General features: G+C 35.1%; 1 protein-coding gene and 2 long non-coding RNA genes across 3 annotated transcripts; 2 read left to right on the top strand and 1 right to left on the bottom strand.

Annotated features, from left to right (window-relative positions):
- Window positions 1-25,120: 25,120 nt before the first annotated feature.
- On the top strand, window positions 25,121-91,184 carry LOC140694963 (uncharacterized). The gene is made up of 6 exons (XR_012070619.1): window positions 25,121-25,300; window positions 31,608-31,675; window positions 32,286-32,327; window positions 49,384-49,494; window positions 55,491-55,661; window positions 90,993-91,184. It is a non-coding gene; the product is annotated as an uncharacterized lncRNA (long non-coding RNA).
- On the bottom strand, window positions 37,373-135,252 carry DTWD2 (DTW domain containing 2). The gene is made up of 6 exons (XM_072957922.1): window positions 134,939-135,252; window positions 115,231-115,321; window positions 112,049-112,143; window positions 109,669-109,861; window positions 43,133-43,261; window positions 37,373-37,615 (listed from the first exon to the last, which is right to left on the bottom strand). Exons 1-6 carry the CDS (start codon window positions 135,154-135,156, stop codon window positions 37,445-37,447), a joined length of 897 nt encoding a protein of 298 aa, XP_072814023.1. The 5' UTR covers window positions 135,157-135,252; the 3' UTR covers window positions 37,373-37,444.
- Window positions 118,712-128,015, top strand: LOC140694971 (uncharacterized). The gene is made up of 3 exons (XR_012070624.1): window positions 118,712-118,751; window positions 127,347-127,487; window positions 127,713-128,015. It is a non-coding gene; the product is annotated as an uncharacterized lncRNA (long non-coding RNA).
- Window positions 135,253-144,179: the final 8,927 nt, after the last annotated feature.

The following is a 144,179-nucleotide window of genomic DNA, read 5'->3' as shown; positions in this document are numbered from 1 at the left end:
ATGTGCCATGATAGTAGAGGTATATACATAGGGAACACTCATAACACAGTGGAGGAGCACTTCACCAAGACTGAGAGAGGAGGGATCAAGGACAGTTTGCCAGGGGAGAGAAAGTCCTACATTCATAACTGGAGCACAGAAATTATCCTCCCGATAACGCAGAGGAGAGGAAGGTTTCTCAACCTTGGCATCATTGACATTCTGGACAGATAATTCTTTGTTGTGGGAGGCTGTTCATGCATCCCCAGTCTCTCCCCTCTAGATGACAGCAGCCTCCCTTCCCTAGTTATGACAACCAAAAATATCTCCAGACATTGCCAACTCTCTCTCTGCAGGACAAAATCACCTCTGGCTGAAAGCCACTGGGACAGATTCTTATAGGCAGATAGGAAACCATGGCCAAAGGCTCGAAATGTGAAACAGCATGGCATTTCTGAAAACAACACATAGTTCCATACTACTAAAGCTTTAACGGCAGTGCAGGGAGTGGTGGGAGGTGGGAATGGAGACACATGGGAGCCTGATGATGGCAGTCTGATAGAGCATGCAGAGGGAAGAAATATCATCCCTTTGGTGATGAAAATTCTCAGAAAAAGAATGACATTTGGGCTCTGAGTTCCAGACAGATGGTAAAAGGACCTGAGAGAAGTAAGACTTTAGGATCACTCAAGAGCTATGCTGGAGGTCAAGACACAAGATGATGGAAAGCACCTGAACTAGAGGAGTGGCACAAGAGACAAGAACAGGCTGAAATGCATGTAGGAGGAGTGGGTAGATGGCCCTGGGCTGGTGACAAGAGCATACAGAAGGATGGATGACCACATCCCATGGCTGAGAAGGAAAAAAAAAAATTGCCTTGTAGAGTTGTGAGTGCCTTCTTTTTCCTCTTGATGGTTAATTTAAGATTTAACCTATGGAAATCCATTCTATCTTGACAGTTTTTTTGGATTTTCCAAGGATGAAATGTTCTGATTTCAAGCCACAAGGATGTTATATTTTGATCCTTACTACCTTAGGTAACTTGTTCAACACACAAAGCATCACAAACACCACAGTTGTGCTTCGTCTATAGTTTAGAATCCCTCATTTCAAATACCATTGTGACATTACTCCAACGTTGGCCAAATTATCACCACAAGTTATCACGGTTTTGACATTATATCTGGCAAAGTAAAGAGAGGCCAAGGTACTGTAAGAATAGAGAGCCTAATAAACAATTTGGTACAAATGACATTCATCTCAGAAGAGAACATGGCTACAACTTAGCTTTGATGCATTATAAATTATCTCCAATGAATACATTTCTGAAAAAGGAAAACTATGTAGCAATAGTATATATACAAAAACAAAGCAACAGTGTAGAACTGATGAGCAAACATCATCAGCATTTTTAATGTACTACATGGAGTGAATGTTTTAAAAGGAGATTCATCTCCCAAATAAACTTTTCATGGTAAGCAACCTGGGAAGTTAAACTTCCCTTATTAGTCTCTTTTCCTGTTCTCAGAGGCCCAGATTGTTTAAACTGATAAGCAATAGCTGAACTATACAAAAAGCTCCTGATAAACAGCGGCTAAAGGAGGGCAGTTAAGGGGCAAAATTCAACCCCAGTGATGGAAATTCCAATACAAACCTGAAGAGTGGCATATGTGGCTGCAACAGTGCCTCCAAATACCCTCAAAAGGCATCCGCCTGATCTCTTTAAGTATATTTTTCACACATTAATGTCACAAGAATGTAAAAAGAATCCTATTTCCTGCTTGATATATTCTTTCCCAGTTTCTAGCGGGTCCAAATGAAGATCTGGAGACTCTCCACGTAACACATAATAAATAACATGAGAGGAAGAAGGAAATGAAGGAAGTAGGGTTGGGAGGGAGGAGGGAGGTTAAGAGCAACTTGCATTTCTGTTACATTTCATGCATGTTTCATAGGCTATAATCAATACCACTACTTACTTGGTTTCAAGCAAGGCTGGTGTCAGCACTAAGGAAGCTGATTTCCAGGTTAAAATATTATGTATAAGGTAGGAAAAGGGTGTCTACATTTCTTAGGCAACCCTTGGTTAATGGCAATGGGCATTTCATTCTGGGATGCCAACGAAAATTGCTTCATTTCTCTAAATAACAGCCCTCATCAGTCAAATGAAATCAGCGCCATTATGTGAGTTGAGGCAATATTTGATGTCTAATTTGACTGCTTTAGAAATACCACTAGAACAGCGCCTCTCAAAGAACAGTCCATGAGCCAGTACCATCAACACCAGTTTGTTGGAAATTCTGAATGACAAGCTCTACCCTAGATTTACTGGATGAATCAGAATCTACATCTTAACCAGATATTCCAGTGAAGCTGACAGTTGATGCACTCTGAGCAGGGCTGCCCTAGAACCATGTTGCTGCTCTGCACCCTGCCTGTCCCCAGCCCACTGCTAGGTAAGTATAGAAATTGGATGTAAGCATTTAAAACTCGCATAATCATTTGACATTGACATTGATATGAGGCTGCATCCAAGGACATGAGCAGTGGACTCATGTCCTTCAAAAGGAATGAACCCGTGTGGGGTTTCAGCACCTGTGTGGTGAGTTGCATGTCTACAAGCTGCTACCAGTCACGGGCAGCAGATGACAATGTCATCAGGATGAATTTTTAAAAAGGAAAGAAAAACTAGTCCTTCAGCACAGTCTAAAAAGCACTATTCTAGAGCAAAGGTCAGCAAACTTTTTCCTTAGAGGGCCAGATAATTAATGTCTTGAGCTCTGTAAATAAGTCCCTATAGCAACTGCTTTTTTTTTTTTAAAGCAAACCGTCATTTTAAAGCAAAAGCAGCAATGGATGGTGTATAAGCAAAGTAGTGTGGCTATGTTCCAATAAAACTTTATTTACCAAAACAGGTGGAGGGCAGATTTGGCCAACAGGCTGTCCTGTGCCAGCTCCTACTCTAAAGGATGACTGCTGGCCAAGTATGATGCCACCAGACAATTATGCTGAATCCACTTGACCCAATACAACCCTCAGAGAACTGAGGAGGAGATTTATTCTACTCGCATTGGCCACAGAAACAGAACATGCTCTTTCCCTGTGGTTCCTGTACTAGTGGGAAATCCATGGGGACAAGGCCAAACACATCTGGACAACCCTCAGCTACCACCTGAGCAAAACAAGAGGCTCAGAAAGGAAACGCCCACAACAGAGAAGGAAAAGTTAAATCTGCCTTCCCCAAGTTCAGGGTCTGCAAACTACAGCTCACTGGCGAATGTCATCTGTCAAATCCAGCCTGCCATCTGTTTTTGTAAATAAAGTTTTATCGGAACAAAGCCATGTCCACTCAATTACATATTCTCTATGGCTGCTTTCAAGCTCCACTGGCAGAGTGGAGCAGCTGCAACGGGACCTAACGGCCCACAAAACCTAAAATATTTAATGTTTGGATCCTTACAAAAATTTGCAACTTCTGCTGTAGTTCCTGTCATAACTGGCAGCTCCTTGTTCCAGAATGCTCGGAGCAAATAGATAAAAGGACAGCTTTCCATGTTGCCATTACAAGGACTGCTGCCAACTAGTTTCTCTGAAAAACCTTCCTCTGCTAAACAAAGGAGAACAGTCAGGGAGGCTTCTTGCTGAGTTCCTCCCAAGTTTCTTGGTGGCTTTCGAGTTCCTTTTAAGTAAGTTCTTTTCCTATTAAAAATATATAGACAGTTACTTATTCATGAGGCAGTCTATTAGTCATGTAAAGGCAGCACTAACTTGGTGCCTTTTTACATTAAACTCACACAAAGAATATTAAAAGCCTTGATAGCAAAGAGCTTGACAGGACAAACAATAACAACCTTGCATCTAGACCTCTGGAACATTTCCAAAGTGGGAGAACAGTTGCTAAACAAACAGCTTCTCTTATTTCCCAGAGAACTGGGGGTTATTTTTGTCAAAGCTTCAAAGACTAGAAAGCGTCACAAATACATAGAGCAAACTTCAACAAACAAAACCTTCCGGTCTTTGAATTCATTGTAAGTAACACTCCTAACAAGACAGGAAAGTAGGCTGCAATGGTTTGGGTAAAAGCAGATATCCACAAAGAAAAGCTCTGTGTAACATGGTGTTAACAAAACACGGCTGTGTCACTTTTAGCTGGCTGGAGGGAAGCAAGTGCTCCATCAGTTACCTAATGTGCCGCAGTGGCAACCTTACAAATACTACCAGTGCCACCTTCTGGTCACCTGATTCTACTGCATAACCCGACTCAGGTTGGCCTCATTTTTCCCAAGCCAGAAAACAAAGTGTATCGTAGAATCATGGACTCCTAGAAAAAGAGATCCAATCTGCAGAGATCTCTAGAGATCTTTACAGATTACAGAGGTCCCAGACCAAGTTGCCTTTTAACTGACTTTTAACACTGCACATGCTTCTTTGAGGCCATTTTAGCCATACTGGAAAGACCAGGGTCACATCGAACTCCACTTCTTGGCTCTAAGAGCTCGAGAATTCCCTGTCAGCAAGAGATACATGACTGTACTGCTGAGTTTCCATTCACTTGCAGCTCCTCCCACACTCCAAAGATAGCCAGACAAAGGGCAGTCATTGGAGAAAATGAGCCGTGCATCGCTATTCAGAGCCACTTTCCCCTGATAAAGAGGAGAGGAACTCTTAGGTTTGGGACAAGGCTTCTTCACCGAGGCTGCCATGCTTCCCATGAGAGCATTTTAGGGGTCAAATACTGATTGGAAAAGTAGTTGCCCTTGTGTTTTGTAACGCTTGCTGCAGAAATTAGATTAGGTAATAAGTAAAGGAAATACGCAGAACCTGCTGGCAAAGGCCCACCTGCACAACCAAAAGACTAGCTTGCACTTCACTCACAGGATCTCTCTGCTTTGCCTGCCTTCATCCCTATCGGTCTCTGGATATAGAACAGAGCAGGACTGGGCTGAGAGGTTTCGAGAAGGACGATCAGGAAGGAAGGGCTTACAGCCTGACGGGGAGGCGAGGCCCGGTGGGAAATACACGACGGTCTGGGAGGAGAGTGACAGTTTCGTTGTCTCTTGCTTGACAAAGATGTGGGCCTGGCCTGCCCACGTTAAATCCTTTTGCTTGTGATTTGAAAACCATTTGGCCTCCGGAAAAGTAAGAACTATTAGAGGTCTTTTCTCAATACATCTTGTATATCCTCAGAATTGACGTCAACAAGTCACAAAGGGAGTTTCCACCAGTGGAATGATGGGCAGAGAAATGATGGCAGTGATACAGGGCCAGTGTGGCCCAGGGTCCCCGGGGTGCGGGGTGGGGGGCGGAAGGATGTTCATAGGGATCCTCTGGGCTCTGTCAGGAAGAGGGAGAAACACATCCCTCCGAGGGAGAAAGGCATTTGTCTCAAAGAAAAATGGTTGCATTGGGGGGAAATGTCACACTTAATGAAGCCAACCAATGGTAAAAGCAGCAAGCTGTTCTCTCCTCGGAATGTTAGAAAAACAGTGTTTGTGCTTAGAAGACACTGTTATGATTTACACTTATAGCTGCCATTTACTGATGAATACTGTTTTTCTTTAATCATATCGGCTTTTATTACCCCTATAGTACAGAAGATGAGACTGAGGTTCAGAAAAGTTCAGTAACGTTTCCAAGGTCAATAGGGAATCAGTAGGAATAAACCTGATTCTGTGCTCTGTCCGCTCTGAACCCCCTGCTTCCATGATGACAGCAGTTGGTTTGTTCTCACAAATAAAGACAGCACATGAGCACTTGAATTGAAATCCTCACATTTCTAAAACTGAAGACCTAAAACACAGATTTCCACACTGAGATCACAGATTTGCAGAAGCATCCTATGTTCAATTCACTCCAGACCCCCAAACTCCCAGCTGAAATGGACTAGGAGGTCCAGGGCTGGCTTTAGCAACAGCTCTTCCTGCAGCCTGAGCCACAGTAGCTAGCCCAGTTCTTGCCAAGTCAATGCCTCACACAGTCATCCTCTCACTGTCAACTTTTCTGTCTCCTGCACTTTTCGCCTGGACCCTTCAGGTTGAGAAACATTGGATACAATTTATAGCAGGTGGATGTTTTACACTGAGCCCTGCCACAGACTCCATCAGCAGATGCCAGCGGGACAGTCAATGATTAAGAGATAAGGAACGTATCCACAGTGATGAGAGAAGACCCCAAAGACTGCACAAAGACCCAGACAAGGACTGACTACCCTACACTGATTTCCTGGAAGCCCCTGTCACTGACACCCACAGAGCTCCCTAAGGAGCAGGAAGCAGAGGGGCAAGTCTTCGAAAGGAGAGAAACATCCCTTTCTGATAAGAAGTCTGAATTGTGAATTTGAATGAAAATTTATCCAAAAGACACTGAGCTAACCTAACAGAAGAGACTGTGTTACCAGGACACCAAGAACTGGTAAGTTTTAGATTGATTTTTCCTGCTCCCAAATGGAACGTGGGATTGAGGACAAGATGAGATCACTTACGGAAAATTGAGAATACTTTTTTTTTGCACATCATTTAAGTTGTAATGTGTAAATGTTGTCCCACGTGTGCTTGTGTGTTTGTGTGTATGTTTTATATCAAATAACCCAATTTCCTTTTTGACATGGTTAATCCATGCAAGGATTTCAGCAAGGCATTTTTATAAAATCTCCCATGGTATCTTTGTAGACAAGATGGATAAATGTGGGCTGGATGATAAAACACTTATGTGAATTCTCAAGCTGCCTATATTTTGTTCCTTTTTGGACACCAAACTTTCAGTGAGACATTGACAAAGTGGGTTTTCCTGTAAGAAAACAGTCAGAATGACGAAGAATCTGGTAATCCTATCCTAGGAGGGATGAAATGTTTTATCTTAGAAAAAGGAAGACGTGGGGTAAAGGGGGGAAGGGATATGCATCTGTGATAAAACGGAATAAGTACACTCTGCAAGGCAACCAAGGTTCAAATCATGAATCTTCCTTTATTACAAAGTGCTTTGTGACATCCACATGCACCTACCATGCTTGGTATTCTAACTCAACTGTTTGCAACAGTGTCCACAGGGCAGGGTGCACAATGCAGGAGAGTGGGAGCCAGAGCCAGAGCTAGAGAGAAGGAGGTAGAAAAACCGGGAAACCTCGGAGAAGAATCAACAGCCCCAGGGAAGTGTTAATATTCACAAAGTAAGTTCATACTATAGACATGGCATTTCTGGAGCAATTTCAGGTGGAAGACAACAGGGTTCTATCACAAAGCAGAGGGAATGTGGCTTCAGAATGGTCAAGTGGGGTGGAGATGACAGGAGGACCGAATCCTGTATCCAAGGAAGATCCTTGCAAGAACTGGTGGGGACGATTGCAAATGGGCCAAACCTGGATGTGGACCTGGCAGGAACACAGCTGGAAAGCAATCTCCTGCCAGCCAGGCCATAAAGGGGTATTTCTGAGAAAACCTACTGAAGGAACAAATGTGAAGGAAGCCCAGAAAGAAGGGGATTCGTCTGCCCCAGAGGAGACGTACAAAGCTGCCCCCTTCCTAGACCAACTGGACCATAGACTTGCCTGAAATTCCACTTGAGGACAGTTATTCCTTTACCTTAAGTATAAATGGTCCTTAAGAATTTCTTATCAAAACGTCAGTAACCTTGGGAGAAATAAATGAAGCATTACAGTGTATTAAGACCTTATTGAGACTTGGTTCCAGGAGGGGCACTCATTTCCAATAGTGGGAGTTAGCTGGGATCCAGACTGCAAGATTAGCCATCTGCCTTACTGAGTTTAGATGTCTGGTTGGAACACCAAACGAGGCCATGATGCACTGCCTGGGGCTGGAGGGCCTTGGCCGGCAGAGTAGGGAGGAGCCCTGACTGCAGGGCAGCCTGAGAGCCCTGCATACCCAGAAGCAAAGATGGTTGGAGAATGAGGCCCTGGAAACCGGTGAAGGGCAACAGAGGGGATGTGTGAGGGGCCCTAAGGCAAACCTCATCCACGTCATGGTTCTGCTGGGGGCCAATCCCACCTATTGCTGCTTTATTTCACACTTTTTTGCCAACAACAAAATGAATATATATTCACTCAGTGAGCTTCTTCAATCATTTGAAAATATTATTATTAACAGAATAGCTGAAAGAAAACCATTGGTTCATTCATAAAGCATGAAGTTGCTAGGATTAGATGGTTTTATCTCAGGTCCTTCAAAGTAAAAAATAGACATTTGTCTTCAGCAAAATGCAAAGACCCAATTTCTCCCTACCTTTTTCCTCATAACCAGAACCCAAAAAGTACTAGAAAAGAGGAGGGAGTGGGGAAACACCCAGTAAGCCAAGCTAAATGTTCCAAAGTCAGTGCATTAAACACGTGCATCTGAATTACGTAGGAGCCAACTCAGTTCTTATCTTAGAAAATAAGACCCAGTGGTCTCCTAAAAGCAGATAGGCCGATAGTTCTAGGAAGTGACAGCTGTCAGAAACAGAGAAATACCCAGGCTAAGAAAGTTTAACGACATGGGATCATCTGCCCAATGAGAGCTCTAGTTGTCCCAAAACGCTTGAGGACAGTGAAATGTCAACGTTTACAATTAAGACAAAGTTAATAAGAAAAGACAGCATGGGATTAAATGATTTTAGAAATACTTACTTTCAACTAAGCTTCACAACCTTTATTATCTGCATCCTTCTAATAACTGAACTTATTTAATATCTTAAATGCATGCCTAGGCAGAGCAAATGCATCCCTAGACACAGCAGAGTCAATAAAGATTAACAGTCACTGAATTAAGTCTTAGACTGACGAGAGGCAATTAATCACTGGTAAGGTGTCATGCTAGAAAAAAAATGTGGAAAGGGTTAATATGTTACATAAATTATTCAGACGAGAATGGGACTCAAGGATCTTTCCACAAACATGAAGAAAGGCACAGGATTTGCTGTAGAAATAACATGATACAAAAAGATTCTAGAGAGAACAGAGTAGAGATTCACCAAGCTGACCTGTCTGAGACAGCCCCTTGTTTCCAAAGGAAAGAGGTGGAATGTGAGAGCCTGGAGGCTCCTGACTAAATCAGGTGGCTGGGGCCGCTGGATGAGGGTCTTCTCATTCCAATTCACCTGCCTAGATCTGACCCTGACTTAGTGACACTCCCACAGGTATTATTCCCATAGGGAGTAATCTACAATCCATCTGAAAAGAGCTCATTCCACCCCATCCAGGGGGCTGCATCCCAAAAGACACACTAGTCCATGGAGCACAACCTGTGAGGGGTCCACCGGGATTCCCAGGACTGAGATAAGGAAGGGACAGGACAAAAAGGATATAAATTCCTACTTAGTTCACTCCTTCTCGGTAAAGATTTTTAGAAAACCTGTATGAAGAGAACGTTATATGATTAGCCTAACACAAGTCAGCACAGAAATTTGAAAATCTATCAAGCACTAAAAAGTCAATTTTATTCACCCATGTGGAGCTTTTACAGATTATTATTTCTTTTTTAAGTACACTATTGAAGAAGACAAGAAAATTACATGTTTTTAAATAAGATACATCTTGGTACACGTGGTAGACATTTATCGTTGTCTTTCCAGCTTCCATTGCAACTTCTTAGGTCCCTAATTTTCATCTGAGAACTTACCCCTTGCTGTCTTTCAATCCATGGAGCAGTTCAGGGCTCCTCAGGCCCCAGGAGAAGTCAGTGACCCAGGCCTAAGTCAACCAGTGCACAGTATTTGCCTGTATTCCATCCATGGTTTAGGGGTGGGCTTGTGATCTAAGTCAGTTCAGAGTGAACCCCAGAGGCTTTACAGAATCACCTGGGAAAGGGGCAGAGGTAGTGAAGCTCTGAGGCTGGAACAGGTGCAGCAAGGCCCATGGAGGGAAGACACTCCGGAGGAAGCAGGAACAGAGAGGTGGAGAGGAGCGGAGTCCTGGTGACACGACTTGGGCATCTTCATCAAACAGCCCTCACTTACACCTTTCACTTTCGACAGCCATTACATTCCCCTTTTGCTTATTTGTGTTAGTTTTCTGTTAATAACCACTAAAATCACTGGCTGTAATGATTTCATATCAACTAGATGCTACCCTATGGAAATGTATGTTTACAGAGCCAATACAACAGTGCATCAGTTAGCACCTTTCTCTTTTTCTCTAGATCCTGTTTTCTTCTTATGCTAAACCTCAGGAATTACAAATTCTTCCTGATCACAGGCCTCCCAGCTTTTGCAGCTATAATTGAACAACAATGGAATATTTCTTCTTGCCTTTTTATAATCCCAAAATCAGGATTATTTTTTTCTCATCTAATTTTCCTTAAATTCCTTCTCACTACACTTTTTTTTTCCTTAGAATTTCTTTAACTTTTTTTTCACTGAAATCTACTATGAAACACTTCCTCCAGAATAAAAACTTTCCTTGAAAATTGCCATGACTGAAAACTGTGGGTTTGAAATGGTAGACATTTCAAATCATATTCTTAGGGATTATTCTCAAAGATAATTATTACATCGGGTCTATGTAACATTAAGTTGTGTGTAAAATATACAGAAATAGTTTTAAAGGGAATCAGGGCCTCAATCCAGAACAAGTGGGGAAAAAGAAAAAAGAAAGAAAGAAAACCTGCCTCTCAGTAAAACAGTCAAACGTATTTTAGATGTGTCTTGCATTTACCAATGTGAGTCTAGCACAAAGGGTTTCTTTAAACAGACCACCTGTTAGGTTGTCAGCTTCAAACCCAAGTCACCTCGCATCAGCCTCTGAGCTGGTTCTGGGATCCCTCAGCAAGGTTAGCCTAATTCCCCACGGCTCAGCCCAGGCCAGCTCCTTCTCCCTTCACAGCAGTGTTCACAGGCCCTGAGATGGAGAAAGCCTTCAAAGTGGTTTTTTTTTTTTTTTGAATGGGTATAAAGTGCCTATTGAAACCAAGAAAGCCTCCTCATTGTGAGGCTGACCTTGCCACTCTGCCCACATTCCCCAGAGGTACGGACAGTAGTTGGAGCTGGGGAAATGTCATTCAGCAGCTCTGTGCAAATGAAATTTGAGAAATCTGCACAATATATGTGGAGCCCATTGTTCACATCTAAGCTCGTTAGCTGTTTTCCTTCTGAGAGCACAAAGGAGTTACTGAGAGTAAAAACGAAACCCTATTGGATGGGGGGGAAACCTGAGGAGCCCCCCGGAGGACCCTTCACGGCAGGCCTCATTTCATTCCAAATGACTTCAGCACAGGCCTACTGAAAGGAGGTCACAGGTATTTACCTTTCTGCCCCCTGTTTCAATCTGTTTTATGGAGAAGAAGCAAAAATGCCAATGCTCTCATTCTCGAACCCTCAATGCGTTCACTTTGCAGACTTTTCACAGAAGAGTAGACTTGTAAAACAACAAAAGAAAACATCACTGGAACAGACTAGAGCTTCATCTACAGGCAGACTAATTTCTTACCCGAGCCACACTGGATTATATTCACCCAGTCATTTCTTAGAAGTGATGCTACGTCAAAACAGAAGAGTGGCAGGACTGACGGCCTAACACATGCTTAAGTCTCATCCACATCTAGTAACAGTGCAACAATGCTCACAAAGAGAATTATACAGGGGATGAGAAAGCGGAATCATAGTTTATAAATACAGTTATTTGATTATTTGGTTAACATATGTAAAGTGAGGTATAAAAAAATCCATTAGAGTAGATGTTCCAAAATCTATTTATATTTGTCTGTTTATATTTTATATATGGCTGAATATGCCTGGTAATTAACCTCAATCAATATATTTGTTTTCATTCAGTAAGTATTAGTTAAATACATACTTTATGTCAAGTACTGTGCTAGGTGCTAAGTACACACAAAAATGAAAAAGAAATACTAGTAAGAAAAAAAAATTGACAAGGTTCTATAAAGTTTAAATAAATAATGTAGAATATTACAGAAAACGAACACATATACAGGTGAAAGTGTTAACAGAACAGGTCACATGGCTAATTGCCAAGAAGCTTCTCAGGATGGACTTTGGTAAATTTCCATGTACATGGTCTGGGCTGATCTCTGGAGAGCTCAGAAATGTGATTTTGTCAGTGCAGTGAGCATGAATCTGTCTCTACATTACTTTACATTAACTGAGCTTACTAACACTAAGGCGTACCTGGAATACTAATTCTAACTACACTTCTTACCAACACTAACGCATAACTAGTTTACAGTGAAACTTGCATTGTCCTGAGGATTATGGACAGAGGGCTTGTGATGACACAGCGTGCTCATTCTGCTTCTGAAGCAGATCTACCTACACACTCTCAACCTCGGTTACACTCAGAAGAATGTTTAGATAATTGTAAATCAAAACTAAGGAAATCATTTGAATGCAACACACGTTTGATGACTTCAGGCTATGACACCATGAGGAATCCATCTCCACACTCGTGAGACCTGCTGAAAATACCTGAAGTCAAGATGACAGTAACCCTACCTCTGGCCCAAGGCAATGATATGCTTTCTCTGCTGATCAACCTACTTCCTCATTAACTAAATTTTTTTAATATATCTGTCTTTAATGTATGTACATACTTTTCTGACTGCAGAAAAATTGAGAATAAAATTAAAATTACCTGTAATCACCTCCTATATTTTGGCATGTATTTCCCCCTAATCTTTATTATATTTGCATAAATAGATAGATGATAAACACACATATGTATGCACATACATATATACACCACGGTAAGCTGGGGGCTCTGGAATGTTTCAAGTCAGTATGGTGTCATACCCAAAGATATTTCAGCTCAGCATCTAAAATAATTGAAAAGTAACTTAAATATTCACAATAGTCTCTTGCAAAAACAGAAAAAGACAAAGTAGGAATATATTTAGCAGAAATTCTTAAAAACCCTTTTACTTAATTTGATTTATTCTCTCAATGCTTCACAGCTACAATCCCCCTCCCAAAATACATTTAACCCCTTCAAAACTCACTGAGTCTTTTCAAACCAACAAACTCATTTGCTCTCTCCTTTTTCTTCTTGGTCTTTCCATTTCCAGTGTAAAATGACAATCACCCCAGCAGTGTTAACGCCATTCAGTATCTATTTACCTCACTAATCTGTAACCAGAGTGAGGGAAGTGAACATGTCTCTCTTCTTTCCAATAAGCTCTAGTGCCAAACAGAGTGGGTTAATACATTTGTGATCACTGAACACACACACACACACACACTCATACACACCTACACACACAGAGTTTATAGAATTGAATTAATTCTCTATATATCTTTGAATCACTTACATTTTACATTGTGAGCGACTTCCAAAGTCATAACAATTTCTCCCTAGAGACCACTTCTTATCGATTGCATAATATTCCATTACAGGACTGTTCTATAATGTCACCATTTCCCACTTTGGGTTTTTCCCTTTTCTCTGCATAAATAATGCATTGATAAACATCTTTGCCCAAAATTGTGTCTGATTATTCCCTCAGAATGATTTTCTAGAAGTGGAATCACTGGGCTTGACTCAGTATGAACTTTTTAAGGTCTCAATGTAGACTGCCAAACAGCTTTACAGAGCAATTGCAATTTCAGTCCCACAGCATGCGAGAGTGCCCTTCTCCTTGAACTTTTCCTAGCACAGAGTACTGGGGCCTTTTTGCTTTTATCTTTTCGAAATTGAAACTTGAAAAACAATGTATTTTCTTTAGATATATTAATACTTTCAGTAAGGACTGACTTGACCTGGGAAGCAATATATCTTAAATCTTATATGTTACACAGTTAAAGTTTACAAGGTAATCCTATGTCCTCTATTTCCAAGTTGATGCCTTAAATTTTTCTGAAACAAGGTGAAGTGTAAATGAATATAGTCTTCAAGTTCTGGATGAATCCCTCACTGCTGCTCCCAGGCGAGATAAGTGAGACTATGTGCAACAGAAAAATGTATGAAAAGCTCTGGGGTGGGGGTGGGGGGATGGGGGAGCTTGGAAGGATTTTTAGAGGAGAAAAATAATCAAAGGGAGTTTTGAACAAAATTTCTTTAACAGTTAGACACTGGAGGTAAGTGCATATCCTGGATTATTATATTAGTGACCTCCAATGAACCATGTGACCTGGCATCCAGGCCTTTGTATAGTCCTTTCCCACATTGATTCTGAGCTCAGCCACATGACCTGCTTTGATCAAGGGAATATCAGCAAATGCGACATCACAGAGGCTTTATAAGCACCTGCTCATTAGGGCTTGCTCACCATGTGAAGCTGCCCAGATGAAAGATAACAAAGAGAGAGAGAATCAGTCATCCCCACTATTCCAACTGAGGCAACAGACACATGAGTAAGGCCATATGCGATCCTCTATCTCCAGCCAAGCTGTCAGCTGACTATAGCTACATGAGTGAGCTCGAGTGAGACCAACAGAAAAACTGTGCAGACAAATCAGTGTTGCTCTCATCCATAAATCTAGGGATTTATGCAGCAATTGATAACTGATCCAACACATTCTAGGCATGATAAATAGTATTCATTCAACATTTATTGAGCACTAGGAGTGCACAGTCCTAAAAGAGAGACTTGAATGTTAATAAAAAAAAAAACTACACAGAGTGACAAAGGCTCTAATACTTGATAGGCAGTGGCACAATGGAAGGCATTCTCTACCTTACTTTGGTTATTCAGAGATCTCACAAGAAAAAAAAAAAAAACCATGAACTTTGTCTTGAAAAATAACCATTCAGAATAAGAAAAAGATTCTAGTGGACAGAGGAAACAATGATGTTGTAAACATGAGAAATAAAACATGATGCTCAGGAACCTGCACATGACTTTATCCAGTAAGAGTACAGGTAGATGTTGGAGAGAAGCAAAAGATGAAGTTCTTCAGGCTCAGATGAGAACTAAATAAATCCTTAGTGTCTCCATTTTACAAATATAATTTGAGACAGTCAAAATAGAAGTGAGCCTATACTCTTAAGCCTACACTATCTTGCCTTTCTAGAATGCCCAGTTTACTTGGATCTAAAATGCATCATGGTTTATAAATGTCACATTTCAGTTTGACCTTAAGGTGATAAGGTCTCAAGTTGGGGAGAAGTATTCAGCAGTGATGGATCATATCCCACTCTGGAGAGCTCACTCAGCAATAAGTTTATTCCAGTGAATTCCTTCTTCTATGTCTAATATGTGACTTACATAATTCAACTAGACTTTAGACATTTTTCTTAAAACTATTACAGCAATCTGATATTCTGAAATTTCAAATGATTTGGGGAATAGAGATCCAAATGATACCCAACGAACAACACGGAGCCCAGCAGCATTAGATGATTTTAGTAATTGTCTATACTAATTAAAGGATTCAGTCCAAAGTTGTTCTTTTAAACAAGTCACCAAAATTTTTGATACAAAGAAACTGAAAGTAAAATGAAGTAGTACCAGCTAATCCTTAGCTGGCAAAAGTTAATTTATTTATTGCGTCTCTAATCTCCACTTCCACTAAAAGGTCGAATTTTATATTAGTAAGAATATGATGTGAAAAAAATAATAAAGGGAAGACAAAATGAAATTCTAATATGTAAATATCTACCCAGGTTTTGGTTGTCCAACAATTGTTTTACGTGCAAAAAAGAGAGCTATAACTCCTAATCTGGTCTTAGAAAATGAGTTAGGCTGCAAGTTTAGGAATGGCTCTCCACACAGACACATACTATGAAGAGCCATCCCAGAACAGACGGAGCCTCCCTTAACCCCATCGGTTGTTGATATTTACAGAGGAGCCTCCCACTCACTTCAGATAAGGAATGACAGACCATGCAACAAAATTAGTGGGGGTCAATAGAACAAGAGTCAGCAGTTAATCGATTGCAGAAGGAAAGCTTCAGTGAAAGGAGCCAGACCCCTGTTTTCTCAGGATAATCAAATGCCTGACTCATGCAGACTCATAAAATTGACTTGTTTTTTTTTCTCTCGGTCTAATTGACTGATGCCTGGGTATTACATAAACCTTAGGTGTCCTCAAGATAAGACTTAATACCACAGTGCTAAAGCCAGACATCTAATTACTTTCGTTCCACATGAAAGATAGCCCAGTGACATGGATGGAAGTCTTTCCCACTGAGACAAGCCCTTTCTTTCAAAGTGTCAAGGAGCTCTGCGTAAGCCTTATTGAGGAACACCTTCTGTAAGTCATGCCAGTAAGACAAATCTTTAGCCATAAATAGCAACGATAAAGTTATAACTACAAAATATATTATACACATATATTACTCTGAATTCTGTTTTGCTTATTCAAAACTGACCCTAGCATGGTGTTTTACAACTATAAATCTGATTTCAAATCATAGAATATTAGACTTTGGAGGGAGTTCAGAACTTTTCTAGTCTAGTAAATTACACTAAACTGAAACCTCATGTACAGTATCTCTAGAAACTGGACGTAAATGTGCATGATGAAAGAAAAGGAGGAAAAACGTATTATTAAAGTAAAAATAAAATCTCAAAGCAACAAATTTCATTTTTGAATAGTTCAAATTATAAAATTCTCCCATAAATTGGGGCTAAATATGATTCTTGAACTTTATACCCAATGCTACCTTCTGGAAAGCCATGTGATTTAGTACATTTGCTTTTGTGCACATAGAAAGCTATATAACTGAACTTTGCTATGTTTTCATCTTGCAAAATTTTTAGTATTTCTGATTTAAAGAATTCTCAGTTCAACTACTATCTTTACATACAAATATTTTTCAAATATTTAACTATATATCTTCAACATAAGTAGTTTGTAAATGTGTTTTATCCAATACCTCCATCAGTAAATAATTTTGAACACACCTTCAAATATATATGTATAAATTACACACGTGTTTCTTTACTATTAAATTAGTATCACATACATCAATTTTTAATTAGATTTTTTATAAAAATAGAGTTCTCTATCACCCACTAAATTAGTAAGTTATACATACACATGTATCACTACCTTCTTCCCAACCTCACAATGACAGTAAAAGGTTCAGAGATGACAGAAAACTAAAATCTTGTAAGTAATGGGGCGGTGATAGGAGACTGGGAGAAATAAAGTGACCAGAAAGATCAACTCACAACACAGACTTTGAGAAAGACTTAGAAACTAGAGACACTGTGTATAAGTCTTGGTTGGAACCTGAGGATTGGTTGGAAGGTCCCATGTCCACTATACGTAGCTAAATGACTCCCCCACACCTCACCCCAACCTATACATTCTGGCGGAAGACAGTAAGTTTACTTTCTAGAAAGCCCTGCATGGCTGAGTGAGGGACTGTACTGAAAATGACAAGTTAAATTCTCCACACAGAAAGGTGCAACCTCCAGCCCCTCTTCCTTTACTCAACTACTGGAATACTAAAAATCAAGTTTACTCCATCCATGCATGAGACTAGAGATTCCTCTGAGGAAACAGAGCTTTCAAATAAATAGCTACACTCTTTGGTTATTCCAAAGTGAAAGAACCAGCTCATTGCCTTTTTATCTTAATATGAAGCTCCCAACAGATATGCCTCAATTGTACACACAGAAATTCCACTAAGCTCTTTAGTGTTTCATTTTTTAATATGAACAAAGAGCCAAAGATCACTAGAAATTTGAGAAAGGCCTCTGACATGAAAAATAGAGGTCAAAACTAATAGAGGAAAAAAAAAACCTCAGAAGAAATAGAGAACATGTTAAAACAACTGCAAAAACAAACTATAATCAGAGCTCAAAGAGAAGATATCATAGCCATGAAATGAGAATAATGTGTTATAATAAAAAAAATTCAGAGAAAAAGAAAAACCTCTTGGAAATAAAAATGTTAACCAAAACTAGTTCAATAAGAATTGGGAGATAAGACGGACAAACTATAACAGAAAGTAGAACTGAAAAATAAAGAGATGGAAAACAGGACAGAAACAAGAAAATTAAAATCAATAAAGAAGTTCCTATATCTAATGAATAGGAGTTCTAGAAGGAGGGAATAGAGAAAAAGAGGGAACTAAAATAAAAATAATACAAGAAAAACTTTTCAAAACGGAAGTATATGAGAGGCTAGACTGAAAGGAACCACCCAGTACTCTGCACAATAAATGAAGAAAGACCTACGGTAAATCATATAATCCTGAAATTTCAGACCACTGGAGAGAAAAAAGGGAAGATGTATCAGAGTTTCCTGAGAAAAACAAAGCATCAGGAATCAACATGACATTGGACTTCTTGATAGCAACTTTCAAAGTTTCCTTGAAAGTAAAGGAAATAATGCCTTATGGAGAAAAAAATATTTCTAAACTCCAATACTATCATCATCAAAACTATCAATCAAGGCATTTCAAATCTTGAAAAGCTTATCTCCCACATGCCTTCCATCAGGAAACCACTGGAGAATGGGATCCAGCAAAATGAGGGAGAAAGGCAAGAAAAAGGAAAACCTGAGACAACTAAGTAAGAAATCAACAAACAAAAGAGGAAAAGGGAATTCCAGGATGGTGAAGAAAAGTTAAAGGACAATAGCTATGAAGCCGACCCAGAAAGCAATCAATCCATTGCCATAATCATGTAAACACTGAATATTATATTAAGGTTTTTATATAATCATACTTAGACATGTCAGTAAGGCAAGCGTATGAGTAAGCAGCCTATAGGAGAACAAATTCCTCATCTTTTGTAACAGAAGTCAACAGGTAATGTCTCCCAACAGCAAAATCAAGAAATAGTAGTACGGGTGTACTATTTACAAATATAAAGGTAAGTGGCAAAGGAAATAGCCTTCGGGAAGAGGAATGAGTGTGGCAATGAGTGTAAGTGGGAAACACTGTTTTTCTGTTATAATTTTTAAAAGTTTTTGAGCTTTGTACATGTATTTCAATCAAGTTACAGAGGAGAACTAATAATTCTAATTTTTTTTTCCCAGAAGTGAGAGGATTACAGACTCTGTGAGTATGCACAATCCACTTTGGAGATCACCATTTTATACACAAAGATAAATTTAGATCTTATTTCAATTGCAAGACTTCCTAGGAGCTCTGCAAGTGAGAAGGGGTCACAGAAAAATGTAGAAATCAGAGAGAATGCTCTAGCCTACCTCAGACAACCCATAAGAGACAATTCAGGAAAAACCAGGTAGTCTACCTAGACTGAGTCAGTTCTAGGCAGCCAGAAACCCAGTTCCCTTTCCCTGTACAAAGCAAAGATTCTGGCTCCACAGTGGTAGGAAAAAACACCTGGAGGGGCACCAGTTACAAATGCAGACTCCATAGTCTGCATGGCTCCATGGATTTCTGTTTCGTAGAAAGCACAGCACCAGGACCCAGGAATCTGCCTTTTTACAATGGCCTCAAGTGATTTTATGTCACTGATGCCCAGCTCCTGACAAAGCACATCAGAGTGTCCTTCCTAAATTCTGTGCGTTAAGAGCAGGGTTTGGCAAACTTCTGTAAAGGGCCAGGCAGTTAACATTTCAGGCTTAACTAACCACAGAGTCTCTATTGCAAGTACCCATCTCCACGGCTATACTGTGACAGCAGCCACAGACAATATGTAAATTAATGAATGTGGCTATATGCCAATAAAAATGTAGTTGTGGGCACTAAAATTTGGATTTTACACAATTTTGACATGTTACTAAATATTATTGCTCTTTTGATTTTTTTTCCAACCTTTTAAATATGTAAAAGCCATGCTCAATCCCAGGACTTTACAAAAGCAAGCAGGGGGCCTGAAGTGGCCCTGGAGCAGCAGTTTCTGAGCCCTGCTTCAGGGCACTCCACACCACCCATGAGCAGTAACACCAAGATGAGTACGTGTGGAGAAGGAAGCTCCAGAAACCAGAGTTAGGAAAGACCTGCCATTTGACATAAAGCAACCATAAGACCCCTATTACAAACAGAACAAACAGCAAAATTGGTGCTTCCTCCCTTCCACACGTAGTCGATCAGGGAGAAGGAATTATGATTTCCTCCTGTTCCCTCTAGTCTTACCCCATTCTTTCAGAATCTTTCTTTGATGCTTGTATTAATCTGATTTCACCCAAAAAAAATTACTAAGTGGGCAAGTTTTGTGCAGAGTCATTTCCTCAAAGTCTTCTTTCCTTCTAAAAGGAAATTAGGACTCCCTTCAAGAATCAGGCTTTTAGAGGGATTTTAAATTGTCTTTTGCGGGGAGGGTACGGCTCAGTGGCAGAGGGCTTGCTTAGCATGTGGGAGGCCCTGGGTTCGATCCCCAGTACCTCTATTAAAAAAAACTTTTTAAATAAATAAATTGCCTTTTTAATTTAACTATATGTATTTGTAGGTTATCTAAGCAAGTCAGAGTTTTGGGTATCCAATAATATGCTAAATTTTATATTTCTCTGAATTGTCAGCTAGCATCACACTAAACCAGAATCTTAGCATCTAAAGAAATCATTCATTCTTCCTGTCATTAACTTAATATTTATTGTGTGGCGGTACAGCATGCAAGAGTTACTAAGACTATATTATTACACTAGAAGGTGGCTTAAAGAAATGGGTCCCTATAATTGAATATGGGTTCATAACCATGATGAATTCTGCATCAGTTTATACGGCTTCAGAAGCTTTTTTTTTTTTACCAGAACATAAGATGGTTTTTTCCCTCAGGTTTCAGGTTTTCATTAAGGTGATTATCTGTGAGATTTTCTGTCTTACATTTTTTTTCCTTCCAAGCACCCACATTTAGATTAACAACAATTTAAAGATTAGTTTGTAAATGTGCAAATTCCTCCCTTAATGTTTAGTATAAAAATACACAGATCAGGCTGACGCATAATACACTGTTTACCATTAATGTGGTATTGTATGAGATTGTTTTTGATTAACTAAATAACTGAATAATAAATAATAAAGATATTTTATATCTTCAGGTTACAAATGGGAGGGTTTTGCAGAAATATAATCATTTAACTTTTCATAAATAAAATTTGCATATTAAAAGCTCAAATCATATATCTTTGATTTCATCATGAAAGCCAACTGATGATTCCAAAATGTAGTGCAATTTTTGTTTGATTTGCTATCAGTTGAAAATAGAAAGGGAATGGATAATTCCATGCAGTGTTTGCAGACTTTGGTCAACACTGAAATAACTGGACTTGGAAATGAACCATCTGTAATCTGCTAGCCACTTTGCCCCATTTGCCTCTTGGATGCCTCTTCACATTCAGATAAACAATTTTTTAAAAAGTCAATGAAACTGTAATTTACCCCATCTTTTGAGTGATTCTTACTTATTGACCAATTAACCAACATTAAAATGCCTTAGAAGACTCAAAAAAATGCAAATGTTAGTAGCAGCCAGGAGAGCAGATGTGTAGAAATGTAGGCAAGAGAAGCCTTTGGCATTTCAACTCTCACAGATGCCCTGAATTATTTCCAATTCAGTCTAAATTCTTCCCTGAAATTATAAAATCCTACACACTACAAACACATGCACATTCTCCCCTCTTCTCTTTCTCTCTATGGCCCCCATTTTCTCTCTCCCTCATTTACTGCTCCACACTCATCATACTTTTGATGCTCTCCAGAAAAGCTAGCCACTCTTTCCAGGCCTTTAAGTGGACCTAGATGAGGTTTTAGGGAGAAAGCCAGGTCTAGGTTTTAGGCGAGAAGGCTGAAAGGAGAGTCTCTGAGGTTTAAATATGGTCAAGCCCAACTCCTTGGGGTTGAAAGTAAAAACGGGGCAGCGGGTGGGGGGGGGGGGGTTAGACAGGACAGAAATTCAGCCACAAAAGCATTTACTAGCAACTCCCCTTGGTCAGAACTTTCAGTAATCAGTAACAGAACAGGGTCCAGAGAGAAAAAGCAAGCTGGAATTCACAACCAACAATGGGAAGTTAATTGTTTTTGTCATAGAAAAGAAGACTGATCAAAGCAGAGAATGCTGCAGCATTACAACTTGTAGCTACATCTTCAAGATCAGCCAAGTTCAGTTAGTAAAGGCTTGATACTGCTCTTAGATGTTCCTGCTGTATTCAGGTTCAGCATAAAGGGGACTGGTGATAATAATGATCAAAACATAAGTTTTTCTTGTAAGATTTTTTGATCTGTTTAAAGTTTATAAGATGAAGTCTTGTTAAGGTACAGCTGTTTGGGCCCTTCAGAAGTTTTAAAGTAAGAAGAAAAGATACCCACAATTACATATGAAGTGGTAAGTTGTCTAATTACGTATAAGATCCATGAAACTTTCAACATGAAAATGTTGAAAAGGTAAGACTCAGGACATTAAGATAGATTGGATTATTGAGGAGTCAATTTTAGATGAAAGGAAAGATAATTGTGAAATAATATTAACATGAAAACAATTTAGCAATTATATTGTAGACTTCAAGCAAAAAAAAAAGATGAATTTTGACTAAAAAAATTTAATACTACAGGAAATAGTCAGCAATTAAACAAATCAGAAGAAATCCCCAATATTCTGCAGCCTTGCAATGTCTAAGTGCCTGATTCAAAAGTAATGTAAATGTTGACTTTTTCTTTCAAATCAATGGAATCCTTTATGAAGACTTCATGCTACACAGGCAATTAGGCTTGATGTTTAGAAATGGTGAAGCATTTGGGTTTTCTTTTCAACTCAAAAGAAACAAACAATAATTTCTTCACCATATTTTCACACTAAAACTTGGTTGATTTCCACTTCCCTATTCTGAGCTAAAATATTTGAATACTTTAAAAATCTAATCAACAATCAAGAGATAATTTTCTTACCTTTAAGAATATGAAAGAAAATTAATCTGTGTTCTGGATGCAGTCCCAGAAAGATTTCTAAAATATTGTGGAATATGTGTGTAACACCCTGACCTGACTATTCTGATGGGAACAGTGCTCCTTGGGATGTATACAGGCAGGTATATTTTTAAATAAATTACTTTAGTAATTCTTCTACCATGAATATTTCGTAAAGAATCTATGTGACCCAGGGAGGGGCTTAATATTCTCAGAACTGATGCTACTGGTGCAGCATTTAGGGAGCTTGAACTCTTCCTTCACTGAACTACCTTTATGCCCCTCATCTCTTTCTGCTACCTCCAGTATAAGAGGTTCTTGGTAGACCAGTGAACATCTGTTTTTTCTTTCTTAGTCATGTGAGTTTGGCCCTTTTGAGAGAACACATCTGTTTATTTTTGTTTGTTTTTATTGAAGAATAGTCAGTTTACAATGTTGTATCAATTTCTGGTGCACAGCATAATAGTTAAGTCATAAATATACATACATATATTTGTTTTTTTATTCTTTTTCATTATAGGTTACTATAAGATATTGAATATAGTTCCCTGTGCTATACAGTATAAACTTGTTTATTTTATATATATTAGTTAGTATCTGCAAATCTTGAACTCCTAATTTATCCTTTGCCACCTTCTTCCCCTCCAGTAACCATAAGTTTGTTTTCTATGTCTGTGAGTCTATTTCTGTTTTGTAAATAAGCTCATTTGTCTTTTTTTTTTATATTTCACATATAAGTGATATCATATGGTATTTTTCTTTCCAGCTTACTATACTTAGAATGATAATCTCCAGGTTCATCCATGTTGCTGAAAATGGCATTCTCTTCTTTTTTATGGCTGAGTAGTATTCCATTGTATAAATATGCCACAACTTCTTTATCCAGTTATCTGTCAACAGACATTTAGGTTGTTTCCATGTCTCGGCCACTGTAAATAGTGTTGTTATGAACATTGAAGTGCGTGTGTCTTTCTGAATATATGGATATACGCCCAGGAATGGGATTACTGGATCATATGGTAAGTCTACTTTTAGTTTTTTGAGGAATCTCCATACTCTTTTATGGCTGCATAAACTTCATTCCCACCAAGAGTATAGGAGGGTTCCCTTTGCTTCACACCCTCTCCGGAATATATCGTTTGTAGACTTTTGAATGATGGCCATTCTGACTAACGTGAGGTGATACCTCATTGTAGTTTTGATTTGCATTTCTCTGATAATGGTATTGAGCATTTTTTCATGTGCTTATTGGCCAGTTGTATGTCTTCATTGGAGAATTGCTTGTTTAGGTCTTCTGCCCATTTTTGGATTGGGCTGTTTGCTTTTTTCTTATTAAGTTGTATGAGCTGTTTGTATATTCTGGAAATTAAGCCCTTGTCAGTCTCATCTTTTGCAAATATTTTCTCCCATTCTGTAGGTTGTCGTTTTGTTTTGCTTATGGTTTCCTTTGCTGTGCAAAAGCTTATACGTTTAATTAGTTTCCAGGTTTAGTTGTTTATTTAAATAGGTTTAATTATTTATTTTTGCTTTTATTTCTATTGCCTGGGTAAACTGACCTAGTAGGACATTGTTTAGATTTATGTCAGACAATGTTTTGTCCATGTTTTATTCTAAGAGGTTTATGGTATCTTGTCTTATGTTTAAGTCTTTAAGTCATTTTGAGTTTTTTCGTGTGTATGGTGTGAAGGAGTATTCTAAGTTCATTGATTTATGTGCAGCTGTCCAGCTTTCCCAACACCATTTGTTTAAGAGATTGTTTTTAGTCAGGAGCTCCAGAGATACAGTAAAGAAAACCCCACATTTACAAAGACAATCCTGATACATATCACAGGATGTCAGGGATCCTGGGTAGCATCTACATGATCCAGAGCACTCTTTCTGCACAGCGAAGGTCATCATGAGCCAGCCTGTTCGAGTCTCCACAAAGTCTCCTCCGTGTGGTGTAACTGTTAAGGTGACTGCCAAGTGCCCTTAAGGGCTCTTCTTCAGCTAGTCCTGACAGTTTCTCTCTACCAGTTCTCCTTGGGTCCAGTTGACTCTCCACACTCTAATGCCATAACCAACCACAGCTGGCTCATCTTCAGCACTCAGCTGGTGATAGTCACAGTGCAAAGTTAAGGGGGGGATATTGGGGAGTGACCAGTAATGCTTTAAGCATAAAACCCTTAAACAACAAATTGAGCCTTTCCTTCAAAAGGCAGCAGAAACGTTTTTAAATTCCACATATTATAGGGATCAATGTTTCTCTTTGCTTTTCCTGACTTTAAAGCAAATCAGACAATTTCAGGGTGGAATACTTGATATTATGATATAGACTTTACCATTCATTTTCTACTTAAAAAAGGAGTGGGAAGATCCACCAATGATGTCACATTTGAGATGCTGCCACAGAATCTGTTGTAGAATTTCTATCAGAATTTTAAAACCTGACAACCAGGAAACAGACTTACGATAACATCAGTGTAAGTCACTCTAAGAATAAAAAGAGAGACAACTTTTCCATATTATTTTTTTAACATCTGGGCTAATAAGTTGAAACAGGAGCAAAAAGTCAGTGCAAGAACAGTATCTTGTGAAATAATGCAGTTCTGAATGGCTGACTGGTGGATACCTGGCAATGTATGTATAATGAGAGTTTTATTTGTGAATTAGGAGACTCAGATTTTCAGATTTTGATCAAAAATGTTTTGTAGAAACAAAGAGATAAAGGATAAAAGATTGATAAGCCACTTCTTACCTTATTTCATGTACCCTATGCAGTCCTGAGACGATAAAATAAAAGCAGATCTATGATAAGACGTAGATGTCATTAACAAACAATTATTTTAGGATCCTTCATACATCGCCCTATTTTTCTTTTCCATATTATAATAATATATTTGAGACCTCTTTGTTCTATAGTTAATTTCAGAAATGTTTACCTACATGTTTCTTCACTGATTTTTTGTTTGTTTGGCTATGCCTGCTTATTCAGAAATGCCTAAGTAATTAAAGAAAAAGATTTCACCATTAGCCTTTGGTGTATGTTATGGGTAGTGCTGAACTTATAAACATAAAGTATTTTTCCAGCCTCACCTTTTGGGGAAACTCTGTATTCACATCAAGTAATGCTGGTACAACTCCAGACAGCAAGCACTCAAGCTCTTTCTGGATCTATTTTAAAAGAGATTGTTTTGACAGCTCTAATTGTGGCATACAGAAATACCAGTCAGGTAGCTGAACTTGCATTTCAAAGACTATCCTTCAGGACTGTATTTATTAAATATTAACTAGGAGCATTAAGAATATCATACATTTTACATGGAATATTTTGGTTTCAACATGATTTCCTCACTGAAATCGTTGGCCAGTCCAATCCCTTACTGCTGTCTTACCTGAATTATGCACGAGGCAAGGCATTTTCCTGTAGAAATCAGCAAGTCAACTGGAACAACCTCTCTGCAGGAAGGCCCTGTCAACATATATTAAAATCCTCTTTCTGAACTATGTTCTGATGATAATAAAGTGAAGTAGGTTAAGAAAAGAAAATTAATTTTCTTTATAAAAAACATCTAATGAAGCTTTTATTCATTTCTGACATTGATTCACCACATGTTGAGAATAACATCCTGGGTTCAAGGGGAAAAATCAGATTCTGTTCCCCATTCAAAAAGGAAGTAGATGTGACATGGTTTTGTAAGTAATAAATTACAGAATTAATGACTAGATCACGAGGATTGAGACGAATATTTTAACCAAACAAGTATACATAAAGTATGACTGTTGCTATATCCTTCCTTATAAAGATCCAGACAGGATTAAAGGATTTACTTTAGACTACTGATGCCTACCACTGTGATCAAAAGTACTATTTTTTTCTTTAGACCTTCAATAACTACAAAAAGATAATTAACTAGACAGCCAGGTTGGGCAAGTTGTCTGTTTTCTTTTAAGAACAAGATTTTTTTAGGAACAAACATTTATGTGAAAATGTCTTACTACTTTCAAATTTTCCTATCTAAACTTCAAAATAATGGAAAATCCTAATAGCTAGATTTTTACATACATCATCATACTTAAGACAGTGCCTGACACCTACTGGTCTTAAACATATATGTTGAATGAATAATAAATAAAAAGGATTAGAAAATGAAAAAAAGTCAAGGTCTGCATAGTATATTTCTTTCCATCCTTTCATGTTTAACCTTGTCTTTATATTTAAAGTTTCTGGTGCTTCTTTAAAATGTACAGTTGGATCTTACTTCACTAATCACCACTAGTCATCAGGGAAATTAAAGTCAAATCACAGTGAGATATCACCCCATACGTTAGAATAGCTATTACCAAGAAGACAAGAGACAACAAACGTTGTCAAGAATGTTGAGACAAGAAAACCCTTATACACTGCAGGTGGGAATGTAAAATGGTGCAGCCACTATGGAAAACAGTATGGTGCTTCTTCAAAAAACATAAAAAAATAGAACTACCATAGGATCCAGCAATCCCTCTTCTGAGTATGTATTTGAAGGAATTGAAACCAGAATCTTTAAGAAAAATCAGCCCCATGTTGCTGCAGCATTATTCACAATAGCCAAGATATGAAATCAACCTAAATGCTCTTCAGTGGATGAATAGATAAAATAAAATATATATATACACATACACATACATACACAATTGAGTATTATTCAGCCATTAAAAAAAAAAAGGAAATCCTGCTATTTGCAACAATGTGGCTGTATCTAGAGGGTATTATGCTAAGTAAAATAAGCCAGAAGGAGAAACACAAATACTAAATGGTAGCACTTACACATGGAATCTAAAAAAAAAAAAAAAAAAAGCTGATTTAATTGAAACAGAATAGAATGGTAGGCTATGGACACAAATTTTCAGTTATAAGAATAAGTTCTGAGGATCTAATATATAGCACAGTGACTATAGTTAGTAATACTTGTATATTTGAAAGTTGCTAAGAAAGTAAATTTTAAAAATTCTCATAACAAGCAAAAAAATTATAACTATGTATGGTGACATGTTAACTAGACTTATTGTTGTGATCGTTTTGCAGTAAACACAAATATCAAGTCATATATTGTATATTAGATCTTAAGCATTCTCACCCTATACACACACACAAAAGTCACCTATGTTAGCTATGTGAGGTGATGGATATGTTAATTATCTTAATCTTGGTAATCATTTTACAATGTATACATGTATCACATCATCACATTGTGCACTTCAAACATAAACAATTATATTTGTCAATTAATCCTCTGTAAAGTTAAAAGGTCATCCTTAGGATTTAAAGATTGACTGCATGTCTTGACTTCAGGATGAATCCCATCATACCTTACATGTCCAGTCAACTCAACTCCATCAGAAATGCAAACTTCCTAGATTATCTGCCATCCTATAGACTCACGACTAGGCTTCTCCAATACATTCCATTTTCTACTCTTCCCATCCTTACAATTTGTGATATTGTGATTTATAAAAAAAAATACATATTTTGTCTTCTTCCCCATTTCTGGCACAGAGCTCCTAAAATCCTTGGAATTTCCTAAGTGATACGAACAATAAAGATGTCTTGACTTTCATAAAAAATCCCTTTCAACCACACCTGTAGTAATGTTAATGAGGTGACTTTTCGAAAACACCTAGGATGGGGGCTGGTGGCAGAAGAACCAACCACATGATTAGAGGGTTGGAAGTTTCAGTCCCCCCATGTTACTGCAGGATTATTCACAAAAGCTAACATATGGAAATAACCTAAATGTCCTTCAATGGATGAACGGATAAAGAAAATGCATGTGTGTGTGTGTCTGTGTGTGTGTGTGTGTGTGTGTGTGTGTGTGTGTAATGGAACATTATTCAGTCACAATGAAGAAGGAAGTTCTGCCATTTGCAACAACATGGATGATTCTGGAGGTCACAACTCCATGAAGAGAAGAGGGGCAGGAGGCTTAATCAATAGCCAATGGACATTGATTTAATCAACATACCTATGTACTTAAGCCTCTATAAAAATCCAAAAGGACAGGCTTCAGAGAGCTTCCAGTCTGGTGAATACAAGGTGATTCAGGGAGAGTGACGAGCCAAGAAAGGGCATGGAAGTTTCAAGCCTCTTCCCACATATCTTGCCCTATGTATCTCTTCCATCTGGCTGTTCTTGAGTTATATTCTTTTATAATAAAGTGGTACTCTAGTAAGTAAAATATTTCTCCAAGTTCTATGAGTCTCTCTAGCAAATTAATCAATTACAAGGAGAGGGTCATTGGAACTACTAATCTACATCTATCTAGTTGGTCAGAAGGCACGGGTGACAACCTGGACTTGAGACTCGCATGTGAAGTGGAGGGGAATGTCTTGTAAGACCAAGCCTATAACCTGTGAGATCTGCTGCTATCCCCAGGTAGTATTAGAATTGAGTTAAATCTTCAGAGAACTGAGTTAATTGCTTGTGGTGTGGAAGAAACACCCACAATGTACAAATCTTTCCACAGCAACTTTTAAAATTCATGGTCAGTCATCAATAGGGTGTATTACCATTTGCACATTACTGTATCACTTTACTGCTCTTCCAGTATCACATCTAATAGATTAAAGTGTCCTTATTTATATAATAAATAAGATGCTCAACCTAATTATCAGTAAGCTCTCCTATACTCTGAATGTTTCCCTTACCATAACTGCAATTTGCTGTTCCCATGGGACATTGCTTCCCCTGTGGCCCTCTCAAGAGCAGGCGTCTCCTCTCACACTCTTCATATCTCAAAGTCAGGAGACAGAGTAGTTCTCTTTGATGGCCTTTGTCGCTTTCTATTAAACTCACTTGCTCTCCCCTCCTTCTTCATTATAAACCTCTAGCACCTTTGAGGTGCTTTACCAGACTTTATTACCCCTTACCCTCCTTGTTGACATTATCTATTACCTTCCAGTCACTTCCCATCACTCATGGATGAATTCACCACCTACTTTCCACCACTACTTTTATTATACTTGGGGACTTCCACATCCCAAAAGTTATCCATCCAATTCCACAGCCTCTTGATTCTTTACCTAGCTCTAAACATCTAGTCCTCTACCAAACATTAGCATCATTTCTAAGGTCACACTCTGGAAATTGTTGTCAGTAATAAATGTACCATCTCTGAAATCTCAATTTCAAACTTCCTGTTCTCTGACCCTCACCTTCCAGCTTATTTATTTAGAATACCCATTCCAATAATTCTCTGACCTCATTAAGATCTTCAATCAATGACCATACCAATTTTTCACTCTTCATGGTCTGGCTGTCCTTCTCCTCTCCTTATCCAGCCTAGATTCTATGTCTAGCATTGTAACACAGTACCCCCAACTCCCTTACCCTCTCTCCTCTTGTGCTCATCTAACAACATCCCAATCCAATCATCTGGTTACTCTAAGACTATGTACCACAACAGAATGTGGAGCACACACACATACACAATTCATGTAACCATGCTGACCAGATCTACTTCAAATCTATACTCATATATCTGAAAGAGACACACAGCAATGCCAAACAATCCTACTCCCTCCTCCGGTCAATCCTCTCTCCAAATAAATACTTCAAGTCCTCTCTCTCCATATACACATCTCAATATCCCCCTTCATACTCAGTTGATAACTGTACCACTTTCTTCACTGAAAAATGCAACCAGATAAAAAGTATTTCATATTTCTTCTTCAATCAAGTCTACCAATCTATCCAGGTACCTATCCTTCATATCATCTTTCTCTAAAAAAAAAAAATCCTGTCCTTTGATCACTCTGAACTACTATTTTTCTGGGAAATCCCTTAAGATTATCTATGTGTTGCATCCTTCTCATCATTTCAGCACAGAACTGAAAAGTCACCTCTTCCAGCAAGGCCTTTCCCAAATACTGTGACTGAAGTCTCATCATACTCCACTATAGGACCCTTTTCCATAGCACTTATCAACACCTGAAATTATTTTATTACTTCTGTCTCCAGCCACCAGAACTTCAACTTCGTGGCACAGGGATTCTCTAGTACCTAAAATAGTGACATACAATAAAAGCAAAATAAAAATATCTACTAAATAAATTTTTATTGGACTGATTAATGAGAAACACTAAGTAAACCAAGATCTATCCACTAATAAGACATGAAAGACGTATCTTACCGATACTTTTACTATATACTAAAACCTAAGCCTATTTCACTTTACTAACATCATTATGTCCAATTATCCAAAATAATGGTAGATGCATGTAGAAATATATTACCTAACAGACTTTGTTCTCTGATGATAAATACTAGCAATAGTTCATATATTTCAAGTTAAGTATTCATGATACTTTAATAATGTTATTGAGAATCACCACAAAATAAAACAAAATAATCCAAATAACCTATCAACAAAAAATAGTAAAAGCATTATACAGAATAACTAATAAGTCATTAATAATTTAATTGCCTTTTAAAATGGTAATTGTTTAACATTGTATTAATAATTTACTGAATATTAGGTATTATAAATGACCAATGGTTAGTTCTAATTAAAAACTATTACTATAACAAACTTTTTTTTTTGAGGGGGGAAGTAGTTAGGTTTATTTATTTTTTGGAGGAGGTACTGGGGATTGAACCCAGGACCTCCTGCATGCTAAGCATGTGCTCTACCACTTGAGCTACACCCTCTCCCTTAAAAACTATTACTATAACAAACTGTAAGCTAAAATGAAGACCAGTACTCTTAAAAGTAATGAAATCAATTAGCACAAATTAAAAATCAAAGTGACATCATAATCTATTTTTCCAACTTTAACCTACTGAGTGAACACTTTATAAATTAAGAGAATAGCCAATTTGTTCATGTATTTTGCCTGAAAGATATGTATTTTCTCTACTAATTTTTACTTTTACCTTATTCACTAAACGAACATTTTTCTTTTATAGAAGACTATATATGTCATTGTCTACCATACAGAATTTGAATTTGCAAGAGTTCTGAGAATTACTAAAAAGTAAGTATTAAAATATGATGTTAAAACATTGGTTTCATTTCTATAATTGTAGATAATTCAGAGATGTAAAAAGGCAAGCTTACATTTTAGATCCAGAATCAAGGTTTTTCATGTACTTTTAAAAATATTTCTTCATTGATTCTATGAAGAAAGAAGCAATTTTAGAAATAAAACTTTTAATGAAGCCCCCAAAATATAATTATATTTGTAAAATGAAGATTCTTTCATATTATAAATTATTGCCTTTTTCATATAAACTATGTTTTCCATAGAATTACATATATATACAAAAAATGTAATAAGAGATTTTTCACCTTATAAACAGCATATTTGGAGACAGAAATGGGTAAATGCTTTTAGTATGCAAAATCAGTGAAGAGTACAACTGTGATGAAAGTAATTCTGAGGCAGATGTACTTTTAAAAAGTTTTAATTCCTTAATATACTTTTAAATAACAAGAACAGTAAATCATAATTTCTTACTCAAAAGATAACTACTTCAGTTTTAACTCCTTACACTAAAAAGTTTCTTTAAAAATATAATTCTTACATTGTTAGTTCAAATGAATAGTTATTAAAGACTAACAACAATTGCTTGTTTCTTTAATAGGTCTTTTTTACTAGACTAAGGGAGCCAAGTCATCAGCACATGGTAAGTCATGGAGTGCTGTCTGATTTCTTGCACAAATTTTAAATATAAAATTATAATCTACTAAGACCACTACAGGATCTTTTATAAAGAAAAATATGCAAGAATACACAAATAATGTGTAAAAAGTTTTTTAAAAACCAGTACACAGGATAAGGATAGTAGAAGAGGAAAGTGGACAGTGAGGGTGATAAAAGAGGGAGAGCAGGAGCCTAGGAAGAAGAAAGAAATGTGAAAAGAATGGAGGAAGAGCGTGGTGACTGCAGCTTATTCACATTGAACTGTATAACTGAAATTTGCTAAGAGGGTAGAACTTTAATTTTATCACCAAAAAAAAGGTAAATCTGTGAAGTGATGGATGTGTTAATTAACTTGATGGGGAAGAAACAAACCCTTCACAATGTATATGTAGATCAAATCATCATGTTGTACACTTTAAATATCTTACAATTGTAAGATACCTCAGTAAAGCTGGAAAAAGAGAAAAGAGGGAGAATACACTAGCAAATGCAATACATAACATTTAGATTGAACAAATTAAGAGGTAGAGATTTATGCTATGTTTTGGAACACAGATGCATAGTTTCGCTGTAACTAAAACAGTTACCTATAAAAATATCCACTCATGCCTATTTTTAAGGAATAAATCTACATAGTAAAAGTCCAGTTGTATAAAACTTTGAGTTCATTAAGTCAAAACTAATTTTTTAGTTAGAGCATCAGTAACATTTACTTCCATACCAATGAAGTTGTATCCAAGATCAACAATTTACCTCCCCCAAATTTAGCATCATTCAATGGAAAGGATTCTCTAATAACACGGCCACATTTTTGAACAGCCAATTTAAGGCAGTAAATGGGAATATGTGATGAAGAAATTGAGGAAGCTACACAGAAGGGCTTTCCACATAACTCACTAACAATGGTGGTGGTGAGGAGCTTGCTTTTCCAAAATTTTGTGGGAAAGACCCTAACATTGTGATGGTCACAGCTACGGAAAACTGGGTTTGGGGTCTTAAAGTGGGAGAAAATAACTTTTCTTAGCATAACTCTCATGTCCCACCTAAGAAATCTTGCAGTCTAAGCTGGTGAAAACTGCTATGACTTGGTTCATATACTGTAGTTCTCAACCCTTTATACTCACATGTGCACAAGACTCTCAAAATAACCTCATTCATTACACAGTCATTTTTAACCCACCACAATTAGGCCGACTAAACACACGGTCACTTTGTGTACAAAGGAACACTTCCCTCTGAGTTACATGGTTTGAATAGCAATTCACAAAACAATCTACCCCACTTCAAACTGTACAGTATACATGTAAAGCCTAGTACCAGCTACAAATCCATAAAACCTGGAATTAGTCCAGGCAAATCAACCAAATACAAAGCACCTGAGTTTAAAAGCCCACTAATATAATAAAAAAAAAGTAACAACTTTTAAAAGCCAGATTAAGTTAAATCCTCACATAATACTACACACTTTGAAAAATTTTAGTAACTAAAAATATTAATAATAATTGTTTTTAAAATGAATTTAAAACTGCTTAATGAGAGCAAGTGACTAAAAAACCTCCATTTACTAGAAAAAATTCAATGGAACCATCTTGTTACAATGTCAGTAAAAATTTTTTTAATTAGTAAAATAATTTAAGAGGTCAATAAAGTAATCTGGAAAACTACAATATACTTTCTTTAAAAAAATGTTATACATTTCCAAAAACACTAAATTTTAAGCTTTCTTAAGGATTCAAAAAATACCCCCAAATGATGTATTTAAAATATAGTAGCAACTATTCTTAAAAAAAACACAAACATTGAAGTAAAATTTGAAAACTTCAATGGTGTCTTATGCAACATTATAAAACGACTATAACTAAATAAAAAAAAGAAAAAAGAAAAAAGAAATGGTGTCTTATGTAGGAATTTTCTTTTTCAAAAAAAAAGCACTAACAATAAATAAAGGAAACTTGTGAAATTTAATTCTAACAAGGAAAAAATTTACTGCAACATTATTTAACCCATTTGTTAAGAAACATTACACATTATTGTATACTATTTCTTTTCTATTATACTTAATCATTTGATATTAGATGTTTCAGACCACAAGTAAGCTAACTTGTTTTTAAATCCCCAAAAGAGTAAACAATAGAAGTCTAACTTTCAATATTTTAAAATATTTTCTGCATCGCTTCCCCAAACCACTGATTTGCATTCTAATTATGACTAGCATTAAAGCTTTTAACAAGGATCTAATCCATGCTGACAATAAATAAATAAGGAAGAAAATGATCAGGAATAGCTATTGGTGTATGCTCACATATCACACACACACATATATATATTTCTTCTAAATCAAATATGTAGTTTTTCTTTACAACTTAAGACTAGATATAGGAAACTCTAGAAGTCATAAATAAAGAAAAAAACAAAGTCTTTTCTTCTTGCCAAAATGTGTACATAACTGCGGTAGATTTGAGTTAGCTATAAATATATACTACATATATGCCTCTTATTCTATATAAAATCTCCATAAATATTTTCCCAAGAGGGTAGGAAAAAATTTATTCTCTCAAATTGAAAGTTTTTGCCCACTAAAAAGATTTAAATATGTTCTTGAAATTACAATTATCTTATACTCTACAGTTATTTCCATATGAAGACTTCAGTATAACTAGTTTATCACAGTCAAACTTGTTCAATGAATACTAAAAAGTCTAAATTTATCCAACCTAAGTACAAATAAAAATGTGTGCTATTTCAAAATTACATGCACCTCTTTAAAAATTAGGACTCTATCCAAGGCAACCTACAGATTCAATGTCATACCTACCAAAATTCCAATGGCATTTTTCACAGAAGAACAACAAAAAATCCTAAAATGTGTATGAAACCAAAAGAGACCCTGAATAGCCAATGCAATCTTGAGAAAGAAGAACAAAGCTGGAGGTATCCTGCCCTGTGGTTTCAAACTATATTACAAAACTATAGTAATTAAAAACAGTGTGGTAGTGGCACAAAAACAGACACATAGATCAACAAAACAAAATAGAGAGTCTAGAAATAAAACAACATTTATATGGTCAATTAATCTATCAAAGGAAGCAGAAATATTCAATGGTGAAAAGCCAGTCTCTTCTATAAATGATGTTGGGAAAACTAAGCACCACATAAAGCCACACGCAAAAGAAGGAAACTGGAACACTGTCTTACACCATACACAAAAATCAACTCAAAATGGATTAAAGACTTAAAATGTAATACCTGAAACCATAAAACTCCTAGAAGAAAACATAGGCAATAAGCTCCATGACACAGTTCCTGGTGACGATTTTGTGAATGTGACACCAAAACCAAAGGCAGGCAATGAAAGTAAAAATAAACAAGTGGGACTACGTCAAGCTGAAGAGCTTCTGCACAGCAAAAGAAACCATTAATAAAATGAAAAAGCATATTATTTAATGGGAGAAAATATCTGCAAATCATATATCTAATAAGTGATTTATATCCAAAATATATAAAGTATTATTGCAATTAAACATTAAAAAAATAAATAAATAAATAAACAGTCCAATTTAAAAATGGGCAGAGAATCTAACATTTTTCCAGAGAAAACATAGATGGCCAACACGTACATGAGAAGATGCTCAACATCACTAATCATCAGAGAAGTGCAGTCAAAACTACAATGAGTTACCACCTCACACCTGTCAGAATGGCTGTCAAAAAGACAACAAATAAGTTCTAGTGAGGATGCAGGAAAACAGAACACTTGTGCGCTTTTGGTGGGGACATAAATTAGGCAGCCACTATGGAAAACAGTAAGGAGGCTTCTCAAAAATTAAAATAGAACTACCATATGATCCTGTGATTCCACTTCTGGGTTATTTATCCAAAGAAAACAGTAACTCGAAAAGATACCTGCACCTCCATATTCTCTGCAGCATTATTTACAACAGCCAAGATACGGAAACAATCAAGTGTCCATCAATGAATGAATGGGTAAAGAAAATGTGACACACATACATAAACACACACATAAAGGAATATTATTCAGCCATGAAAATAATGAAATTTTGCCATTTGCAACAATATGGATGGATCTTGAGGGTATTATGCTAAGTGAAATAAGTCAGACAGAGAAAGACAAATATCATATGATGTCATGTATATGTGGAATCTGGAAAAGGGAAAAAAAACCAAACTTATAGGCAAGCTTTTAGATAAGGAGAACAGACTGATGTTTGCTAGAGGCAAGGGTGGAAGTGAGGGTGGGAGTGAAATGGGTGAAGAGGGTCAAAAGGTTCTAGTTTTAAAATAAGTAAGTCATGGAGATGTAATGTATAGTATGGTGACTATAGTTAGCAATACTATACTGCATATTTTAAAGTTGTTAAGGGAATAAATCTCAAAAGTTCTCATCACACACACAAATTGTTGTGACTATGTATTGTGACAGATGTTAACTAGACTTACTATAGTGATCATTTTCCAATGTATATAAATATCAAATCATTATGTTGCACACTTGAAAATAATGTCAATTATACTTTAATTTTAAAAATTAGGGCAATTAATAACACACTTAAATCACTTTAGTTGAGTTCAAGTTTACTCCCTAAAGAATACTTATGAAATAAACATATTCAATCTAAATTACTTGATTATTACTTTCTTTTGTTACTTATTTCAAACTATAAAGTTCATGTACAAGATTGCAACCTGATGTGGATATCCTCTAGTATAGGTCTAATTATTTATAAACATTAATGGAAACATTACTGTCCCCATCAGGCAAACCAACTTCCTTCCATTTCATTATATAAACAAGAACTTCTAACTCAGCTCAACAACTAGTAACATTTCAAGTTACTGATTTGAAAAAATGTATTAGAGGCACATTTTAAAAACAAATACAGTATGAAATCTCGCTATTTACCAAGTCAGGGAATTTTGTTTGTTTGCTTTTATGGCTATTTGGATTACTTCTTTCTTCTGGGTAAGTTTATTATGTAACTCCCATCCTTTAGACAAAAACCCACAGACTTAAACTGTATAAAAAGTTTACTTGATATTTTCAGCTTAAACTTCATAACCAGCACCATGAGAACAATTGTATTAGATTTTAACACTATTCATTAACAGTTCCATTTTCCTGAGTTTGCGCTTGTTCTTTGGCATTGGCTTAGGATACAATCCATTTTTCAGAAGGTGTTCCTTGCTGAGGCGAATTTGGGCACCATGCTGAAGCTGGAAAGAGCATAAAGCTTGAAGAGGGCGAAGCAAAGTCTGTTAAAATAAAAAAAAGATACTAAAAAAATTGTGACAAATCATGATATTCTATCTAAATTTTTCCTTCAGAAATAGGAATTATAATGTTTTATTATCATTAGCTTTCAACTATGAAAAGCAATAAATACTCTAATAAATACATGGTAACTTCTAAATGAATAATTTTTTTTAAATTCATACCATACACATCACTAAAGAATTCCAGTAAGAAGACACAAATAATAGTTTTCCATATAGGTGGCAGTCTAAATTTAGTTTTATACACTAATATATTCAAATACTACAAAAATTGTTGCCATTATAATAACCAATCTGTAACAAGCAGAATAAAAGAGACGTTTAGGTATAAATTAGTTCGTTTTAGTGGTAGACTAATATAAGCTTCCCGCTACTTGGTAACAATTAGATGATGGCAGCAATGAGTCAGTTTACTAATTCTCTCACACTAGTCCATGGCCTACATACAACTTAGATATCCAGGTTTTGGTGCATTTGAAATAATTCTAACTAATACATACCTGCCTAAATTCAAATATTATAGGGCCAAACATATAACATGAACATGTGGGCCCATAAGATAACAGAAAATGGTAGAGGCAGTAAGACAACTGGAGCATATGTCCTTCCCAAAGTTAATCAAATTCAAAAATTCAGGGGAAAAACCCACTAAGCCAGTGTTTTAAACATATTTGAGTCAGATTCTTTCCTTGGGCCTAAGGCCACTGATCTTAATCTTTTAAATAACAGCAGCAAAAACTTGATTATGCAGATTTAAAAAAATAATAAAAGGAAAAAGATAGATTTAACTACAAAAATTTGACAATGTCAAGGTGAAAATGTATTCTCTCACATACACCAAAGAAGTGGTACCAAATGGCTTAGCAGGGTAAATGAATAATGAACTCTTACAAAAATTGTGGCCATCACTAATAACTACTTCCCCATATCCATTCTTTTCTTCCTTATTAAAAAAACCAAAATTTTATTTAAGGTGGCAATGTGTCCAGCTAATAATATTACACTGATTAACGACAGACACAGTTTATCCAACAAGATGTAAGCGGAAGTCCTTGGGTCGGGCTTCCACAGACATTCTTTAAAGCAAACAGACCTAGCAGGTACAGGCTTTTGCCTTTTCTTCTTTGCCTGGAACGTGATTGTTAGACGTAAGACAACCATTATGTGACTACAGGGCAATAAACATGTAGATTAAAGCCAAATGCATACAATGATGGACAGAAAGACAGAAGAAATCTGGGTCCCTGATGTCCTGTTCAGCTGCATCCCTAGCTTCAGACTGCTCACTTCAGCATTTCTTATTTGCAGAAAAAAGAAACCCTATATGGTTCAATCACTGCAGTAAGGGCTCTGCAACCCATTGTAACTCCTAACTGATACACACCAATAAGAAAGAGACAAACATCTTGGAAAGGCTCTGACAGTGTTGTAGAAAGTCCCTTAGGTGTGTTCTCATACTTTCTTTCAGTACCTTCAATTCTTCAAGCAAGAGAAGAAATATAAAAATGACTATATGTTACTTTAAAGGGTTAACATAGGGAAGTGATTGGATTCTGAAACATCATAGCTAGGAAACTTACCTAGGACCATATACAGATTGAGACAATTAAAGGTTCTATTGCTATTTTATGACATTAATTAGATTCTTCATAGATAGAAGAATATAAGTCTTCCTATGGTTATAGACCTCCAACTTTCACCTCCTGAAGATAAGATTCTGTCAATTTTTGGAAGCAAGAGGATGAATTTTAGAAACAGACCTGGATTAGATCCCCACTCCATCTCTATGGTAGTCACTAGGGTTGTTTACAGATACACCAGTCCTCTTTCATGGTACATGATCAGACTGCATTTTCTAGCCCTCTCTGAAGTTAGGTATGGCCATATAACTTGACTTGGTTAATGAAATGTGAGCATGAATAATGTGTGTCACCTCTGGTGTATGATTCATCACGTCCCCTTATTCTTTCCTTGATAAAAAATAGAATGATGTACCTAGATGGTATGTTCACGAGCCTGGATCCCTAAGTGAATATAATTAGCAGAGCTTCCCCCTGGTAACCCCAGTGGACAGACATTGTGAAAGAGGAATAAATCTCTGTTGGCTTATGCCACTCTGATTTTGGAGTTTTAAGTGACTAATGCAATCACTTACTAGCTATGTGTTTCCAGATAAGTTATATAACCTCAATCTGCCTCATTTTCTTCATCTGTAAAATGAGGAATACAATGTCTACTATATAAAGTTATTATTATGGTGCACTAAGATGATACACTTAAAGCGTTCAGCACATCAGTTGATTGATAATAAATGATAATGTTTCTCTATACATTAATAAAGCATATCTGAGGCAATGTGAAGCTATATCAAAGGTGTACTGATTCAGAAGAACAAAGAAAATGGTCTACTTGAAAAATAAGTTAGTTTCTAAAAGTTTATTTGGGGGAAAATCAGTGTTCTGTAAATCCTTTTGTCTGCAAGTGCAAAGTGATAGTTTCAAAAGACAGTTACTACCAACCAGTAGTGATGAGTAGAGCTAAGGCATTTAGATTATGGCATAGAGCTTTGCCACATCTAATTATAAAAGTTCATAAGGCAAACCTTCGTAAGTGGAAAAGGTTCTATAATAATTAAAAAAAAAAGATTCCAAGCTCAAGGCTTCTAAGGTATGAAAAACTCTGGTAAATATTATAATAGCAGAATGAAAATCACCAACTTTCAGTTCAATTTTCTGTCATTCTATAGGCAAGAATCAGAGAGGCAAGGAAGGGCAGAGGGATGAAACCTTCCTGAGTGCCTTGTGTCAGGCAACTAAACACATTATCCCATTCGAGTCTCACAACAATATTACGAGGTGACTACTTTTTTGGTTTTACAGATAAGAAAACAAACACAAAGAGATTACAAGAATTGCCCACTGGCAAAAACTGATGATGATAAGTGATGAAATTTTAATTCAAACCTGCTTCAAAGCTTGTATCAAGCTATTTCCAAGTGTTTGAAAAACTATTCAAGAATAAAAGATAAGAAAGAATCAACAGACTAAGAAGGCTATTCTATGACAAGTTCCTTATTTTGAGGAGCCCTACCTCTACAGGATGAAGCCAGCTGAAATATTACTACTATCTACCACCATCATCCCCTACCAACATAAGGCATCATTAAGATGCTCCCAATGAAAGGTTCTCGGGGGAAAAAAGGCATGTCAAAGCTCCCCTCCCCAGGAAAGAGAGAAAACACCTACTTCAGAGCAGATGCTAATTGTGTTTCTCAGAGGAATATACTAATTTTTTTATTGTAGCTAGATTTAAATAGGCGGGACTTGGGGTTCCCCCACTAAGAAAGCTAATTGTTTGCCAGGTGTAATCATCAGCAACTTGGGATATTTCATTAAATGCTTTTCTAATGCCCATGCTCCTGCCGATCATCTTATCAGCACCCCCCGAATCACACATTTGATTGTAAAACATCCTTTTTCTACTGCTGGCCATTATACTATGACTACTCCTGGTGACCAATGAAAACCAGAATGAGAATTCTAGGACCTCACTATTGCTTTGGAATTTTATGTTCAACTTGATCTACAGAAAATAATAACAAAAGCTGAAGAAATGGTAGGTCCTGACACCCTTCTGTACCTTAAATTTTGCCTGTTGTTAGGTATTATACTAAACACATAAGCTAAGTTTCCTGCTGTGACAGTACATTAATAGCAGAATAATATATCTTATAAAACTGGAAAGAGGGGAGCAGTAGCAGCATTCGTAATAGTGGTAAAAATCCTATCCCGAACCCTAGCCCTAATATACTACAACTACTACTATTAAAGCACCACCATTAGCAACACTAACGCTTCTGTTTAGGACTGCAGTAAAGACCCAACTCCAATTGTGGGAATAAGAAATATAAGTACATAGGAGATTCTTTTCATAACCCAAAAGGAGGAGAGAAAATTTAACTCTATAGCCAAATAAAATTATATTTTTCCCTTAAGATTTGAACTTTCAATGGGTCCTATGTCTGATGTTAGCTGATCCTAGAGTTTTACAACAGAAAGGAAAATACAGAGACTATACAGAAAGCAAGCTTAAGCAATAGCACTGGGTTTCATCTTTCCTTTAAGACGCCTAAAAAATAGTGTTTTCTGCTCAACAACACACAAAGATGCTGGTGAATAAACAAAACAGAAAGACAAGTATTGGGGTGTGTTAAGTGCTGTGTTGATGGTACGGTCCATGGGAGTAGGTAAGAACACTCCCTGGTCATCTGGAGGAGGGATTTAGAATCCCTCAAGAATTTTTTTTTGCTCAAGGGAGAGAGAATAGAGAAAGAGAAATTGCCTAGACCCATAACAAAGTCTATTCATACAGATACTCAAAATAAACAACGAAAAAAAGCCTACTCATGAAAGCCTCCTTCTTTCAAAAGCAGAAACTCTGACACATTCCATGGTTCAGGGGAGGAGAGAGGAAGAAGGCAATTCAGTGCTGCTTCTGGCATTCTTTAACTCTCCGTGCTCTGGAGGTCTTTTGTTCATTTTCTTGGTAACTAACCCAGTTACTTGAACTGAGCTTTTATCTGGCACACTTTTATAGTAGAAACCACGGTGTAAAATGAGAGAGAGAGAAAGAAGGCAGGAAAGAGTACCTCCTGTGTGTGTGTGTGTGTGTGTGTGTGTGTGTGTATGTGTGTGTTTTAGAGGAGGAAACTATAAGACTCCATTTAATTATGCTCATTATCCTCTGACTTTTCTTCTTGAATTGCATTCATCAAATTTTTTCAGTGATTAAAAAAGGCTAACAATGTAAGTTTTATTTTGCTATTTTTTCTCCTGCCGTAAGTGTAAAGTTTCTTATATGTTCCAAAAGATTGAGATGTTAGTAAGTTCACCGAAACACTATTATTTACTAATGATTATGAATTATATATGAAATCATCAGGCTTTCATGGAAATTAAATAAAATGATGATTGCAGGTTACAACCTTTTCATATTCTGCAGGTTTTTTTCTCAAAAGAATTATATCTTTTTATACTTTAAGCACGGTTAATAAGATAAACAGGAAGTTGGTATACCTCCTCAAATAAAAGCACCAGTGGGGGGAAAAAAGTTGCTTTAAAATGTTCTTTTAATTAAAAAGAAAAAATTCGAGTACAAGAGAACACAAATACTGAAACAAAAATACAGAATATTAAAAGAAAGATCTAGCCAAAAACACTGTATTTAATGTGCTACTTAAAAACAATTTAGCATATTACAAATGTTGTTTGCGCAGCTTAGAATGAATATTTAAATAATGCAATCTGGAATGCTAAACTAACAGAAAAACACCAGAGGGGAAAGGAAGGTTATAAAAGTACAACAAATTTCTATCACAGATATAGTCTACTTGTCACTTGAGCTACAAATTTAACAAGTCTTGTATTTTTAAGTTTTCTAGATAAAATCTAACTAAACTCCTACTTTCAAAAACTACATAGCTTTCCAAAGACATACCTCTTGTATGTAATTATTTTTCTCCAAGATAGAAAGAGCAACAGCTGCACACTCCAGGGTAGAAAGGCACCTATTAGTTGGTTGTGTCCGAATTACATACTGACTAGAAATGCTAGTTTTTAACTGCACCTGAAAGCAAAAACAGAATAATAGAATATAATTTTGAAGTTTAAAACTATAAGGTCTGTTTTAAACAGTAATTACTATAACTTCCTTCCCAAATTGCCAGTTTATAAATATTAAATGTATCAATATCTACTACACATAATATCTTTTCGTTACTATTTTGTTAAATAGAAGCAAGAAGATAGTCACACACGTACCTGACTAAGAAAATACATTCAACATACGTATGAATTCCTACCAAAAAGAAATAAAAAGACTAGTAACCCCCTCCCAGTGGGCAAAGAGTGAATAGATGCTTCATAAAAGAGGATATACAAATAGCAAATAGGTGCATGTAACAGGACCCAACGTGAGTTAATGCAAATTAAAATCACACTGTGAAAACACCTCACTCATCAGAACAATTAAAATAAAAAAGACTAACACCACCAAATGGGGAGGATATGGAGCAAACGAAAGTCTCATAAATTGGAGTGGGAGCGAAGTGATTAATTCACTTTGGAGAATTGACTATAGGGTTTTTTTATCTTATGGTTTTGTTACGGAAACGACAGGCCAGTCAAGAAACAAGCACCACTCGGAGGGTTGGAGTACTCAGATGTATTACGCCAGTGGGCTCAGAGGGGCTTCTGCTCCGAAGCTCTGAGAACCTCCAAGATGTGCGCGTGAGGTTTTATAGGGTAAAGTACAAGCTTGGGGTATTAGGCCCATAGGCATGGAACAGCTTAAGCAGCATTATCATCACAAAAGTGGAGGTGGGGAGGCAGCAAACCAACATTCCAAAGCCAGATATATATCTTTGAAAACCCAGCTGGCTAGCAAAAAAACATGGACAGCAAACCAACACTAATTAACCTATATAGATTTACAAGTTAGTCTAGCAGAACTCATATCAGTATTCCAATACTTAGACTTGTGAGTTATCTTGTTAGCCCAGCCCAGCCTCTCCTTCACATTCCTAGACCTGTGAGTTATCTTGTTAGACCAGCCCAGCTTTTCCTTTACAGTTTATTCCTCTATTATTTCTTATTATAAACTGAAAAGTGTGTGTCCGTGTGGGTGTGAGAGTATACTAACACAGAGATACACATACAAACACACACACGTGTGTGTGTGTGTGTGTGTGTGTGTGTGTGTGTGTGTGTGTGTATGTGTGTGTATATATATAGATATATATATCCTCTTTTAGATTAAAAAGTAGCATATTACAGATACTTTTTTCCATTGAGATATTTCAGCTGAGACAGTGAGACATGAGAAAGGCAACAGAAAATTGAATGTCAGCATTTTTGCCCTTTGCTTCCTACTTTAATTAAATGAAACTCAAGTAATCTTACATTCATAAAGCCATATTCCTAACCCATACTCTGATCAGAAATCACATTTAAGGATGTATTATGAGAAATATAGTTCTTTTACTCTGATTGCTTTTTGTTCAAAGAATTCTCTGCAACTTATTTCCTTTCTTTTCTCAAAGAGATGAGGGGATGAAGAGGAGGAAGAGAGGAAGGAAAGCAAAGTGGGCATCATAAAAGATTCACTATAGAATGTATGTGATTTTGGAATACATTTTTAAAGTATATTTGACTAATAATGTTGTAGATATGATCATATTAAAATTACTCTGCATTTCTACCAATGGAAAAAGTAAAAAATAGATGCAGGGAGGGAAAGCAGTGGAAGAAGATGGTTGAGAAACATGTATAATCATAAAAGAAAGCCTATGATTAAATAACTGTAAGAATAATTCATAATGTTGATTAACTATAATTACTAACAGCTTTGATGTATCATCAGGTCAACTAGTATAACAAAGTACAGTCAACTACTGCTTTCAATATTCAATTCCAAGTTATCACTGGAGGAATTTATATCAGGCATCTGATTAAAACAAAATCTTGAGGAAACATGCAAAATTCACAATGGATTTTGTTTACTGGAATTAATTTGATTTTTAAAAGAAATTTGTTATTTCAGGGGAGGGGAGTTTTTTATTTCTTACTATGGTTCACATCGCTGTATGAAAACAGAATTTGAAATTTATTGTCTGTTAAAAGACTAAAATATCCTTCACAAATTGTCTCTCTGAAAATTATCCACTAACTGGATATATTAAAAGAGAACATATAACTAAGATCTACCATATTATTAGCATAGTATTAGTATTAGAAAGTCACAAGATTTTCTAATCACTTGATCAGCTTCCTTAAAGGTATCCAGGAAAATCAATCTATTCTGCAGGCTTTCTGAAACAACCCTAGTTAGAACAGGCTGAAATAAACTTTTTACTAACATCCTGAAGTCCTGACCAACGGAGGACACACATAAAAACCCTCTTTCTGAAGCAGTCTTTCTTCTATGATCTTTCATAAGCAAGACTGATTATCTGAGCTTATAAACTGTCCTTGAGATACTAAATAGAGGTACTAAACCTCTTCTTCTAGCCCCAATCCCTCAATCCACTTCACTCCTTCCATTTCCTCAGTTTAGTTCAACACTATTATCTAACAGTGGTAAGAGTCCAGCTTTGACATCAGACAGTTGCCAGTTCTAACAAACACTTGGCCACTTACATACAAAGTTTCATGTACTTATTGGGTACTAAGCGCTATTCTAGAAAATGTACATGTATTATCTCATCTAATTCTCACAAAGACCCTGCAGAGTAGGTACTGTTGTTATCTCTGTTTTACAAATGAGGAAGACAAAGTACAGAGGGGTGAAGTAACTTACTCAAGGTTCCAAAATCAATCATGGTAAAGCAGATAAGTCAATTTCTAAAGTCTTTTTTTTTTAACATTTTTTATTGATTTATAATCATTTTACAATGTTGTGTCAAATTCCAGTGTTCAGCACAATTTTTCAGTCATTCATGGACATATACATTGTCACATTTTTTCCTCTGTGAGTTATCATAACATTTTGTATATATTTCCCTGTGCTATACAGTGTAATCTCGTTTATCTATTCTACAATTTTAAAATCCCAGTCTATCCCTTCCCACCCTTCACCCCCCTGGTAACCACAAGTCTGTATTCTCTGTCTGTGAGTCTATTTCTGTCCTTTATTTATGCTTTGTTTTTGTTTGCTTGTTTGTTTTTGTTTTTGTTTTTTAGATTCCACATATGAGCGATCTCATATGGTATTTTTCTTTCTCTTTCTGGCTTACTTCACTTAGAATGACATTCTCTAGGAGCATCCATGTTGCTGCAAATGGCATTATGTTGTCGGTTTTTATGGCTGAGTAGTATTCCGTCGTATAAATATACCACGCCTTCTTTATCCAGTCACCTGTTGATGGACATTTAGGCTGTTTCCATGTTTTGGCTATTGTAAATAGTGCTGCTATGAACATTGGGGTGCAGGTGTCATCCTGAAGTAGATTTCCTTCTGGATACAATCCCAGGAGTGGGATTCCTGGGTCATATGGTAAGTCTATTCCTAATCTTTTGAGGAATCTCCACACTGTTTTCCATAGTGGCTGCACCAAACTGCATTCCCACCAGCAGTGTAGGAGGGTTCCCCTTTCTCCACAGCCTCTCCAGCATTTGTCATTTGTGGATTTTTGAACGGCGGCCATTCTGACTGGTGTGAGGTGATATCTCATTGTAGTTTTGATTTGCATTTCTCTGATAATTAGTGATATTGAGCATTTTTTCATGTGCTTTTTTATCATTTGAGAGCCTGAGCTCTTCATAACCAAGCTAATAATTAAATGGATGAACCCTTAGGCTAATGCCAACATATAAAACAAATGAAAACAAAGCTGTTCTGCTGAAAAGCAAAGCTGAGGCATTCCTAAAGAATTTTAGGAGCCTTATGAACACAGTTAAAAAAAAACACCAATGCTATAGGGGGAGGGGTCTTCCCTTACACAAGTAAGAAAGTTACTCACAAATATCAGTATCTACGTCTTGCTCCAGCCTTGCCAAACTATGAAGTATGCAAAGTTTTTACAGAAAGTAAAGATCTCAGGATTAACGTTGAAACTCAGAAAATCTGACAAAAGTAAGATTAAAGGGGGCATTAGTTACAGACAAAATTATAATATTAATACTACTTCCAAAGCACATTATTGTTTAAGTTACTTTTCTCATATTTGATATTTATTTATTATTAGTTTACAATATTGTGTTAATTTCTAGTGTACAGCATAGTGATTCAGAAATAGATAGATATAGATAGATAGATAGATAGATAGATAGATAGATAGATAGACAGACAGACAGATAAAGACAGAGATACATTCCTTTTCATATTCTTTTTCATTATAGGCTATTAGATGGTACTGAATATGGTTCCCTGTGCTATATAGTAGGACCTTGCTGTTTATCTATTTTATAAATATTAGTATCTGCAAATCCCAAACTCTCTTTTTTTTCTCAGTTGACCTGAGAAACTTAATTTCATAATACAGTTTCTATGGTAAAGCACATTTCCAAAATTACCAAAAAACTTGTACAATACATTAGGTTTAAAATTTAGAACTTTCTTACACATTAAAATGAGAAATAAAGTTATACATTGCTTCTCTAACATACAAAAACTCTGATATAAAAAACATCAATAAACAATTCAGGGCCTAAAAATTAAACACTACAAATTTCTAATTTGAGTAATTTTAAATAATGATACAAAATTAAAATTCTGTGGAGAGACATATTTAGCCAAATATCTTGACTAGTAGTTTTTCCTATTAATAAAAATCTTTAATCTATCATTGTTTTTCATGTAACTCCAAGTAGTCCACAGCATAGCTGAAGTCACTGAGAACTATGGGTATGGAAATACCTACAGAAGGAAAATAAAAAACACATACATTCATGAGATCACAGAATTGGAAGTAATCTTTGTAAGTCAAATAGTCTATCTCCTTATTCTAAGGCATAATTATTTTTCAAAAAAGTTAAGATTGACAGAGTTAATCTAAAGTTTAAAATAATACTGAAATATAATAACTTCTCATAATTAAATAGAAACAAGGTCTTTTCTGAGTTTCTAAGCTTCCTCTCAAATAAAAAAATATTTAATAAAGACATGAAAGCAAAAATTTCTTAAGATTATTGGCTACAATAATTTCAGAGTGATTTTAATAAATTAACAAAACATTACATCACTAAACAAGCCAGAAAGTAGGAAGTCACTAGAGATTACAAAGCTTGGCATTACTTTCTGCTCCCATAGTTTCTATTTATTCCAGCAATATTTAATGGAGTCTCTGTTGAACAGTATTAAAGAAACTAACTTTTGTAATATCCCCTAAAATTTAAATTGTCCAACTTAGCACATCTACATGTATGCATTTGTTCATATTGGGCTTACATCAATTTATATCCTTTATTATACACTAGAACAAAAAACTGATTTAGGATATTAAAAACTGACTTACTAGTCTCATCTAAGTAATAACTAATTTTATAATTTCTAGCTAGTAAAACATTTTTTCACCAAAGATAAATTTCATTGAACAAATTATCATTTCTATTCATTTCAAAAGCTGTCATGGCTTCAAAAACAGCTACTGGGAAATTAACCATAAATTAGCCTAGGTGTGAAGTAAAGCACATATGATACAATTACTTCCCAAGGTCCTGTGTCATTTTAAAATTTACTCTGAGTTAAAATGTATGCCTTTTTATTTTATTAAAAATGCCTATCCCTTCTACTACCTTGAATTAAAACAGTGTGCTTGAACTAGGAGGCAGAAAAGCACAGTACCTAAAGCATGAGAAGGGAAGTTAGACATACCTCAGTTTAACTCTACATAATAGAGGTATGATCTCAAACAAGATTCTTGAACTCTCAGAGCCTAAAACAAACAAACAAAAAATAGCTTAGAAAATGATTGTGCTTTAAGGAGCTAATGTATATGAAGTGATCAGCAATGCCTGCTGTACGTACAGTAAGCACTCAATATAGGCAAAGATATTGCTGAGGGTGGTACTGACGCTACTGATAGTAATTAGGATAGTGCTAGCGATGATTCACAATGCTTTCTTCATAATCTAATGAATAAGCGTGAAACAAGTCAGCTTTACTGCAATAAAGCCAGATGAGTAGCCTGGCAAAGAGTGTAAGGTAAGATGAAACTTAGGACAGAGCCAGAAGAATGTCAACTTTTGCAGAATGGAAGAAGAAAAGCTATGGACTAGGCAGAGAACAAGCAGTCTTAGAAACAGGAGAAAGAACCAGAAGAGAATTTCACTGAATAACAGAAGAACAAGTTACTTTGCCAGGTAAGTAAAATATTCCTAACAGAATCCTGTGGAGAAAAAAAAAAGGTCAGAAAAATTTTCATTAACAACATCATCTATATAAACAAGGAAAATATCAGTACCTTACTCTTTCATCCTTTAAGTATATAATTTGATCATTAAAATGTACAATAATCTCCCAAGGTATTGAATCTTCTATCTAAATCTTCGATATTTCTTTAAAATATTCCAAACAACACTATGTAATGGAATAGATAGACCAAGAATTTGTAACAATTTTTGAAAATACTTTTAAAATTAAATTTTTTCATTTCTTATATGACTCAGCAGGACTATTTTCCCCACCTAATGTTTTCAATGTATTTTCACATCTTCCTCTACCTCTGCACTTGTGTAATTTATCTGCAATGTTTAATTGATCTTATGACAGTAAAAATGGCCGATATAAAAAAATGAGTTGGTTAACAATAGGTTGCTTTGTTCCTTTGAAGAATACAAAGTACAGGATACCTAAACAATAAGAAATTATGAGTTGCAGAGTATCACAACATTTTTAATTTAAGTATAATTAACTTGCAATGTTGTATTACTTTCAGGGGTATATCGTGGTAATTCGGTATCTTTCTACCTTACAAAATAATCACCAGGATAAGTCTAGTTGCCATGTGTCACCATACAAAATTATAACAATATTACTGATAACATCCCCTATGTTGTACATTACATCTCCATAACTTATTTCATAGCTGTAAGCTTGCACCTCTTAATTCCCTTCACCTATTTCACCCATCTGCTCACCCACTTCCCCTCAGGCAACCAACAGTTAGTTCTCCATATCTATGAGTCTGTCTCTATTTTGTTATGTTTGTTTTATTTTTTAGATTCCACATAGTACTGGTCTTTTTCTATCTGACTTATTTCACTTAGCATAATAACCTCCAGGTCTATCCATATTGTCATATATTGTAAGATTTTGGTTTTTTAATAGCTGAGTAATATTCCATTCTGTATACATACCACAAATTCTTTATTTATTCATCTATTCATGGACAATTAGGTTGCTTCCATATCTTGGCTATTGTAAATAAAGCTGCAATGAACATTGGTAGGCATGTATCTCTTTGAATTAGTGCTTCTGTTGCCCTCAGTTAAATATCCAAAAGAGAAACTACTGAGCCATTTAGCAATTCTATTTTTAATTCGTGAGGAAGCTCCATATTGATTTCCATAGTGTCTGTACCAATGTACCTTCCCACCAAAACTGTACCATGGTTCCCTTTTCTTCATATTCTCGCCATCACTTGTTATTTCTTGTCTTTTTTGATAATAGCCATTCTGAGAGGTGTGAGGTGATACCTCATTGTGGTTTTGACTGCATTTCCATAAAGATTAGTGATGTTGAGCATCTTTTCGTGTGCCTGTTAGCCATCTGTATGTCTTCTTTGAAAAAATGTCTATTTATGTCCTCTGCCCATTTTTAAATTGAATTGTTTGGGGTTTTTTGATATTGAATTTTATGAGGTTTTTATATATTTTGGATAATAAACCCCTTATTGAACTCATCATCTGAAAATATCTTCTCCCATTCAGAAAGTGCCTTTCCATTTGGTTGATGGTTTCCTTCACTGTGCAAAAAGATTTTCAGTTTGATGTAGTCCCACTTGTCTACTTTTGCTTTTGCTGCTCTTGTCTTAGGAGACAGATCCAAAAAAAAATGTTTTTCAGACGAGTGTCAAAGAGGATACTGCCTCTGTTTTCTTTTAGGAGTTTTACACTTTCAAGTCCTGCATTTAAGACTTTAATCCATTTGAGTTTATTTTTTGTATGTGGTATAAGATAGTGACCTAGTTTCATTCTTTGATATGTGGTTGTCCAGTTTTCCCAACACCACTTATTAACAAGACTGTTTCTTCCTCATTCTGTAATCTTGGCTCCTTTGTTGTAGACTAACTGACTGTGTAAGTGTGAGTTTATTTTTGGGCTGTTTATTCTGTTCCATTGATCTATGGGTATGTTTTTGTGCCAGTATCATACTGTTTTGATTACTATAAGCTTTGTAGTAGAGATTGAAATCACGAAGCATGATATCATCACATCTGTTAATTATTTTCTTAGACTATTTAAGAAATTTAGACAAATCCAAAAAGTGAATTGATGTTTCTTAAATGAATCCAAACACTATTTAGATAACATAAATCCTGTGTAAGAGCCATTAATGACATAATACGTTCCCCCAGAAATACAGTATGAAATACATGTGCATATGTGCATTTTATAGCATGAAATATATGTGCATAAATGTCAAATACTGAATTTGACAAGTCATTTAGTTTTTAGTGACACATAAAAGGCTGAAAAATTACCACTCAAAAGTGATGAAACACTGATAACTGCAATGAAGAGTAAAAATAATATGGGAAAAGAATACAAGGTGAAGAATTCTTATCAAATTATAGGCACTTCTTTTCTATTCAGTAGGAAAAGATTCTGATTTCAAATTAAAACTGGATTTCCCCAAAACTTATCATTCATCTTTTCAAGTGATTTAAATGAAAATTCTATTAGATAGTTAATCAAAACATTGGCATGTTAATTCCACACTTCTTTGTGAAAAGCATTAATTACAATAAAGGCATCACTATGATGATATATAATATCTAACAAATTGTGGTTTATTGTTAAGTTCTTTTCTACCATCTGCTTAATGAGAGCGTCTCCTGTAGTTTAGCTTACTATTATATTATTAAGATTCCTACCACTTCCTTAATCCATATAAAAGCTATTTGTGTATGTTTCATTTATTGGCAATATCTAGAGCTTAATTCCACTTATCTGTATTAATTAGTGCTTTTTCTACTAGACACGGTCAACAGTCTAAGACAGAGACACAAACATACAAAATCTTTGTAACTATTAGCATGACTTTCATTTTTAAGTAACATTCTCTTCAACAACAACAGTCTTCAATTTCACGTCAACATCCTTTCTAACCTGAGTCTCTGCAAGTGACTACCTGGACAACTCGCTTCTACTTCAGTCTTCTCATAAATCATTCTATATGTCTCAGCCAAATGACTCTCTGAAAACAAACTGGTCACATTATTACTCAGATTAAAATCCTTAGCTTGTTACTAAGCAAAATCCTTCATATGGTCTATAAACTACCCCTTTCACCAACAACACTCTCTCCCCACCTCCCTCACTATAAAGCCAGACTAAGTAAAAAAATGCATTTACCTTTCTCTTTGCCTGGTTAACTACTCCTTATCTTTCAATTCTCAAATGCTAAAGAGGTTTTCATGAATCCCCAATTTCAATCAAATCGCCATTTTAAAGCACCCCCTATAGTCCATTCACAGAATTTGCTTTAATTTGCAATTCTATACTTAACTAAGTGACTATTTTCACACAATGTTAACTTCATTGAGACATGGACTATTTTACTTACTGCTGTCTTCTAGTGTCAGCAGCAGTGTCCAACACAGTAGCTGGTGTTTAATAAATATTGGTTGAATCAGTGAATGCTGATCATAGTCATTAGAAAATAAACAACTATAGCTATAAGTTCAAACTTAGCAGTTAATACTTAAATTTATGGGTTTTTTGTAACTTACCAAAGAAGATATGGAAATGAGAAGTGAAGAAAGGAACTGTATAAAGAGGTTAGGGATTTGTGTCTGAATTTAAACTTATGAAGCTCACAATTATTTTTGCCAATTATTAACTTCTATATAGAAAAAATTGGGAAGCAAATATTATTAGTCACAATTTATCTCTTTTGAAGGACTTTAGTAAGTTTATAAAGCAAGGAGAGACCACTGACATCACACAAATCCTATAATAACTAGATAATCAGCCAATTGTTCATATTATAGAAGGAATACAACCCCATTTAAGCTGAGAAACCCATAAAAAGCAATTAGACTTTATGAAGCAAATATGAATTGTTTAATTTTTTAAAAACATATTTTGCATATCAAATCCTCTTCTAGGAATGTTAAAAGGATTATTGTCTTTTATTCCATGCAATTCTAACATTGTTTTCATAATGTAAATCTGAAAACCTTACATCTAAATACTTCTAACAATTTCTTTTGAGATAGAGAAAAAATTCAACTACAGCAAAACTCAGCATATTATTGAAATCTACATCAAGAACATAAATAAGTTATCTTTTCCAAACACTATGCTGTAATCCAAAGTGACATTTTTAGAGCACTCATTTGGAGAAAAAATTCTTGAGGGAATAAATGTCATGCAATTTTTTAATTGTATAATTGAGACAGGAAGTGGGCACGGCACAGCCATTCAAGGAATGCTACAGCAATTAACATCAAATGGTGGAAGATTCAACCCTCAGTAGGCTTTGAGGCTCAGGATGATGAGAGATTTAACTTCTAGTAGATCTTGAGCTTCATTATACACCCACTGTAATATATTAACATGGTGAATAACACGCCCACAGGCATCATGGCAGTCCCAAGGCTAGCCACAAAAGGTCAAAGAGTGGGAAATGGCCAACTTCATGGGAATCCCAGCCCCTTCCCCTGAGACTGGTCCTTTCACTTATTAGCACATGAAGCCACTAAGCCCATAGAAACCAGCAACACGGCACCTTGCTGCCGCCCCTCTCTCTCTCCCTCTTCGGAGACGGCCCACATTCTGTGTATGGAGTGTGTACCTACTTTTAATCTGAGCACCCAACCCCCACACCTCATGGCCTTTCTCTTGCCTTTCAGTGTATCTCTCTGAATAAATCTACCTTCACTCAACTGTGGCTCGCTCTTGAATTCTTTCCTGTGCGAAGCCAAGGACCCACACTTGGCAGGGCACGTCCCAGGGGCTCAACCGAGACCTGGCACACAGCCCTTCTCGTACCCCACATCTGTTTTCCTGCATCATAATCATATAAGGAAAGCAGATGTCACAAAAACCTTCTCTACAACTATTATATTTGTCTAATCACTTATATACATATGTACATACATGCATAATTTTTCTACCAAAAAAAAATCGAGATACCAAAGCTCCTAAATTGTCAACTCCAAAATATGTATAAACCTGATACCATGGGAAGCCAGTGTTTCATGATCAATGATATTATACCATTTATTTGTTCCTAAGACATTTAGCATTCTATATAAAGTTGGAATTTTTAAAAAGATTTTCAAAAAATCATGGAGACACTTTTTCAGTAACTACATCATTTCTATTTTGTTCCTTAAAAATAAAATGTTTATAATCTTTTACCCTAATTTCTCATAATAACATATTTACATTAGTTATAAGTTCTAAAAGAAATCCTAAAAAAGATGGAGTGTCATGCAGACAGAGAGGATATTTGTTAACTTACAAACCAAACTTTTACTTAAAGTGAATGGCTTTGGAATCATTTAATAATATTGCATATGGGTGGATACTTAAGTATTATATCTGTACTAATGTAATAGTTGTCTTTTGATCACTCAAATATCATCTTTAGTGTTAATTTTAGATATATTTTAAACCAATGTAGAAAACGTTGACTCAAATTTTCACTTATCAAAATTCTGATGAAAGATAAAGGTGCTTATCTGAAAGTCTCAAATAAGAGTAAATACTGGGTTTGGTGATTTTCAAAAACAAATATCATTAGTATTAAGTCTAACATGAAAGCTAAATAGAATAGCATATAACTCAAGGTTACCATCTTTCTTAGCAAAATATTTTTTTAAAAAACTTTGCATTTGTGCTTCCACTATCTATATTCATCTTTGTCTTTTCCAGATATAAAAATTGCATGTCAATTATAAAAGACCTACAAGATTTAGGAATGCACAATAATAAAAAGTGAGCGTGCCTGTAATGTCACCACTCAGAAACAATGACTACTTATCATATGGTATTTATTTGTCCAACACCTTAATTTTTAATACATAATTATAAAATTTTTAATATCCACAAAAGAAATATGTAGTATTTTAGTTATAAAGTACAACTAAAACTGGCATTCCTGAATCTTTTAATAACTATTTAAGAAATACAGAGGACTTCCGGGCAAGATGGCGGAGTAGAAGGACGCTTGTAAGTCACCCTCTCCCACAAATACACCAAGACCCACATCTACAGACCCACTCAGCCAACCAGAGCACATGCGGAACTCCAACAGATCATCGCCCTCTTCAAAAGATAAAGACGCCAAAAATCTGGTAGGAGAAAAGGAAAAAAGAAAGAACAAAAGGCAAAGCAGAGCGGGACAGGTCCCGCGGGGAGGGAGCGGCAAAGGAGGACTGGCGCTTGCTCGCTGGGTCTACCCTCTCCAATTGAGAGGCCAGCGGGACGGAGGGGGAGCCTCCAAGGCTCGGATCTGTACAGAGCAGCCCTTGTCTGACAGAACTAAGTTAAACGGGCACAGAGCGTCCCCCCGACACCCAGCCTGAGACGCGGGCCGGCAGCGGCGGGCAGGGCCAGGCTGCACAAGCCGGTCGGAGGATGGGGGCGGCTGCACGGAGGCAGCTCCAGGGGACTGTAAGGGGCTGGGCGCCGGGACTGTGGGTGTACAGGACAGAACAACCTGGGCCCTCCATAAAACAGCAAGGTTGATGTGCTCTCGGGGGAAGGGTGCATACCCCCATCTCTGAAAACCCGCGGAAACTTTTCAGGGGAAGAGGGGCGGGGCCCAGGCAGAGCCGCCATATTCTCCGGCGCTTAGCACCCAGGCAGGGGCAGAGGCGAAACCTGCGTCCGCACCGAAGGGCTTAGCAGCCTCAAGGGCCAGACTGAGACGGGCCTACAGCCCGGGGCAGATAGGATCCTTCCATTCTGGTCCCCCAGAGAACTTGCTCCACAAAGACAAACAAGCAGCTGGGTCTTGGCTCGGAGCAGGGACGAGGCTGCCCCTCGGTCTTCCCCGAGCCCACCCGCGGAGCACGACCAGGGCGGAGCGCTGGTCAGGGCGGAGCGCCGGCGCAAAGCGCGCAGCCGCACAGAGCAGCGGAGCTACCGGCGGCGCAGGCAGAGGGAGAGCGGCCCCCCGCCTGTTCAGCAGGATCACAACCCCTGACCGAGGTGCTGGGAAGGGGCACGACCCGCCCTCCTGCCTGGCCAGTCTGCAACATCTGACTGCGGCATCCGGAGGGGCAGTGACCCGCCCGCCTGCAGCAGAGGAGAGCTGCATCTGACCCCGTGTTAGGAGGAGGCGCGATCTGCTTGCCGACAGGTGCTGGGAGCAGCACAGAAGAGGGCGCCAACGCAGGGCCTATGAAAACAAGCTGAGCTTCCAAAACAGGACGAAGACAGAAGGACATCACATTAAAAGCACACACACTCCAGGAGAACACCGACAACCCCCCCCTTTTATTTTTTTTGTTTTTTTTGTTTTGTTTTGTTTTTTGTTTTTTTGGGGTTTTTTTTTGTTTTTGTTTTGTTTTGTTTTTAATCTGTTTTTACCTGTTCTATTTTCAATTACTCTCTTAATTTTTACTTCTTAATTCATTTCTATTTCTCTTGGGTTTTGATGTCCTGTTATTGATTAGACACAGGCTTCAAACACATATATTCATCTCCCCACCCCCTTTGTTTTTTTTTTTTAAAGGTTTTAAAAGGACGTCTCCACCCGATTAATATTCTGCTTCAACCCACTCTTCTATTATTCATTATACATTGTTTTCAAACCCTCTTTCTCCCTTCTTTTAAAAATCTTTCTCTCTCTCTATTTTTTCTTTTTTTTTCCTAAATTCTATTCCTAAATAGGCATTAGATAGATAAAATCCTTAAGATCCAAAATAGACAACTGATACTCCATAAACCACAGTGCCAGAGAGGTATGAGCAAGATGAAGAAGCAGAGAAACCTTTCCCAATTAAAAGAACAAGAGGAATCCCCTGAAAGAAAGCTCAATGAAATAGACATCGATAGCCTACTAGATCAAGATTTCAAAAAAGGAGTGATCAAATTGCTGAAGGAATTAAAAGAGATAATGCTTAGAGAAATAAAATATGTCAAAAATGAAATTGAAGCTATAAAGAAGAGCCAAGCAAAATGGGAAAACTCACTGACAGAGATGAGGAATGATCTAACAGTGGTGCAAAGCCGACTAGTTAATGCAGACGAACGAATTAGTGATCTAGAAGACAGGGCAACAGAAAGCACCCATTCAGAAGAACTACAAGATAAGCAAATAAAAAATAATGATAATAGCATAAGGGACCTATGGGATAATATAAAGCGTCCCAATCTTCGCATAATAGCGGTCCCAGAAGGGGAAGAAGGATCAAAGGGGATTGAAAAGGTTTTTGAAGAAATCATGACTGAAAACTTCCCAAACTTAAAGAAGGAATCAGATATACAAGTACAGGAAGCTCAGAGGGTCCCAAACAGGAAGAACCCAAATAGACCCACACCAAGACATATCATAATCAAGATGGCCAGAGTCAAGCATAAAGAAATGATTCTAAAGGCAGCAAGAGAAAAGCAAAGAGTGAACTACAAGGGAACCCCCATAAGGCGCTCAGCTGATTTCTCTACAGAAACACTACAGGCCATAAGGGAGTGGCAAGATATATTCAAAGCCCTGAATGAAAAAAAGATGCAGCCTAGGATACTTTATCCAGCAAGGCTATCCTTTAGGATAGAAGGAGAAATAAAGAGTTTCACAGACAAAAAAAAAGCTGCAGGAGTTTAGCAACACTAAACCCATGCTAAAAGAAATATTGAAAGGGCTATTCTAAATAGAAAAGCAGCAGGATGCTACAGAAATGAGAAACGTACAACTGGAAAGGTGATAACTCATGAATTACAAATAAAACACGAAATTATAAAAGAAGACATACAAATCACTGAGAGTGGGAGAGGGAGGCAGGGAAATATAGAATTTTTTTTTCTTTCTTTTTTAAAATTTTTTTAACAGGATGGGTTTGAGATCATGTTATTATCAGTTTATTAAAAACGGGTATAGGTTAATAGATTTACAAAAAAGGGTAACCACAAGTCAAAACTTTACAAGGGAGTCACAAAAATTAAATAAAATCCATGATAATACAAAGGAAAATTACCAAACCACAAAAGGAAGAAGAAAGGAACAAAGAGGATATACCAATTCAACTGCAAAGATAAGTTCAAAATGGCAATAAACACACATCTATCATTAATTACTGTAAATGTTAATGGACTAAATGTTCCAGTCAAAAGACATAGAGTGGCAGAGTGGATAATAAAGCAAGAACCTTCAATATGCTGCATACAAGAGACCCACTTTAGGGAGAAGGACACATATAGATTGAGAGTGAAAGGATGGAAAAGGATATTCCATGCAAATGGAAAAGCCAAAAAAGCAGGTGTTGCAGTACTGATTTCAGACAAAATAGACTTTAAAACAAAGACCATAAAGAAAGATAAAGAAGGACATTTTATAATGATTAAAGGAGTGATACAAGATGAAGACATTACACTCGTTAATATATATGCACCCAATATAGGAGCACCTAAGTACATACAAGAATTACTAACAGAGATAAAGGGGGATATTGATGGGAATACAATCATAGTTGGAGATTTTAACACTGCATTAACATCACTAGACAGATCTTCCAGACAGAAAATAAACAAGGCAACAGAGAAATTAAATACTACAATAGAAAAACTAGATTTGGTGGATATTTTCAGAGCTTTACACCCCTAAAAAATAGAATATACATTCTTTTCAAGTGCACATGGAACATTTTCCAGGATCGATCATGTACTTGGGCACAAAAGAAACCTCAACAAATTTAAGAAGATAGAAATTATCTCAAGCATCTTTACTGACCACAATGCCATGAAACTGGAAATCAACAACAGAGAAACAAAGGAGAAAAAAAGAAAAGCATGGAGATTAAACAATATGTTATTGAAAAAACAATGGATCAATGAGGAAATCAAGGCTGAAATTAAAAAATACCTTGAGACAAATGATAATGAAAGCACAACCACTCAAAACCTATGGGACACAGCAAAGGCAGTGCTAAGAGGGAAGTTTATAGCGATACAGGCCTTCCTCAAAAAAGAAGAACAATCTCAAATAAACAGGTTAACCCATCACCTGAATCAATTAGAAAAAGAAGAACAAAAAGCCCCAAAAAGCAGCAGAAGGAAGGAAATAATAAAGATCAGAGAGGAATTAAATACAATAGAGATTAACAAGACCATAGAAAATATCAACCAAACCAAAAGCTGGTTTTTTGAAAAAGTAAATAAAATCGACAAACCTCTGGCCAAACTCACAAAGAAGAAAAAAGAGAGAGCACAAATTAGCAAAATAAGAAAGGAAAATGGAGAAATTACAACAAACAAAATAGAAATACAGAATATCATACGAGAATATTATGAAAAACTATATGGAACCAAACTGGATAACCTAGAGGAGATGGACAAGTTTCTGGAAACATACTGTCCACCAAAACTGAATCAAGAAGAAACTGAACACTTGAACAATCCGATCACTAGAAAGGAAATAGAAATAGCAATTAAAAACCTCCCTACAAATAAAAGTCCAGGACCGGATGGCTTCACCGGGGAATTCTACCAAACATACAAAGAAGAACTCATACCAGTCCTTCTCAAACTCTTCCAGACGACTGAAAAGGAGGGAATACTCCCAAACTCATTCTATGAAGCCACCATCACCCTGATACCAAAACCAGGCAAAGACACTACAAAAAAAGAGAATTATAGGCCAATATCACTGATGAACATAGACGCCAAAATCCTCACCAAAATTTTAGCAAATAGAATTCAACAACACATAAAAAAGATTATACATCATGACCAAGTGGGGTTCATCCCAGGGACACAAGGCTGGTTCAACATACGCAAATCAATCAATGTAATACATCACATCAACAAGAGAAAGGACAAAAACCACATGATCATCTCAATCGATGCAGAAAAAGCATTTGATAAAATTCAACACCCATTTATGATAAAAACTCTCGCCAAAGTGGGTATAGAGGGAACATATCTCAACATAATAAAAGCTATATATGACAAACCTATAGCCAGCATAGTTCTCAACGGTGAAAAACTCAAAAGCTTCCCACTAAAATCTGGGACAAGACAAGGATGCCCACTATCACCACTCCTATTCAATATAGTCCTGGAAGTCCTAGCCACAGCAATCAGGCAAGAGAAAGAAATAAAAGGGATCCAAATTGGAAAAGAAGAGGTAAAAGTGTCATTATATGCTGACGACATGTTACTATATATAGAAAACCCTAAAAGGTCCACAAAAAAGCTACTAGAGCTGATCGAAGAATTCAGCAAGGTAGCAGGTTACAAAATTAATGTTCAAAAATCAGTTGCCTTTCTTTACACTAACGATAAATCAACAGAAAAAGAAAGTAAAGAAACAATCCCCTTTAAAATAGCACCCAAAGTAATAAAATATCTGGGAATAAATCTAACCAAGGAGGTGAAAGAATTATACACAGAAAACTATAAACCATTGATGAAGGAAATTAAAGAAGACTTTAAAAAATGGAAAGATATTCCATGCTCTTGGATTGGAAGAATCAATATTGTTAAAATGGTCACACTGCCCAAGTCAATCTACACATTTAATGCAATCCCTATCCAATTACCCAGGACATATTTCACAGAACTAGAACAAATCATAATAAAATTTATATGGAACCATCAAAGACCTAGAATTGCTAAAGCATTACTGAAGAGAAAGAAAGAGGCTGGAGGAATAACTCCCAGACTTCAGACAATACTATAGAGCTACAGTCATCAAGACAGCATGGTATTGGTACCAAAACAGACATATAGACCAATGGAACAGAACAGAGAGCCCAGAAATGAACCCACAAACTTTTGGTCAACTCATCTTCGACAAAGGAGGCAAGAATATACATGGAATAAAGACAGTCTCTTCAGCAAATGGTGTTGGGAAAACTGGACAGCAGCATGTAAAACAATGAAGCTAGAACACACCCTTACACCATATACAAAAATCAACTCAAAATGGATTAAAGACTTAAACATAAGACAAGATACAATAAACCTCCTAGAGGAAAACATAGGCAAAACATTATCTGACATACATTTCAAAAATTTTCTCCTAGAAGAAATAAAAGCAAGAATAAACAAATGGGACCTAATGAAACTTACAAGCTTCTGCAGAGCAAAGGAAACCAGAAATAAAACAAGAAGAAAACCTACGGAATGGGAGAAAATTTTTGCAAGTGAAACCGACAAAGGCTTGATCTCCAAAATATATAAGCAGCTCATACGACTCAATAAGAAAAAAATAAACAACCCAATCCAAAAATGGGCAGAAGACCTAAACAAGCAATTCTCCAAGGAAGACATACAAATGATCAAAAAACACATGAAAAAATGTTCAATATCACTAATTATCAGAGAAATGCAAATCAAAACTACAATGAGGTATCACCTCACACCAGTCAGAATGGCCGTCATTCAAAAATCCACAAATGACAAATGCTGGAGGGGCTGTGGAGAAAGGGGAACCTTCCTACACTGCTGGTGGGAATGCAGTTTGGTGCAGCCACTATGGAAAACAGTGTGGAGATTCCTCAAAAGACTAGGAATAGACTTACCATATGACCCAGGAATCCCACTCCTGGGCTTGTACCCAGAAGGAAATCTACTTCAGGATGACACCTGCACCCCAATGTTCATAGCAGCACTATTTACAATAGCCAAAACATGGAAACAGCCTAAATGTCCATCAACAGGTGACTGGATAAAGAAGGCGTGGTATATTTATACGACGGAATACTACTCAGCCATAAAAACCGACAACATAATGCCATTTGCAGCAACATGGATGCTCCTAGAGAATGTCATTCTAAGTGAAGTAAGCCAGAAAGAGAAAGAAAAATACCATATGAGATCGCTCATATGTGGAATCTAAAAAACAAAAACAAAAACAAACAAAGAAACAAAAACAAAGCATAAATACAGGACAGAAATAGACTCATGGACAGAGAATACAGACTTGTGGTTACCGGGGGGGGGGGGGGGGGCGGGGTAGAGGGTGGGAAGGGATAGACTGGGATTTCAAAATTGTAGAATAGATAAACAAGATTACACTGTATAGCACAGGGAAATATACACAAAATGTTATGATAAATCACAGAGAAAAAAATGTGACAATGAGTGTGTATATGTCCATGAATGACTGAAAAATTGTGCTGAACACTGGAATTTGACACAACACTGTAAAATGATTATGAATCAATAAAAAATGTAAAAAAAAAAAAGAAATACAATATAACCAAAATGATTAACACTCTTATGATACCCCTCCCAATATGCTCCACACACTCAGAGAAATTTAGATAGATAGGTAGATTCACTAATACATCTCTCTCTTTTTTTTTAATGAAGGTACTGAGAATGAACCTAGGACCTTGTGCATGCTAAACATGTGCTCTGAGCTACTACCCTCCTACTGACCCATACATCTAATCTCACTTAAGAATGTCCTTTGCAGACATTGTGGAAAACAGTATGGAGGTTCCCCCATAAAACTAAAAATAGAAATATCATATGACCCAGCAATTCCAGTCCTGGGTATATATCCAAAGAAAATAAAAACACTAATTTGAAAAGATACATGTACTCCAATGTTCATAGTAGCATTATTTACAAAGGTCAAGATACAGAAGTAAACTAAGGGTATATCAACAGATGAATGGATAAAGAAGATGTGCTATATATATACAACAGAATACCAGTTAGCCACAGAAAAGAATGAAATTTTGTCATTTGCAACATGGATGGACTCAGAGGGTATTATGCTTAGTGAAATAAATCAGACAGAGGGAGACAAATAACATAGGATATCATTTATATGTGGAATCTACAAAGTGAAACAAAATAGTGAATATAGCAAAAAAAGAAAGAAAAGAAACAGACTTACAGATAAAGAGAACAAACTAGAGGTTATCAGTTGGGAGAGGGAAAGAAAGATGGGCAAGAAACAGGTTGGGATCAAGAAGTACAAACTATTACGCATAAAATAAATAAGCTACAAGGATATATAAACAAATAAAGCACAGGGAATAGAGCCAATATTTTATGATAACTACAAATGGAATATGACCTTTAAAAATTGTGAACCACTATGATGTACACCTAAAATTTACATAATATTGTAAATCAACTATAATGCAACTAAAAAGAAAGAAAAGAATGTCCCTAGTAAAATAGTAGAGCTCTCCTGATAAATTTGACCTCTTCTAAGATAATCACTAATTTTTTATAATCCTCTTACTTTCAGACATTGCTCAATTTTGCCTATATGAACTTTATAAAAAAGGTATATATTCTATGATGTCTTTTTAAGAACATTTTATTTGAGGGACTCATCCAACCATATTTATTCCTTCATTCATTTTCATTTCTGTCTTACAGTATTCCTGTATGTGAATTTGCCACAATGTATGTATTCATGGAAACATTTGAGTTGTTTAGAGTTATGTGCTATTATAAATAAACTAATAAAAACTCCTGTGTCCTAATATAGAAGTACAGCAGTTTCATCAGAGTATATACCTAGGAGTAAAACTGATATCAAAGTCTGGGTTATGCTTTCCTCATGAAATAATGGCAAATTGTGTTCCAAAGTAGTTATATTTTATACACTCTTCGGCAGTGAATAAGAGTTCCATTTGTTTCATTTCATCTTCAACATTTGATATCATCAGACTTCCTAAATGTTCACCTATTTGGTGGATATAAAATGGTTTCTCATTGTGGATATTTCATATTTTTCCTTTCATCTACTTAATTCATCAGTTTAAAGAGCTTTCCTAGATCCTCCATCTTCATTCCAATGAGGATGAGGAGAGATTTTTATTACCCGTTTCACAGCAGGAAGCTTTTGAGTTTTTCACCGTTGAATACTATGCTGGCCGTAGGTTTGTCATATATAGCTTTTATGATGTTGAGATATGTTCCCTCTATACCCACTTTGGTGAGAGTTTTTATCATAATGGGTGTTGAATTTTATCAAATGCTTTTCTGCCATCTATTGAGATGATCATGTGGTTTTTGTCCTTTCTCTTGTTGATGTGATGAATCACATTGATTGATTTGTGTATGTTGAACCCGTTTTACAAAAGAAGAAATGTGTACGCACATCTTAAATGTGGATCTTAAATGGGCTATCTTTAAAGGTCCCAACAGAAATATATGTATATAAGAAGCTTAGACATCTCTGAAGGAAAAAAATAATCTATCCAAAAGGAAAGAAAACAGGCACCAGCTTGGTCCAAAAACAGAACTTCAGAGCTGTAAGGAGGAAATAATTCTGGAAAGCTGATGAGAGTGTTTGTGGAGCTCATGGTGGACACCATTTGAGGATTTTCAACAATCAGCAATGGCGTAAGATCTGCTGGTGACCATGGTCAGACTCTATTAGGCAGGAGCAGGAACGAGTGAAACAAAGTGATCATTACTGTGTGTGACCGCATTCTGGACCTCAGCCTAGGACACTGAAGGAATCCTCGTTAAGTACATTCTACTGCTGGTTTACTACTCACCTGTTACATCATTGAAAGTTGGTTGACTTGTATCTCTTAGAGTCCTAAGAATCTGACATGATCTTGAACATAAGAGGTTTATGAATGTTTTTGGAAAGACATCCATGTAAAGTGCAAAAAGCATTAGACTGAGCATGAGAAGATAAAAATTCTAATCCTAGGTTCACCAAAGACATTTTTATGATTCTGGCCAAGCCACATAACTTCTGTAAGCCTCAGTTTTCTATAATATTTGCTGTGCTTTGGTAGTGTTATGAGAAAGACCAAATAAATATGAGTATGGTAAATCACTCTAAACTAAAATGTTTTACAAATGTAGAGTTAATAATATTATCAATGCTGATAATGTTCAAACTTGCACATCTATGTTGTGCAACTTATAATTTTAAAAGCCAGAAAGATGACTAAAGCTGCAAGTAAAATAAAAGTTTTTTAAAATTTAAGAGACCTCAACAGCAGTGTCCACACTGTCACTAACTAGGTGAATGACTTTTCCTACTCATGTGTGCATAAGCTTTTTTTTAACTTAAGTATAACCTATGTGTATATGTGTACCCCCATTTTTATAACACTGGGCTCTCTGCCTCTTTTTTATTGATTTATACTATTTTTATATTATGTATTGCAAATATCTTCTAGCTTTAAATTGCATTTTCACTATCCTAATATCTTTTAATGACTAGAAGTTTTTAATTTTAATGAAGTATAATTTATCAACCTTTTACTTAACCATTACTGCTTTTAATACTGTGTTTAAGGAATGCCTAGACACCAAACTTACCTAAAAAGAACAGTGATAATGGTACCTGGCAGACACACAGAGCTAAGTATGGGCCTGTTCCTACCAGCCAGACAGGAAAACCTCATGACTCACAGGGTACTGAGCACAGTACACAGAAGGGTCTTTTCTCTATAGTAGGGAATAAGCAGCTCTAGATGAAGTACTTGAAAAGTGTTTGTACAATTATCCTTGCTTGCTTCTTCCTACATATCTGCCATCATCATGAGAATATGCCTGGGATAGTCTACAGGAGAATCAGAAGCAAAATAGAGCTGAATCATGTCAATGACCTATCCAAGAGCCTGTCTAAGCCAGTTGTAAGAGTAAGCCCTGCCAAGAACAGCAGAGCCAATACCCAGCTGACGTTGTGAGCAATAAACTTTTACTACTACTAAGATTATGTGCTACTAAGATTATTGGGGTTGGTTGTTACAGAGAATTATTGTGGCTATGCATAACTGATACACTGTATAAACCTTCATATGGCAAAAAGGATTTTTGGTCTTAAGGCAATCACACAGCTTTGTATATTTCAAAACGAGATCGTCTGCCATCTAAAATAAGATGCTTGAACACTTGAAAAATATACAGTTTTAAATGGTTATAATGGGTGGGGGGGTGGGTATACCTCAGTGACAGAGCGTATGTTTGGCATGCACAAGGTCCTGGGTTCAATCACTAGTATCTCCATTAAAAAAATTATTTTAAAATGGTTACAGTGGTAGAATTTAACAATCCCTCCAAAAGTTCATATACCATGATCGAGTGAGATTTATTCCAGTGGTGCAAAAATTTTTAAAAATCTGCAAATCAATCAATGTGATATACTACATTAACAAATTCAAGAATAAAAACCTTATGATCACCTCAATAGATGCAGAAAAAGCTTTTGATAAAATTCAACATCCATTTATGATAAAAAAAAAAACAACTCTCCAGAAAGCAGGTACAGAAAAAGAACATACCTCAACATAATAAAGACCACATGTGACAAACCCACAGCTAACATCATACTCAACAGTGAAAACCTGAAAGCTTTCCCTCTAACATCAGGGACAAGACAAGGATGCTGACTCTCACCACTTCAGTTCTACATAGTTTTGGAAGCCTTAGCCACAGCAATCAAAGAAAAGGAAATAAAAGAAATACAATCTGGAAAGAAAGAAGAAAAACGGTTACTGTTTGTAGTTATGATACTACACAGAGAAAATCCTAAAGGTACCACCAGAAAACTACTAGAGTTCATCAGCGAATTCAGTGAAGTTGTAGGATACAAAATTTAATGTACAGAAATGTGCTGCATGTCTATACACTAACAACAAAATATCATAAAGAGAAATTAAGGAAGCAATCCCATGTATAATCACATCAAAAAGAATAGTATACCTAGGAATAAGCCTACCTAAGGAGGCAAAGACCTGCACTATGAAAACTGTAAGATACTGATGAAAGAAAGTGAAAACAATATCAACAGATGGAAAGATATACCATATTCTTGGATTAGAAGGATCAATCCTTTAAAAATGACCATACTACCCAAGGCAATATACAGATTCAATACAATCCCTATCAAATTACCAATGACATTTTTTCACAGAACTGGAATAAAAATTTTAAAGTTGTATGGAAACACAAAAGACCCTGAATATTCAAAACAATCTTAGGAAAGGAAAGCTGGAGGAATTATGCTCCCTGACTTCAAACTATACTACAAAGCTACAGCAATCCATAAAGTATGGTACTGGCACAAAAACAGACACAAAGATCAATGAAACAAGATAGAGAGTCCAGCCCAGAAATAAACCCACACACTTATGGTCAATAAATCTACTACAAAGGAGGCAAGAATATACAATCGAGAAAAGACAGTCTCTTCAATATACACTGCTGGAAAAACTGGACAGCTACATGTAAAAGAATGAAATTAGAACAGTCTCTAACACCATATATAAAAATAAACTCAAAATGGTTTAAAGACCTAAGTGTTATGACTGGGTTCTATAAAACTCCTACAGGAAAACACATACAGGACATTCTGTGACATAAATCACAGCAATATTTTTGGGAGTCCGTCTCCTAAAGTAATGGAAACAAAAGCAAAAATAAACAAATAGGAGCTAACTTAAAAGCTTTTGCATAGCAAAGGCAACTTAAAAGCTTTTGCACATCAAAGGAAACAATGAAAAGACAACCTACTAAATGGGAGAAAATATTTGCAAATGATACAACCAACAAGGAATTAATTTCTAAAATATATGAACAGCTCATTCAGCTCAATATCAAAAAAAAACAAACAACCCAATCAAAAAATGGGCAGAAGACTTAAATAAACATCTTTCCAAAGAAGACATACTGATGATGGCCAACAAGCACACGAAAAGATGCTCCACATCACTAGTTATTAGAGAAATACAAATCAAAATTACAATAAAGCATCACCTCACACTAGTAAGAATGGTCATCATCAAAAAGTCTACAAATAATAAATGCTGGAGAGGGTATGGAAAAAGGGAACCTTATACACTCTTGGTGGGAATGTAAAACTATGGAAAACAGTATGGAAGTTCTTTAAAAAACTAGAAATAGACTTACCATATGATCCAGCAATCCTACTCCTGGGCATATATCCAAAGAAAACTCCAATTCAAAAAGATACATTCACCGCAATGTTCATAGTAGCACTATTTACAATAGCCAAAACATGGAAGCAACCTAAATGTCCATTCACAGATGAATGGATAAAGAAGATGTGGTATATTTATACAATGGAACATGACTCAGCCATTAACAAAGAACTAAATAACGCCATTTGTAGCAACATGGATAGACCTAGAGATTATCATAATAAGTGAATTAGGTCAGAGAAAGACAAATATTGTATGGTATTACTTATATGTGGAATTTAATAAAGTAGCAGAGATGAACTTATTTACAAAACAGAAATAGACTCACAGACATAGAAAACAAATTTATGGTTACCAAAAGGGAAAGGTGGAGAGAGATAAATTAGGAATTTGGGATTAACAGACACATGCTACTGTAAACTAAACAGATAAACAAGGATCTTCTGTACAGCATAGGGAACTGTATTTGATATCTTGTAATAACCTGTAATAGAAAAGAATTTGAAAAAGGATAGATAGATAGATAGATAGATAGATAGATAGATAGATAGATAGATAGATAGATAGATAAAGATAGATAGATGTATATACAACTGAATCACTATACTCCAATTAACAAAAAAATGGCTACAGTGATAAACATTATGTCATGAAACTTAACACAATTAAAAAATGGAAAGGATCTTTCCATTATACAATGCCAGGCATTAATGCTAAGGACAGCATTCCCCAATCTAGGCCCTAACTTACTCTCTTGTGTCTTTTCTTGCCATTTTACTAGTTGCATCCTATTTTCTAAGGACTGTGATCTTCCTATAGTTCTTTACATACATGATGTTTTTTTCTCTTCTCTGAGACTCAGCTCCCACCTTCCCCATGATAGAAGTGTCCCTTCTTCTCTTTGAGGCTCTTTCTGAGTGACTCTCAACAAACTCTAAGGTGGGTAACATCTCTCTTACGGAAAACATTTCGTAATTTCCCCTGCCAGGACACATGGTATTTCTCTTCTCCCAAAATACCTACTATCGTGTTCTTGGAGCACTGTACTGTAATTATATGTATGCATTTGTCTCCTCCAATGCAACTGAGCAACTAGAGAAAAGAATCTTTGCTTTTTCCTCATCTTTGTATTTACGGTGCCTAATAAAGGGCCTGGCACATAAAAGATGATGAAGAAAATTCTGCTTTATAAATCATATGCAAGCAAACAAGCAGACAAATTAACCAGTCACACACTCCCCTCCCAGGGCAGGCAGGAGCTTTACCTTCTAAATCCTTCTATTTCTTTTTCCTCACCACTAAGCAAGGTACCCTGGAATAGGATCTCAATAATTGACAGAAAAGTGCCTAAGATTTATGAAGAGGACAGCAAATAGAGACACAGTTTCTGTACTCAGATACTTAGTGATAGTTATGTGAAGAAAATTTTTATACAATAGCCCAGTTCTTCTGAAGTGCTTTCAATCATGAAATACTGCTCGGCTCCAAATGTTTCCTGTCTCTATTACGGGAGATTCTATTAAAAATAAGAAAAGGACAAGGAATCTGGCTCCTGAACAACCATTTAGTAAATATTAAGCTGAACTTGAGCAAGGAGATTTGCTTAAAACCAATTTAACATGACAGTAATAGAATTTTTAAGTAAAAGTGCTAAACAAGTAAAAGGTAGACCTGCTTCCCACACTGATATTCAATGATATACCAGGGTTTATATTTCATGTGCAAATGTTTATTTGCTGTTGAAAAGACCACTTTGCATGAACAGAAATATATAAAGTAAAAAAAATTAGTTTGATTTTGGTTAAGAGATTGGTGAAATAACTACTGTGACTCATTTACATTTGACTCACTTTTTAATAAACCTTTAGCAGAACTAGATGTTCAAAACTATAGAACAAGAAGCTAAACAAAATTCCCAAGCTGGATTATGAAATGATTGCCATTAAGTAAAAATATATACAAACAGAACATTGTTTTTCTTCATTATTCTCCTAAGTCATTTTCCTTATCCTTAGTCTTTAGCAATAATAGTCCTTCATTCGTGATAGGCGAGCTAAGATTAAACAAAGTGAAATGAGTAAGTAAATAAACAAACAGAACAGATTCCTTCATCCTTAAAGTTCTATAAATCTAGGAAATAATAATTTTATTTAATAACACTGTTTTCCTATTTTAGAAAAAATAATTATTACAATTGATAATATCTTTCAGACTAATTGGTTTTACCAGGACTTTTAAATGAATTAAAGATGGTAAGTATGATAAAATTCCATTTTCAAGATGACTACTTGGAAAAACAAAATAAATATCCATATTCCCTGGAAATCTTTTTATCATGATCTTTGTTAAAATATTATCTGAAATAAAAGCTACAAAAAATTCCTTATATATTTTTCTGCCAGTATTTCAGGTTATCATGCAATATATCATTATTTTATGCAGCCCTAGACTTTAAATCAGTGATTAAAAGTGATATAAAATAATCTCTCTGTCGATGAGAGAAAAATAGAGCTGATCTAGGTAACTTTGGAAAATGGTGTTTTAACTTGATTCTGTTAGGATAAAGACAAAAAGAAATGTACATAAACAGATTAGTCTAGTTGGTAAGTGTCTCTTATGTGGACAGAGGTTAAAAATTCTGAAACTAGTTTACATGCATACTCAGGTTGAATAGATAAAATGCAGATAATGGAAGTCAGGTTCCTCAAGGTCAGAGAAAGAATTTACAAATAAGCAATGCAGAAAGTCTAGAATGAACCCTGTGGTATTGGATCAGAGTTGGAGACATCAATATAAACTCATCTGCTTTAATATAAATGCAGATACAAAATAGCTAGACACAGAAATAATTAGAGATGTGTGTACATTTTCTAGGGCTGTCAACTGAGAGGGCCCATAAAAGTGACATCCCAGTAGCAGCAAGCATACCTTGGTTTCTAAATACAATTTGTCAACAAAAGGAACCAGGGATTCTTCGAAAATGGCTGAGCTGGAAAATTTTATGACTGAGGCAGGGAAAACAGAAGATGAGCCTGGAGTACCTTGGAGTGACACAGGGTAAGGACGTACTTAGAGAGGTGGGTGGGGAAAAAGGCTAAGGCATGTTGGAAGGACACAGGAATCAATGTGAACGAGCTCACAATGGTCAAAGCTGATATGGCAACTTTATAGTTTCTATCAAATTTAAAACATGAATACTCCTCGACTCAGCCATTTTATTTCCAGTTATCCACCAGAGATAAACACACACGTATACATACCTATTAGGATGTTGAATGTAGCACTATTTATATAATAGCAAAGAGTTGGATACAAACTAAATATACAGCAACAGGGAAAAAGTTAAACTACAACACATCTATTGAATGGAATGTCATGAGGATTTTGGGGGTTGGGGGGGCGGTGTATATCTTATGTACTGACATACAAAGACATCTGTAGGTGAGACATTACATTTTAGTGGTTAAGAGAAAGAATTCTTTTTTTATTTCTTCTTTTTCAGTTTTATTAGGTAGGATTGTTACAATTTGACTGCACATATACGATGTATTGCGTGTAAATACATACACACAATATACTGCACATATTTTTTAAACTTACACATATGTACTGTTCATTGTTTCCAAGAACATTTAGAGCTTTAGCTTTTTAAACCCACATAGTTATCAAAGGAATAAAGTCAACCACAAAATAAGAATTAATTTAAAAAGATACATACACCTCACTATTAACAGCAACCCTATCTAAAACTGCCAAGATATAGAAGCATCATAAGTGCACATCAATAGATGAATGGATAAAGAAGATGCAGCATATATATGTAATGGAATACAATCCACCCATAAGAGAGAAGGATATTTTGCCTTTTGCAGTCCTTCATTCACTTTTTTTCCCCCACTTCAAAAATGAGAAATTTATGACTGGCATAAACATTTCCATTGCATCAAAAACAACAAAATACCTAGAAATAAACTTAACCAAGGAGGTTACTTATACCCTAAAAACTGTAAAACACTGATGAAGGAAACTGAAGATGATACAAAGAAACGGAAAGATCGGAAGAGTCAACATTGTGCTCTTGGATTGGAAGAGTCAACATTATCAAAATAGCTGTACTACCAAAAGCAATCTACAGATCCATGCAACTCCTGTCAAAGTACTCAGTATTTTTCACAGAACTAGAACAAACAATTCCAAAATTTATATGGAACCATAAAAGACCCCAAACTGCCAAAGTAATCTTTTGTAGGTCTTTTTTTTTTTTTTTTTTTGCTCTTTCTTCTTTTTGTTCTCTTTTCTTATGGTTTGATGACTAAAGAACTTCCTTTAACATCTGTTGTAAAGCTGGTTTTGTGGTGCTGAATTCTTCTAGCTTTTGTTTATCTGTGAAGCTTTTGATTTCTTCATCAAATCTGAATGAGAGTATTGCTGGATAGGTTGTAGGTTTTTCCCTTTCATCACTTTAAATATTTCTCCCCACTCCCTTCTGGCCTGTAGAATTTCTGCTGAAAAATCCCTTATGGGAGTTCCCCTGTACATTATTTGTTGCTTTTCTCTTACTAATTTTAATATTTTCTCCTTACCCTTAATTGTTGTCAATTTGATGACTATGTGCCTCGGTGTGCTCCTTTTTGGGTTGATCCTGTGTGGTACTCTCTGCACTTCCTGGACTTGGGTGACTGTTTCCTTTCCCAAGTTGGGGAAGTTTTTATCATAATCTCTTCAAAAATTTTCTCCGGTTCCTTCTCTCTCTCTTCTCTTTCTGGGACCCCTATAGTGCGAATATTAGTGCACTTCATGTTGCCCCAGAGTTCTCTTAAAAGGAGAAAGAATTCTGAAGCCAGACTAGAACTCAATTCATATCTAGACCATAAACCAATTTTTACAACTTTAGACTAGTTCTTTTATCTTTTTCTGCTTGTAAACAATAACTTTGTATTTCACTGATTCTTAGACACACATGGTCTTCCCATATCTCAACATCTCTAAAATTAGAATATCTTACAATAAACAGAATTTGAGATTCCCAAACTTCAGAAACAATCTGTTTTAAAGATTAATAAACTCAAAAACACTCAACATAGTCAAGTGGTAATAGGATTTTCTTTGGAATGTTTCAAAATCTCTTAATTAAACTGCTTAATTTTCAAGTGGAATGGGTTTTTCCATTAGGTTCTGGATACAACTAAACTGTTATTATTTTTCTTCATTTCCTTTTTAAAAATAGTTTTTTTCCATTCCCATATTATCTCAATCTTCATATATCTGTTAGGCTTTGAACCTCTACAAACTCACACTACTGGCAAATATCAAGTACCAAAGTGCCTTCAAACTTTGTATGCATCAAGACCTTAAACTCTCTAATTTAAGTACATATTCTGCTTCGGGATTTTCCTCAACAACTAAGACAAGTTTGCTCCTTAGGATTTTCATATGGCTTACTGAAGTGTGTTGAAAATCATTTCAATCACCTTAGAGCTCTGATGCTATCAGCAAAACATTACATGTAAATGATTTGATCATATTAACTGACTAGTAACTTTTTTAGAAAACAGTGGTGCAACAGAATTAATCTCAGTTTTAACGTTACATATATTTTGAATGCATTCTAATATATATCTATTTTGGAAAATATACACCTATTTCTTCAACAAAACATTTAAAAAGAACACTACCTTGTATTTCGCATATGTTTAGATTCATACAGAAAAAGTAAACAGTGAAGGTCTAAATACCAATTTTTTTTTTTTAAACGGAGGTACTGGGTATTGAAACCAGGACCTTCTGCATGCTAAGCACGGCTATACCACAGAGCTATTAACCTCCCCTAAACATCAACATAGATTCCTATGACTCTAAATACCATAATCTAATATATTCTTGCTCATTTGAAAAAATGAGATTTAAAAGTTCATATACCTAAGAAATAGCATGGTCTATCAAAGTATTAACAATTAAAAACACCATTTCCTTCTAATGACTACCAGCATTATTTGAAACTCGCATTTTTCTAGAACCTCAATATTTCTTTCAAAGTATGAAGGAAAATCAAACACTACTGATCTTAGAGGATAAAATTACTTTACAATCTTTTCATAGGAAAGAAACAGAAAATAAACAGCTGACAAAAATGACACTTGAAAATGGTGGTGCTATGAGTGTGGCAAATATTTATAGTTTTGTACCTAATGAGTAGAAGAGACAGAACAGTACAGTTCTAGATTAAACATCAGATTTTGGTAAATTTATACAGGCCCTTCTTCTGTAGATACAACTTGGCAGCTACCAAATGAAAAAGGAATAGGCAAAGAGAAACATGGAGAGTATGATGAACATTTCCCATCTCAGTTTAACCATATCTAGAATATTCTTAATAAAATTTTTCCAGAAGCACTGACATTTTAGAGAAATGTACAGTTCTCACCTTACTAACAAATTTGTGCATTTATATACATAGATTACATGAGGTTCTTTTTGTATGCCTTTCAAAAAGTCACCCACAGAACCTGGAGAATATTAAATTCTTCATCCTTTTTGGCTATTTCAAGAAATAAAATAAAATATTATGCTGTTTTACTTAATATGACATCTAGAGATGTTAATTATGCACCATATTATTAATCTCCTACCTATCTTCAGAAATTAATGACAATAGAAAACAGTTTGTATTCACATGAGCTTGGTGTAACTAAAGTTGAACTAAGTTATTAGTATACTTATATAAAAAGTTCACCAAATACATATTTAAATTTATTTTAGTATAGGCACTCTGTTACTTTACCCAACCAAAAGAACTTGTTTTCTGAAAATATTTCACCACCAAACTCTACTCCAGCCAACTGAAACTTTCAAAAAACCATATGCATAGTTTTTTCCTTTTACAAAAAGTATCTCTTCAAATATCCTCTAACACATTTCTCTGGGCAGTTAAAATAACTTTTTAAAAACTAAGGCTTTCCTAATAAGCCATAATCACACAGCAACCACTATACAGTCTGGTTCCTGTTTTACTTTCTTATAGACTGTGGAATTATTATTCAACTAAAACATCATTGTCTATTCATCTCTCCCCCATAATTTCTCATCCGTCCTCTAACCTTTACTGAGCTCCTTACGCAACAAGCACTGCTCTGGACACGAGAGAAAATAAGTAGAATACTTCTCTTCAAATAGTTAACAGTCACTAGGGATACAAGGATGAACAAGAGACAGTCTCTTTCTTAATTATCATATAGTCTATAGAAACACAGGCAAGTAAACAGGCAATGATTATAGCATGTAGTAAGTCCCTGTGACAGGAGTAGGTTGTGGGTGCTGTGCAAATACCTGGAAGAAAAGCCTAGCCTTGTAGAAGCATCTCAAGGAAGGCAATTAGAGGAAAGAAAGTTGAAAGTTGGACCTACAGGACCAACTATGTAAGTTAATTAGAGGAACGTATGTGGGATGGGGCTTCTAGACACAGGAAACGTCATGTAAAATCAAGAGGTGAGAGAATTCATGCTGGGAACCACAAATAATCTATTTTTAGTGGACACAGAATTCAGAGGGCTACTGGAGAGAGATGATGCCATATACTACGAGTTCTGTATCTATCCAATATTATTTCAGCTAATTATATTGAAATTATAAGGCTTATTTAAAAAGCTAAATGTTTCTCTATAGTATTTCTTACAACTGCATGAATGTACAATTATTCCAAAATAAAAGGTTTAATTTAACCCACTTACCTATGGTCAATTAATCTAGGACAAAGGAGGCAAGAATACACAATGGAGAAAAGACAGTCTCTTCAATAAGCTACATGTTAAAAAATGAGATTAGAACACTTCCTCATACCATATACAAAAATACACTCAAAAAGGATTAAAGACCTAAATTTAACATCGCAAACCATAAAAATTCTAGAAGAAAACACAGGCAGAACATTCTTTGACATAAATCATAGTAATTTTTTTTTGGATCTGTCTCCTAAGGTAAAGGAAACAAAAGCAAAAATAATTTTAAGAAGGGGACAAAATTAAACTTAAACGCTTTTATGCAAAGGAAACCATCAACAAAATGAAAAGACAACCTACTGAATGGTAGAAAACATTTGCAAATGATATGACAGAGAAGGGCTTCATAGCCAAAAATAAATAGCTCATACAACTCAGTATCAAAACAAACAAACAAACAAAAAGACAACCTGATTAAAAAGTGGGCAGAAGACCTGAGCAGACATTTTTCCAAAGAAGATATATAGATGGCTAACAAGCACATGAAAAACTGCTCAACACTGCTAATCATTAGAGAAATGTAAATAAAAACCACAGTGAGACATCACTTTACACTTTTCAGGATGGCTATCATTAAAAAGTCTACAAATAACAAATGTTGGAGAGGATGTAGAGAAAAGGGAACCTCTGTACACTTTTGGTGGGAAGGTTAGCTGGTGCAGCCACTGTGGAAAACAGTATGGAGATTCCTCAAAAAACTAAAAATAGAACTATAATATGATCCAGTAATTCCATTCCTGAGTATATAACAAAGAAAATAAAAACATTAATTCAAAAAGATACATGCACCCCAATGTTCATATAGCAGCATTATTTACAATAGCCAAGACATGGAAGCAACCTAAGTGTCCATCAACAGATGAATAGATAAAGAAGATATGGTATATACATGCAATGGACTATTACTCAGCCATTAAAAAGAATGAAATTCTGCCATTTGCAACAATATGGATGGACCTAGAGGGTATTATGCTTAGTGAAACAAGTCACACAGAGAAAGACAAATACTGTATGATATCACTTATATGTGGTATATAAAAATAAAAATGAATGGATATAACAAAAAAGAAACAGGCTCACAGAGAGAACAAACTGGATCCCAGTGGTGGGGAGGTAAGACAGAGTATGACATTAAGAGATATAAACTACTGTGTATAAAATAGATAAGCAACAAGGATATGTTGTACAGCAGAGCACAGGGAGATTTAGCCATTGTTTTATAATAACTTTATTTATTTATTTTTTTTTTTAGTAAAGGTAGATTTATTCAGAGAGATACATTAAAGGCAAGAGAAAGGCTATAAGTTGTGGGGATTGGGTGCTCAGATTAAAAGTAGGTACACATTCCATAGACATAATGTGGGCTGTCTCCGAAGAGGAAGAGAGAGAGGGGGCCTATAATAACTTTAAATGGAGTATAATCTATAAAAATATTGAATCATTACATTGTATACCTGAAATTAATATTATAAATCAACCAAACTTCATTTTTAAGAAAGGTTTAATTTTTAAAAGCTAGGTAAGGATTTTTTAAATAGAAGATTAGAATTGACTTTTTGAGCATAATATCAATAAGAAAATATAATCCTTTGATTTCCAGTGGGAAATTTAGGTAAGAAATTAATATTAATTTAAAAATCCAAACTAACAATAGGAAAAATATAGGGCTTATCTGTTTTTTAAAAGTGTTGATCTATTCCAGATGGTCTTCCAAAAGGAAGAAATCAGGGAAACCTATTTGAAATTGCTGTTATTAGCAAACATTTCTCTGGTTTGCGTGGCCTGATGGGATGGTGGAAAGAATGAAGTCTTAGATTCAGTTTCAGATCTTAGATTTGCCCCTTACTTAACTCCTAGGCTGTCTTTTGACTTAAATTTTGTGATAACAACATTGAATTTTCTAAAAGTTTCTCTGAGAATGAAATACAGGGATGGACCTTAAAAAAGTTGATTCAAGGACCTATTAGAATGATTCACAAAGATTTCCAAATAATTTAACTCTTGTTCTGGATAACTGGCACTAAATTCAATCATGTGCTTGGACCAGGTTTCGGTTGTCTGGGAAGGGTAAGGGGGATCAATTAAGACTGTGTTCACATCCAAGTATACAGATCTGTACTATCACAGTAAATACTGTTTAACGATGAGACAGATGGAGTACACACACCCACAAGAAATGGTTCCCTGCACATATCCAGATTAATACACTGCTCTAGCCTTCTGCATATAAAAGATTGGGCCCAAAGGGGGATGGCTGAACTTCTAAACATTTTAATGAGACTCTTACTCATTTGACATTATCATCTGCAGCTAGTACATACCCTGGCAAGAACTGTGAGGTCTCAGACTGTACCCGCTGGTCACTTTAGATATGTTAACTTTTGTCTGTCTCACTTAATTATTGTTTGAGTACTTTATTAAGGTAAAATTAACATAATAAATTGCACATATTTAAAATATGCAATATGATAAGCTTTGACATATGTATGTATATAGTTATATATCCCGTGAAACCATCATCACAACCAAGATAATGAACATAACCATCACCATCGAGAGCCTCTGTAATCTCTTCTCATCCCTCCCTCTCCCTCCACCCCGTCCCAACCAGCCAAGCAATGATCTCCTTTATGATAGTATACATTAATGTGAATTTCCAAGAATTTTATATAAGTGGAATCTCACAGTATGTACTCATATTTATCTGGCTTCTTTCACTCAGCATATTTCAGATTCATCTGTGTTACAGTATGTTATCAGTAGCTCACTGCTTTTTACTGTTCCATTATATGGAACCATACTTTGCTTATTCATGTACCTGTGGATAGACATTTGGGCTGTTCCTAGCTTGGAGCTATTACGAATAGAGCTATGAACATTCATGCAGAAGTTTTTCTATGGACATGTTCATTTCTCTCGGGTAAATACTCAGGAGTGGGATGGCTAGATCATATGTTAGGCATATGTTTAATTTTTTTAAGAAACTGACAAACTATTGTCTAGAGTGACTGTATCGCTTTACATTGCCACTAGGAGTGTATGATTGTTTCGGTTACTCTATAGTTTTGTCAATACATGGTGTGAACAGTATTTTTAATTTTAGCCATTCTAATAGGTGTGTAATAGTATCTCACTATGGTTTTATTTGCATTTTTCTAATAACTAACTATGTTAAGCATCTGTCATGTGCATATCTGCCATTCATCTATTCTTGGTAAAGTGTCCAAAGCTTTAGCTCATTTTTCAATACGATGTTTGTTTTCTTATTGAGTTTTGAAAGTTCTTTATATATCCTGAATACAAGACTTTTCTCCAATTTATTCTTAGCAAATATTTTCTCTCAGTCTGTGGCTTTTCATTCTCTTAAGAGTGGCTTTTGAGGAGCAGAAGTTTTTCATTTTGATGAAAGTCCAAGACAATTTGCTCTTTTATAGATGGTACTTTGGATGAAATCTTAGACAAACCTAAGATAACAAGGAAAATTCCTCCCAGGGCTCTGGTGTTTCTCTCACAGTTACCTTCTCCATTAACAGGCTTCAAATAAAAATGAGTAAACAAAGAAAGGAAAAAAAAAAAAAAGGAAGCCAGGACAGGATCCATAAAGCTATTTCCAGAAAATTAAGGAGAAAAATGAACAGGAAAAACAAATGACAAAGGAGGAATAATTTAACATCAAGCAATAAATTACAGTACATCCATACATGGGATAAATGAATAAAGCTAAATGAATAAGGAAGCTTTTTACATACAGATACAGACAGGTCCTAAAATACACTGCTAAATGAATAAAGGCAAGGAGCAGAGCAGCTGATAGCTACCACATATCTAGGAAAGTGGGGATATATGTACACATCTGATTGCATATAAATAAAATAATCTGGAAAAATACATAAGAGTATTAATATATTGGTTACCTCTGGGAAGGGGAAATTGATACATGAGGTATACAGGTAAGAGAAAGACTTTTTACTGTATACTCCTTCATATCTTTTGAATTTTTAGCCATGTGAATATATTACTTTTTTCTTCTGGGATTGAACCCAGAACCTCATGCATGCTGAGCATGCACTCTATCACTGAGCAAAATCCTCCCCCCAATATATTACTTTTATAAAAAATTAAATTCCAAGAAAAGAATGATAACTATAGTCTTTTCAACAATTATTTAATTATTGAGATGCAAGAAACTGATTAAGTCATTGCTTTCTGAGACTAAAATGTCTCTCTTAAAAAATACAACTTTTCAGGAAAGAACGAGAACTTTAATCAGCTTTCTATTGAAACTCAAGACCGTCTAACTTCAGAAATATATGCATTCTGTTACTATTTTGTAATATGATACAAAGTACAACCTACTAACTAAGAAAAAGTAATTGAAGTAGACAATCACCAGTTATCCAACAAAAGTAATTAAATGACATTATATACATTATCAATAAATAATACTTAGTGGGTACTCACTATAAGCTAAGAGCCATGCTAAACGTTTTACATATATTATCTCATTAAATGACATAACCATATACTAAGTAAATGCTATTATTATTTCTATTTTCCAAATGAAGAATCTAAGAGCAGAGGTAACCTGCCATGTCAAACAGCAAGCAAGTGGTGGAGCCAGGGAGTCTGACATCAGGGCCTGGGCTCATAAACACTACATCAGGAGGCCTGTCCTACACATTCCATTACACTAGGTACAGTAAAGTTCTAAGCAGACAGTCTTGTACACACACTGAAGTAATTCATATTTTATAAATGCTAAAGTTCTTAGATCTTGAATTAATTTCTTTAAATTTCTATGTATCTTTGAAAACTGGTGGGCTTTACTTTCTAGACAGAAGGCAAACCTTAGGATATAAATTGCAGCAAGTCATCCCAAAATACCAACTTCACAAGTTTTGTGCCCCAATTACATGAATTTCTTTAATTCAGACATCAAATAAATGTATAGGCAGAAAGGGTTTTTTAAAAATGTATATAGTACATTATTAAGCGGGTGAAAAAACAACAAAAATATGTGTAGGGCTAATAAATGTAAAATTTTGCAGGATGAAGTTCTTACATATTTATATAACAATTTTATCAATAATGAGATTTCATTAGTAACCTCTAGATGTAATAAAAGAGATTTTTTAATATGTCTTCTTTCTTTTAACTAAATTTGGCTAAATTTTTCCATTTGTATTCAGACTGTTTTCCAAATCTATAAAAAAATTCTCCTGATCTCTTTAAAAAATTTATTTTCATTATTAGTGTGGCAAGGTATTAGAAGGTCAAGTATTTTTTGGCCATCTGTTACAACTACATGATCCATATCATTCCATTAAACAGAGACAGTTTTACCCACCATGCCTGTAATTGAGGCACATAATCATACCAGATGCCAAACTAAGCCAAGCATGCCTGCTATGCAAACAGCTCTTCTTACTCTGAATTAATTGTCTCCAATGGGCCAATTTAATGCAGTGCTTCTCCAGCATTGCCTTTGCCAACTGTGACAGCTGTTGCAAGAAAGTCTACAGTGCATCCACTGGCAGTCACAGCCTACCCTAAATTGCGCCTATGCAAAACATCTCTAAATAATGTACTCCTCTGAAACAATGCAAGCAATCAGAGGCTTAAACAGCATCAGTATCATAATATGGCTCACTAGAACACATATGAACACAAATTCATTTCACATTAGTAGATGCTTTCACACATTAAAGTACTCTTGTAAGACCCATTGGGTCAAGGCATTAATATTTAATAAATAAAATGCATTATAAACTTCATAACAGAGTCAGTGAAGTGACCAGGATAATGAAGAAATTACTAGTGACTGAATGAAGACCAACCTGCTCTTATCTCAAATGTCTCAACCTCAAGAATCTAGAAAACATACACAAAATTTTATGCAAGACAATAAAAATCTAGCTTAGTGCTATCTAATAAAAAAATATATTGCAACCTACATGTGTAATATTAAATTTTCTTTTTTTTAATTGAATGAAAGGTTTTTTATTTTTTTATTTTTTTTTACATTTGTTTATTGATTCATAATCACTTCACAGTGTTGTGTCAAATTCCAGTGTTCAGCACAATTTTTCAGTCATTCATGGACATATACACACTCATTGTCACATTTTTTCTCTATATTAAATTTTCTTATAGCCACATTTTTAAAAGTAAAAAGAAAAAGGTAAAATTTATTTAATAATATATTTTATTTAACCAAAAAGATCCAAAATATTATTTTAACATGTAACTGCTATAAAAGTTATTAAAATCATGTCCTTGAAATTTATCGTACACTTTATATATATAAAACATCTTAATTAGGAGGCTAATTTTAATTGTAAATTTTTCATCTGTATTTAGATTTTTATCAAATAGTTTAAAAAGTAGTTCACATAAGTTGATCCAAACACACTTCAAAGTTTTCCAATAACACATTCATGTAGCACATAAACACATTCCTTTGGTATATTCATGTACATTGACAACATTGCTTCAGCTTTTAAAAATCACTGCTTTAACTCAGAAACAAAAGCATATCAGTTTAAAAATTATGACTGTCTAGTGAGTAAATTCACTAAATCTTTTGTCAGCCCTGTTTTATTAATGTCAAATTCAGAGTGGTACTGCATAAATTGAAAAGTAACTTAAAATTTAACAAAATCAACAAAGCAGTCTTCATTTTTTAATTACAGTTTTTCTTTCCTTGAGCCTCAAACTTACCTATATCATATAAAGTATGACACTGGTGGAAAAAATTCAAATCACAATGCCATTTTTGTTTGTTTTTGGCTGTTGAACTTTGACACACAGTGACTTGGAGTTAACAGTACAGAAAATTCCTTGTAAAACTCTTCTACTATGCAACCGCAAGCACTGGCAGAAAACACAAGATGATTAAATTAATTTTCTTCTATTTTTTTCGATAGTTCCACAAGCCAGTGATAATTTATATAGCATTTGTATAAATATACAGAATTATTTTTAATAACTGTATCCATGACACTTTTTAGAGACATTGCTTCAGAAAACCAAATGTTTTCAATGCATATCACATGATGAAATGAAACAATAAAGAAAATATCACTTCTTACTTGAAAATTCCAATAAATTTGAATTTTTTACCTACCATGACTGGTACACTATCCATAAGCTATCCATATGACAACTAATTTTTTCATATTTGGCTGAAATTCTTTGACAGATTGGGAAGATTCAAAATATATCTATGCCCTGAGTTCAGTTTTTTTAGGCTATAAATGGACAATCTTTCTTCCTACATTTGAACTTACCCAAAGTATTTTTTTACCAAAAGTATTAAGTAGACTGTCTCATTTATCATATGACTCATCTAAAGCTAAATAAAATTATCTGCAAGCTTTCAAATTTTGAATCAACTGATCTTTGATACTGTGGGAAAGGTCTTATATCCTATGAGCAACTGCATGGTGGCTTAAGTTAAAATCTTACATTTTTTATAAAAAATATCTTCCTTAGTATTTTTCTCATAATTTTCTAACACAATTTCCACAACATAATCATTTTTTTTACCATCTCACTATCTAACAATGACTTATATGTGATCATGTAAGTTTTTAAAAACCTTAGAAAACTATTAAAAACTTACTGTAAATAATAAGTAAATTTAAAAAGGTCTCTGGAAAATAAGGTCAATACACAAAACTAAATTGTATTCCAATATATTACAACAAACAGAAAATTAAATCAATGAAGCACAATATCATTATAATAGCATCAAAAAAGATGAAATATTTAGAGATAGATTTAACAAAATATGCACGAGACCTAGATACTGAAAGCCACAGATTTGCTAAAACAAATTAAGGAAGAAAAATTAATAGAAAGATATACCTTGTGCATGTTCATAGACTGGCAGACTCAATTTTGTTAAGATGTCAGTTCCCTCAACATTGATATAAAGATTTAATGCAGTCCAAATCAAAATGACAGCAGGCATTTTGTTAGAATCTGACAAAAGGATTCTAAAACATACATAAAAATGCAAATGACTGAGAATTAGCTAAATCAGTTTTTAAGAAGAACAAAGCATGACCTCACAATATCAGACTTCAAAGTGACCTATAAAGAAAGTACAATATTCAGTACAATATGATAGGAAAGCACAGATCAACAGAACTGAAAATTGTATTCAGAAATTGACCCACTCATACATGTTCAATTGATTTTTTAAGATGCTAAAGTAATTCAATGAAAAAAATAGTAATTTTTTCAACAGATGGTGGATAGTCACATGAAAAAAATAAAAATCCTCAACCCTTACACCAAAACTAACTCAAACTGACCATCGTAAAAGCAAAACGATCTAGAAGAAAGCACAAAAATTTTTTTTGTGATTTGGAGGTAGGTAACAACTTCTTAGGGTATACAAAACATGAACCATAAAAGAAAAACATTATAAATTGAACTTTATCAAAATTATAAACTTCTGAGCTGTGAAAAATATTATTTAGAAAATGAAAAAGTAAACTACAAAATGGAAGAGAATATTAACACTGCATATATCTGACAATGTACTCATATCCAGAATATTCACAACTCAGTAATAAAAAGATAACCCAATAAGAGGAAGACACATAAATGGTCAGTAGCCAAACTAAACCCATAGTGAGGTGACATCAGTCATCCATTAGAGTGACTAAAATGAAAAAGATCGGCTACACCAAATGTTACAGAGGATGCAAAGCAATTGGATCTCTATTACACTACTGGTGGGAATGTAAAATGATACATATTTAGAAAATACTTTGAAAATTTCCTACAATGTAAAACAATACACTTAGCAGCAATTTCATTCCCAGGTATCTACCCAAGAGAAATGAAAATATATGTTCGTACAAAAATCTGTATAAGAATTTTCACAGGAGTTTTATTTATAATACTTATGACTGGAAAGAATCCAAATATCTGTCGACAAGTAAATAGATAAACAACTACCCATACAATGAAGTACCACTGGGCAAAAAAAATGAATAAACTACTTATCCACATGCTAATATGGATGATTCTAAAGAGCATTTTACTAAGTAAAACACATGAGACACAAAACAGAACATACCATATCATTCTATTTATGTAAAATTCCAAAACAGGGGGTAGGAATTTAATCTATTGTGACAGGAATCATATCAGTGATTGTCTGGGACTGCGGTGAAGGATGGAAAAAGTGAGTGCAAAAACGACAAGAGGCCTTTAAGGTCTGATGGAAATGTCTTATTCCTTGATTGTTGTGATGGTTACATTAATATGTATTTGTTAAAAATCATCAACTGTACATTTTAAACAAATTCATTTTATTTCATATAAATTATACCTCAAAGTCAATTTTTATAAACTACAAAGAGATACCATTTCTCACCTATCCAACTGACAAAAAAAAATTCTAAATCTTGACAACACATCTGTTGAGAAGGCTGTTGGGAAACAGGCACTCTGAGACTGATAGGTATGCAAAATGGCAGAAAATGGATGGAAGGGAATTTGACAGTATTTATGAAACTACGTAAGTATTTATCCTCTGATCTACCAATCCCACTTTGAGGAATTTACCCTGAAGAAGCACCTCCACAAATATGAAACAACATATATACAACATTACTTAATGCAGCATTATTTGTCAGCACAAATACTGGAAACAATCCAAATGACTTTCTATGGAAACTGGTTGAATAAACTTTAGTTCATCTACTTAAAGGATATTAGGAATACAGAAACTATAAAACAAAGAATAAGGAAGATCTCTACGAACTGATAACGGAGTGATTTCTAGGATAATGGTGTTAAGTTTAAAAACATGCAAAGGAATATGTCTAGTACAATATTTTTGTGTATAAAAAGTGGAAATGAGACATATATTTATGTATGTACCTGCTTGCTTCCTGCAAAGTGCTATATTGAGAGAATAAACAAGAGCCTAGTCAAAGTGATTATCCATAGAGAAATGAGGAAGAAGACATATGAAAAAGAGTGAGACTTCTTTGAGTATACTTTTTATATCGTTTTAATTTTTGTAGATGTGGTTAAGTTCTCTTGAGATCTTAGATGGGAAGACTATCCTGAAATATATTATATATATCCTGAATTATGAGTAGGCCCAATATAATCACATGAACCCCTAAAATCAGAGATGCTTTCTCAGCTGAGTCAGAGACATAAGAGTGAAGGAAAAAAAAAAAAAAGGATGCATGAGAAAGTCTCAACTATCGCTGGCTCTGAAAATGAATGAAGAAGACCATAATCAAGGAATGCGGACAGCCTCCAGAAGCCAGGGACAGCCTTCAGCTGAGAGCCAGCAAAGAATCAGGGATCTCAGACATTCAAGCACAAGGAATGGAATCCTTCCAACAACCCAAAGCAGGAAACAGATTCTCCCCAAGGTCCTCCAGAAAGCAACACAGGAGAAAGAAACATAGTAGATCAGTAACTTAATTTTAGTCCAGGTACTGTACCACATTTCTAACCTTCAGAACTGTAAAATAATAAATTTGTGTTGTTGTAAGCCACTAAGTTCATGGTCGTTTGTTATGGCAGCAACAGAAAACTGATATAGGTTTCAAAAGTATATACCTCTCTACAGCCTACCACCAGTGCCTTTCTTCTAGTCTTCATCATTTATCACCTGGACTAGAAATGTTCAGTCTCCAATCCTACTCTCTTTTAATGCACTCTAGCACTCTGTCAGATGAGTGAGCTTTCTCAAATGTGAATTTGATTGGAAAAGGCCATTTCATTTTTCTACCCAATCTCACTTGGGATTCGATACAATCCTAGTCCAAACTCAGCAGATTTTTGCTAGAAAATAAAAAATAGATTCCAAAGCGTATGCAGAAATGCAAAGGAAATCCAAAACAATTTTTATAAAACAGGAAAGAAAAGAATAGAGTTGGATGCCTTACACTACCTGATTTCAAGACTTATTACAAAGATACAACAATCAAGGCAGTCTGGTGTTGATGTTAAAGATAGACACACACATAAATGGAACAGAGACAGACTCACCCATACGTGGTCAAGGCATTTTTTCAAAAAATGAATCAGAGAAATGATTCAACAGAGGAATGACAAATCTTACCCACAAATGGTACTGAAACAACTAACACAGCCATATTTTTTGAAAATATAAATGTTACTCTTTCTTCACACCACACACAAAACTCAAATCATAAAAAAGCTCAAAATATATCACCCAAATAAAAATACATAACTTCTAAAAGAAAAAGTAGAAGAAAAACTTCATGACCTATGAGTAGAGAAAGACTGCTGAGTATACAAAGCACAAAAACAAAAACCATTTTTTAAAAAAAGACTGATAAACTGGACTTGATTAAAATTAAAAGTTTCTGCTCTTCAAAATCAACACTAAGAAATGCAAAGGCAAAACAGAGATCAGGACAAAATATTTCCAATACATATGTCTGAGAAAGGACTACTCTGCAGAATATATTTAAAACTCCTGCAACTCAATAATAAAACAATCCTCCCCCAAAATAGGAAAGGACACTTCACTCAATAAGAAATATGACCAACAAATGAAAACATGCAAACATGTTCAACCATCATTATCAGGAAAATGCAAATCAAACCCACAATGAGATACCACTACTCTGCCTTTAGATTAGCTGAAAACTGAAAACACTGAAAAAGTGTTGGCAAGAATGTGGAACACAATATTGATGAGGAAGTAAAATGGTATAACCACTTTGGATAACTATTTGGCCACTTCTTATAAAGTTAAACAAAAGACACAGAAATTCAACTCATAGATATTTACTGAAGAGAAATGAAAGCAGGCAACACAAAAGGCCTTGTAAAAGTTTGTTCAAAACAGCTTTATTCAGCCTTATTACTTCCTCAGAACCATACTATCAATCATCCTTTCTATGACACACTTGACCTGTCCCTCTCAACTAATTCCTACTGGTTTTTAATTATACTTAAGTCTCTCCTATTTGAAACATATAATAATAAATAAAACACCTTCCACTAACCTCACAATTCCATCCAGTTTCTACCTCACTTCTTTTCTTCCCAAACTACTTAAGATAATTTTCTATGCTTACTGGATTAATTTCTTCACCTCTACTTGCCCCTTAAGCCTCACTGCCTGGTTTCTATCCCATCACTCCACTGTAACACTCTTACTAAAATAAACAAGGATCATCATGTCACTAAAACGAATGGATACTTCTCAGTCCTCATCCTAATTGATCTTGCAGGAGCAATCAACTCTCTAACACTCTTCTTCCTTTGTTCCCAAGACACCAGACTCCCTTAGTTTTCCTTCTACTTATCTGGTTACACATTCTCTGTCTCCTTTGTGGTTTCAATCTTCTCTCCCGGTCATTAAATATTCAAGTTCCTCAAGGTCCAATCTTAAATATTCTTTTTTACTTTATATTCTCATTCGAGATAGTATCATCCACAGCCTGGTTTCACTTGCCACTTAACTGGAAATGACTCACATATGTATACTTCAAGCTCTAACCACCCCCCATAAACTTCAGATTGGAAATTATTTCTTTAAAGAGATTCTGAATTTTCAATTTCGTTTTAATGGGAATAGTACAGAAGACATACTTGAAAACACCTAATTAATAGTTTAGGATTATGCTAAGGAAATAGTGTACCCTGATGGAAAAAACCCTGAAAGTCCTTACTACAGCTTCAATTTCAATATATGCTGATGAGTAAAAGGAAGAAAGTGGGTATGTCTACACTGCTGCCCAAAGAGGATGAGCAACAGTAAAAATTACCATGTCTTTAATGGCACTGAAATGGTAGTTAAATAGCTAAAAGCCCTCCAACTAGTGAGTGAGACAAGGTGAGAAGAGTCTGGTGGGTGTTACTATCATGATCCCATCTTTGGAACAAGATTCCAGTCAGCAGATGGGGCTTTTGTGGTCCAATTTCTAAGAGCAAGAATGTTTTAATTCTTCCTAGATGGGGATTTAAGGCAGAGTTCAGTTCTACTGGGGGAAATGGAATGATAAATCAGAAGTCAAGGCTGAAATTCAGTCATCTAACTGAGCAATCTAAGTGCAGCAAAGCAGAAGGGAGGCTCACTGTGACCAAGTGTTCAGGGTTCATCTCAAGTACCCAAATATCGAGCTCCGAACATCAAATTTCCAATCCTGACACAAGTGGAGTGCATAATGTTGTCCTGCCTGCCTTGATCAAGATTAACAACAGCAATGCAAAACTCCAAACACCAGGACTATGGATGGTAGCATGGTGCCCCTAAAACCAAGCGGGTGCTCATGAGCACTGGGATTTGGAATGATTAGATCTCTATTCTCATTCAAGTTCTTCCAGAACTATAGAACTAAAGTTACCCTGAGACGCAGGTTTCTCATCTGTGACATGGGACTTTTAATAATACTTCCTCAAATCCACAGGAAAATGCAGAAGAAAGAAAATGACCAAAATGCTAACTATGATTATTTATGGATGACAAGATATCAGGAAATTTTTATTTTCCTCTTTGAAGGAAAATATTTCCTTCTAATTCCTAAATTCCTAAAAATTTATTTCCTCTTTCCTGCTCAAAGCAGAAAAATTTCAAAATACAGATAAGCACAAGGAGGATAATAAAAAATCTCTTGTATCTCTGGTACCCAGAGATTTGAGATCCCTTCTAAGTCTATTATTCTAATTTACAGCAGACTGTTTTTATTTGAACCTAAACAACAGAAACAATATTACTGTAAATATATACTGGAGCAAGTTATGAAGAGAGAGAGCTTCTTAAAATGAGAGCCATGTAATATTCACAAATATGAAATATAATCCTTGACATATAGAGAATGCCAAATTAACCGCTACTATAAAACATTATGATTCAATTAAAAATAATACTTATTCAAACTATCTTACAATTTGATCAAAGAATGAAATTAAATAATGCATGCTGAAATTACTTTCTAATGCTTAATAGTATCCAATAGAGATATCATTTATTGTTAATACCAAAAAATAAACATGATTTTTTAATGAAGTATAGTCAGTTTACAGTGTTGTTTTTATAAACATGATTGTTGAATACAAATAAATTAGAATTGAATAACATTCATTCATGAGTTCTGATGGAACTCAAATGTGAAGCTATCAAACTATGAGCTAAAATATATAAAAGTCACTGAGAAGATTCAAGAATTCTTCATCATATTCATTAAAAAAGAATCCAAGGGCTGTCAAGGAACTACAAACCAGTGAGTAAAGAAACATTGCTAATCACAGGTTCAAAATTTTTCCATATTAAGAATCATTTCTAGTCATAAAAAGTGATAATATTTTCTGCAAAGGGAATTCATGCCTCCATAGTTCTTCTGGAGAAAAAAATTACAATGCATCTAGGCCTATCATTTGTATACAGTTCATATTTTTCATTTTCAAATGAAAAAGTGAATATGGAAATGTTTAAGATAAAAACAACTAGAATAGTCACTCTAAAGAGGATATAATAAAAACATTCTCTTCTTAGAAATACAAGGCAAGAGAAGATGTTACTCATTAATAAAATCACATAGGGTATGGATAACACGAACACAATTATTTAGCTAAACAAAAAGAAATTCCTTAACGTGTAAAGGCAAGGCAGTTGGGGAAAATAAAAGGAACTAATAATCACATATTACAAAATATGTGATAATATAAGGAATTCAGAACTCCAATTATTTCTGCTAAGAATAAAAATATAAGTATTTCAGAAGTATAAGATAAGTAAGTGAATTATCTGTCTATTCAGGGTAGGTTAATTTCTTAATTGGCATTTCAGGGCTCTAATACAGAAGACACCACACGGATGCATTCCAGTCAACAGTCCCAGCTGAGCACAGCCTTCCATCCATTGCTGCCGAAGTGCCAGATACAAGGATAAAGCTCTTGGATCCGCCAGTCCAGACCAACTATTAGATGAACACCACTAAGTGACCTCTATCAACAAGTCAAACTGAATTATTGACCAACAAAGTTGTGAGATACAATAATATGGTTGTTTTAAGATGCTAAGTTTTGCCGCATTTTGTTAGGCAGTTTGTCACGGGTTCCCAAGACCACCCACAAGTCCAGTGATTCACTAGGATTCACAGAACTCAGCATTGACTTGAATGTATGACAAAGATTTATTACAGTGAAAGAGTACAAAGCAAAATCACCAAAGGGAAAAGACACACACCCAGAGGAAATCAGCCTCAAGCTTCCAAGAGTCCTCTCCCAGTTAGGTCAAATAGGATGCACTTAAATCCTCCAGCATTAAACTGTGACAACCTGCGTGAAGTGTTGCCTACTAGGAAAACTCATCAGAGACATGGTATCCAAGGTCTTTATTGGAAGTTAGTCACAGATACTTTCTGCCTAGTACATACCAAATTTCAGACTCAGAAAAAAGCAGGTGTTCATTATATATCACATTGTTTGTACAGTTAAGCACAATGAGCTACTCTTATCATTTAGGGAAAGTTTCATATCTGTGTTGGAAACTGTTTACCATTTACATTCTCAGATGCCACTGGCCATTCTCCCAAGAATGTTCTAAGGATAGCAGTCTCTAACCTGCCAAGTTAATTGCCCCTGCATATGTAGCAACAGTTAACTGCAACAGCAGCCACACCTTACTGTCAAATACAATACATTAGGCTATACAAGTCATGGCCGGACAGACCTAAAATGGCATAGCTTCTGTTCCTGTGAAAAAAAACTAAATTAAAAGTAGTTTAAAAGAATCAATGTGTAAAACAAAATGCACTAAATAATCCTTTTTTAAAAATGTGCATCATTTGGGGGGATAGAGCTAAGTGGTAGAGCTAAGCATACACAAGGTCCTGGGTTCAATCCCCAGTACCTCCTCTAAAAACTAATAAATAAACCTAATTAACCCCCCCCCAAATGTGCATCATTGTAAAATTATTATTTGAAAATTAACTCTTAGTCTTTTATACAGGTACATGTGAAGTCTCCTAAAAGTTGACCTCGGTAAGAATTTATTCTGAAGAATATACATTATGCCATTTGAAAAGTAGTAATTTAACAGTTAGCTGATCCTGGGTAAAAACAAATTAATGTGCAATGCTACAGTCAATTCCTGATCAGTAAAGAATCAGAAGATAAACTTCTCAGCTTCATTGAGAAATAACTGACACACCTTACTGTATAAGTTTAAGGTGTACAACGTGATTTGATTTACATACACTGTGAAACAATTACCACAACAGGTTCAGTTGATATTCATGTTCTCATATAGATACAATAAAAGGGAAAGAAAGGAGAAAAGAAAGAACAAAAAGAATTTTCTCCTTGTGATAAGAACGCTTAGGATTTATTTACTCTCTTAACCTTCCTATATATCATACAGTAGTGTTAGCCTTGGCTATAGTCATTGTGCTGTACATTACCTTCCTAGTACTTATTTATCTTGTAACTAGAAGTTTGTACCTTTAGACTGCCTTCCTCCAACTCCCCCTTCCCCTCCTCCTTCGCCTCTGGTAACCACAATCTAACCTCTTTTTCTATGAGTTTGTTTGTATGTTTGTTTTTGAAGTAGTGTAACTGACCACAACACTATGTTAGTTCTTGTTACACAACATAGTGATTTTTTTCTATACATTTCAAACTGCTCACCATGGTAAGTCTAATTACAATATGTCACCATACAAAGATATTACATAATTATTGACTATATTCCCCATGCTGTACATTTCATAACTGAGACTCATTTATCCTGCAGCTGAAAGTTCATACCTCCTAATTCTGCTGCACTCTTACCTCCTGTGGATGTTCCTTTTTCTCGGCTTCCTCTCTATCCAGATGTGGAATGCTGCCCCTTTCCCACAATTTATCCGACACCACTCGCACAAAGCATTCATCTGTACATAGTAGACTAATGAATGTCTGGGCAGATGAAGTCGCGGGGCAGGGGAAGGATTGTAACAAGGTGAACTATTTAAAATTGAATTTTTAATAACCCTGTTCTTTCTTCACATGCTCCCAGGTCTTGTCTTTTGCCATATTCTCTCTCTTTTTGCGTTTCTTCTGTTGTCCCCTATTTTCTTGGCTTTTGTCCCTCAACTAGCTACTACTACCAAATTCAGGAGAGATTTAGGTACGTCTTTCATTCACTGTCTCTTTATGTACCCCGTTATGTCTAAGGGATTTGTTCTAAAAACAGGCAGAACCCTTAATGTCAGCTGACTGAATTACTCTGGAACTTGATTTTTTTTCCTCTTTTTTCTTTTTTGTGGATCTGTTTCTATGTCAGTACAGTGCATAAGTATTATAATTCTTTTAACCATCCCTTTCACTGGACATTTAGGGTGTCATTACTATATTTTAGTGGATATCTTTGAACTTGGGAAAATTTTTATTAGATTCCTAGAAGTGAACTTCGGGTCAAAAGGTATGTACATTTTATATCTTGAAAGACACTGCCAGATCAGTCTCCACTAACAGTCTACGAAAGCATCTGTGATCCCATACACTCAACAATCCTGGATATTGCATTATTATTTTAATTTTTGCCAATGTGATGGTGTAAACTGGTATCTGATTAGTTTCATATATTGTTTTAATTTAATCACCTTGTCTTGCTAAAAGTATAAATTTAATATAGACACTAATGATGTGCACTGAAACTACTGGTTATAATTCTAAATGAGGACATATAGAGATTTTTATTATTTATTCTTTGTGACATAATTTCATACTAATATTCAGGTAAAATTATGTAATAAAATGTTATATTTTAGGCAAAATATTATTTATCCTTAATTCTTCCATTTTATTTGATTGAATTTCAAATATATATTAATAAACAAGAGTATGGTGATGATAAAGATGGTAGACATTTTTGTTCTTTTCTTTTTTTCGGTACATGATAACTTTTTTATATTTCTGGGGAATTCAATTTTTTTTAATGGGATTTCATCTTCATAATGACTTACATAGTATTTATAATACTCAACTTTTAAAGAATGTATAGGGGTGATAGGAACCTGCCTTAGAATGCTAGAGAGCTGGAGTGGAGGTCCTAAAACACTCCCCTCACTGAAATTATCATAGTCTTCAGAGAACCAGATCATACTTGCATTCTCAAAGTATTCTGAAGTCAGTCTCAAGTATTACTGAGTTTTTACTTTGTGGAACTGAAATCCTTTAACATTGGTCAGCATTCCCACTAGATCATAGTTTATAACTAGTGTTTTTAAAAATTCAAGCAAAACAAGCAGAACTCTATGAAAGAGGGTGCTTATTTCTTCTTATTTAATATGGTGTACGATGTCCATTTCTCTCATAATTTCTGTCTTTTTCTTTTTAAAAGAAGAAATACTATTGACATTCTTCATATTTATGAAAACACACTGACAGTTCTTACTAACCATGTGGCAATTTATAGTTCTCAAAGCTATTTAAAATTTATCTCATTTGTTTCCCAGAAAAAGTTTTTAGGCAATATTATCATCACTGTGTTAGTAGAATACTGACTTAAGTTGGTATCATTTAGGATAGTGAACATTAGTAACAAAATTTTTGGTGAAAAAAGTAGATTTTCATGATGTATTGTTTTCACTATAATAATACTTAAGATAATTTTAATGACCAAGTTAAAAACAAAGACATATCAAAAATTATTATAGACTTATGAGTTTCAGTAAGTATTAAGTCTACTGTGAATAATATGTGGATCATATAAAGTAACAGGCATACTTATTCCAAATAGATGTTTATAGAGATGATTAGGGCTTTTTCCCCTCCTTTTTTAAAAACTGAAGTATAATCATTTTTATAACATTATGTTAATTTCTGGCGTACAGCATAGTGATTCAGTTATACCTATAAACATATTTTCATATTCTTTCTCATAACAGGTTGTTACAAGGTAATGAATATAGTTCCCTATTCTGTACAGTAGGACCTTGTTGTTTATCTGTTTTATATATAGTAGTTAGTATCTGTAGAGATGATTGTGATTGGAAAAAATTTAATTCTTGTTTTTATCCTCTGTATTGATTAGAAACACTTTAAAAACAGATTTGCTAAGTATGAATAAGATCCACAGAGATAATTACATTGAAGAAAAGTTCCAAGTGTTCAGACATAACCACAAAGTTAACTGTAAATACTGAGTCCCACCTGAAAATGTAATTCTTTGGTTTACAGAAATCTGGGTACTTTTACCAGTTTACAATGTATTTTAAAGTATGGATTATAGTTGTCATATATTCACATGCTTTGTAAGTGTAGTTATATATTCCCACAGATATACTTTATATTTCATTCATCCTATAAATATTTATTGAGTCTCTGCTATGCTTTAAGTACTATTCAACAGAAAGGACATTCTTAAAAAGTTTATTGAGGTACAGTTGACTTAAAATACTATATAAGTTTCTGGTGTACAACATAGTGACTCACCATTTTTAAAGATTATACTCCATTTGTAGTTATTATAAAATACTGGCCATATTCCCTGTGCTGTACAGTATATCCTTATAGCTTTCAATTTTATACACAGTAGTTTGGACCTCTTAATCCCCTATGCCTATCTTGTTGCTCCCTGCTTCCTTCTCCCCATGGTAACCACTAGCTTGTTCTCTTTATCTGTGAGTCTGTTTCTTTTCTGTTATATTCACTATTTTATTTTTTAGATTTCACATATAAGTGATAACATACATTATTTGTCTTTCTCTCTCTGACTTATTTCACTAAGTATAATACCCTCCAGATCCTCCAGACAGAATTTCATTCTTTTTTATGGCTAAGTAGAATTTCACTGCATATATATATACACACACACACATCTTCCTTATCCATTCACCTCTTGATGGACACTTAGTTTGCTTCCATAACTTGGCTATTGTAAATATTGCTGCTACAAACACTGGGGTGCGTGCATCTTTTCAAATTAGTGTTTTTGTTTTCTTCAGATGTACATCCAGGAGTAGAACTGCTAGATCATATGGTAGTTCTACTTCTAGTTTTTTTGAAGAACCTCCATACTTTTTTCCACAGTAGTTGCACCAATTTACATTCCCACAAAGAGAGTACAAGGGTTCCCTTTTCTCCACATCCTTGCCAATATTTGTTATTTGTGGCAAAGGACACAGTTTTTTCCTTTTTGTCTTTGAACATTCAATAAATGATATTTCAAGTAGCGTATTTGCAGCTCTCCACTATTCCATACTTTATCAACTTAAATAATTGTATTTTCATAAGTTATTTTGTTTCTTAGATACATCCCTAGATACAGTGATGTCTATATCTACATGGCATAAGGTGGGAAAGGAATTGTTATGTGATCATATAGACACATTATTAGAATATTTAATGGTAAATTACCCAAAATATAGATAAAACAGAACTAAGTATGATTCATTAAGAAGAACTTAAGATTATAGTGAACCATCTGATTTAATTTTGTGTTTAGCTTGGGTTTAAAACAAATATCCCTAAACAAGTCATTTTGATCTCTTGATCCAAGTTCATAATCTACTTTATGGATAATAATGACACACTGAAAGAACTTCTCTAGTTTATGCTCACAAGTCTCAGACACAACCTGCAGCCCACTGTAATATTTAACTAGAAACTACGTATCTCCTTTCTTTAAACTCACATGGTATAGCTCAATATACTGTATACCTATATATAGCATTTTCTTCACTTACATGAAAGGTATGACCTAGGTAAGACAGTAAACTTTAGAGAAGGGATCATCAGAGGCAATCAAGTCTCTATTTTAATTTGATTCTCAGTAAGAATTAAATTGCTAAAAACGGAACTGATCAGGATCATGAAACTATAGTGTCTGGTCTTCCCCAAATTTTATTGTTTTAATGCCGCTTCTTTACTTTTATTATGTTTTTTAACATAATTTAACATTTGACAATGTCAGATTGTCAAGCATACTTATGATGTAGCATACGCACTTACATGCATTTGGAATCCTCTCCCTTTTTTCCCAATGTTTTGAATTTTGTAATTTAAAGGGATATCATATGGTATTGATTATATTGTGGCTACCAAAAATTATAGGCAAAGTATCCTAGACAAAATATATCTTACAGGCAATTTATAAAGAAATATAAATGATTATTACTAGAAGTTTTAATAATCTTTATTATAAGTAATTATAAATCTCATTATATTTGCATATGGTATTCTATAATAAAGATATATCCTCAGAGAATGTAAAATATACGTGAACACATGAATACTTGGGTAGTAATAATGATTTTGAGAACCCTCCGTTAGTAATTACAGCAGGAAATGAACTTCCATCATTGGCTTTTATTTACTCTATTAACTCTTTTACCCAGTCCAACTTAAAACAAAATACTTAATCTTATTTATGTGTCAGGATTATGATTGCAGTTTCTGGATGGATAAAAGTTTTTCTTTTGTGCAAACAAAGCTATCCTTTAAACAGTTCATCGGCACAACTTTGCCCTCATTATCTTCACAAGTAATACCTTGTATGCTAAACTTAAAAAAAGTTTCACAACATTTTTAGCTTACAGTTGTTGATTTAGAGATGTTCATATGACAATAAGTAACTTTTCATATTTGCATTTCATGTAATTTAAGTGGAAATGTTTTTAAAAATAAAAACACTAGGCTGACAAGTATAAGATTGTTCATATTAACACTGTTATGGAAATGACAGGCCAGCCAAGAAACAAGCACCACTCGGAGGGTTGGAGTACTTAGATGTATTACGCCGGTGGGCTCAGAGGGGCTTCTGCTCCGTAGCTCTGAGCACCTCCAAGACGTGTGCATGAGATTTCATAGGGTTAATTACAAGCTTGGGTTATTTGGTCAATAGGCATTGAACAGCTTTAGCAGCATCATTATCACAAAAGTAGAGGCAGGGAGGCAGCAAAACAACATTTCAAGGCCAGATACGTCTCTTTGAAAATTCAGCTGGCTAGCAAAAAAACATGAGCAGGGAATCAGCAAACCAACACGGCACTAACTAACTTAGATTTATGAGTTAGCCCAGCAGAACTCAGATCAGTAATCCGACACTTGTTACACTTAGATTTGTGAGTTAGCTTGTTAGCCCAGCCTGGCTTTTCCTTCACAACACTATTTATAATACTTTCAATTCTTATCAACAATAGAATGAATGAATTGTGGTATATTCAATGGAATGCTCCACAATGATAAAAACTAAAGTACAAGCAACAACATGAATGAACTTCGTACACTTAATGTTGATGAAAGAAGCCAGACATAAAAAAGTACAAATATGATTCCATTTATATAAAGCTTAAAACTGGCAAAACTATGCTTTTAGAATCAAGATAAAGGTTAGTTTCTTTTGTGGGGATGGGAGGGCATAATGACAGGAAAGGGAAATGGGAGGTTTCTGTATTCTGCTTATATTCTCCTTCTTGATCTGGGTACTGGCTACAGGTATGTTCACTTTGTGAAGATTCACAGAGTTGGACACTTACGATTTGGACCAACTTCTATATAACTTAAACTTCAGTGAGAAGTTTATATGCAATTGATTCTTGTTATTTGTAATAGTTAGGTTTTATAAGGTTGCTGTAAAAATGGAATTAGCAAATATTGAGCTATTGCCCTTGAGGAAATACAAGATCTGGTTCCCTTCAGCCCTGGTCACAACATTTTTGGTTTGGTCAATCAGCACATAACCTTGTTTTATGTGTGTTTTTGTTTACAGATACCTTATTTAATATATATTATTGATTCATTAACACTGACTCTTTGGCAAACAGCACTATGTAACCCAGGCCTAAATGAAGCTTACCTAGTGCACATATTTTCTCCATAAAGCACACCACAGCCTTCTTGTGCTTAGGAACACTAGATGGCACTTCAACACTATGCTGAGGCCATTTAAATGTTTTAAAATTGTTATGAGAGAAAATAAAATAAAATTTATTTTCTATTTCTTTTATTTTGTGTCTATACAAGATGACAGATGCTCACTGAACTCAGTGTGGTAATCATTTCATTATGTATGTAAATCAAATTATTATGCCGTACACCTTAAACTTATACAGTGCGACATGTCAACTATATCTCGATAAAACTGGAAGAAGCAAAAAATAGTACAGCAGAGTAAGAACTCAGAACAAGAAGCTTCTCTAACATTTTTTGCACAAAATTTCCACAGTGTATTTGATAAGGAAAGTGAAACAACTGTATTTAACGTTTTTTAAAAAAAGCAACCTCTGTTAACAACTGCACTATATATATATATGTAAGTGTATGTTATTTATACCTGAGTGTACAGATACGTGTTATGTATTTATGTATATACACATTTATATCAGTATCTTTTAAAAACAAAACATTCATTACCCATATTTATTAAAATAAATTTTCTCTTTCTTATTTCACTTTGTAAATTTTAAGTTTCTCGGCCTTGCAGTTTTCTCCAAGAAGCTAGTAACTAATGGGATTCCTTCTTTGAGAAGACAGGCCCTCCTAATTAGCAACTGCTAGTGAAAGGAATCTCAGAAAAATAAGAGATGCTCAGGCTCTTTCTCCTACAGCTGCAGATGGCAGAACATTCTGAGTCAGAGGGTCTGTCCTGGTAACAAACAGAACAAAAGTCTAGCATAGAGGCTGTGTGTGAAGTTACAACTGTAATCAGCCTGTTCTACTGTCTATGATAAAACCATCCTTAAAAATGTTTACTTGTAACAAAGGAGTCTCTCAAGTCATGTAGTTTCAAAGGAGCTTTGTATTTCCTGTGACTCTAACCTGTATCTAAAAAACCTGGTTTTTTAATTGGTTGTCTTGTTTGACAAATGAATGCCCTGGGAAGAATCCTGTAACTTCTGTTTGTATTCTTAAGATATAAATACTTGAAATATAGTTTTGTTAACCATAAAAACTTTGAAACTTTATTTCTTTCCACCTTCATGCATAAAAGTAAAATAAGTTGACTTATCTGGTAGATTCTTTATCTTAAAATCTGTATGTATTAATTTAAAATTGGATTAAATGGACTTCATCAAAATTAAGAAATTCAGCACTTTCAAAAAAACTGCTGATAGGAATAAAAGGCAAGCAATAGACTAGGAGAAAACATTTGCAAACCACACAAGTGATTTGAAAGGGCTTGTATTCAGAATGTAAAAAGAATTCTCAGACTCATCAATAAGAAAACAAAGAGGCAAACATAAAAATGGGCAAAACATTTGATGTATACTTAACCAAAGAAGATATATGGATGGCAATTAAGCACATGAAAAGATGCTCAGCATCATTAATCATTAGGTAAATGCAAATTAAAGCCACACGAGATATTCCTACGCAGCTACTAAAATGGCTAAAAGTTTAAACACTGTCCATACCAGGCATTGTCATCATTTTAGATGATAATAACTATCTAGCTATGGGAAAGTGTGTGAAACTATTTCTAATCTTTCATAAGAAAGGTACATAAAATATATGTAAAAGTTATCAGTCAAGTCTAATTTAAAATAACAAAAAAGGGGGTGGAGGTATAGCTCAATGGTACAGCATGTGCTTAGCATGCAGGAGGTCCTGGGTTCAATCCTCAGTACTTCTATTAAAAATAAATAAATTAAATAACAAAAATGAAGTCTAGTCAGTGAATCCCCAAAGATAAAACACCCCCAAAAAATACTAGCATAACATTAGATGGTTACTCAAATTGCAGTATAATTTTCCAAACCAACCCTAACCCATTCTCAACATGCTCTCACACAGTATCTTCTCCACCCTTCTCTGTGATTAAATTAGGAATTAGTCTTTCAACTTCTTAATAACAACATATTTTATATAAAAACTTAAAAAATACACGTTAGGCCTCTTTAGTAGTTCCACCACATACTAGCTATGTCACCTGAGGCAAGTTACTGAGCATCTCTGACTCAGTTTCTGCTTCCACAAAACAGAAATCTTAGTAACACCTACCTTCTGAAATTGTTATGATAATTAAATGAGTTAATATTTGTATTTAGAAAAGTGACTGAGACATAATAATCATGATCAGGGTGTTTGGAAAATTAAATTATAAAGAACATAGTTAACAGCTTTTTGACTTCTGAAAATATTTCCAACATTTGGTACTGAGGGAATATGAAGCACTTCTCCCAAATCTGAACTTTCCTTTGACTTTACACTGAGAACTTTCAATATTCCACTCCTTACTTTTTTTCCCTCTGAGTGTTAAAACATGGAGTAGTCAAGAAATCTAGATAGATAGGCAGACAGACAGATAGATAGATACATAGATACATGGATAGTTATATAGATACATAGATACATAGGTACATAGATTGAAATTCATCAAAATTAAAAGCTTTTTTGGATCAAATAGCACAATAAAGAAAGTAAAAAGACACACTACAGAATAAGAGAAAATATTTACAAGTCATAAATCTGCCAAGAGGCTATATTACAAAATATATTAATAACATTCACAACTCAACAATAAAAAAAACTACATTTAAAAAGCAGCAAAGGATCTGAAAGATATTTCTCCAAAGAACTTATACAAATAACTGATAAGCATATAAAAAGATGCTCAACATCATAACTTACTAAGGAACACAAATAAAAACCACAATGAGATACCACTTCATACTAACCATGGTGGCCACAATTTAAAAAAAATTAAAAAGGACATAACTAGTGTCGGCTAGGATATGGAAAAACTGAATCACTCATACATGGGTAGAGGAAACGTAAAACAGTGTAGCTGCTTTGGAAAATAGTGTGGAAATTCCTCAAAAAGTTAAACATAGAGTTACTAGATGACTCAACAAATCCACTCTTAGGTATATACCCAAAAGAACTCAGAACCCGTATTCACACAAAACTTGTACATGAATATTTATAACAGCATTATTCATAACAGCCAAAAAGCAGAAACAAACCAAGTATCTACCAATGAATGGATAATAAACAAAATGTTGTATGTACACATAATGGTAAATTATTCAGTCACAAAAAAAGAATGAAGTACTAATATATGTTACAACATGGATGAACTCTGAAACATTCAAGCTAAATCAAAGAAGCCAAACAGAAAAGACTACATATTGCATAATTTCATAAATAAGAAATGTCCAGAATAAGCAAATGTACAGAGACAAAAAAACAGATGAGTCCCTGTCTGGACTTGGGAATGGAGGAAGGGGTAAAATGACTGCTAATGGGTACAAAGGTTTTGGGAAGCATAAAGCTCCAGAATATGAAACTATTGTGGAATAAGATAGTGGTGATAGTTGTACAACTTCGTATATAACTAAAACCCACTGAACTGTACACTTTAAAGGAGTAAATTTAAAGATTATGAATTATATCTCAATTTAAAAATATCTAGTACAGTACTGCTTCTCAAACTTTAATCTGCAAAGGAACTACCCATGTATCCTGTTAAAATGAAGATTCTCAGTAGTTCTAAGGTAGAACCTGATATTCTGCATTTCTAACAAACTACCAAGTGATGCCAGTGCAGCTGGCTGGTCCATGAACCACAGTGAGAAGGAAGGCAGAGAGCATTCTTTCACACTCTTACTACTGTTTACCTCTACGTGACCTACTACACTGGAGGAAAGAACTGCCTTACATTTAAGGAACTAAGTTAGACCAAATGATCTGTGACTTAAAATCAGAAGTTTAGGTTAATTTTAAAACAAATTAAATTCAAATTTTAATTAGCATATTCTAGGGAGAGCATTATATGCTAAACTAGAAAGCTGGAGAACCAGATTATACTCCTAGTTATCTTCTCACCTGGCTGCTAATTTAGAAGAGTCACTTATTACTGGCCTTTAACTTTCTCACTTCTGAAATGCTGAGAATTTATTATTCTTCCAGATTCTTTTCAGTTCAAAAATTATACGATTATCTGCCATGGGATCTGAGGATTTCTTCCAGTAAAAGAAGTGAGTTCACAGTTAAGAACTCAGTAAAGAACCAATGGAAGTAGGGAGGCAAGGGATTCCACACTGAGATCTCTGATAACTTTCCTTACATTATCTTTTTCCATATAGTAAGATCATAGTTCTTATCACTTCATGTTCTATCACTTAGAATCATACATCCAATAAAAGCAAGTTAACGCAAGTTCTCTATTTAAATATGCTTTTTACAACCTTGAAGATCAGCATTACAGCCTGTGAGTGCACAACACCCCAACACATGAGCCAGAAAGACGCACAAGGTATGAATACCTTCTGCCAAAAAAATTATGAATACTACACAAAAGTCAAAAAAGTTAATCACTAACACAGTATACCTGTGGCATTCTGCATTTAACACCTAACTGCTCTGACTATGCCCCAAGGACACAGAAGTTTCCTGACACAAAATATTTTGCCGCAGCACTAATTGAAAGCATGTTTACTGGAAGGCAAAGTACAGAAGTCATTAACAAACAATGAGTAAAACAGGCTATTCAGAATCTACATCTTAATAACAATGCATTGTTCCCCAGTCCTCCAGAATCTTTTACATATTTAACCCTGAAGTAAAAAAAAATTTTTTTTTTTTGCTTCTCTTGACAGGGAAAAGGGCATTAAAATGTAAGCCAACTCCCAATGCTGGTAGTAGAAATAAAGAAAACTGGAATTTTGGATAAAACTAAAAGGATAATCTGAAGAAAATGAAAACACTAACTCAAAAAGATATCTGCACTCCCATGTTCATTGTAGGATTATTTACAACAGCCAAGATATGGAAACAACCCGTGTCCATCAATGGATAAAAAAAATGTGATGGATGTATATATAATGGAATCTTATTACACCATAAAAAGGAGATCCTACTATTTGGGACATCTTGGATGCATCTTCAGGGCATTATGCTAAGTGAAATAAGTCAAATAGAGAAAGACAAATACTGTATGATCTCATTTATATGTGAAATCAAAAAAACCCTGAGCTTGTAGATACAGGAAACAGATTGGTGGTTGCCAGAGATGGGGGTTGAGGGACAGGCAAACTGGGTGAAGGTGGTCAAAAGGTACCAAATTCAATTACAAAATAAGTCATGGCAATGTAATATACAGCATGAGGACGATAGTTAATACTACTGTGTTGTATATTTGAAAGTTGCTAAGAGAGTATATCTTAAATATAAGATATATATATATGTAAATATATATAAATATATCTTAAAAGTTCATATCACAAGAAAAAAGAATTTGTAATTATATATGGGGATTGGTGTTAACTAGACTTATTGTAGAGATCACTTTGCAATATATACAAATACAGAATCATGTTATACACCTGAAACTAATATAATGTTATGTGCTAATTATACCTCAATTAAAAAAAATTTAAGGATAACGATGAATTTGAATTTGGCAACAGACTAGATGTAACATAAACCAGTCCTTAACAACTCTTTGTAGACAACAAGAAAAGGTTTTATGAAAATGTCTTAGACAATGAGTGTGCCCAACAGGGGTCTGCTTATCAAGAGAGAAATCAAGCTTTAGTGAAAGTTTTAAAGGCAGTAAAGCAAGGATATGCAAACACTCACTGAAAATAAGTTAATGAACAAAGACAGGAGCCTCTACAAACGTTTCTATATTCACCTTGGACTTACTCCTAGCAAATGTTAAGAGTCTCCTGTGTAAAATTCTTCTGAGGGGAGAGATTCATTCATTGCCAAGTGATCTAAATATATTAGAAATCCAGATTAGAAGATGGCCAAATTAACAGGTTTGCATTACAATCCTTTCATTCCTCAGTTAGGTAAGTATAAGTATGAAGTTCACATACGGTTGCTAGTTTATTTGGGGAAAAAAATCAATACTTTGGATGTTAATTCTGATTTCTGTTTTCTTTCTCTCATTTTTTCCTCTCATTTGAAGCAAAAACTTTATACCACTACAGAAACTAAATGGATCAACTAAACTAAAAACAATAGCTAAGACAAACTTACGCAAAATGCAGGTATGTGGGTGTATGTGTATTGACGGGGTGGTAAAAAAAATGACAAATAAATTACATTTAGAAATAAAACTTAATTAACTTAAACTACAATATTTTTGATTTGGGAAACTTAGACAAGAAGTCATCCAAGTTTTCCTTTGTCAATAAAGCTACCACCATGCACACCATCCCCAATGAAAAAGCCACCCAAGATTCGACTCTGGGAAGAAAAAATCATCTTTCTATTAAAATAAATAAAGCCAGGAGGAAGATGTCTGCTGCTTCCCACAGACATCTTCCAGTGGAAGAGAGAAAGTCCATTCACAATAAGAGAAAATCAGAAACACACAATAATAGAGCTGCTTCAGAACATGATTCAGCCAAATCTGAAGCCATTCCTACATATTCTAAGTTTCTCAGTAACATTACCAAATTCTTCCTTTTGTTTATTTTGGAGCTGGATTTCTATCATTACTCATGAAAGAGACATACTGCTTGCAACTTATTTGTATCCACATATTGTATTAAAGCAGGGCCCCTAGGAAAGTCTACTATGTAATAAAAAATTGTTTTTTCCAGAAAAGCTAAGGAACAGAGTTACTAACTAAAAATCATCACAAAAAATAAAAAATTTTTCAAGAATTGGAAGACATATTAAAAAAAAGCAAACTTTTTAGCATTATAGAAGGTAGTTCAGAACTTACTAAAGTTACTACAACTATCAATATCACGTTATAATTGTACAGATGTCTAAAGATATGTGTACAGGTACCTTTAAAAATCAATCCCTTTTTCAATCCAACTTACCTATTTCTTTTTGAATGTTTATATACAAAGTATTTATATACATTTATATATAAGTATACATTTATATACACATATTTATATATTATATATAAGGTAAAATTTATATACAAAATATATATTTATATATACATTTTAGTCAGAGAAAATACACAGATTTCATTGGTTCTTTTCAGCAACTTTTAGAAACATATCTTGTCTAACTAAGCCATACTCACATATTTGGGCTGGATATTGTATGACACTCTAAAAAGACACACATATTATAGTTTCTAAAGTGATCTATATTTCCCAAGTATATTAAGATGAAACTATCTCAAGACATACCTGAGTTTTTATAAATTGTATTTTGTTTTAAATTACTTTTTTTTTTATTGTAAGCAAGAAAAGTATTTAGGAAAAGATAATTTTTCTGGGATAGAACTGCAAACTTCAAATTTCAAAAAGTAAAATTTGGATATCTATTCCTTACTCTCAAAAGGTTCAGAAAAGCATAATCATACAGAGAGAGAGAGAATTATGAAGCATATATGGCATATACTTAACAGTGGAGGGTATTTGAAAGACCTTTGTATTATTCTTGAAACTTTTCTGTAAGTTTGAAGTTATTTCAACAGTAAAGTTTATGCTGAACTTAGTATTGTGTTGTCATATTATTAGTAGGGTAATTGATGATTATTGAAATACATTTATTTTCTACTCTTTGAACTTGATTTTTTTTAACTTTATTTTTATATCTATGACCCATTTTTTTGAGATTTTCACTTTTAACCTATTCATTTCTAAGAACTTCAAGCTTATGAAGCCTTTATCCATTCATACTATCCCCAAAAGCCATTTGCCTTTTCATTCTAGTTTATGGTGATATTTTCCCCCATGTCAAATCTATCTGATGTCTTGTTTAAGCATTTTCTTTTATCTTATGGTTGTGAGGCACCCATTTAAAGGTTTAGTATATATCCACCTATATTTGCTTCCAGTTTGGAAAAATAAGAAGATGAAAAGATAATAGAACTGTGTGACATAGTAGGACTAGGACAATTATTTAATTTACCTATTTCTGTAAGTACTACTCAATTTGAAGGAGAAAAAGAATTTTGGTGAATTTTTACCTTTAAAATAGCTTTTAATCTTTTTAATGTGACTATGTACTTCATTTCTGTGGTAGTCATGTAGTAATTACCACAAATTGTAGGATTAGAGATGCAGATATGGCATATCCATGCAAAAAAGAAAAATAATTCAAATATTTGCACAGATGTTTTACAGAGATAACCCTCTCATTGAAACTGTTTTGTACATTAAGAAATATCTAAATGTAATGTGAACATAAAATTTTACCTAGAATGCATCACAATCTAACAGTATTCATGCCTTTTATGAGCTAGTTCTTGTGGAACACAGAGATTACTTAAGAAGTTGGATAAACATACAGAAGCTATTATATGTAAATATAATAGCCATGGTGGAAGTTTTCCTTTATAGGAGCAATATCCTTCTTTGGCTACGACCATAGGCTTTGGCTTTAAAGTTGGATTTAAGTCTCAGCTCTGCTAGGAAAGAGTTATGTGATCTAAAGCAAACTATTTAACATCTCTGAGCTTCCATTTCCTCAGCTGTTAACTAATACAATAATAATATTTACCTTGGGGGATTTGGGGAAAGATTGAACAAGTTATTATATGTAAACGACTTGGAAATGGGACTGACCCACTCAAAGCATACAACGTGTTAGCTATATTTTAAAATGGTTCTGCATATTTGAGTCTCATCTAAAAACCATGTCTACATTTTAGTCAAAAGGACCAAAAACTACAAAGAATTGAGATTAAAATCTCAGAATCAGAGTTTCACAGGTATTTTTCACTAAATGCACAGCTTGTATAAACCCAACAACAACAAAGTAGATAAATATATAACACAAAAACTGTTGAAAATGTAGAGATAACTTAATTAAAAATACACAAATAGAAACTTTTCATATACCTTTCTCAGTAAAAAAAAAAAAAAGCCTAAATGTGGCAAAAATAAAAGTATAATGAAAAACTGCAAATAACAAACTTTAAAAAAATGTAAACACTTTCATCATGAAATAGAAAAGGTGAATTTTTATATTCACAGAACACACATAAAAATCTTCTTGTACTCACCCTCACAGAAATCATAAAGTTAATCAAAACACTGTAAGCAATGTTCTTTTAATACAATCCAAAAATTAAGAAAGAAAAACAAAAAAGTGACCAAAGATATTATAAAATTTGAGAATTAAAAACTCATTGATTACCCATGGGTAGAAAGAAATCAAAGCAAATCACAAATTGTATCTATGCTATAGCTACAAAAACATATCGATCTAAAACTATAGGATACAATGACCATTATAATATTTCAGGCTTCTTTCCCTTTATCATTAAAGAAGAAACTCAGACTGGAATTTGACAGAACACTGTAAAATGATTATGAATCAATAAAAAATGTAAAAAAAAAAAAAAGAAGAAGAAGAAACTCAGTAATCTTAACAAAGAAACAGTACTCTTAGCACAAATCTTACAAAATTAGAAAAAAAATTAGCTGAAAAAGGTGAAATAAATTGATCAAGGTAAAAGCTCAAATTAAAGAAATAAGAAAAAGTTTAATAGCCATTAAAACAATTTAAAGGTTAATACTTCTAAAAGCTCAATAAATAGAAAAACTCTTTTGAGTCTGCCATTAAAAAAATCTAAAGGTTAATACTTCTAAAAGCTCAATAAATAGAAAAATCCTTTTGAGTCTGTTCATAGGGAAAAAAATGTTTATGGGTATGTGTGTATGATTAGGGAAAAAAAGGAAGCAAGTACTTAATATATAGGTATATGGCAACTCATTTGTTAATTGGTTACAGAATAATTCCCTAGAAAAGATAAGCTATTAAAAACTGAACCAAATGGACATAGAAAGCTTGAACAATTTTAATAAAACAGTCTAAAAGAAGGATTTAAAAAATATCATGTTCAAAGAGACCTGGATCAGGTGGTTTCACCAATGAGTTCCATGTAATTTTTAAGGAGCAGGGGAGTCCACTATTATTTAAACTATTCCATGCCATAGAAAAAATATTAAAATCTCCCCCATTTATTTGGAGAAGTTAACATTATTTTCGTACCCAAATATTATAATAAAAGTACAAATACATATATAAAAATTCAATGCTGCCATTAAATAAAATATAAGTTTCAGCAATAAATCAAAAACATAGTATAATATGACCAAGTAGAGTTCATTCCAATCAAAAAAGAACAGTTCAACAATAGTTAAAGTATCATCATCAATTATGTCAAAAAATTGAAGGATAAACCATATGATTAAAATCGTGAATGACAAAAAAAGTATTTCATAAAAATGTAGCCATTCCTAGTAAGAACAAAGTAATTTAGCTATCAAAGAAATGTTTAAACATAATACTTAACAAAAAAAATAAGACACATAGAAATAAATAATCCTTAGACTTCTCTGTTTAAATGTCTGAAGGACTTTTAATATAGCTAAATGCCTAAACTATGGTAAAGTTTGATGGCAGGAATTGAGAAAGAAGGACAAATTTGAAATTTTGTACGCATATATAAAACACACACACAGGTATACCTATATACATACATTCATATATACAAATTCCATTAAATTCATATATAAAAATGTATGTATATCCCCTCACAGAAAATATATACCACATACATAATTATGCATTTATATTTATTCTATGTTGAAACACTAGCTTACCTGTTTAGGCAGTCGGAACAAGGAATTCTTATAGAAAATGTCCTTAGCCTGGCTCCATGTACCATCAATGATGATGATTGTGGAAGGATAAACAGGAGAATCTAATATAAATTCTTCCAAATTAGCAGCTTCAGCCCCTGGATATAATATTAATGTATCAGACTTCCGACAAACAGTTGAAAGTTCAGGATCTCTAAAAGTTTAAAACGAGAATCTTTATTAGCCTATGAGGGGGAGGTTATAATTCTTACTGAACTTCATTCAAAAATACATGTCAAAGCATTCTGGCACTGGAGATGTAGAAATAAACAGGATAGCCTCTGTCTACAAGCAATGTACGATCGTGAAGGGGAAGGAGACAAGTTAAAGGATCAATTAAAGACAATGAATCGTATCATCTTCAAATTAACAAATGGCATCTGCAAAAATATACAGTCAATATCATCTTTTAACAATGGTTCTTGAGATTGGGATCAAGGTGAAGATACTGGCTTTTACCATTCATAATACACATTGTACTGAAGGTTCCCAGTTACTGCAATAAGGCAAGAAAAATAAATAAAAGGCATAAATATCAGAAAGGAGTAAGTATAAATGACTCTATTTGCAGATAATAATGCTACTTACATAGAAAGTTCTGGGGAATCTATAAGACAATTTCTACAAATAACAAATAAATTTAGAAAGTCATAGTATACTGGGTTAATATAAAACCCAATTGTTTTCTTATGTACTAATAGCAAAAAACTGAAAATAAGTATTTTTAAATTCCATTTACAAAGGATACAAAAAGTAGTAAGTCTCTTAATTGTCCCCCCATGGTTACACCACGTATTCTAACAAAAACATAAATTAATCAATTACCAGATTAATATTAATCAGCTTTAGTTTAAAATTCATCAGTGAATAGTAATTTACCGAGTAAGCACTATATTAGGCACCATCAAAAAAAACTGAACTTAATATATTGAGCTCAAAATGGGGTAGGCTATTTAGAAAAGTGTCAGGTTTCTCATCCCCAGGCACATTTGTGAAGGGGGGTTAGATAGCCGAAAGTCAGAGAGGATCCAGATAGTATCCACTCTACCACCAAAGATGCTCACCACTTTTGCAACAAAATAACCAAGATCCAAGTTGGCAGATCTTGGATAGATCTACATCTATCCAAGAATCATAGAGTAACTATCATTATAAAGAGCCTCTGTGTGAAACAAGGGTCACAGTGTAAATTATGTGACTGCTCGCCATGTGAAGAGCTCTGGCTGGTGCTTCCACTCCCAATAAAATGGCAAAATTCTCAACAGCAGCACCAAGCCCAGAGCAAAGCTCATCTCTAGGGGCAAGGCAATGCAAATTGTGCAAAAGAAAACTCTGTATGAGAAAAAAATGCCTAACCAATAATTTCAGAGAAGGGGAAAAATGATTTTATAAAGTTCTACCATGTTATTTTTATAATATAAAGCTAAAATAATAAAAGAAGGGAAAAGTTTGGCCAATTCCTTGGGCTTAGCACTGGGACTAGTCTTACTTAGCATTTTGATAAATGAACTGAAAAAGAAATCTCCATATTTTCAACAGAAATTAAATTTTTCATCTAAAAATATATATTAACTGTGTAGATAGGCTCAAAATAATTTGTGAAGACAGTGAATAGGCAGAAAAGCAACAAATATGCTTCAAACATAAGAAAAGACCTGTAGAAAAGTTTTAATATACATATAGTAAGTTATATATTTATAACATATAATTATAATTCTGTAATACACTGTGAAATCAGATTCAAGAATATTATAGAACTATCTGTAAAGATGTCAACTAACAAGCTGCTGCACATACTGAGCCTTATCAAAAAGAGTATTTTAAACATGACAAAAAAGGTATTCTATCATTTTTTAAAAATATGATGTGCCTATAACTAGAATACTAAATATAGCTCCAGTCGCCGTACCTTAGGAAAGATTTAATGGGCTAGAAATGGATACATATGTCTTTATTTATATAAATGTATATCATACATAATTGTAAAAAAAAAGAAAGAAAAAATGAACTAAATCTAACACATGTACCCTAACATCTTGAAATAAAAATAAAAATGAAATAAACAGTAAATATACATGCCTTTTAGGCTTAACATATTTTAAAATGGAATTTAGATAATGCTATAATTTCTTTGTTTATTCCATTTTTGTCTGTGTTGGGGAGGGGAGTGCTCTCGTTTATTTTGTTTATCTTATATTATTTTGAAGGAGAGGCAGAAATCAAATTTTTTACCACTTTCTATGTATCATGTTCTAAGTCTAATGGATAACATGGAGGAGACAATTTTTAAAAATCTGTGTAAAAAAAGTGTTAGTTTAAATTGCCTTAAAAGTTAATTTACCTTTCTTCACTAAAGCGACGACCAATCTTGACTTTACACTTGTCTTGGGGGAGACATGCTGCTAGTAGAGGAACTGTCCGCAATACCTTGCTTTCCTATAATTAAAAAATTAATTAAAATGTAGACTTTACTTAGACACACTTTTAAAACTTTTTTGATGAACACTTGATTCATAACATTATATATAATTTTCACAAGTCTTTTACTAGAGATCACAGTTTAACAAAAAGAACTATAGTTTCTCTGATTTATCAGTATTAAATATAATACAAGAACATATTTTTATTCTAGTTTGGAATGTACACACACTTACTGACCAAATAAGGTAACATTAATTTAAATAATGGATAAAATTATAAAAACATAAATTTATGTTTAACTAAATTGAATCATTTACTGACATATTTTTATTTCACTAGTAATTACATTTTGTAGTATGTCCACTTGAAGATAATTGCATAGATATTTATGCCCAGAAAGCAAGGAAGTGCTAAAAAAAAAGGGGGGGGGCATATCAAAGAGACAAAGAAGCCAATCTTAAAGAGCATGCAATGGAACAATATGAGCAACAAAATAATTAACATAGTATTTGGATTATAACCTAAAGTGCAAAATAAATATAGAGACCAGACTGATACAAATAAATAATTGAATAAATAAATAAATGGGAGAGAAGAGACAAGTCTTCCTTACAGAAGAAGCCCAAGTTAATATAAACTCTACCCACTCAAAGAGGCAGAGCTTAATGTCTCCCTCCTACTTGAGTGTCATCTGGATTTATGCCCTTACTTCCAAAGAACAGAGTATGCAAAGAGAAAAATTAATAACTTCAGAGTGGAGAAAGCTGATGACCGTTTCTGTAAATTACATTAACTACCATCAGTGGCTTTTTCAATATTCTAGCTTCCAACACTAAAACCTCCCTTTCTGGTTGTCAAAAGAGCTCCTTCCTTAATCCTAGGAGTCAAGTGATTAGCTGTTCTGCCTCAGCATCATACTTTCTTGGTTATTTTAGTCTGCAGTGCTCAGTCACTGTCTGGCGCTTCTCCACTGGCCCAACTGGGAATCTCATGCTTGATCCAGTAAGTGACAGGGGCCCTTTCTAATCAGTTTACCTACATACAGCCCAATGTTATGTCTACCAATTTATATAATCCTGCATATATATATATATGCATATATATATATATTTATATATATATATATAACCTCACAGGGAATAATTTGACTGTTTTTGTGTCTGTAGAAAAATGACAATGTACTTAAGGAATATCAAATATTACTTACTTTCCTTTAAAATATCAAAGTTATTTAGTAAATCAATATACACAATAGTAAAATTATATATGAATTTATGAAAGTAAAATAAATTTATAATTATATTATTTATGTTTACAACAGAAACAAATAATTATTGTAGTAACAGTATTCAACAACCAAACACATACATACATACACCCTCAGAGACATTTCTGTGTTTACCTCTTTCACCTCTGGTCTCTGAAGTATTGATTAAAATAACATGCAAAAGGTGAATTTAAAGATGCTGAGAGTAGTTAAATTGATTTGCTTAATAAAAAGTTCAAAAAGGAAATAGGAGAGTCAGAAGTTGCTGGTATTTTCACTAAAAAGAACATGTAGCAGGCTGGTGCCCTGAGGGAGCCTGAAAATAGCAGTTTGGAACAGTTCCTATGATGAATGGGACTGGCACCAGACAGGTGAGAGGGGAGTTTTAGCACATTTTCCAGTGTCTCATACTCTTTTCTTCCCTCCTTACCATCACTATGAAACTTTGACACATAATTAAATCACTTTCCAAACTTTTTTCAGAGTAACACCTGTAAATATGTCAAATTAAATAGTGCCAAAAGATTTATAATGTTCCCAGGTACACACCCCAATACTCCTCCCCAGGGGCAATCACTTTAACTCTTCCTGCAATTTCTTCCAGTAGTTGCACCCATATTTCTACATATGTCTTACTATTCCTTATCAATTTTAGATATTACCTACAAACTACCATTTATCATGATCATAATAGCTAACTTTAATGTACATAATTCTAAGTGCATTTTATATATATTTTTTTCATTTACTGTTCATAATACACCAGTAACAAAGTATACTTTTTTTATTGTGACCATTTCACGAACGGCAAAATTGAAGCAGAGAGGTTAATTATCTTGTCCAGGGTTAGAGTTTACAGAGTTATTAAGGATTAAAACTCCTGAGCCTTACTCTTAATTGCAGCATTTTATGACTATAGCCTGTCATAATAAATGAAAATTCAGCTTTCTTACATCACTTCTTACCCTCACATCTGCTAATATTTTTAGATAAATCAATAAACAGTATTTACATCACTATGGCTACATATACATTGTTCACAAAAGGTCACGCAATTTAACATAATATTTCTTCCTTGTAAAATTTTTTGTTATTTTTGAGATAATTACTCCTCCTTCAAAAGCCTGGAAGAGTTTTAACTTCAGTTTACACTAAACCCATTTTGTTCCATACATGAACTAGTTTTGTACTGATTATAATTTGTGGTTATCTATGATCTCCTTCCCTCCCCTCTTCATTATTGTGGTTAATGAAGAGTCACAAACACACATACACACCAGCACATACATAATGCTCACCAATATAGGAAAGTATTAACTAAAAAGTCTTTATATGCAACATATATGCATATTTATACATATGTTTATTTTATATACACAAATAAAATATATAGTTCTATTCACTTAAAGAAATAAAAAATTTATTTTATACATTCATTTTATGACACTAAAATGCTGAGAATGACCTCTACCTTAACAAGAAAAGACATCAAGGAAAATGAGCTACCATCAAAATTTTAAAACCAATGATTTTCTTAGCTCTTGGCTCATAAAATCTAATTTTTCTTTATACAAAATTGTTGGAGTTCTAAATTTCTATATACTATTCAATAACAGTTTTATAAAATAACATCATTTTATGAAATCATACAGTTTTTATCTGTCTAAGCATATGATACTATACTGTCATATAATATATAAAAGAAACTATTTTTGACATCAATCTGTTTTCAGAAACACTGAAGATCTGAGAGGTATGGGTATGTTCATCTGTATACTTCCTCTTGTGTACTAATATTCTATTTGAAAGTGTGTATTTTACAACATCTTACTCACCTCTGCTGGATGCTGAACTATGTATAAGTGCGTAGAGATGTGTAGAGGATGCACTGGTAGAAATGGACACAAACACACTTTCTGGGGCCGGCTAAAAGGCAGAAAGAAAAATGAAAACCTGTATGTTTAAGACACAGTTACATAACAATAACCTAAAATGTGAACATAATCCCACTTCATTATATAAAGAGACTTGCTAAAGCTGAAATCTTTAAAAATGATACCAAGAATTGATTTAATCAATCCGATTTTTAGGCACCAGAATTTGAAAAAGACGCAATTTTTTACCATCTATACAGATTAAAATATCTCAAAAAATCTTGCCTTAAATGTCTTTAGTGGAAGAATATTAGTAAGTCACCACCATGGTCTTTTTATTCATGAAGCAAGACTTCTATTAAGTTACACTCCAAATCAAGAACAAATCTCATGTCAAAGAGAAACCTGGCAAATCTCTTAAATCATCTGACATTGGAGGGAACAAAATAATGGTAAAATACTAGAATATAATTACCACATAGAAGAAAGTTCTCATCAAACTTAGCCATCAGTCAACATGGAGAGCTCACCAATTGTGAGAAGAAACCCAAACAGAGGCCACCAAAGTATCTTTGGCTCGAATTATATGCACAGAGCCCCTGCCACATCCATTTACTTTCCCTTATGTTACTGTTTACTTTGTTGTTTTTGTTTTACTTACTTCTTAGTGCTTTATTATTGTTTTAGTAACACTTACACTCATCACAACATTCAGAAGGAATAAAAGGGTATACTTCCTATCTCAGACCTCCAGCCTAGGGCATTCTCTTCCAGCCTAGGGCATTCTCTTCCCTAGAGGCAACCAGGGATTATTTTCTTGTGTGTCCTTCCAAAGATATTGAAGCAATACATATGGAAATTTTACCATTAAATCCTTTATTTAATATGTGCATTTAGCTATGAAATTCATCAAGAAGTCAGATACAGTATATCACGAAGTAAATTTTCACAATAGATCACTATTACAGGCAGAAATTACAAGCCACTACAATAGGACACAAGAGAATGCTACATTAAAAGAAATTACCAACGGCATACTTACCACTACAAAATTGATCACTATAAGCTCTTTCCTCAATTTTACTAATGTTGGGTTAGTACAGCCTGAGGTAAGAAATAGTTATATTAATAAAACACAGAGTATGAGTAAATTGGTTCGATTTTATCTACCAACTCACTCTGCAGGAAACTGTCAAACCTGTGCTCCTGCTGAAGAAATTATCTAGATAATATCTTAGGCAGAGGTAGAAACATATCGTACCACATGACCCCACTCCCCCTCTCTACTACCGAACCCAGAGTGGAGGATTAACCCAAGGAAAAGCAATACAGTCGCTTTCCAAAGACATCTGAAATGGTTCTGTGTCATTACGGCCCTACAATGGATTCCTTCTCAGGAATATGAGCAGAGTTAAAGGAATGGAAGGAGTCTTTAGTGGTCACAAGAAGAGCATACACAAGTAAACACAGGAGTGGTGACTGATGGAACCAGGTACACTGGCAAAAAGATCAAGGGCTGCAATTAGAAGGAACTTCCCATTCAGCAGAAGGATGAAGAGGATGAGGTACACTCAAATTCTGAAATTTTAAGTTTCTCACTTTTTTATATGAAACTCTTGCATATACATAATCAAATTTCAGTAAAACCTTCTACAAAATGTAATTTAAGATCAGATGAAGCCAGTTTTTAAAAATCAGAATTTAACTGGATATCAACTTATACATTTGTAAACTATATGATTGTAAGAATACGAAAAATGCAAAAAATGTCAAATGTCCTCTGCAGGAAACATCCACGTATCAGTAGAGCCAAAGAACTGCACAATCTAATCAAGTAAGCAAGCTGAGTGAAAGGTGCAGATTTCTGTGAGTAGCAGAAAACTAGGAAAAACAAACATATAAATAACATCTTTAGCTCATGACATATAAATATATATAGTAATTATACAAGTTCTTAGTATGACAGGATATTGTAAAGATCTGCTCTGGATATTAATAGCTCTGTGTTTCATGTCTGACCAAAACCTCTGTTTATGAAAAAATAGAAACAAGAAAACATTTACCTTCTTTACTGGGAAGGCATGTTTGAATTTTAGGAAGATTTAGAATTAAACAGTGTGGAGAGTTTCACTTCCAGGATAACAGGGAAAGTTGCTTCAGAGACCCACTCTCCAGTGAAACAACAAAACTGACAACACTATTTTAAAAAAACAACCATTTAAAGTCTCTGGAGATTGTCCTAAGGGCATATTAAGAAAATTACTCAAGAAAATCTATGAAAACTTGGTATTGGGATAGTCCATGGCATTTCAGCCATAACTCATTTACTATCTTGCCCCAGTAGAGGTTGACAGAAACTCCACTCCAGGTAAGTGTGGCAAGAGAACAGAGCTTCCTCTCAGCTTTCAATCAAGGCTTATTGTATGTCATAGATAAAGGTAGACCCATCAGCATTTCTTATACTCTCCAGCTCCTAATGGAAGAAAATAAATTCCTGGTGAGTGTGGCCAAGAGAGCAGAGGCTCCCCTCTTCCACCTAGCCTCCACCTAAAACACAGAAGCTGTATCACAGTGCAGTAGGCTGAGAATGCTAGAACCCCAACAGCTCTTGTTGCCAGTGGATCCAATCGGCGTTCCAGGTTCTTGTCCCATCCCAGAAAGAATTCAGAGACAAGACATAGTGGTTAAAAAAAAGTAAAGTGAGGATTTATTAAAGGATGGATAGTACACTCTCAAGAGGAAGAGTGGGCAGGCTCAGGTAAGTGGCTGCCTGTGAAGGTTGCTGGGAACTTTCCTTAACAAGCCCTGTGCATATGTAACAATGAGAAATAAAAAACCTGGCGGCAGGGTTTGGAAAGTGCCCGCAGGAGCCACGACAGTCCCAAGGCTAGCCACAAAAGTCAAAGCGCGGGAAATGGCCAACTTCCTCCTTCCTCCATTCCTTTCACAGAGTGAGACAGGAAAGTGCAGCAAGATAGAGGCAGGGAGAGGAGACAAGGTTAGCCTCGGGGAGGGGGCAATGCTATGCTCTTAACTGTGCACCTAGAGAATGCAGTGTGGAAATTGTTTTGTCGTGGGCAGACAGGACTATTCTCTTTAGTCCAATCCATGATCCCCTCACCCTCACCCTCACAGGAGAGACCTTTTTAGTGGCCAGCACCCTGTAAGTTTTTACATGCTCAATTTTTGTCTATATTTTTGTGGCAGTAGGTCCAAAATAAGTGACAGATGATAAGAGAGTAATAGAGAGAGAAAGAGTTAGTGTTTCTCAAGCACAAGGGAGGTGACAGGCCTTGGCTTACCAAATCTCCAGTCTCCTGGCTGGCTCACCAAAGATGTTGCCGGTGGATCCAACCGGTGTTCCAGATTCTTGTCGCATTCCAGAAAGAATTCAGAGACAAGACTTAGAGGTTTAAAAAGTAAAGTGAGGATTTATTAAAGGATGAATAGTACATTCTCAAGGGGAGAGCGGATAGGCTCAGGTGAGCGGCTGCCCTGAGTTTCTTTGGCAAGTTAGTTACATAGTCTGTAAAAATGAACAGGTGTAATAGTCATTGAGGAGGGAAGGGCTTGGGGTTGTATTTCCTGATTATCATCCCAACTCCACCTTCCCAAAGGGAGGAGAGATTTTTGTCCTTATTTAGTCTGGATCAGAAGTGTCATGGCATCAGTGCATGATAGGTACTTCTGACCTGCAAGGTTATTTTTTATTGAAATGAGGGCATAATGAGCAAAAGGTTACATTTGGACACTGGAAATTCCTGCCTTTTCTGACCTTTCTTTGTTGGTCTCCAGGCCAAAAGATGTGGCCCCTTATCAGCCCAAAGATTCCTGCTCTTCTTTCTCTGCCTAGGGACCCCTGGTACATATGCAAGTTTCCTGCATCTGGCTTGTGCCCCTCCTTTCTGCCCAATTCCTGCCATTTGGTCTGTGTCCCCCTTTCTCTGCTCATATTTAGCTATCTGCCTGCTCTAACATTCTCACCCTAGATCACTTCTAGGACAGAAGTTCCACACCAGAAGCAGCAAGCCAGAGGCTACTGCTCAGCCTGGTGTCCAGAACAGTGGCTCAAATACTTTGCCCTGGAGAGGAAGACTTTAAGAAAAGAGGTCTGCGGTTCCCAAAGTAACTGACCTTATTTGAAATGGAGTGTGAGGAAGTTCAAGCCTAAGATAAGGATGCTCTCAAAAATAATAACTCTTTCTTAATTAAGGGCAACAAGCTAAACCATAGGCCAGTTAGTTCAGCAGAAAGCACCAGGGAAAGAGACCTAGAGGCACACCTACAGTCAGAACAAATCTCCGTAAGTGGCCTCAAAAACTACCCCTTCCCAAATTTAATTGGATCAGACTGCTGAGCAAGGGCACTGCTCCAGGGCACTGTATCAAAATGATAGAACAATCAGCTGATAATGATGAAACCTAATGGGTAAGAAGCAATGCCGAAAGAAAAAGGCAGCTTGAGAGAAAGAGGTTGAAAAGAGACACTCAAAGAGAACCTGCTAAAATCATTATGATATTGGTGGTGTTTACACAAATCAGCTAATATAACAAAACTCTGCTAAACTATACACTCTAATAAGATGAATGCCATGGCATGTGAATAGTACCTTAAGAAAGCTGCTTTTTTAAAAAAAATGTAAATATGCAATGGAAAAAAATGTTCAACTTAATCAGTAAGAAAGAGGCATTTTACTACAATTTGGCATTATGTTATCTTAAGTCAGGCTTCCTTCCCTACAATGTAAGCTACCTAAGGGCAAGGACTTGGATTCCTTTTTCCACTTTTACATTCCAGTACCTAGCATAGTAAGTTATCAATAAATACCGTTGAATACATGAAGGAATACTTTTGCATTCCCTTTTACCTCCACCTTGAAATGTCTTTCTCCTCCTACACAATTTCTTACCCTATCCCTTCATTTTCTTACTTAACAAATACTGATCTCTCCTTCACTTCCTCTTTAGTACATAAGCAATTAGTTTGTATTATAAATGAAATTCAGATCTTTTATTACTATTTGTGATCTTTCTGGTAAGCAATAACAAAAGATAAACACTGAAGAAAATATTTACTGAAAAGAAAAAAACAGCTAGGCACTTTACATATAAACTCTGTGACTGTGATTTAAGCTAAAACTAATTGTTTTGGCTTATGATTTAACATGCTCATAAAACATCATTACCTATTTATTTTAAAGCAAGTTCCTATTATTAACCTAATTCTAATTACAACTACCTCAAGCTAATAAAACTACAGTCCTTTAAAATATTTCACATTTCAATTGATCTACTTTATATTTAGCAAGTTACTTTACAATAAGAATTGGTGCTTATTTATTATTAACAGCAATTTTTCTCATATTTTCCTCCTCTGCAATTGTCTGCATGTACTACACTGGTGACTAGCTATCCAAATGTTAAACAATCTCTTACCAAACTAGTGGATAAGTGCAGAGTAATTACTCTCTTCATTTTAAAATATTTTTCCAAAAGAACAAAACACCTAGTAATAAACTTAACCAAAAACGTGAAAGACCTGTATATTGAAAACTACAAGACAGTAATGAAAGAAAATGAAGAACACGCAAATAAATGGAAAGATATTCCATACTCATGGATTGTAAAAATTAATATTGTTAAAATGTGCATACTACCCAAAGCAATCTACAGATTCAATGCAATCCCCATCAAAATTCCAATGACATTTTTCGCAGGAGTAGGACAAAAATCCCTAAAATTTGTATGGAACCACTGAAGACCCCAAATAGCCAAAGCAATGTTGAGAAAGAAGAATAAAGCTAGAGGCATCATGCTCCCTGATTTCAAACTATACTAACAAAGCTCTAATATTTAAAACAGTATTGTATTGGCATAAAAACACAGATCAGTGGAAAAGAATACAGAGCCTAGAAATAAACCCATGAACATACATAGTCAATTAATTTACAGCAAAAGAGCCAAGAATACACAATGCGGAAAGAATAGTTTCTTTAATAAAGTGTTAGGAAAACTGGACAGCTACATACAAATGAATTAAACTGAACCACTATACCACTGATACACAAAAATCAACTCAAAATGGATTAAACACTTGAATGTACAGCTGGAAACCATAAAACTCCTAGAAGAAAATATAGGCAGTCCTCTCCTTGCCTGAGGTCTGACCAATGATGTTTTGAATCTGACACTAAAAGCAAAAGCAGAAATAAACTTGTGGGACTACATCAAATTAAAAAGCTTCTGCAGAGCAAAGGAAACTATCAACAAAATGAAATGACAAACTACAGAATAGGGAAAAAAACTGCAAATCATCTATCTCATAAGGGGCCAATATCCAAAATATATTTTTTAAACTCATAAAACTCAGTAACAATTACAACAACAAAACAATCCAACTGAAAATGGTCATAAGATCTGAATAGACATTTTTCTAAAGAAGACATACAGATGGCAAATAGGTACACGAAAAGATGCTCTACATTATTAATCACTGGGGAAATAGAAACCAAAGCCACAATGAGATATCACCTCACACCTGTCAGAATGGTTACTGTCAAAAAGAATAGAAATAATAAATGCAGGAGAGGGTATGGAGAAAAAACAACTCTCCTACTTTATCGGTGGGATTGTAAATTGGTGCAGCCACTATGAAAAACAGTATGACGATTCCTCAAAAAATTAAAAATAGAACTACTATATGATCCAGCAACTTCCCTTCCAGGTATTTATATGAAGAAAATGAAAACATTAACTCAAAATGATATCTATACTCCCATGTTCAATGCAGCATTATTTACAACAGCCAAGATATGGAAATAAGCTAAATGTCCATCAATGGATGAGTAGATAAAGAAATTGTGTTAAATTTACAATTAAATATTATTCAGCCATTAAAAAAAAAGAATGAAATCTTGCCATTTGCAACAACATGGATGGATCCCAAGGACATTATGCTAAGTGAAATAAGTCAGGCAAAAATGCCGTATGATCTTTTTTATGTGCAATCTTTAAAAAAAACAAAAAAAGCAAAACCTAAGCTTGTAGATACAGAGAAAAGATGGGTGGTTGCCAGAGGCAGGGGGTGGAGGTGGGAGAAATGGTTGAAGTGTTTTTGTTGTTTTTTAGTTAAAAAAAAAATTGAATAAAAAATAAGTTAAAAAATTAAATAAAAATAGAAGAACAAAGAAAAAGAATTCCCTACATTTGGGGAGGGTGGGTATAACTCAGTGGGTAGAGTGCGTACTTAGCATGCACACACGAAGTCCTGGGTTCAATCCTCAGTACCTCCATTAAAAAAAGGAAGGAAATAAGGAAGGAAAGAAAGAAAAAAGGAAAAAAAAAACTCTACATCCAAACTTAATCCTTGAAAGTTTAAATATTTCAAGTCAATAATGAATTAAATAATTTATAAATTCAGCAGATTTTTATTTTTCAACATTTTCTGTATACCTAACTATATCCCAGACATTAAGTACTTAGGGCAATAAAAATAGAAAAAGATTTCTGCCCTCATACAACTTATTTGTTCTTGTTGTACCAGAAAGAATTTTTTAAAAGTTCCTCGCTTCTTATGAACTATGATGGATGACAGGGAAAAATAATACCAGATAACTACACATCAAAATTTATTATTTGCTCTTTATATTTATTTATAAATAATGAACATTCATCTTAAAATAAAAATCAAGCTACTACTAGAATGTATATATATCTAAGGAATAAAATTAATATCTGAAGAAATATCAACTGGTAGACTCGGTATAAGTTTGAGAAGTAACTATTAAGATACGTCGCTGACAAAATCATTGTCTTGCTATGTGATCTTGAGTATGTCAGAGGTTTTTCAATTTCCTCCTTCACGAACTGGTAATAAGGCACCAAGAAAGTTCTGGGGAATAACTACTAAAACACAAGCAAATGCAATAAAAATGCTCTAATTAATGACTACTAGTTTTAACTAAGTTGTAACAGAATGACTAAAGTAAGAGCTGAGATTTTTTTCTCCTCTACATTTACAAAGCATCACAAATGTATTATAAATACTGTTTTCTATTATTGGATTTTATCTTCTTTAAAATGTATACAACCCTATTAACATTAATTACATTCTTAAAATATAAATGGAATTTTCAAATAATTTCCCTGAAGAAATCTATGAAATAAGCTTTACTTCTTTTCTCATTAAGGTTGTAGGAATAAATATGCAGGCTTCCTGTCAGACTACAACTGACTGGTTTCCAAAGTGAATTCTATAATACAGGGGTAATCTGTCACTCTGGGTATGCTATCTCTGACAGCCTGTAGGCAAATAAAATTACATCTGACATATAACTAGAGATGCTAAGGCCCACAAAAACATCTTTCAAAAGTTTAATTAATATTTAAAAGTTTATTTAAATTTCTAACATAATATTCACTGAAAGCTATTTTTCTCATATCACTATTTTAATCAACAGAATCTCACACAGGCAAACTTTAAAAATTAGTGAACAGATTCACAAGAATTACTATTTTTAAAATAATTTCTTTAACCCACTAAACAAAAGCAAATGTAGGACCCAGAAGGATAACGTACCTCAAACTTCTCAATACTCAACAAAAATTTTATAGTCCCACAGAGTAAGAAAGCAAAGAACAGAGCTTCACATCATTTCAATAGATCAGTTGAATAAACACACTGCATTAGACATAAAAATGGCAACAACTTTCTAATTTTAAGTCTTTGAAAAACTGAATACCACAGTGCCCTCTACTGTCACTTTAAAGAAACAAAGAACCTGTAAAATAAACTAGGTTTTACATTTCTGAAGCTATATTCAGTATAACCAAGGAAAGAAGAAATAGTTTTCATTACCAACATAACAAACTTTCATCATAAAGAAAAGTAATCTCAACCATGTCTCACTGCTTCAAGTGTAAATAATACTATTCTCATAACCTCCCCAAAACTTTTTGTCATCACGTTATTTGATTTTATAAATGCCTTCAGGAGTAGAGGAACAATAGGCTTAGAGGGGAAAAAAAATCACAGTTACAGGAGAGGAAGTAACTCCTCTATAAAGAAAATAAATATCTTTAGATAAGATTTTCACAGACCTTTGCCCCAGAGGACATGCCTAGAGCAGTAGTCTCCAAATGCTTAAGTAAAATATTCCAGTGGGTTGCAAAAAGATAATATTATCACTTTTCTTTATAATTAAGTATTACTAATATTTAGTACATAGAATAACATGCCCTCCCCATGGGATGGTATACCACATGGTAATGTGTCAGGATACGTGGGATCCTAACAGAAAAGGAGGAGTTCCATAACGTGAAGTGTTAACAGCAGCACCCACAAAGAAACTACATACACCCACAAAGAACCTATACTGAAGAAATTCTAATTACACAATCACAAACAAAAGGGAGGGATAAATTAGGAGTTTGGGATTAGCAAATACAAACTACTTTACATAAAATAGGTAACAAGGTCCTATGGTATAGCACAGGGAACTATATTCAATATCTTGCAATGGAAGATAGATACAAAAAAGGATGAGTGTGTGTATATCTATATATGACTGAATCACGATGCTGTACACCAGAAAGTAACACAACACTGTAAACTAACTATACTTCAAAAATTTAAAAAAAAAAAACCAACAACTGACGGAGCTATTTCTTACTCCTACTTCAAACTCTTCATAAGAGTTAACAAATCTAATTAGATTTGACAATAACTTTAAAAAGTAGAAATTATAAAGATTATTTGAACTATGAAGTACTATCAGTAACTTACTAACATAAATCTCACTGTAAGTATATATTATGCCTCAAAAATAATAAATATTAACAGTAGAACCCCATCAAAACTAGCAAGACATTTTTAAATAGTTTATCTCACCATTATCTCTCCAGGAGGCAAGGTTCAGGAACCCTAAACTAGGGTTCTTCAGCCATAACGCAAATCCCCTGGGTGCACAGCATCCACCTAGGCCTCTTTGTAAACTCCTGTAAGACCTGGGGTTGGATGGGAGAGCAAGGAGAAGCACCACAAACATGAAGCTCATACTAGGTGCTGTGCCATCAGTAGAAAAGTCCTTTGTCTTTGACCCAAGTATCTCACATCTTTTGCTAGTATCCGTGAAACCTCTGACAGGTTAACTTCTCTTACGAATAAGATAAAATCTTCAGACCCTTTACAGTTTAAGATAGTACTATGATCATGTACAAAAACTATATGTGGTTATTGCGTAAAAGGAATATGGGAACTCTCAGTACTATTTTTACAACTTTTAAGTCTAAAATTATTTTTAGCCTAAAATTAAATCATTCAGTAACTAAATTCCAAGTCCTCCACTCCAAAATAAAATGATGCTGATGATAATGGAGTCATCACTGCCACTGTAAAATTTGTACATATTAGATTCTCAAAGAATACATGATTTGTTAGGGAGTGAGAGAAATGGATAAAGGGAGTCAGAAGGTGCAAACTCTCGGTGATAAAATAAACTGCTTACTTGGAAGCTGCTAAGAGAGTAGATCTTAAAAGTTCTCATCACAAGAAAAAAAGCTTTTCTTTAATTATGTGAGGTGACAGATGTTAACTAGACTTTCTGTGGTGTTCATTTTGCAATGTACATAAATATCAAATCATTATGTTGTACACCAGAAACTAATATAAGGTTATATGTAAAATAAACCTCAATAAAAATACAAAAACAAATCCATGTTCTGCTAGAGCAATGGTAATTGCTGCATTTTTTCCAGTGATTTCTTCTGTTTGAGGGTTTGCATTAAAGATTCAATTTCAAGTACATTAAGGGTGATGTATACACTTTGTTTGTTAATTACTCAGGTAACTGTGTACTGTCACTTTTGTGGAAATTGGAACACTTATGCATCGCTGATGGGAATGTAAAATTGTTACAGCTGCTATGAAAAACAGTTGGATAATTCCCCAAAAAGTTAAACTCAGAAATACCATATGACCCAGCAATTCCACTCCATTCCTAGGTATATATCCAAAAGAATTAAAAGAACTAGAATAGATATTTGTATATCACTGTTCATAGCAGCACTATTCACAGGAGCCAAAAGGTAAAAACAAACCAAGCATCCATCAACAAAAGAATTGATAACAGATCAATAAAATTGGCATATTCATACAATTTGGCTATAAAAATAAAATTCTGATGTATGCTATACCATGGATGGACCTTGAAAGCATTATTTTTAGTGAAATGTCAAACAGAGAAGGACAAATATTATATGATTATTTGAAACATCTAGAAGAGGTAAATTCACAGAAACAAAGTAGAATACAGGTTACCAGGGAATAGAGGGAGGAGTGGATGAGAATATATTATTTAATGGATACAGAGTTTACGTTGGGGATGATGAGGCATTTGGGGTACAGACAATATAGAGGGTTATGCAACATTGTGAATATATTTAATGCCACTGAGTTGCACACTTATGAATGGTTAAATGATAAATACTATGTTATGTATATGTTATCACAATTTTTTAATTGGCCTGCCAAGTAGCACATTTACATAAACATCTCTTTTTTTTTTTAAGACTTTTTTTTTTAGATTCACAGTGAAATTGAAGGGAAGGTACAGAGGTTTCCCATATACTTTCAGCCCCGACACATGCATAGCCTACCCCATTATCAATATCCCGTCAGAGAGGTACATTCGTTATGACTGATGAACCCAGATCGACAGTTTGCATAGATTTCTTTTTTTTTTTTTTTTGGTGGGGCCAAGTAATTTGGTATACTTATTTATTTATTTTTGGAGGAGGTACTGGGGATAGAACCCAGGACTTCATGCATGCTAAACATGTGCTCTACCACTTGAGCTATATCCTCCACTGCATAGACTTTTAAAAATAATTTCTATCTCTCTATTGAGAGTCTCTTTTAATTCACTGTCATTATATTTTCCTATAATTCTTTGAACCTATTTATAGAAGTTGCTTTGAAGTCTTTTTCTACTAAATTTAAAATCTGGATCCACTCAAAGTCAGTTTCTATTGGCTGCTATTCTCCATGCATATGAGTCACACTTTTCTGTTTCTTTGCAGGTCTAGTAAGCTTTGGTTGAAAAGTAAACATTTTGGATAATATAGTGTAGAAACTGGATTCTATTTAATTTTCGTGGTGGTTTGGAAACTTGCCTGGACTTAAACTGTGGACACTCTGCCTCTTATAGTGTGCAGCCACTGGTATGTCTGTTCAGTTTTTTGGGTTTTTTCTTTAATTCTTATTTTTATTTATTCTTAGGGGTCAACCCTGTGAGATCAGACACATTTCTATCAGGTCTATCCCTCTAGCCCTTTGCAAGGTTGAGAGATTCATTCCACACTTTTTCATTTTTTCCCTTGAGTAATCCCAGAACATTTCTTCTACTTACATCACTGCTCTCCTTTTTCCCACAATCTTCCCACTAGACTTCCAAAAGAATAAAAACAAAAAACAAGCAAACAAAAAACTCAGCAGAGAAAAAAACTTCTATTAGTCAATAATACCTTCAAATTCATCCTTCTGACTGAAATGTGAAGAGTCACGAAGAGAAATGAGAAGTGATCAGAGGCAGATAAAGGATTCAGGAGAGAAAAGCTGGACCTTAGAAAAGATAATAATTAAAACTGCTCATCCCAAAGTAATTAACAATAACCATGGACAAAGAAAAAGAATCTACAGATTAGAAGAAGGCAAAGGAACACCTCACTGGAAGTATTTATTATATGTAATTGGAAAACAACGGCAATCATATTGTTCATTTCAGTATAATTCATTATTCTGTGATGTAGTATTAAAACTACGAAAGCTAAAGCAGTTCTGCCTCTGACTACTCACTTGACCTTAAGAATCTATAAAAGGTTAACTCAACATTGTAAATCAACTATATTTCATTTTAAAAAATTAAAAAGCACCTCAATGTTCATAGCAGCACTATTTACAATAGCCAAGATATGGAAGCAACCTAAATGTCCATTGATAAATGACTAGATAAAGAAGATATGGTGTATATGTATACAATGGACTATTACGCAGCCACAAAAAAGAATGAAATAATACCGTTTGCAGCAACTTAGATGGACCTAGAGATCATCATTCTAAGTGAAGTAAGTCAGGCAAACACAAATATCATATGATATCATTTATATGTGGAATCTAAAAAAAATGATACAAATGAACTTATTTACAAAACAGAAATAGACTCATAGACATAGAAAACAAACTTACAGTTACCGAGGAGAAAGGAGAGGGAGGCATAAATTGGGAGCTTGAGATTAACATACACACACATATATATAAAATAGATAAACAAGGACCTACTCCACAGCACAGGAACTATATTCAATATCTTGTAATAACCGATAATGCAAAAGAATCTGAAAAAGAATAGATTATACATATGTATGTATAACTGAATCACTTTGTTGAATACTTTAAATTAACACAACTTTGCAAATCAACTATACTTCTAAAAATGGAAAAAAAGACTCCATAAAAGGGAATAACTAAATCACAAAGTAGTCTTGTGAATTAAATAAAAACATACAAGTAAAAAAGCACTTTGTAACCTGTGAAATCTTTTTAAATAATGCCAAATTTATTTAGATATAGAGAAAAATCAAGTGGTTGCCAGAGGGGAGGGGGCTGGAAGGATGAGTGAAAAATGTGACGGAAACTAAGAGGTACAAACTTCTAGTTACAAAATAAATGTGTTACATGTATGAAACATACAGTGTAAAGAATATAGTCAATAATTATGTAATATCTCTGTATAGTGACCGTGGTAACTAGACTTAATGTCATGATCATTTTCTAACATACAGAAATATCCAACCACCATGCTGTGCAGCAGGAACTAACATAGTGTTGTAGGTCAACTATACTTCAAAAAACAAATAAACTTACAGAAAAAGATCAGATGTATGGTTACCAGAGGTGAGGAGTGATGGGAAGGGGAACTGGATGAAGGTGATCAAAAGGTACAAACTTCTAGTGATAAGATAAATAAGTATCAAAGATGTAACATGCAACATAATTAATATAATTAATGCTGCTGATGTTATATATGAAAGTTGTTAATAAAGTAAATCCTAAGAGTTCTTATCACAAGGAAATTTTTTCTTTTTCTTTTATTTTGTATCTGTATGAGATGATGGATGTTCACTAAACTTATTATGGTAATCATTTCATGATATATGTAAGTCAAATGATCAGTGTACACCTTAAATCTATCAGTGCTGTATTATACCAATCATACCAATAACACTGGAAGAAAAAAGTAAAATACATTACACATTTTTAAAAATAAGTGAAAAAAAAATCTCTCACTACATAAGCACTAACAGAACTATGAATTATTAATTCGAGGCAAATGTAAATGTACTTAAAAATTAATGTGCTTTGATGTTCTCTGAAGAAAACATCTAACTGAGCATAATGATACATTCTTATTTTTCTTGGGGAAAATAAATCAAACATTTAGAAAACTCTCATGTGGTTTTTTTTTTTTAAACTAGTCATTCCTCTTTAGAGACTTAATTAAGACTTAAGAAAAAAATTCCCTCTTGAGATATATCATTTTTGCTCAGCTTTGAACATATGGTTAGCTTGCACAGTAATCTGTAAATCAGTTAGCTTCCCACATATATTAGGAATGAACTAGTTCAAAGAATAAACATATTTCCTACATTGACAAGAAAGAACAAATTAACAATAATTTTCTTAGGAATACAATACTTTTGATACACATAATTAAATTTGCAGATTGCCTAAATTTTATGCCACAAATTATCATCAATAATGTAGTTTATTTTAAATTTACCAAAACAGTTTGTTTTCTAATTCTAAGTGTTGATACCAATTCAGCAATCTTAATTATTGTAAACTAATTGCCTTGGAAATGACCATTTTCCACTTCTACCTACCAAACCTGAAGGCTGATTTACCCTGCTGCTCAAGCAGACCAGCCCACAATGACATACAGGAGACCCAGAATTAAAAAGCAAATGAGTTAATCATAGATGAATTCAACAGGAATGACTGGGAGCAATGGTGACCTGGACAAATGACACCCAAACTAAAGGCATAGCTAATACTCAGCTCAGCCAGCTATTGTTCAGGAAGATGGCCCCCAAACTGCTAGATCTTCCCATTCTCACAGAAATGAGAAATCTGGATTTTGATATAAAATATCTTGCTTTTTCACTATTAGCAACCAATTTTAAAACTGGTAAAAATATAGTTTTAAACAAAACATCTGGGGGCTGCCAGTCTGTGGCTCCTGTATTCTTCTTAAACACCTGCAGCCTTCCCTGCTTCACTTTCTCATGATTTTATCCCCATCACTCTTTTTCTCCAGAAAATTCAAGTCTAAAGAATAAGGAAAAGGTTTAGACATAGAATAAAGGAGCTAGATGTCAGCTAAAAGGTACAAACTTGGAACTAGAAGATGAATAAATACTGGAGATCTTTTGCATGGCATTGTAATTATACTCAACATTACTGTTTTATATACTTCAAACGTGCTAAGAGATTACGTCTTAAATTTCAGCATAAAAAAAGAAAATTAGGTGACAATAGCTAATCACTACCAGTGATAATCATACTGCAATATATAAATATATCAAATCAACAGGCTATATATCTTAAACTTATACAATACTGTACACCAATTGTATCTCAATTTTTGTTTAAAAAAAAAGAGTAAGAGAATACTAAAGCTCAGGCATCTTGTCACTAAGCTTGAATTAAACTTACTTTAGCTTAAAAAGCATGAAAATCAGAGCTACTCCTGTAGCCTCAGTGACTCCACTTCAAGTGGTGACTATATCCACTCTGCAAACAAAATCTTAAGGCTTCTTCAGGAGGCATGGAGCACAGGGCAAAGTCAAGCCCTTGCAAGAGCTTGGCAGCCAAGTGGACTGGCACTGGAGACCCAACTCTGCCACCTGACTGTTACCTCTACCTCCTCATTGTTTAAAAGCTAACAGTATCATCAACTCCAGAAAGCTGTTATGAGAAACAAATAAAATACCATACATAAAACACCTAGGCCTTGTGGGTAACCTGTGGATGACCAGTGCTTAATAAATGGGCACTAAATATATTGATGTGGTTTATTATAATCCTTACAACTCTCTACTTTTGGTAGAAAGCACTGGAGACAGAAAAATCTGTCTCAGAGCCTATTTATGTCAGACTGTGTCCATGCCCTCCCTGCTATCTTCCCCCCTTAGACAGAGTAAAAAATACTCTGTATTTAGACATTATGCCATTATTTAAAACCAATGATTTGCAAGTGGTTTCTGACTCTTGTCCTCAGACAGGAATATCCACAGAAGATATAAAAGTGTAATTAAGATGTCTAACACCTTTACTGGAATGAAGCCCTTTACTGGAAACTCCTCCCAGTCAGGTTTTTTTTTACCACCGTATCACCACTCAGTTTGCTTTTTTCTTAATGAAATAGAGTATAAAATATGACAGCTAAAAGTCACCTATAGAAGTCAAACTGTCACCTCCATTCAAATATTAAAATACTTCAGTGGCTGGTTTGTTGGGTTCCAGTGCATTAGGCTCAGTCTCCCCAACACAGTTTATTTGGTCCTTCCCAGTGCAACCATCATGAATCCCTGCAGCCTCATCTCACCACCCCTTCCTTTCTGCCCAGATCTCCAAATACACTATACTCTGTATAGTGTACTCCAGAACATGCTGTTCCTTTTCATAGGAACACCCTTTTTTAAAAATAAAATATGTATCTTGCAATAACAAATTGGTTTTGGATCTTTTAAAGAATATTCCATTCATGTTTAAGATATGTTGTACTTTTAACAAGCAAGATTCTGCTGAGAAGTTAAATTGAGTTTCTACTTCCTAAACAGAATCAGTTTCTACTACTACTTAGGCATTGACAATTACAGCAATGCGATTAGAGAAATAAATACTGTTTTAAGTAAATAGTCAAATAATTGTGATTTACTAATCACTCAAATCTAAGAATGCATTTTAATTTTAAAAACTATTATAAACATAAATGTAAAGAAGTTCATTCAGGCACCCAGTTAAAACCTGAACAGTCTAATGCAATAAAATAAAAGAGCTATGGATTAGTTTATATTTTATTGATAACACCTAAATATTCTCCATATTTCTACAAATGTATTCTAACCAAGTAAAGCAAATAAAATGTATAATATGCCAAGAGAGAGAAGAGCCTTTAAAAGGCAGAAAATGTCAGTAGAAAAAACAAAGTGCAGAAATGTCAGAATGAATTATAATTCTAAAGTATTAACTAAATGGAACTGAAAACAAGCTAAATTCATCAAGTAATTTAAAATTTTTTTAAGCAAATCAGGCTAGGGAATAGGGAGGGATGAAAAGGGAGAGCAAAGAAAATTTTTAGGGCAGTGTCTGTATGACACTATACTGGTGGATATATGTTATCACAAACTTGTCCAAACTCAAAATACGTACAACACCAAGAATGAATCCTAATGTAAACTATGGACTTTGAGCGATAATAATGTGTCAATGGAGTTCATCAGCTGTAACAAATATACCACTCTGGTGGAGAATGTTCATATGGGAAAGCTATGCATGTGTCGGGGCAGAGGGCATATAGGAAATCTCTGTACCTTTGCTCAATTTTGCTGTGAATCTAAAACTGCTCTAAAAAATAAAGTCCATTAAAGGGGTGGAGAGGAGCAGATAAAAAAAAATTGCAAATCTCTGCTAAATATAGAAGACTGATTTTTGAACTATTATAATTAGTAGTTCTCAGTAGACTAAAAACTACATGTTAAAGCTAGCATAATTGGCTCTGGATTTATATTTGAAACACCTTCCTTTCAGCATCCTGTTGAGACCCCTTCATAGCATTTTTAAGTGTTATTTCCTAACAACTTTAGACAATTTATTTAAATAAATTATATTCACACACCCCTTCTGTTCCAATACCTCGTCTCTCTTGACACAAATTACTCATTGTCCTCAAAGGTCTACTGAGTGCGTACTACACACAGTACATTCAGAAAATATTTTTTAAAAAATCCTTACACTTAAGACCCCTTTCTCAAAGATCCTACATTCCAGCCCTGGGAAAAGGTCAAAATGGCCAAGGTAGAATACTCCAAGTACTCAAACAGTAAAGACATTCAACCAGTCTGTCCTTCTGTTCCCCTTCCTAGAATGCTTTCCTCTTAACTGGATCCTTCTCATCTTTCAGATCTCAATATAAATGCTATCTCTTCAGAAATCCTCTCCTGACATCATCCTATTTTCTATCACAACATCCCATTACTTTCCTTCATTGCTGGTGATTTTTAAATCTTCATTACAAACTTGGTGGTCTGTTAACTGGTTTATTATCTGTATCCAATAATAGACTGAACATTGTGGGGACAAAGACTCCACCGTATTATTAGTAATTAGCAAAGCACTCATTAAACAATGATTAAATGAAGGCACAGATCTGGTGCTCAGGAGAAAGGTATGAGCTAGAGATATTGAGGTAGAGGTAATACCTTACCCATGAAAATTGGTACAATCACCTGTGGGAAATGTATGAGGTTCAAAGAGAAGAGGATCCAGAACCAAGACCCTGAGGAAGCCCAACATTAAGAGTTTTGACAGAACAGGCAAAGAAGACTAGGACAGAGAAGTCAGATAGACCAAAATGAGTTTCAAGGAGTGAGAATTTCAACTGCAGAAATCCGCCAAGAGGTCCAGTGAAAAGTAAATAGAAAAGGATCCACTAGATTTTACCTCATTAAGGTTAATGGTGACTTTAGTGACAGCCATTTCAGAGCACCTAGGATCTGAGGACAAATTACAGATTGATTCCCAGGTGAGGAAGTGGAGACAATCTAACAGTTAAAGGTGGGAAGGGCAACAGAGAGACAGGTGATAGATGCAGGCCTTTAGTAACCAAGAGAAATGGTCCTCAAAATAATAGCACATTTGTATAGTAAGAGATTCAAACAAGCAGGGAAAGCAATCCCCACAATCCTGAAGTACACCCACACCAGGAGGTAATTCTGAAAAGTACTTAAAAGTTGGATCAGGCAAATGATGTTAATAATGTTAGTTAATAAGTTGTCTCCTCATTAGACTGTATGCTCCCCAACGAGCACAGAGACAACGTCTGTTTTATTCACGCCCTAGTTCCAAGGAACCTAGCACAGTGCCTGGCACACAGCAGGCGTTCAATAAATACTTCTAGGTGAATTCAGAATTCCGAACACAATTTAACTACTGTAATAGCCACCTTGATTGTCTCTCTTCTCTAATCCAATTTTTGTTAGTTTGTTCGTTTGTTTACTGTTACAAATATTACGCCTTATTTCCTCTATCAGGCGCTCAAGTTTCTTGACGGCGGAACTTATGTTGGCTCCCATGACCAGCTCAGTGTCTTGCAGAAAGTAAGACTAAATAACCCTAAACCTGGATAAATGGCTTCTTACTAAAAAGCTGTGACAGCTATTTCTCAGTGTTCAAGCTCAACCAGCGGACCCTGCCACCCCCCAGCGCTGACATGCCACAGCCGGCGCTCCCCGGGCCGGAGCCGCAGCAGCCTCCTCCCCGACAGGGGGCGCTGCAGCACCCTCACCAAGTCCCTCGCCCGCCTCAGTCCCCGCCCCCGCCCGGCAGTCACCTGCAGCGGCTGCACTCGGGCCTCCGCTCCGCCGGCTCCACTGGTAGTTCCCACAGCCCGTCGGCACTGGCGCCGTCCGCCTCCGCGTCCACGGCAGCTGCCGCCAGCGGTGCGCCGCCCCCCTGTTGCTCCTCTTCGCCGGGCCTCTGAGACCTCGAGGCCCCAGGCGGCCGCCCGACGGGGTCCGTGGACGTTCGCGCCTCTTTCTGCGGCTCCATGGCGGGCGCTCAGGTCCGGCTGTCACATTGAGGCCCCGCTGCCGCCGGGGGGCGCCACACGCTGGAGAAACAGGCCCGCGCGGCGCGCCACGCACGCACGCACGCCGCGTACGGGGGGCGGGTCTCCGACACCCAGGCTCGAGGTCCCGCCCCGCAGCGGGGAAGGAGGGGGCCCTTTGTTGTGGGGTGTCCTGTTCACCCAGAACCAGGAAGGCATGTGTGGGTTATCCTGGGGAGCAGGTGAGATTAGGAAGGCGTCTCAGGGGCAGGTGAAGGAGTCTCCTATGAGAACACCTCAGATAGCGAACCTGAAAGTGCCTTCCTTAATTTCACCCCGTTAGTGTGAAAATAAAATGGAGTTCTGTCCGTATTCCGCCGTGGCAGGGCAGGTTAAGAGCTGGGAGCGCGCACAGCACCGGCAGCAGCGGATATGCTTGATGGTTTCAGGCCGACAAAGGAGAGGTTGTACCGACTGAAAATCAGGCTCACTGCTGGTCCGTTTCATGGGAATGTCTTGCTCTAGAAGGGCAGGAACCTATGTCTTGTGTCTTGTACTTCTTGGTATTTCTAGTCGTCATCACGTTATCGAGCATTCTGTTTTACACTAGATACTAAGAATTTGTTTAAGTGAGGTTTTTAAACTGTCCGCGAGGCCTCTGAACAAGTGGCAATAAGAGAGGTGAGATTTCATGGATGAAGAAAAGAAAGAAAGGGAAAAAAAGCAGCAGAAACATAACTACCTTGCCCAAGGTTTTACAGCTCTAGAAAACAGCACTATAGCCCGCCGTTTTTCAAAACCCAAAATGAAATCCACTTTAGAAAGTGGAAATATTACTTGCCCTAAACAGGTGCTGATTCTTTTTACGTTTTCACACTTTGTTATGTCTACCAACATTCAACATTTTAAACAAAAAAAGTTTTCACCGGTTAGTTCTGCAATCATAATTATCTTGATTCTACAGCTATGAAGAATTAAATATAAAAGTAGATTTATCACTAACAGTAATACAGCAGTATTGTATTTCTTAAAATAAAGGGTTTATTTCACAATTAGGTTTTTAGTCATCTTCAAATCAATCTTGTGTGTAGAATACAGGGCTACTGTTTTCAACTATACTGCATTATTTTCTTCTGGAAATAGCACCCATCATTTATTTTGGAGTACTCTAAGGGAGGATTAAAAAAAGGCTGAAAACCTACCTAGTGATGGATGTAGAGTGGGAGAAACAACTGGAACTTAATGCCATTTGGAATTGGGAGGTAATGAAATCCTATAGACTGTAGAAAGGGAGGTGAATCAGAAAACAAAGAAATATGGCTGCTGATTTAGGTTAGAGAACCAACTCTTTAACTACCAAAATTAAATTCTCATTAATCAACTCATAAACTCTCAAGTTGCTAGATGTGAAATGTTCTCTTAAGGCATTTAAAGTGCCTCCAGACTCCCAGCTATGAGGTACGTGAGGGCAGAGGAGTCCTGACAAACCGACACATATTTGGCTTTCTCCTTTACCCACACATCAGATCACTGGCTCTGCCCATCAAAGTGTTCAAAATCGAACCATTTATCTCTCCTACTACTTCTGCCCTGATTCAAGCCGCTGTCATCTCTTGTCTAGAATATTACATAGGCACATAAAGGTTCCCTTGCTCCATCCTTGCTTCTCTATAGCCCATTCTCCCAGAGGTTGACCAGAACCAAAGAAAACTCCCAAGTAGGAGGAATACAGCCGGACTTGGGGGAAAAGAGAGTCATTTTACCCTCTGGAAAGCAAGAAATTCACCCACTATCCAGGTTTATGAGCCCTGACCTTGAGAAGCCTAAGGAAATGTATCATCCACCCTGCCAGCTGCTACTTTATGTGAGCTCACCAAGCTGGGACAAACCCTGGTATCAAACTAAACCTCTGAGAAATACCAAGGCACCAAGTGGTTGAGCAAAGTTCCTTTAAGGGATACAGTCAACTTACTAGTGCATCAATGTTGCAAAATAATCTATTGAGATGTTAATTTATATTTTACTTATCTCCCAACTCCTAGTAACCAGAATATTATGCTGCTTTGCCTCAGGGGAGTTTGAGAGGTAAAAACTGGTTAGAGATAACCTCAGTATTCAGCCTGATGTGTGCACATGTGTGTTAGTGATAAGATAAGTAAGTGTCCTTGGAGTAAAAGCAAAAACTTAAGACTGTTAAAGGAAAGATGTCCTTAACTGGGAAGGGGACAAAGGGTGACCGAAACCCCACCCTCACAGTGCTCACAGGTAATGATGCAACATCCAGATTGGAGGAATGAGGGGATGACCTCCTGTTTGCCTAGAGGGGATGAACCCTAGACCCCAGGTTTCCTGGCTTTGTGAAGATCCTGCTGCTGCCACCAGAATACATGGGACCAGGAAAGCAGGGGAAATGGCATCTCATTGGTAGCAAGTGGTTGACAGGTCTGAGGGGCCTCCCTGGTATTGTGGCCCATGGTAAGATCCTTGGGACCTTGCATGTAGGGAAAAGGGCCTCAGTAATGTCTGGGATTGAATGCCCTGCCAGCCCAGCAGAATAAGGATTCAGTACTGGATAAACTTTGATTTAAATGAAATAAAAATAAAATATTCCTTGCTGTATTAGTTTCCTATTGCTGCTGTAATGAATTATCACAAATTTAGTGGTTTATAAGAATACATATTTATTATCTTACAGTTCTGTATGTCACAAATCTGACAATATCTCATAGGGGTAAAATCCAGGTGGTGGCAGTCTGCATTCCTTTGAAGGTGCTAAGAGAGAATCCATTTCCTTGCTCATCATTCAGGTTGTTGGCAGAATTCAGTTTTTTTCTTTTTCTTTTTTACTTTGCAAATTATGTTTATTGCTATATCCAAGGCACAGTGTTCCAAGCTTCTTAAGTTTTCAAAACTGTATGTACTAAGATAAATTTGAATTTATCATTCATTTGTAATTTTTCATCATTCATTTTTCTTAATTAAAGTATAATTGTGTCAATTTCTGGTATACAGCATAAAGCTTCAGTCATAAATATGCATACATATATTCATTTTCATATTCTTTGTCACTATAGGTTACTATAAGATATTGAATATAGTTCCCTGTCCTACATAGAAGAAACTTGTTGTTGACCTAGCTTATATATAGATATATCCCTCCAGAAGGAGCTTGACCCTGCTGACACCTTGATTTTAGTCCAGTGAGACCCATTTTGGACTTCAGACCTACAGAACTGGGAAATTTGCACCCAGCACATACATACAAAGAATGCCATGTGAGGATGAAGGCAGAGATGGAAGTGATACTTCTAGGAGCCAAGGAATACCCAGGGTTACCAGCAGGCACCAGAAGCCCAGAGAGAGTCTGAAACAGTCTCACAGCCTCAGAAGGAACCTTCCATGCTGACATCTGGATCTTAGACTTCCCACCTCCAGCACTGTGAAAGGATAAAGTCTCTTTGTAAGAAAGAAAGAAAGAAAAAGAAAGAAAGAAAGAAAGAAAGAAAGAAAGAAAGAAAGAAAGAAAGAAAGAAAGGGAGGGAGGAAGGGAGGGAGGAAGGGAAAGAAAGAAAGAAAGAAAGAAAGAAAGAAAGAAAGAAAGAAAGAAAGAAAGAAAGAAAGAAAGAAAGAAAGAAAGAAAGAAGGAGAAAGGAAGAGAGAGGGAGGGAGGGAGGAGGAGGGAGGGAGAGAGAGAGAGAAAGAGAGAAAGAGAAAGAAAGGTAGGAAGGAAGGAAGAAAAAAGAAAAAGAAAGAAAGAAAGAAAGAAAGAAAGAGAGAAAGAAAGAGAGAGAGAAAGAAAGAGAGAGAGAAAGAAAGAGAGAGAGAAAGAAAGAGGGATACCCCAACACTTCTTTCTTTCTTCCTGGAAGTAGAATACATATCTCTCATGTGAAAGCTACACTCTGCATCTGAAGGTAGTAGGACACCCTTATCACCAAAGATTAAGAATTCAGACCTACAAGCCTATACAAACAAACCTTGTTATTTCTTTATTTACTACCCCAAGCCCAAACTCTATTTAGATTATTCACTAATTGGGCATCCCAAGTCTAAGTTTCTTTGTCCTGTCAGTTCCTCACACATGTATTGTTTCTTCATCTAAGAAGTGTGGACTGAAATAAATGCACAGCTTCAAAGTTGAGAGTTGTTTTATTTGTCAGAAGGACTTGAGCCGGGATGACAGCCTCTCAGATGGCTCTGAGGGACTGCTCTGAAGAGATAGGGGAGGAGCTAGGATCTATAGGAGCTTTACAGCAAAGACCAGGTAGTCAGAACAGTAAAAGATTACTTGTTATCTAAAGAAAACCAGACATCTCATCTTAAAGAATTAAGTGCTTTTCTATGTACGGGAGAAAGCAAACATTTGGGCTCATTGAATTCATTCCTTTGACAAGCATCTAGCTATCTAAGGCCAGTATCTTGTCCTTTATTATTCTGAGTCCCCTCAGAGTACACCATTGTGAGTGGCTGCAGAGGCCGGGCTGCAGGCTTGTCTTCACTGGGGGGTGGCAGCAGTGGCTGATGACTTGATGGCTTCAGCATTCTTTGTTTACTGATATGGTTTGCAGTATTTTTCTTTTACAGAAGTATAAAAACTGCCCGCTTTGGCCACTTCTTAGGTTCCATTTCTGTGGGTCCTCCATGCACATGAATTAAAATTCTTTCTTTTTCTTCTGTTAATCTGTCTTGTATCAATTTTATTATTAGTCCAGTCACAAAAATTCAAGAAAGGTAGAGGGAGAAATACCCACTTCCCCAACAGGTTCTTTTTGGATGGGCCTGAGAATTAAATTGACATAAGACAGATCAAAAGGAGAAAATAGTAGAAAAGAATACAAATTTACTGTATAATACAAGTGTTTTTGTCACATGGGAACCTTCATAAGGAATAAAGATCCAAAGATATTGTGCAACCAACTTGTTTTTATATGAGGCTGAACAAAGAGGCAGTTGTGGAGAAGTGACTCAACTCTGCGGGCAAGCTAAAGGAAGATAACACTTATTTTAACAAGGTCTGTTTGTATAACATTCTCTTGATCTCAACTTCCTGTCCTTGATGATTAGAATGTACCTTCCTTCTGGAATAGGGAGGGTATCTTTCATATAGGAATTTCACCTCCTGCTTTTGGAAAAAAAAAAAGTAAGGTCAGAGTGGTTTTCTTGTATTTGCTGTTTTTCTCGTACCTTGAACTGAGAAGAGTCGATATGCCAGAGAGGCATATATGTGGGGGGTGGCATGTTCTGAACTCATGCTGGTTCATGACCCCTTTCTCTATCTTCAAAGCCAGTAATGGCCGGTTTTGAATCTCTTTCAGGATTTCATGCCTCTTCTTCCATAGTCACATCTCTCTGACCTTCCTTTTCCATTTCCATTTCCACCCAGATAAACCAGGATAATCTCCCTGTTTTAAAGTCATCTGATTAACAACCTCATTCCATCTGCAACCTTAATGCCCTTTTGCTATGTAAAGTTAGTGTAAAGTAACAGTCACAGGCATGACACCAGGTGGTGCAGGTCTTGAGGGCCAAATCTTGCCTTCCATATTTGTACATCTAAATTCACGGATGCAGCTCATACAGACTTCACATGAAAAAGGAAGAGGAAATATGTATACCAAAAGTATTACTGATATTCACATCAAGGTGCTAGAATTAGAGGTCTCTGTAAGTGTATTTTTCCTGTATCTTACCAATGATCTGCACAAGGGCCATGTAAACCACATATTTAGAAAGAATTCGGAACATTAACAACTAGATATAAGAGTATTAAACGCTATGATTAATATCAAGTAATATAAAGTAGAAGATGGTTTCTATTCATTCCACTCCTCGATTTCCTTTGATTGCCTTTCCTTAAGAATGTATTTTGGATCTTTTTTATATGAATTAGTAGTGAGTCTAGTGATCCTTATATTTAATGCAGGTTCCCTAAGTACATCTGTCACAATTATTCTGACATAAATTGTCCTATGTGGCCCTGCTGGTGACAGGGGTGATTGCCTCTGCCTGAGCCCAAGTCACTGGACCCTATGATGCTCCCTCTGACTCCAGTGAAGGGGTTGAGATTCTTTTCCTCAGAGCAAGGCCTTCATTCACAGATTCATGTCTTTAAACCAGCTTCTCTCCCAGATCACCTGCACCATGTCTTCATTAGTTATAACATTGGTATAATGCTTGTCTTTTTCTTTAATTTTCCTGACACAACTCTATATAAAAATGTCCTTGTTTTTCTGCCTGAATTTCTTCAGGGATCTACTCTAATTTATCTATTTCCTACCTGTGCAGTTTTGCTTTCATGTTTTCTAAAAAGTTTAGGTTTAATTGACTTGGATATTTATTAGGGTAGGAAAATAATTTTCTACCCTAAAATGTCTCTTTAACATGCAGATTATTTCAAATTAAAACAAACAAACAGACAAAGATAAAGGCCCAAAAGACTCAAGAAGAAACTTTGACCTTTCCCCTACCTAAAAGAATGTAGATACAGGAATTATTTCAGGAAGTGAGCTATCACCATAGATAACTACAGTATGAACTAGGGGTGGTAGACAGGGAAGAACCCAGCAAAGTCTGTTTGTTAACACTCCTGTGTCCCATTGGCTCTGCATAGCCCACCAAACATTTGTTTACCAAACATCTGCTTTTCTACCTCAAAGTCAATTGCCTTCCTCCCATTTGAAATCCCAAAGCACTGCCTCCAATATCCTCCAACGTTTGTAGCTGAAAATGGTACTTAAGATGAGGGATTTAGCCATTTTGGGAAGTTACTCAATCATGAATCTCTCCCATGTATATATGTTATTAAACTTTTGTTTGATTTTCTCCTGTTAATCTCCTCATGTCAGTTTAGTTCCTAGACCAACCAGAGGCACCTAGAAGGTACAGGTAAATCTCTTCCTCCTAGGCAGGGGTGATTAGAATCCTCTTTGGAGCATTCATCACTTTTTGATAAAGCCCAAGTTTCTACCTGAAACCTAATGAAGCAGAATCTGTAACTCTCTGGGTAGTCCAGATGAGCACCAAAAATAAGAATCATTGCAATTTACCTAAAATAGTTATTTTTCTCATTAAGAAAAGAATGTAATGAAGATTTTTCTCCTCCATCTTTTAGAATTGTCAATCGTTGCTTTTGTTAGCTGATACAGTTTTTTGGTTTGGGTTTTTTTGTTTGTTTGTTTTAGTTTTGTTGTTGTTTAATGTACTAAAGTCCTATCTGCGGGAACATTTTCACCATGACAGTAATTTGTTACTATTGTTGGGGAGCAAGAAATTTCCTCTACCCTTCTTGGGTTCTTGTGACTGGACTAACAACAAAAGACACAAGACAGGTCAACAGAAGAAAAACAATTTTAATTAATCTGTATGGAGATCTCATTGAAGTGAGACCTGGGAAGTGGCCAAAGCAGGCAGCTTTTATACTTGTTAGAAGAAAAAACAATACATTTGTGAGGAATAGACAGGATAAAGAAACAGGCTTTGGGTGCTTAATTAGTGCAGAATCTAAATAGTTTGGGCTTGGGGTAGTAAATTAAAGTAGCAAGGTTTATTTACATAGGCTTCTCTACCCTGAATTTCCTGTTTCTGGTGATAAGAATGTCCTTCTTCTTCCAGATGTGAGGAATGCACCTTTCATATGAGAGACTTATTTTCTGCTTTGAGGGTCAAAGTGTCCTTTTTGCATGTCCTTCTAGCCTGCCCTGTGCCCCAACACTACTGTCACTGTCCTTTCCCTTGTATTTTGTTATCTTTTTTCAGTCCTAAATTCTACTGGATGTTGAGATGAGGCAACAAGTAAATGTTAAAATCAAACAGAAAAAATATGATACAGAATGGTTAAAACTAGAATGTCTAAACATCTGCCAAGAACTTGGCAGATATAATAGTTTAGTCTAGAAAAATATGATTTCATTAATAGTTCATTAATAGTTTAATCTTAGAAAAAAGCACATTTATTGAAAAATTTAAACTTTATTAGTCACTATACTAATAAGCACTTTACATGTCATCTCGTAAAACCTTAGCAACAATCCTATGAGGTAAACATTATGATTATCTCCACTTTACAGTGAAAGAAACTGAAGCATTAAAGAGATGAAGTAACTAGGGCAACATCACATAGTAACTGTTTGAAAATTTATAAATTGGAATGATTAACAAACATGTCCAATGCTAAGATATTTGTCTATCTGCTTATATAAAGTACTAAATAGATGTAAATAGTTCAAGAAGTCAAATATATTGGGTACAAAGACAAACTGAGAAGGTACTGAGCTACTTTCAAATCCAGTACTTTCTATTAACTCAGTCTATCAAGACCGCTGGCTCTCCTGCTGATTTTCTGGAAATTTTAATTTCAAATTTTGACAAGAGAAAAATGTATGTTCTGAATAGACAAATATCATGAAAAAGTTACTAAAGAAATGCCTCCACTATACTCCAGGCTCAAATGAGTCAACAACTGCATAATTTCAGACATTCAAAGACTGAATTGTTTCTGTGATTAAAATTAGTACTGAAAAACAGGAAAACTATTCAGTTTGTTTTATGCAGCTAGCAAAATGCTGATACCAAAAACTTGACAAGAATAGTACACAAGAAAAGACCATTCATATTTATGAATATAACAAAAATCTAAGTAAAATATTAGCCAACTGTTTTTAGTAGTAATTAATTGAATCATCAACTACAATCAAGCAGATTTTATCAGGGAAATTGGAGGCTTATTTCATATTAGGAAATCTCCATGTAAAATTCATTGTGTAGTAGGGCCAATAAGAAAATTCGTATGATAATCTTAATAAATGCTAAAAAATGCATTATAGAGAAAATAAACAGCCATGTTTTAAATAGAACAATTCAAATTAAAAAATTTTTAGTGAACTGGAGGTAGAAGGATACAGCTGATATCTGCCTATGTTGAACTTTAAAGATGATAAAGAAGCATTGCCAACAATGTCAAACTTAAAGTCAGATTAATGTCACCATTATTTAGCAATATTCCTGTATCTGAAAACTGGGTTCCCCA

This window comes from Vicugna pacos, chromosome 3 (genome assembly GCF_048564905.1).
Source record: "Vicugna pacos chromosome 3, VicPac4, whole genome shotgun sequence".
NCBI lineage: Eukaryota > Metazoa > Chordata > Mammalia > Artiodactyla > Camelidae > Vicugna > Vicugna pacos.
The sequence above is the reverse complement of the archived record's forward strand: the minus strand, read 5'-3'. Positions and strand labels throughout refer to the sequence as shown.

What these genes read in the sequence shown, in the direction of transcription:
- DTWD2 (XM_072957922.1), bottom strand. Translation starts at nt 135,156, where the DNA reads ATGGAGCCGCAGAAAGAGGCGCGAACGTCCACGGACCCCGTCGGGCGG. An exon ending in CGTCGCTTTAGTGAAGAAAG is followed by an intron (nt 109,862 to 112,048) that starts GTAAATTAACTT and finishes TTAAACTTTTAG; the next exon opens with AGATCCTGAACTTTCAACTG. An exon ending in AAAATAATTACATACAAGAG is followed by an intron (nt 37,616 to 43,132) that starts GTATGTCTTTGG and finishes TTATTTTAACAG; the next exon opens with ACTTTGCTTCGCCCTCTTCA.